Below are 143,864 nucleotides of genomic sequence, written 5' to 3' on the forward strand. Positions count from 1 at the left end.
TTGCTTCGTTTGCGTCAGGGGACCCGATCTTTGGGGTGGACCAGCTTTTGGCGCAGAGTGTTTTAGGGTTTAAAAACTATGGAGACGCTGTGTTTAGAAAAAATGCACCTCATCTGTCCCGATACTCCTGTCACATGAGGGATCACTAAGGGTTTTTGCTTAGGCAGCGGTTGTCCTCTCCTGGATCAGCTGGAGAGATCCAGGGATTTGGAATTTATTAAACTCATTATTCTGGCAGGACATTTTGGTCCACAAAGATGACATTTTACTGAACCTTGTGTTGCTTTTTCACAGCTTTTGTATTGCTAAAATGTTACTGTTCGCTTATCACTCAGGCAGGCTGATTGATCAGAATCAGATTTGACCTTTAACATTGCAACTTATGTTCAGAAAACACATGGTGCACGGTACAGCCAAATTCTGAACCAGAGAAAGCCTTTTAAGCCTTTATGGTTCAAAGTTTCTGCCTAAAACACAAACCACATTATATTTACTATTTAAGCTCAAGAGATTCATCATTTCTGTTCTCTTAAAGGTTGCTTCACTGTCAGAGTGGGCTGTTAAACGGTCACAGGAGGTGACTGTAACGTACACAGCTTGTTTATTGTTGCAAATAGCGCTGCTAACTTGCTTTGTTAATTGAGTTGATCATTTTCTAAAGTGTTGGGGTGAAAATGGACTCCTTATGTCACCTGATAGGACATTAAATTAAACATAAAACAGAAGCTTAAATAAAAAAATGAATCTGGTACCAAATTCTCTCACATGTAATTCTAATCCTGACTTAAAACTAATTTTCCCAGCAAAATCCACAAACTGTACAGATTGAATAAAGATTTGGTTGTGCTACCAAAAACATTAAAAAATACAAAACAGTAACTAACACATGTTCACATTTAGAAAAAATGTTTATTCACATGGATGTTAAGTTGCATCACGCAGCATCAGTGGTATCCACGAGCAATAATTACGGTAAACTAAATTGTTTAGTTTAATTATTGTTTAAACTAAAAAGGAACAAAAAGTGCTCAGTAAGCAATAACATGTGGCTGATATCTTAATATACAAACAAGGACACAGGAGTGAAACTAAACTATAAACAGTGGTGTTTACAGAGAAACTGAGAATCATCACTATTCTCAAAAATGGCCCATGGTGCAGTGCGGTTTCTTAACACGTATCCCCATAGTTTGGTATAGCTGAAGCATGTACACCCAAAGTGTGAAAACGACCAACACATAATACTGAGAATGTGCCTCAGCTTTGTCCATACAAAAAGTCACTGATTAGTTTTCCCCGACCAACATATCCCGACCAACAAACGGATAAAACGTCTTCCAAATGAGAAATAATTATTTTCTGTCGATCTTACACAGAAAAATGCAAACGTGAGGGAAAAGCTTAAAGAAACAAAAAACAAAAACCATCACTTAACTGTTCCTGCTCAATAACCAATAACGTCCAGGCCACACCAACAACAAAAAAAAAAAAAAATAGAAATAGCACAAGGAATTAAAGCGCAGGAACAAGTAGGATAACTGCTTTAAAGTGCTTATGACGACACAAAAACACAAAAAGGCCTCTAAAAGAAGGCAAAAACTTCAACCTCAAAATCACCACAAACAAAAATCAGTCTGAGAGGTCATTGCCTTTTGAATACTGTAAAGGTGAAGGGGTAAACTGCTGCACAAAACCTTTCTGCAGGAGGCCGCAGCTCTTAAAGTCCTCCTCTGAGAAGGGGAGGTTCTTTAAAAGTCTGTTTTCAAGCTCCTCTATATACGCATAGTTCAGCAAAGCCAGTGGGCTGGATGAAGCACAGGAATCATTATCAGGGCTGTTCTGAAATAATGTCACGCTGTCGTTCTGATCAATCCCGCAGTGCTGACTCATGGTATTCTCAATTGGCAATGTGTGGTTGTTCTCACACTCACTGTGCTGGTTATTGATTATTTTGGCACTTGTTTCTAAAGACAACGTTGTGGTAACACTGGGCTTCAAGCAGGCATTGGTGTTTGCCAGAATCTCCACTGGAGAGAAGCGGCTCGGTGCGATTTCGCTCAGTGGCGTTGACCCTTCCCTCGCTCTTTCTTCTGTGACTGTCTGGACGATGTTGAGGTTCCACACATCTCCAGCCCCTCTTCCATTTCTGCTGGGGGTGAGCTCTTTGCTCAGGTCCAGGAGAATACAGTCAGAGTCCTTTTCACTACTTTCTGTTTCTGTCTCTTCCCCAGATCCATCCTGCTCCACACACTCTGCCTCCCAGGCTTCTTCACATGACTTCCCAGATCCCCTTACAGGAGACTCAAATACCACTCCTTTAGGAACAAGAGGATGGAAGTGTTTGCGGCGAAGGCTAGTGTATGCTGATGAGCAGAGTTGCCTCTCTGGCTCTCTCGACATGTAGTGTCGGACTGACTCTGGTACCAGGATTTCATGGCGTTTTTTGTGAGGGAGTAAGGCAGAAAGACTTCCAGGTACACATTTTCCTACAATGGGTATAAGGCAGGTAGGTTTAAGTGCTGAGACAAAATCCTCCAGCTCTTGGTAGGAGGAGTGATCTGAATAGGGTACTACATGGACATAAGGGTGGAAAGAGATCAGCGGCCTGCTGGTGGGCAAGATGGCCAAAGTTGGTTGTTCTTTGTTCCACTGGTGCAAAGCAGAGGCACAAATCTCTGACTGGTCCACAGCTCTGATACGGCCGGCCCCTGGCTCAGTAGTGAAGACATCAGGCAGCTCCAGAGCTTTAAGGGTCTCCATTCTCTCAAAGCTCACCTCAATCCAGGTTTTAAATTCCATCGCCAGCTCCAATAGCAGGGACTCTTTACCTAAGGAATAAAGGCCTGCAAGACGGAATAAAGCAACAAGAAAACTTTAGACCTGCAATAACTGACCTTTTTTTAGCTACTGAGAATCAGCAGGAACAAGCTGTGAACACAAGAATGACAAATCATCACCTTCTAAGCTGAGGATGTGAATTAATAGCTTTGAAAGTGAGACAATGTGTTTATCAGAAATCTGAGGAAGAGCTTTGTGTTCAAAATATCGCACAGCTACAAAAAAACAAATTTAAAAAAATCCTTCTTTTCAATCCCAACATTGATACTGATATTGCTGTTTTTGTTAATTTTACATGTACTGTTGTCAGACACACCCTTTGGCAAAGAGTGCAATGCGACTCCTGTGTATGTAACATCAGCTTTTGTCCCCTAATGGTGGTGGTGAGGCTAAGGTTCCTATTAGTGCTGTCAGCGTTAATACGACGTTAACACCACAACCGCATTAACGCGGCAAATCCCCGTTAGAGAGTTAACATGGATCGGCCCTGGCGAGGGCTGCACGTGTGTTGATGCCGTGCAGCCCTCGCCAGGGCCGATCCATGTTAACTCTCTAACGGGGATTTGCCGCGTTAATGCGGTTGTGGTGTTAACGTTGTATTAACAAGATTAACGCTGACAGCACTAACTCCTATTAATCTTTGGCAGCATATACACCCAATAAAAAAAATACAAAAAAAGCCATTTATGCACAGTCACAATACAGTAACTGACAGGGCTGCAGCAAGCTGTTTAAACTGACCTATGATAACATTGTGGCTGGGGTGGCTGCGAATAATCTCCTTAATCTGTTGAGTGGCTCGCTGTCTTGATGGCAGGGTACGGTTAGGGTCACAGTTAGTGTTGTCCAGGTACAGCACATCTATAGTGGCGTAGGTCCGTAAGCATGGCTCACGCAGCATTGAAGGAGTGTATCTAAAGTCGCCTGAAATAAATCGGCGCGGAATGTTAATTTACGTGATACCAAAAACTTGAGAAATTAAATCCAACAGGACACAACTTGAGAAATTGCATTTTTCAATGTCTGAGAAGCTTCAGAGAAACAGACCAGTGTATAGAATGGAGCCAAAGTAGCCTTCGAATAGAAACATGACAGCCCCTGGACAGTGGTTGGCATCTATCAGTGTGACCGTGAGCCTCTCCTTGCCAATATCATCCAGTGGGAGTAGGTATGGCTCACCCACTTCTAAAGGATGGATCCACTGTTCTTTCACCTAAGCAGACATGGAAACATTCAGAGGAAAACCAAAAAACATCAAAACCTTATAAAAGACTTTGGTGCAACAGAATATCTACTACTCCAGATCACGGTCAGGTTTAGTCTGAAACACGTTTAAGGTTGATAAAAGATCAAAGTTTGGAAACTATAGAAATAACACACCACTGTTATTGTATATTTTGTATAGGGTTGACATGTTGTGCACTCAGATCAGAGATGCTTGAGTTTATAACCTGGCAGTATTGAATGTTTATGTGAGTTACTGTTGCCTCCTATGAGTGTGAAACAGCTTGGCCAGTCTCCTCTGACATCAGCAAGACATTTTTTGCCCAGAGAACTGCCGCTCATTTAATGTTTTCTATAAGTGTGCATACCATAGCTGTCCACTGCAGGGTTGAGGGTTTGACACTTCATCTGTCAAAGTGTCCTTGGTACAGAACATCTGCCATTTTACCTGCTGCTTCTGTGTCGGGCTCTACAGTAGCCAAACACATTTGTTACTGTTCTTTCTGTTCCAAAACTCCAGCTTCTTGGCTATAGAAAATCATGTAGCTAGATAATCATTAATTATACCTGTGCTGTGCGAGCCCAGGTGTAGCCAATAGCTCTAATGAGCTCTAATTCAATAATTAAAGGTTTTAGATCCCGTGCAGCACTGCTTCTACACTCAAACATGCATTTGTTTCTTTATTTTTAATGACTACACCCTCCCTTACCTGCAGCTTGAGTTTCAACAAAGTGGCGGTTGTAGGTGAGCAGTAGATGGGGCGATTGCTCCACGTGGACGTCAAACCTGTCGTGTGGTCGCTGTGCATGTGGGACAGGAAAAACAGCCGGGTACCCGGACACTTCCGCACATGCCAGAAGTCCACGGCCAGCGGCGTGTGGGGAATGACTTTCCCGTTTGCGGGCATTGTTATTGCCACCGCTTGAGGTCATCCAGCTGTGTGGTCAGTCGATAGATGTCACGGGTTTTTCGCCTGTGGCCAGCTGTTAGAGACTAATTAAAGTAATAGTTGGGAGTTTGACGGGCAGTTAAGGTTGTCACAGAGCAAACTGCGTATTAAAATGTCAGCAGAAACACAACAGCGTGTTGACATAAACAAAAAAACAAAACCCTTCACTGGCTTCTGGCTAACGGAATCGCTAAATACAAATTTAACACTCGTTACTAAAGGCTACATACTTTTTTTTTCTCGTATTGACCTCTGATTTAGGTTCAGAAAATCTTCAGCCCAACCTTGAGCACCTTAAACAGCTGGCCGGTCGTTACATTTTCACAGTTGCGGTGCTAACAGCAGCTGTTAAGCCCCGCCATTTCTGTTTTCAATTTAACGCTCAACGCCTCCTTTTCCTTCTTCTTCTTTGTTTTCTTTATTGTAGCGGTCATGCTGCTTATCTACAATACTGCCACCAAAAGGCGGCACTCGGCTGGATCCATATAAAAAAAACTAGAACCCCCCCCCAGCAATAGCAGTCACCTCAATATGCTTTATGATGTAAGGCAAACACTAAAAACTTACAATGTTAAAGAGAAAACCTCATCGAATGGTCCCCTCGGAGCAGCACTTGGCGACAGTGGAAAGGAAAAATAATGAAATTTCTTTTTATAGGAAGAAACCAAGGATGTAGCAAATCAATTTCAACAATATCCATTTTTAAAACTGTATTTGTAAATCTCTAAAAATATATATTCAATACAGGAGGCTACCAGAAATACACAACGTAAGCAAACTGTTGTAGTATCCACAAGATGGCGCCAATAGAGCGGAAACAGTCGCTTCATGGCAACTTTGCAGGGCATTTATTGTGTTTCTCATATTTTACGAGATTATAAATTGATAGAGAAGAGCGCTTGATTATTTCCGAAATATATTAAAGCTTTAAACAATTCTAGCGAAAAAAAAGAGAGAGATATACTGAAGACTTTGGTGTTTGGATGATGGATTGATTCCCCTCTGAAACCTTCGAGACTTACTTACTGTATCTAATATATGACTATATATATGTAACACTCATAAAAATCATCATCCCAATATGCATTATTTGTTATATACATTGAGAAGGGGGTACTGCTAAATGGGGTCATTGCTATGGTGATGATAGGAATTCACTGTAGCGCCCCACCCCCCGCACCTCTCCACCCTTTTCCTTTGCACGCTGTTCACTTTTCAGGATAATACCTGGGACTGCTGCGCATTCCTCTCTTATCACGCGGCATGAGTTCTCTTTCCATACAGGAGCGCATTAATCACACGCTGCTTTACAGTTAATTATATCACCCCCAAATGCACGCATGCGCCCACTCTGCAAGGATTCAGTGGAACCCCTGTTACTATTCACTTCACATCTTTGTGATGGTTCCACAGCGGGAAACTGTAACTAATAAAGATTTTGTCCCTGATGTGCAATAGATGTGTTTATTTTGGGGGTAATGCTGCTCTACGTTCACACCTCCAGCTGCAGTGTTAAAACAGTGTCTAGAGACAAGTAAAATATTGATAACAGGACAAATATTTCTCATAGATATTCTAAGTATAATTATGCAACTGTGCATAAATAAACAGTAACGCACTTCATTATTATTTAGTATATTCTTTCTCAATCAGCAACGAACATAATTAAATTCCTTAAATAACGCGTGCACAAAACCACCGTGCCTTGTTGTGATTCTTCAAATATTATAGGAATGTCAGTGCAGGGAGAAGATTAAAATTAGCAGCTGTTTACATGTATCAAGCCAAAGGTTGCTGAGGTCAGCAGGAGCTGTCTTTCCTGTCATGGTGTTCTGCAAGAAGAAGAAAAAAACAAACAAACAAAAAAAACCAAAAGTGCTGTGAGACAGTACCAGTGATGCTTCAAAAGCAGATGGCTGCACAGTCTGTGATATGCCACTGCTGTTTTTAAAAGGAATGCTTTATATCTAACACATTCTCTTGCGCTAATTTCGGTGTGCAAATGTCCCCATATCCTTTATTCCCCTCTATCAAATGCTACTACAAAATGTTACTTAAATTAATACAGATAAAAAGATGTAAACCAACTTGATGTTTTTTGGCAATGACAACGATGATTAAATGAGATTCGGTGGTCCCATAAAAGTTTTTCTCTTAATTCTCTAGTTTTTTTTCCTAAATATATAACCATCCCCACGGTAATAAAGACCAGTGTGATCTATTTTTATTACCCCCATTCATCTGAGTCAACAAATTTGTACAGTCAGACTCAGTGGCGATGGCGGCTTATGTCTCTTTCCCTTCTGGGATGATGCAGTGGTGCTGCACACACACTCTCCCTGCTGCAGAGATATTTACAGACATGTGTGATGAGCTAAAAATGTCCCTCGGGGGCTAAGAACAAGTTGCAGGCTAGAAGAAGCTGGTGAGGACACATATCCTCATTTTGGCAGCCTCTCTCACTTATTCCATCTGTCTTTCTCTGTTTATCTCTCACCTTCTCCCTCCTCCAGTCTCTGCGCTCTTTGTTTCATTTTCTCTGCTTCAGCCTCTGCCATTCCATCATCCTCAATGGGGTTTCAAGGGTCACACCTTTTATGCTCTCATTGTGTGACATAAAAACAGTGTCATGATACCACAGTACAGTAGCATGATTGCTGTCTAGTCCTCTTTACCCTGTGTGTTGAGCACTACCTTCTTATCCACACTGCTGTATAACACCTATAGAGGTGGAGAAGCTGCACCACAAAAGCACTATTGTTTCTCCCCTCATGTGAATTGATAAGTTCAGTTTATTGGACTTTCAGGAGTGAGCTGAGAGGTGTGGCATGTAGTCAGCATGGTGGAAATCACCCACGGACCAGCTAAGGGTGCAGTTTTAGGGCCGCAGAATGCACAGCCATGATTCGTAGCTTACTGTCATTGCAATGCTGCATACAGAGAGAAAAATGACTCTAATTTTCATCCCAGAGAGCTCCAAGTGTTTTAAAATTTCTTTTTATATGATGCAGGGATATGAAAAAATCCTCAGCAGTGAGGATTAATATAGGTAACATGCAAGCTGCAGGGCTGAAAACCCTCATTAATTGTCTATCAGGAGAAGCTGGGACATGGTCAATATGTCAGCCATACTAGCATTTAATCAAAACAGCATTTTTTTCCCCTGAAAAGGGAACAAACAGATACGGGGGCTAAAGAAAGAATAAGAATACGAGCCGTTTGAAAAATGCACAAGAAACATGCTGTAACGCCAATGTGCTTTTAGACACATTTTATTGTGCACAGCCCCCACATGCACCCGACTAAATACTTGAGAGCGGTTTAAGATGGTGGTGAGATGAGTCAAGCATTGTTTACTACACTGACGCTGCAGTTCCTTCTTTGTGCTGTACTGAATTTGTGTAATGTTGCATGTAATAGGCTATTTCTCCTTACTATCAGCACATCAAGTGTTCATGCACCGAGCAATAAGCAAAAGATTTAATGATAAAATGAGAGTTTAAAGATTTGGCACAATTTCTGCAGAAGCAGACAGGTTTGCTTGATAGAGAGATCCTCTTGTTGTCCCACAGGAAGACTAACACTGACAACTGACTGTCAGCTCCTCAAAAATACACTGCCAACAAACACATAATTTTTCTCCATAGGATGAAGACGAGTGTGATCATTCAGGAATCTGATTTATATACATAGCATGCAACATGTTCCGCATGACTGGCTTGCTGCTGAGATGACAGATTTTCAATTGCTTCCAAGTCAGCGCTGTTGACGCTCTACTATTATGCTCCTCATGTAAATTGGGACAAGATTTCATAGATTTCCTGTTTAGGTTAAATTGTCCTGTGGATATCAAGAAAAAAAGGATTTTCTTTTTGGAAGCTCTTTTCCTTCCTGCGTTGGAGAACTATTATTGTAGGTAATTTACTGAAATGGCTTATGCATCAAATGATGGGTGTGAAGCAAATTTGCAGTAAAAGCATAATTTACTCGCAAGGGAAAAAAACAATCGTACACAAGCACAAGAAACCGGATTAAAGTGAGCAGCTTCAGAGAAAGGCGAGGTCAGAGACCATCATTCTGAATTAATTTAATGGACATGAATGTAACTTTACTTTTACTCTTCACAGATGTCTCAGCTTTGCCAGTGGTGCCCTGCACACCAAACCATAATAAAAGACATGATAAATAATTGATCAAACAGGCCCCAAAGAAACTTCAATCACAGGGCTGCCATATACTTTAGTGAATCAATGTGCAAGACAAATGGTGCGTTTGCTCGTGATTTAGCAAAGTGCTTCCCATGTGCATAATGCACGTATGGCACAGTATAGCACAGAAAGGGCTGAATTTACTTCTCATCCAGCACTGAGCAATGTTTGCAGTAATTCTGTCCAATGGGAATAGACAGAAGTACTCTGTTGTGATTGTTGTGTTTGTGCCTGCAGAACTGGGGTGTTTTGTTGGTTATTTGCTTAGAGAAACTTCAGAGGAACTGGCACTGAGCAGCTGCAGAAAATGGGGTTAACCTTGTTTATACCTATTACTACAGTCAGGCTGGTAAAGCATGCAAACGTCAGAACAATACTTTACCCTGCTGGTAATGAGGCACACACACACACACACACACACACACACACACACACACACACACACACACACACACACACACACACACACACACACACACACACACACACACACACACACACAATCACAGTGGGCCTGAAGCTCAGTCAAGTGTGTTAAGTTGATGTGAGTATCCCTGTGACAGGAGCTTAGTATACAGTTTACTGAGAGAGGAAAAACACCAGGCTGGTAAAAATCCAGGAGCCAGTGTTTCAGTCTGTAAGGCTGTGAGTAACTACTCCTCATTACCTGTCACATTATATCCACTAATTGACGAAACAACCAGTCTAGTAGATAGCCCCATGCACTTTGCAACTACAGATTGATTTGCAGTAAATTAAATAGTTGCAGTACTCTCATGGGACAATCAGAAGACAATCAATACACTGAGTCTGCAATATCAATTTGCTGTATAAAAGCAGGGACACCATCATTTTCATTGCTTATAAAATCCATAAAAATGCATTTTACGGAAAGAATCAACTGTAAAGTCATGTGAAGCTTCATTTTTCACAAGGCCTATCAGGCTCTAGAGACTCATAGCCCCGTATCCATCCTGCCACAAAAACGATGAGCTTGACCTTTGTCTGCAATCGCTTAAATGCAGAGTCAGTAAATTTCAAATATGAGATCAGAACCACTTATTTTGATAGCAGTTTAAGTCTTTTGTCCCCCAGTGGATTAGGCAGCTGAGGGAGTTTGCACAGGAAGACAGAAAAAGAGAACAAGCAAGCAAGGCAGTTATGGATTACATGGGGTTTGGTGTGCTGTGTCTCAGCGAGGCGTTAGATTTGAAAATCGAAATTAAATTGCAAACTCAAGCTGTAAATGTTTTATCAGTTGTCACCACATTAATGCCACAGTTTATTTTGGCTTAGTGGATAAAAGGATGTTTTTTCAGCGATATGAAATGAATGAGGAAAAACTAAAACGATGGCAGATTTTTCAGCACAAAAAGAAAAAAAGACAGAATCTTTCCTTTAGTTTACCTTAGCTGGCTTTCTGGCTAACCCACTTCTGTTATGCTCTTGTTATCATTTAGAAAATTGTGGATTTGCACAGAGCAACAGAAAATGGTTGATATTACTTATGCGGCTCCAGTTGGGCTGACATAAAAGAAACTTTTGTGGCATATCTCCCGGTGGTTTTATCCCAGGATGCTTCTGTTTGTGCCTTTTTCTTCTCTCCCACATGCCTTTGTTGTGTTTTCAACAGCAACTCTTTGTTTCTGTTATCAGGCTTCAATTTTCTTCTCAATGTTTTTAGATGGCAGTTCACTTGATATTCTGACATCCCAATATGTAGCACACTATACTTCATCACGATGGTGGTAACTTTACTTGATAAGATGAAAGCTGTGCATTTTGTGCGTCAAATATATACAAAAACAGATTGACACAGTTTTATGATGCATAATCATGTGACGCGCACCTTTTTTTTGTGTGCAAGACATTGGATTATATTCAGATATTGCTTCTGGATAGAATCAGTCAGTCAATCACTTTGATTGCTTGATCATGCACAGCTTCATAAATGCAATGAAAAAATACTCATCTATGTGTACTTCTTGTGCGGTTTTAGTTTTCAATTTGTGCAGTTCTTTCTAAGTTTAGCAATGCAGCCAAACTGAAAAGCCGACCAATTATGACTCTGGGAGGTGACCGAGTCCAGAAGATTCCCTGAGAGACGGGGGACCCTGCTAGAAGGATGACCATCAATCAGTCCTTTTATAGACCAGCAACATGTAAGCTATTTGGGGCAATGCTCCTACCAAAAAACAGGCAACCCTTCTGATAATAATAACAGCATGAGGTTATCAAAGTTCTTTTCATTGCCAGAGACAGAAACACAGATCAAAACTGAGAGATGGGTAAATATAGATGATTCGTCAAGAAAAACTGCTCACACTTCATGCAATATGAGACTACAGCCCAACAGTCAACCAGCTGCCAAAAACAGGACGGGCTACAGGACACGTTCTTCAGTAACCCAGGCAGTGCCCATATTTAAACGCCAAAGAACATATGAGAAACCTAAAGTAGGATGTTAACAGCCCCTTTGCATTCACTTTTCAAAGTCATAGCATGATCTCTTAGACAATCCAGCTGTGGACTTCTATGAAGTGTTTTAAGGGTCAGAAAACGTTTGTATTTTTTTTCGAGCACTTAATAGTGAATTTTCATAATAAAATCCTTAGTATGGATTTTCAGGATAAAAAAAAAAGTCAAGCCAAATATATAATAATCCTACAAAAACTGAAGGGGAGTGAGAACATGTTTTAACATCGAATTTATTTGCCGGCGATTTTAAAACAGGCAGATGTGAGCACATGGGGGAATAAAAGCCCAGGCAAACATCCTAGAGTGCTTCCACCTTAGAGAGGTGACAAAATTACAAATGCTCTCTTATCTTCTGCCCATGAACCAACCAGATGCTAATATGTAATTCTTAAGGATGGCCTACTCAGCATCAATTATAGTCACTGCAAAGTAAGGTGAATCACTCTAAGTGCTACGGCGGTAGAGCACTGAGAGAGCTGATACAACAGTTTCAAAGATCATACAAGGAAGTCTTCGTGTGACCTCGGCATATTCAGGGCAGGGAAAATAAATTAGAGTAGACTGCAGATTCCCATGTACCCACTTAATCGTAACAGAATTCATCCTGTTAACCTCAACCTACAGAATTACATAATTTATTTTGTATACTGGTAAAAAACATGCTCTGTATGGAGTGGAAATTTTATGTTCAGTCTCCTATGACTCTGGAGAGATGTGGTAGTTCAACTCTATGGGCATTTTAAAGCTCTTCTTAGTGGTGCTGTCTCTTGGACCGCACTGCATTGAAAAGTGTTTCCAATTTTAATAAACGTTTACTGGCACTGACCAATGCCACATACCACCGCATTTAATTCTCAGCTGGTGTGCAACGCCCGTCTACTGTTCTGTCCTCCTCATCCATAAACAGGGCTGGACGAAACAATAAAAATGTCTTTAAATGCAGTTCAACACGACACCACAGATCCAAATAACTGAGGAGCTGTATTTACTACTTTCAGACAGCAAAACTTGATTATGAGCTGTAAAAGTATTACAGGTCTGTTGCATTGGATTGCAGTAGGCTGTGAATCAAATGAGCTGGTGAGACAGCTTGCCATTCACATGAACTAAAACTACCAATATGAGTCAAACATGAGATAAATTGCTGTTCCCAACATGATTAAGACAACTGCAGACATTCCCTCTGAAGTCTGAATGCCCACGGCTGCAAATCTATGCAGCAGAGTGGTTTACAATAATGAGGCTTAACAGCAAGTCTTCATTTGTCTTCATTGTCTTCAACACTTGTCTGCTTTAACAGACTTCAAAGGTTGAAAGTAATGTTAAAGCCACAGAGGCATTGCAACAATGAGCGGTTTGATAGCATGACAGCAGAGAGCATGGGTTAAAAAGAAGCTTAAATCACACACACTCACATTGCATCTTCAGAGCATTTAATCATCAAGATAAGAAACCGGTGTTTTGCAAGACTACGTCAGAGTTTAGAACTGACGAAAGGCATATATGTGAGGGTTACAACCCTATTCAATCTAGAGTTACATAAAAGACACAAACTGTAAGAATAGGATGATTATAAAGATGAAAGAAACACAGAGATAACATCACAAAAGCAGAAAATTTAAAATGTAGAAAAGAAGGAGGAACTGGAAAACAGAAAGCTGCAAGTTATAAAGTCACCAAAATCATCAAAGCAAAGAATTAAAAGACGACATACTTTTCAACATATTTTTAAACAGTCATTAAATTGTCAAATTAATTAATAAATAGCTTTTAAATGTTTTTTTCATAAACACATCACATGCAGATTTTTGATCAACATTGTAGAGCTGAAATGGTGCGTTTATTGTTCTGACACACACACACACACACACACACACACACACACACACACACACACACACACACACACACACACACACACACACACACACACACAAACTGGCAGTGGTGCCAAAAAGCTGGAATCAACAGAGCAGCACAAAGGACCAACCACTGACATCAGTGACCATCAGAGGGGCTGCCACAGATGATGCCTCTGAAGCCACCAATCTTGACACATACCTAACAGGGTCTGGTTCTCTGCAGGCACCAAAGTCAGAATGGTTCTGCACTACACTCCCATTGGTGGAAAAGAGGCATGAGAGAACAGCAACGCCTTCATAGCAGAACAATAATTCTTTGTGGGTTTGTCATCACAAGTGACTAATTTAAAGCCAAGAAATCACAGGCTCGATTATGAATATGAGTTTTGAAATCAGCGATTACAGCTGTTTATGTTTCCTGGAATCTGGTCAGATGTGGTTGTTACGAAATACTGCTCGTGTCCTTTATAAGCTCAGCTCAAGTGCTAACCTCCTGGCTGTCACTGAATGTAATTTTTAGCATCTTTCTCCAAAGACAGAATGTCAGGTTTCCATACAGAGGTGGAAAAGGCTTGGATCTGCATTCGCCCTCTCCATTTGCCTTGTCAGCTGATGTTCTAGATAAACACACTGTATCAGTTTTATGGTCCCCTGAGTTTTATCCTGTGTATAGATGGTGCTATATTAATATCTTCAGTAGTTGCTTTTGAGTTTAAGTCTTGCACAGGGCTCCAACTGTTAACAAAAGATGTTTGCTGTTCGCTTGGGACTTCAGCAAAGAGCAGCTAGACTACAGAAATAGCAGGCAGTGCACTCTGAGCTCAGAGTTAACAGAGCATTTGCTCTTGAGTTTTTAAAGCACTATTACCCCCACCAGAGAAGTTATGACAGATTGATTTGCAGCTGCGATTTCGCTCCTGTCAAATATGAACCATTTTCAGAAGTAATCACAGGAGAAGTAAGACATAAAGCTCTATTATTTGCCAGACCATTGTGCCGGTGTCAGTCTAAGAAGATGCTCATTTCAGAGTCAATGGGTTTTTTTGTATTGTAGACACTGATGCAGTGAGACAAAGTCGGGCTATCGTAAATATATTTTCAATGCTGTGGAATAAACAGCCAATCTGGAGCCACAGCCAGTGCATCTGTGTTGCTGCATCTATTTCATTGTCAGCAGACAGCACCGTTCTCATTACCATTTTATGAAGCCCAGTTGGCAGAGTGAGTTTGGCAGAGTGCTGCACGACTAAGAACTCTGTTGAAGTGAATTAATTTAAAATGGGATTCAGACACTGGCACAAGATATATTTAGTATCTTCTCAGGCTTGGGCTCTGGGGACCTGATGTCCAGAGCTTTGACAGGAAAAGACAAAATCTGTGCAGGGACCTGATAACAGCTCAGGATCAAGAAGTTGGATTACTTTCCTCTTATTTTAACACACTTATCCTGCCCATTAGATTGATTTTAGAAGAACCAAAAGCTCCTAAATTTACACTCAGTTCGTCTGGATATGTAAATTCAGTGTGATTGTGAAGCTAATTTTAAAGGCAGCAGCAGCAGAGTATTTCTTCCCCATTAAAACTAAACTACCTGAACAATTTTCCTCCCAAGCTGTAGCCTTTAATTATCCTGTTCAGTATAGCTGGGAGTCTTTATTATCTGTTGTAACCAGGATGAATTACATCACCGAAACAACTCATGCCAGTGATATTCTTTACAAATCAGCAGCAGCTTTTAGTACACTGAGAGATGTGCTCGGTCATCTGCTGGAAACGATAAGCAGACTAAACAGGGAGGGAAAAGCCAAGGGGAAAAAATTACAGCGTGAAAACTCAGCACTTTTAAAAAGCTGTTAGCCTTATCTCCATGTTATTGACTGTTGGTGCATTGTTTGAAATTTCTCTGAGTCACTTATCGTGCGGACAAACAGAATCTGACAGCTGTGTGAAAACACGAGTCATAAGCTTTTCAGGAAGAGATCATTCAGACTGAAGGAAACCTTTTCAAATGTGCCCTGATAACCTTTTTGTCAAGTGTGCAGATGTAGAGCTGAAATCCCACAGGTCTTCACCCTCTTAACCTGTTTCAGTCAAATTGATCCTCATTGTATCTCTAATGGTTAACTGAAAGGCATTAGGAACGGGAGAGCAGCACGCAGATCCAAGAGGATACGATACGAAGCTCCCCAACTGCCATATCAGCCCTCCCAACATTTGACTCATTATAGAGGACTTGTGCAATTAATGTCACAAAAAGAGCACTCATGAGGGAGGACTGTATCCATCCATCCATCTTCATCCGCTTTATCCGTGGCCGGGTCGCGGGGGCAGCAGCCTAAGCAGAGGCGTGTCAACCAGGACAGCCCTACAACATCCAGAGCCTTCAGGAACTCGGGGCGGACCTCATCAACACCACTAAGGAGTTGTTTAACTGCCTCAGTGACCTCGCCTCCGGAAATTGGCGGGTCATTCCCCTCATCCCCAAACTCTGCTTCCTCCTCGGAAGACGTGTCAGTGGGATTAAGGAGGTCCTTGAAGTATTCCTTCCACCGCCTGACAATTTTCTCAGTTGAAGTCAGCAGCGCTCCGCCAGCACTATACACAGTGCAGGTAGAGCACCGCTTTCCCCTCCTGAGACGCCTGATGGTTTGCCAGAATCTCATCGAGGCAGTCCGAAAGTCTTTTTCCATGGCCTCTCCGAGCTCCTCCCACATCCGAGTTTTTGCTTCAGCCACTGCCCGAGCCGCATTCCGCTTGGCCTGTCGATACCTGTCGGCTGCCTCTGGTAAAAAACCCCAACGTACCGATACCCAGCCCCCCGCCTCTCACCAGGGGCAACTCCAGACTGAGACAGAGTCCAGCCCCTCTCCAGGAGACTGGTTCCAGAGCCCAAGCCATGCGTAGAGGCGAGCCCGACTACATCTAGCCGGTACCTCTCAACCTCACGCACTAACTCAGGCTCCTTCCCCACCAGAGAGGTGACATTCCATGTCCCGATTGCCAGTCTTGGCAGCCGGGGGTCAGTCCGCCAGGGCCTCCGCTCCTGGCCGCCGCCTGGCACACAATGCACCCAACCCCTATGGCGCCTCCTGCGGGTGGTGGGCCTGCAGGAGGATGGGCCCATGTCCTCTTTTCGGGCTGTGCCCAGCCGGGCCCCATGGACTAAGGCCCAGACGCTCGCCCTCGGGCACCCTCCCCGGGCCTGGCTCCAGGGCGGGGCCCCGGTAACCCTATCCTGGGCAGGGTAAACTGTTCCCTCGATGTTTTCTTCATAAGGGTCTGGGAGGACTGTAGTCATACTTAATTTCCTGTAATTTTCATGATTTTTTTCATATAAGCTGCATTTGCATTGTGAGTCAGAGCTTTACTACTAATGTCTCTTCTTCTTGTCTATTATAATGTGATTTCACCCTGACACATTCACTAAGGCGTGGGCCAGAGCTTGAAGGCACACTCCAGGCCCGTTAACCTTGAATATCCCTTTTGTTTTTGATGTGTCAGATTCTCAGACTGAAGAGAGGCTGACCTGCCAGCTATTGATTGCAGGAATGAGAGATGCAATCCAATATTCGATATCCGCCTACCGTCATATCAGGCTGCCATGTTGACTATTTTGAGAGCAGCATGAGTGGGCTTTCATTATTTATGAGATCGTGTACATTCTCTCAATGCATGTCAGGTCCATAATTTGTAGGACAACTACACACTTTTTGTAGTTTTCCCTCTGTACACCAACACAGTGAATTTTAAATCAAACAATCAAGATGTGATTGACAAAAACATTGTATTAACTTATTAGGAATTACAGAGGTTTTTATACAAGGGCGTCCATTTTCAGTGGTTCAAAATTAACCAGACAAACAAACACATAACTGTAAATATAAGAATTGTTTTTAATACTAGGATGCAAATCATTTATGCTCAATGACTGCCTGAAGTCTAGAACACATAGACATCACTAAATGCTGTGTTTCTTCCCTTGATTTGCTCTGTTAGGCTTTAATATAGCCACCGTCAGTTGCTGCATTTTTCTGGCTGTCTACATTCTGTTTGACTGACTGAAGAAGAATTTCCCATTTCTTTGCCTTGAGTGACTATCAGCATTTACACTTGGCTGAATCAGAGCAGAGAGTAGAGTCCTGTACACTTCACAAATCATCCTGCTACTTCTTTCAGCAGCCACATCATCATTAAACACAAGTGACCTGCTTCTCTGCCTCCACCAAGTTTGATGTGGTATGCTTTGGATCATGAGTTGTCTCTCTCCTTCTCCATACTTTTCTCTTCTAATCATTCTAGCACAAGTTCATTTTGGTTTCATTTGTTCAAAGATTTTTTTTCACTGTGCAGGCTCTTTTAGATGTTTTCTGGCACAGTCTAATCTGCTCTTCCTGTTCAGTGATTTGCACCTTGTTGTAAACATTAATGAAAGCATCTCTTAACTACAGACCTTGACAATGATACACCAACCTCCTCAAAAAGGCTACTTGACTCGGTTATGTGTTTTGAATGTTTGTTCGTTTGTTTTTTAATCGTGGAGATAAGTCCATTGGACTTTAGTACTGTAATTTTTCAAGCTTTTTTGTGCTTTTGATGTCTCAGATAGGATTTTTCTTTTTCTGTCTTTTTCTTCAGCCTTGCAGTGACAGCTTTCTGGACCTTATATTTAAATTTACAAGGAAACCTAAATTGAACACTTTGAATCGGCTTCATATATCATTTCTGCTCCATTTGTCACAGCAAGCGTATGGGCCTTACCTGCTTGTAAAACTGCTTGTCAACCGCAGCCAACTGTCAAATTACATTTGCGCCTCTGAAAATTGGGGAATGCTGTGAAAAAATAAACTGAGCAATGAAACCAAACTGATTTTCCAATATTTATTGGCAGAAACCTTTGTAAGGCACAATCTTTGCACCATTATTGACACAGAAAAAAAAGAAAAAACCCAAAACCAATTCTGTCTTGTGCACGGACAGAATCTTTGTCTGTTCAGCTGTAGGGAGTTTTTTTCTTTCTCACAGTCATGTAGTCCTGCCCAAAAAAAGACAAAGACCACACATCATAACCTCGAAACAGCTTACAGCTAAAAATGGATTTAAAATCGAACAATTAAATCAAACAGAGACAAAATGACAAAGCTGCGCTTTTGTAAAATGAATTATGGATCTATCTATTTTTATCCTATTCACATAATCTTTAAATGACCTCTGCACATCATCCACCACATAACCTGTGCAGGTGAGAAGAGCAGCGAAATGAGGTGATGACATGCCACCAGCTCTGCCATGTCTCGCTCTCTTGGGAGAAGTGCTTCTTTTTAGGAAGTGAAGGGATTTCTAGAAATGCTAGTGCTGAAAGGTGAGACATGACACACTTCCTGAGGACTGTTGCACAGCTTGTTAAACCTGCCACCATGTCAGGGGTGAAAATGTTAGTGTTTGTCACTTAACAGCTGTTAGCAAGTGATTTCACCTGATGGGCAATTGTTGGACAGAAAATGAGTGAAAAGGCACAAACTCACATACACAAACACACAAACACACATGCACAGTACTATAGCACTCAAAATAATCTGGCAATTGAAATGGAAAACTTCCAAAGATATGGGGCGCAAATTCCCCCATCACCATTAAATTGGCATTTCTATGATGACATGCTGGGGATTAGCTGTCAGATTCCTGTTTGAATTTAACGTCATCTTTGATTGTTTTCTGATTAAAATGGTGCTTAGCCTCACATTGAGAGCACCCCAGAGTTTTACATTACAGCTTTCCCGTAATTGACAATGCCCTCATGTCAGCATGAGCTTAATGCTCATACTGTGCAGCAGCTGGTGTAATATGAAACATGGGGTTGCAGGAGTGCAAGAACACGTGTCTGTGGGTGGCGGTAGTAGGAGTGCTGAATTTAATATCAGTGCAGATGGAGAAGTGTAGCGGCCGGTGAGGTGGACGCCTTAAGAAGAGACACTTGAGAAAAACTGGACATAATAAAAAAGTATGCACTGTTTGAACAGCAGGAAAGATATCAACGGTTGAAAAAAAATGTAATTGTGTGATTAAAACGATAATGGCAAGAGAAATATCCGCCTTGGAACATCTGTTTTTTATACAAGTGTCTGTCAGTGTTGGACTGTCATAACACTGGCAGGCGTGACTTGGGATTGGTCTCGATGGGAACAAGGGGCTGAGATTGAAGCAGTGGCCAAGGCCATGAAACGCTTCAGCAAAGACAAACACTGAAGCAGAACTGGTCTCTTCAGAAACAGGGAGAGAAAAGCAGTGAGAGGAAAGACAGGATAAGAAAGATCAAATATTAATGCCAAGCCCACCTCTCTCCACTGTGATACTGTGCTTCATTTTCAAAAACAGCATCTCTCTCCCTCTCTCATGTTGCTTAAAGTTTTCCATTACAAGAACTGGCACTTTTAGTTCTCCAGGTATCTATAATTTAGCAGTTTTGCCCTGTGGAGTTGGTTAAGCTACTTTAAAAGATTTGTGTGCCCCCTCCGGTCTCGTCTCTGGTACAACAAAGACTGGACCTGCCGAGTGCTGTTTACTTTGGTTTTGGATCAAGTGTTCTCCTGACTGCTCTGTGGTGGTGTGTTTAATTACAACAATTTGACCTTTGGGTGTTGCAGTCAAGTTTTAAATTGAGGAGGATTTAATTAATCTTTTGATTCAAACAGAAAATAAATACACAACTGACCAAAATCGCTCCTTTATTGATATAAAGTATATGTTTAACTGGATGAGATTGCTCTTGTTCTACATTAAATCAAATTCACATTGTACATGATGTTGATGGTCACTTTTAGCTAACATTCAGAGGTTAAATGCTCTCAGCTTTGGAAAGCATTAACACAGTGTGTGTATATAGAAGCTGTGAGGTTGTTTGAGCTCGTTTCAGCTGAATGACTGATCATATCCACATTTTCTTTTCTGCCACGTTCCCTCCTATTTTCTATTGACAATGAACATGAATTTAAGAAAAAAGAAAAACTTTGTTTCACAGTTGTCAGCTAACATTAGCACCAGTTAGCGATCTTGGTTATTAAGGTGCAGTTCACTGTTGGCTTCTTCTGTTGCTTCTACAACATCACATGTTGCCATGAGGCTATCTTTGCAACTTACAAATAATGTTGTAATGCCACAACTTAGTAAAGGTGGAAAAAAGGTTGTTGAAGTGTTGCCAAAGAGTCTTGGCAACCAGGAAACATAAACAGGCATGAATCTGATTGAAGATTCTTTTCTCCATCTTTTGCATGTATCTCTGAATGCTGAACAAGACGAGACAATAACCACGTGTCGCACTAAGCGTCCGTGTCTCCAGTAAGACATAACTTTAAGCGTCATAATTTAGAAAGGTGAATTATAAAAATTCACCTCTTTTAATAATTTCACAAAGGAGTAACTTGGCTGTAGAAACCAAAACCTTTATTTGTACCATGCTGTAAACATGCCGTGTAATTTGTTATTTTAATACGAGCCTCTGTTGGGAAGGAACTGCAGCGAACTGCTTTTTCATGTTCAGCCCTGGTGGTTGGTTCTCTAACTGGATCAGTTATGCTTTCTGAGACAACCTACCCTAACCCTAAGCACCAATCACAACACAGCACGAGTCCTGCTGTCTCCAGCTGTTTGATCCTGTTTAAAATAAAGCAGGGTAACAACTGAAGAAAGAAGACATGGTTAAAAAATACAATAAAATATGTATTCTGTACACAATCACCCTCAAAGAGAGTAGTTGGCGGACTATCTACTATAGCTAGACACATAAGAACATTTTTGCATCCAAAAGATAATAACCATATTAGAGGTCATTTAGCAATGATGTGTAAGCAGTAACCAATCTAATATGACTTGCCAAACAGGCTTAAACCTGAGTTCATAGTCTCATTTTGTGAAAGGTTATGGACTGTAAGTAATCAGCATACACAGAAAGCGAGCTCCAGATGCCCTGCCCTTGGGTAAGGACACAGATCCTCAGTAGATCCTTTAAAGAACTGATGGAAGACCTTGACCTTGGGATGTATTATTCATGTGCATTTAGTATGAGATATCAAAGGGCATTTCAAAAACTTAATGCCGTCTTAAAAAATAAAAAACAACAGCAAATTAGGTCAGAAAACACATCACTCAATGCAGCAGAGATTTTGACGATTCCTCTGTGGCATTTCTTTAACTGGGTATCAGTGACTGATGTTAACGTTGACGCAGCTTGTGTAGACTTGACCAGATCAACGAATCTCAGCAGATACCTTAACAACACAGGGATTATCTGGATTCCAGCATCACGGCATCTGTGTATGTGAGCCGTAAGTGTATTTTTTAATCTGTGCCCTCATTTATCTGTAAACCATACAACATAAATCCGGCTGAGAAAATCTCCTTCCTCCTCACAGGACTCTCTGTTCAGTATACTATGCCACAGAGAATTTTATGAATAACAAAATATATGAAGGCAATACAGAGTAAACCACGGTGTGTGCTAGTACATGTGGCTCCCTTGAGATGGATGGGGCATTTAAAAAACAGAGATCAACTTTATGATTTCGGTTTGGCAGAAATATGACTCCAGAATACTTATGTGCCAAGAGAAACACAAAGGAATAGGGGTGACCATCTGTAACATGATCTCAAAGCAGAAATGAGCAAAAACACATTATATGAACAAGGCCAGAAAAATAAGTCCCTGCAGGGAGCTTTAAAAGGCTGTGATATCGATTAGACTCTACAGTACAAATGTTTTGTACATAGTTAATGAACTGAGGGGGATCATTAACTATAACACACACACACACACACACACACACACACACACACACACAGAGCTGATCAAATGAACGTGTTACTTGGATACACAGCATGAGCGGGGCAGCAGAAACAACTGTAACCATTGTAACAATCTGTTTGAACAATTAAATAATTTCTCACGGCGATCAGACAGGTTTCTATATCTCACACGCCAACACTGAAGGCAATCAACTCGAACTCAGGTGGAGGATAACATCAGATAGGTTCAGTGAATGAGAGCAAAGTCGAGTAATCAAGCTTTAAATATAAGACATTCATTAACTCTTAGTGGCAAAGGATGGCACAACAGTCACAAGACGTGTAAGATAATGAGGGACTCTTGGACTGTAGCACTAAAACCCTGCAGCAGGTGGATGAACTAGTACTGAAGTGTGGGATTGGCAGGTGACAGCAGTGATCAGTTTAACAAGGAAGCGAGTGGCTGCCCAGGTGAATTTAGGTGAAATGTGTGGCGTTGCATGTTGTCAGGAAATAGCTACACCTGAGTCAGCAAAGTGAGGGGATGGAGAAGCATGGCAGCAGTTAGTTCAGGTCAGTCATCTAATTGGTGACATGGTGTCATCTGGGATACAGAAGTTTCAATAGTTGTGCTTAAATTAAGAGCTTTTGTGTTCAGTTAAATAAAAAGCCACTTATGTGTTGCAGTTACTAAAGGTAAGCTTGTCCTGAATAGGATTTGAAAGCAGGAGATAAGATATATAGCCAAGTCTGCTTCATCCAGCTGATGAAGTAGCTCCATGAAGTAGTGAGTATTGCTAGTAGTTACAATGTATGGCGAAAAGTGCTTTTTAAGGTAGAAACAGCTCACCTGCCATAAGGAGGTTTGTGGAGTCTCAGAGCTGAAACCCAGAGCCAGGGCGGTGACTGCTCTTTCATCGTTAATCTCTTTTGTTTATTCTCTGGTGAGACATCATAATGGTCCTGGTGAATGCCAGCCTTTTATTATCATCTGTTTAATGTCACCTAAATGGATCTTTAACCAGTTTACCGCTGTAGGAAAAGGAGACCATGAATGGCTTCTGACCATATACATGCTGCCCAATCCAATTTCCGTTTCTGAATCAGTGGAAAACCATGCATGTGAACGTTTTTTATATGAAGTAAAGATTCCAAAAATGTTCCATTTGTTCAATTCTACTGTACATTTCTCACAAGCTGTTAAGAGAAGCAGCATGTTAAGATGAACCAGAACAGTGTAAAAATCGAACTTTAGCTGTTTATTAGTAGTTCAAATCCTGGACCACTATTTATGGACTTTTGAGCTGCTGTGATGCAAAAATTATATCATCTGTAACTGCTTTTCTATATGTTGCTGCGACTGAATGGACTGATTTTAAAAGCAGCCATAAAGCTCAGGAACTTACCAAAAAACTTACTATGCATGAAAAAAATTTCATATGTTTGACTGTTTCATTTCTATATATTGCTAATTTTTTGCACAACTTTACAGTACCTGCAGTTTTTTTCCTCTTTTTACAGTGGATTACAGTGAAATTTACCTTCAGAGTTATAACAATAACAATACTGCATAACAAAATCTACAGTACTCCAGATTGTATATGATTTCAGATCACTTATCAATGTTTGTTTGTGACTGTTCTAGATTAAAGATTAAATGGATTCAGTGTCAGAGTTTTGGGCTGAACATTTATTAACAAATGATTTTGTGTTTAACCTGAATTGAAAAATCACCTTTTTAAGGCAATGCATCACACTAACATCAGGTGTGATTAATGTGCAGCAACCTAAATACTCAGTGATTCAAATCAGTCTTTAGTGTGATGCAACGGCTCTTGCAGCTGGTATTTGATTGCCCAACGTGGTAATACATATGTGAACTAATAAATAAATGATATCTTAAATTGGCTGCAAAGGTTTTTAGTTTTTCCCAGTTGTGATCTCAGCATTTTATTTAACAAGCAGAGATTTTTTTTTTTCTTTTAAAAAAAGGTGCCTCTCAGCACTGTGGCCAGCTGATCTAACGTTTCTGGATGTTTAATGATTTCATATATCATTAAAGTTAGCACCAAGCCTGGGGTTGCAGCTGCAGTTCGTGTGTGTTGGGTTGTGTCATTCAGAATCAGTTCTTGTGCATGAATATGCTAATAGAGGAGAAGGTGCCACTGGCTGTTTCACAGTCTTGTAACACCTCAGCTTTACTAGCACTGAGTCTGTCAGCAGTTTGTGCCCTGCCAGCATTGACAGTTATTCGTTTGAGGCCACGAGTGTCCTTAATGCATTTCGGCAGATCTTTGTTGTGACTCTTAAAATTTACTCTCTCCATTTCTGTGTGATAAAACGCAGGAAACTGCAATAGCCACCAGAAAAGGCATCTGTCAAGTTAAGAAACTTCCAGGGTAATTCTTCTCAAAGTTGTATCCAAGTAAATCCTGAGATGTTAGAGGAAAAAAAACATTTTCACGCCACTTCATTCTGCAGGTTTTTAAAATCCCAAAGCCAGCAGTCCTTATATGACCCTGTTGTCCCGGTATCTTTTCCATTCACCCACAGTGTGGGTAAGCCTTTATTTGACAGTCGTAGTAAATAGATGCAGGAAGCAGTCTTAGAAGCATAAGAGCCAGCTGCACTGGGGGACTCCCTGCGAAGGGCATGCACGCATGGGTTGTGTACTCTAACCACTCAGCTATCAGGTTACCCCAGTCCAACACTCTTAAAAAGGAGGTCTCGATCCCTGAGGACCCTCACCTTATTGTCACAAGTATTAGTGTCTTCAGAATTACGTAGACTGAGCCATGCGTAAAACATTTGAGTTGTTTGCTTTTCAAAGCCTCAGGTTAAAAGGATTTAGGGAAAATGAGCAGAAAATGCTCACCGGGTGATTTTTCAAAAGCAGTCTCATCTGTTTACCTCCAGTTCTCCATTCTACTGACAGCTAAAACTTCATGCTTGGCCTCACTGCGGTAAATAAGTGCGTCATGTGTCTCTAAGTCTACGTGAGTGACTTTATATCCAAACAAATGTTCCCTTGAGTGAAAAACTCTAAAAGGCATTAGTTCCCACACTGAAATTTGTTGCCATAGGAACCAACATGGAGGGTGCTGAATGATGGAGGGTGCATATAACGTTGAATAAGAAATGCATTTTACTCCAAAATGAAGCACTTAATCAAGACTGCCACGTGCACCGCGAGGGTCAAAAAGCAATCCAAGCGAATATCAAGTGAAAACACTGAAAGAAAAAAACCTGAACCTGGAGTCACATGTGTATTTGGATGCATGGAGGTGTGACTGAAGGTTGGTATATGAATGCAGAGTGATAGGCTGTTGGGATGATGGACAGGATGGCTAGATGGATGGATCTGTGATGGATGAAAGCAGAGATGGAGGGTGGACTGGTAAACTGATGGATAAATACAATACAATCAGCATTGACTGCAGCATTAGTGTAAGTGTAAATAATAAAGGACACAATATTAGTTCCCTCAGCAATTTAAAAGTACAGCAACTTAATGAAACTTCAAATGAGCAATTTACAGTTTGAACGTGTAGGTAAGAGTGCACTGCATTGATGAATACCTTGATAATTTAATCATGATGATTCAAATGACAGATTAAAATGGTCCCTAATCATTTTTCTTCTCATGTTAATAATGCATTCGCACATTTCACTGGAATTTCATCCTCTCCTCGGTAGGGAATCTCTTTTTATTGCCTGGTGGTTTCTAGCATACAAGGAAGAATAATGCATTCCACATTGCTGTAATTATTTCCTGCAGCACCAATAGCCCTCTATTTGTGTAAACACACACACACACACACACACACACACACACACACACACACACACACACACACACACACACACACACACACACACACACACACACACACACACACACACACACACACACTTTCTTCACGTGCAATAGAGCTCTTGAAAAAGCAAGCGGCCATGGAGTGCGAGGATTCATCTTATTAATAAAATATCACCCTTCCTCTCAGACCTTGGATGGCTTGAAAGGAACTTGAAGTGACAAGAGGCAGATGACCCTTTGAAATTAATTTTCATTTTCTTTTTTAAGGACTACAAGTAGCATTGCTGTTCTGTGAAGAAGTGACAGTGTCTTTGAGTAAAACAATTTGCACAAATCTCACTCATCCTTCTGTCTGACTCAACTATTACAGATAGTGTTATTTTCATTCCCAGGGTTGTCATATTCTAATTGAGAGGCGAAGAGAATATTGGTTTTTGAAGTGCCTACAAATTCTGCTGAGGAATGATTGTTATTCATGGAGATTTTTCACAGCTTGAGGCAGTTAAGTTAAGAAAACCATGTCTTTCTCACAGTGTTTACTTCATGTTCTGGTTATTTCAAAAAGCTTCCGATGACCTGCGTGCATAACTCTCCATTACATATCAGCCTTTCCACATATCAGTCAAAGATCTGATTGAGAGGCGGTGAACAGGAAGAATGCTGCAGCGAGACATGCAAGCGTACATGCAATGTGAATGCAGCGCAGTTAAGTGATGCAAAAGTAACCTGCCAGGTCATTTTTCCTCCAGTAGGCGGAGTGGATGTCAGCCTTAAGGTTGGTCCTTTATACCAACAAATCCCCATGGGTTGTTGGTGGTGGGGTTTGTTTTATGGAGACTGGCCAACACATTTTCTGTACGCACAGCTGCGAGGCAGATGCAGTGAAGAGCCATTACACAGCGTGCATATTCCCTGCACACAAACAAATAATGCAGAATAGCACTGGATCTTTGTTTATATGAATAAGGGTAGACTAACATTATAAACTTGTCTCAGTGTATTACAACACAAGCTGCAGCTTCCACACTGACCACATAAATTGAATCAACGTCTCTAAAACTAAATGGAAACATTATTACATTTTTAAAGGTAATAATGCTGCCTTGAGAGGTGCAAGATGTGCACGCTTACATCTGTGACATCCAATAAACTGAACAGTAAGTCAAGATCTCAGTTGCTGTTGTGAAAAACTCAGTGGTTTCTAGAAGATGCGTTAAAGCCGTGGCAGAATAACACCTGCAATTCTGCTGTCAGTAGCTGATTGCTACCAGGTCAGCAGAAACCTAAACTATTCACAACCCAAATCATTAGGTTTCTCCAGATTTTTCTGCAGAGTCTCACAGACATTATGTATCTAAAAAGTAGTAGTTAAAACAGTTTCATGACAGTTTGGCATAATTAAGCCACTAAACAAAGGTTGACAGGGCTGTCACAGGAAGTCATAGTATTGCCTGACAAATAGACCAAACAGACAAACAAAGAAAAAAACAACCAGCTTGACCAAGACAACCACCTGATTTCATCACAGCTGTCAATTTAATATGCAGCCGTGCCTGCCCTTTTAAACTGATGTGCAGCAGTGAAATACAAGCACAGCTTTGTTTCTTTGCAAAAACAGAGTCAGCAGTAAGTTATACATTATGTAAGCTATGGACAATAAGACAAACACTCAGGCACGAATAGGAATAAATTGATGAAACAAGATGAAATGCTTCTGCTGTCTAATCAACAGCATCTAGTCGGAATTCAAACAGACAGCCTTTAGTATTCAAATTGTGCATAGTGAATACTGGAGTGTTTTGATGTACCCTGCTATAGAATTAGGCTTGATTATTAATTCTTTCTATTACAACACTGGATCCTGGCAGCCTCCAAAATCACTGAGCCGACATCAAAGAAGCCGAAGCCGTAGCACAACATCTTCTCCCACAGAGAGCTGAAACTACATGTTTGACCCAGTTTTCTTTAACTCATCAGGACCTGCTTTTCCAAAGTCTCTTTTCAAAGGAACATCGCAGCAAAATGGGCTGTGACTTAAAAGACCCATCTAGAAGCGATAAATGCACAAGAGGCCACACCAAGTCCTTTGATACAGGATTGACCACTCCTCTTAAACAGATTAGATTCGGAGTTTTGTCATTAACCCACACATTTTTTCCCACCTCTCCTTCCATTTCCCTTTATTTTTTTCTCTCATCTGTGTAGTTGCTCCCTAACTGACGCATCTCTCCCATTTCTCTATTTAATTATATCATTTCCCTTTCAGTGATTCTCTACCAGTTTCCCCGGTGATGCCTTTGTATGCCAAACTGAGGGAGTGTTCAGTGCTGCTGAGGTGAATGAGAACAAGAGCCTGATTTCAAAGGTAACTGCTGACTTGGGTTTTGAAAGCTATAATTATTCAGGTCTCACTTTATTCTTCTTGCTTCCTCTGAATACGAGCTGAGGAAATTCTATAGTGGGAGCCTTGTTTATGCAGTAATAAGCATACCCAGCCATTCCACATTGTATTCTGCTAATTATCACCCTTGTAGACTAATTAGAAATTTGTATTGACAGCTAATAAAATGTAAAGCATCAATATTTAATGTGGAAGCTGTGATCAAGCAGGGATGCTACTGTACACGCTGCTGTCAAAGAACTTCTCTGTTACTGTTGTCAAGCAACAAAAGGAGCACATATTGAGAAAAGGAAGCAGGGGGAGTCTTCATCATTATCAAGAACTCCTTCAGTATCTCCACACCCACAAGCAGAAAGATAAGACTCATCAGAAATGTTTTTTCTTTTTTAAGATCAGCATTAATTGCTACCAAAGTCTGTGGTGAAAACAATTTGCGCCCCACTCACTAACACTTAAGGCAACAGGATGTGGGTTCTTTACTTTTTCTTTTCTATTTTTGTCTGCAAATGGAGCCGCTTATAATTCTGTGATGTTGCGTAGGCGGCTGGAAATTCTTTTTTTATTACTGTAAAACCATCTGTGGGAGGTGCTGAAAAGCTTTCACCCAAGTCAAGCACTGATCATGGAGCTGGGCGGGGATGTTAAGTGAATATTAAAAATGTCAACATGCCACTTGAGTTACATTTCTAACCTTGAAATTTTGAGAGAGAGATTCAGTGAGGGGCACTCACTGCTGCCGCCTCTTTCATGTGGGGCGAAGAGCTGTGGGAAACACAGCAGAGAATTTGATAACCTCAGTATTTTCTGCACTGTAATCTTATTTGGGGCTGGTGTTGGATGACTGTGAGATCCTCTCCCCACAGAGCTGCATTACCGAGCCTGTAGTTTGGGTTTGGCATTTTTCTTTTTTTTTGCTTAAGTAAAACTCCTATTCACGTTTTAGTACACTTACAAACACACACACACACACACACACACACACACACACACACACACACACACACACACACACACATGGAGTGCGAGGATTTATCTTATTAATAAAATATCACCCTTCCTCTCAGACCTTGGATATAATGCTTACTATTAAATGCACCTGTCTTTTTTAACTAAGCAAAAAAGCAATGATGCTGTCAAGTCATCCTTAGGTTATTAAAAGTATGAAATATTATGTATCAGTTGTTGAGCTTTGGAGGTGCGTTTCGGCATCTTTTGTCATATTGTAACTAATATAATTGTTCAGCTAAGCCAACTGGCTACAGCGTTTGCAGACGTACAGCGTCTGCAAACGCGTGAACTCTCAAAAATATCTGTATTTACATGTAAACAATGCCATTCTCTTGTTCAGTGGATACAGTAAATACTGCCATTTTTTTCAAAGCCACAGGCTTCCAAAGATACACAAAAGGTGCCCTTTGACGTCAGTCTCTGGATGGTTGAGGAGATATTGGATTACCAGAGAAAACAAACTGTTTGAATTAATGATAAAGTCAATGATATGTGAAGGGATGTTTGTAGAGTGTACCAGTGGATGACTGACTGGTGCCCTCCTGCTCCCACAGTTCAGCCAAATCTGGTTTTGAAAAAAACAACAACAAAAAACTGTGATGAGAGGTAACTCTTGCAGTGGCTGAAGCTCCCCTTGTGTGCGGTTGTCAGTGGTTAGTTTAAAAGGCTTTTTTGGGAGTTTTTAGGTGAGGTGAGTCATGTTGAGCGCTTCTGATTTGCATAAAGAACTTAATGCAAAAGAGGAGAGGCCAACTTGACTGCTTACACAGAGAAGCACTTAAAAGGGAAGTACTTAAATTACAGATCGTGTGGCCCAATAACAGATGTACGGTGGGTTGCGGGTCCTGTAATATATAAGATAAAGTGCTGTAATTACAAGATAATTAAGCAGGAGACCATGGTTTGTGTGCCCTTTTCAAGATTCATTTTGCACTTACTGGTTTTCACTCACTGTGACTGTGACTCACTGAGCACCCAGAGTATGCCGAAAGGCCCAGGGCAAACATCTGCATGTGAGACTGTGGAAGTGACACCAGGTTTGTGTAAACTAGTCAAACAAAACGGTTCCATCTTTTTTCTTTCCATTTAAAATAATATCACACAAATTGCTGTTCTCATCCATAATGACCAGCTAATTCAAACAAACACAGTGGAGGCTGTTGGAAAACATAGTAGGATTTGGAGCTACAAATGATGATTATGGAAAATATGTAGTACCACTGTGGCTCTTACCATCTTTGTTTATGACTACATATGCATAAATACCCAAATCATACCCAAATCATTGCCCTCGCTTACACAGAACATGCTATCCATCACAGGGCATACATTATCAAGCCGCTCCTCTCTAAACACATGATCATCTTACTTACATTTGCATGCCTTGACACGCAGCAACTGTTTATTAACAACTGTAAACCAACACAATTATGAAAACATGATCCCAGAGTAGAAACAGCACCATCATATTTCAGGGGCCTTGATGGGGACTTGCCATGATGGAATGGAGGGTGAAATTCCCACTTTTATTAAGACATCTCACGCGATAATGCAGGTGTGGCTCTTGCAACAGCCTGAAGCTTAGTGGAAGTTGAGTGATAGAGCAGGACAATAACACTAAAAATCAAAATAATAAAATAAACTTTTGCAGTGGCCCGGTCGGACCTCTGAGTTCAGCCCAATCCTGCCGCCTGACCTCAAGAGACACATTTAGAGCAGACACCCCAACATTATAGCTGAGGCAAGTAGTTCTGTCAGGAGGAATGGTACACAATGGATCAATTAACACAGCGGAGGCAGCTGCAAATGATGTCATTATAAAGCAGACTCTTCAATATTTTGCCATTAAAAAGTTACAGCGCACAATCTCCGTAAAACGTATTGTTCTATTCTGCTGGTGTGAATGAAAGACAATGAAATTTGATGAAATGTGTTCTTGCCTTGTTCTTGCTGTGCTATTAATAAAATGAAAAAAAGGTCAGCATGTGACAGCAGCTTCCACATAGCAGTTTCCCGTCATGTAATATAGATATTTGCAGTAGTTAAGAAACATTAATATGGGTTTTAAGTAGAAAATTAAACATAAATGAAGGAAGCTTACATTTTGCAGGCCATCACTAGGGAAACTACACCAATGACTCTACACCCACACTCTAACATTTAAGTAGACCTTTATTGGTTTACACACCAAACTTCTTTGGATTGCAAAATGCCAGCTTATTTATAATACATTGTGTGCTGTTGAGTGATCGCTACGAGTGATGACACTGAGGCCATGTCCTTGGGAGTGATTCAGTTAGTTTGGCTGTTTGAGTGACGTGCAGCTGTATACATTGCCTTTACAGTATTTTTGAGGGTTATCTAATGTTTTTAAAATGTATGTCTTTCTGCCAAAAACTACAATTTAAATAAACAATAAATATAGAATTAACATGCATTTTTGTAGCTATTATTTTTCATCAAAACATTCCATGTTTCATCGAATGAGGGCTTCAGTTTGATATTGCACAGCAAACTGCCATGTGAGCTGCTGAGATTTTTCATTTTCACCTTGTCAGCTCATTCTTCGAGTGTGAGTGGTGGTAAATTTCCTGGACACATTCTGGGTCAGAAGCAGGTGAGCTGCGTGGAGTAGGCTGAATGGTGTGGAGCACCCAGCTGGCAGCTCTGAGAGGAGCTCTTACACCAAATTATAGTGCCCATAAAGTTGTTTTTCTTGAGTGTAAAAAGGAAATCAAAACATATTAAAGCACTTCAATTCACAGTATATGATTATCTACAGGGGCTGAGCCACAGTGAGGCTGCTGTAGACAGTGGTCAGGACTTAAAGCCAGCTTAACTCTATTTTTGTAACACATAACCAAAAATCACATGATAATGTACAATTTAATAACAGCAAAATCTATTTCCTCTACAATCAGATGTGCAATATTTATTCCCACTAAATCATTGTTTTAATGCTATAAAGTATATTATTAGGCCAGAGGGGCCATGGCGCGATATGGCAGCCTCGCTTCTGTCAGTCTGCCTCAGGGCAGCTGTGGCTACAACCGTAGCTGCCTCCACCAGTGTGTGAATGTGAGAGTGACTGAATAGTGGCATTGTAAAGCGCTTTGGGTGCCTTGAAAAGCGCTATATAAATCCAATCCATTATTATTATTATTATTATTATTATTATTATTATTAAGGAAGTAATAAATGCAGTGGAACACTTCATTCTCTGGTGCACAATAGTTTGTGGTAATAACTTTAATTATATCATATTTATATTCATTTTAAAGAACAATCAAGCTGATATGTTTGCATGGAAACTAAGAGCATCTATGGAGCAGATTTTTTCAGGGAAAAATAATGAGATACATGTGACTGTTCAGTTCTCGCATATATTGTTTTCAGTGAAAGTCTTCTGATCAGCAGTAGCCCAGGCTCCCTATCTTGTTGTCTGCACTGTAACACAACATTTTTATTACTAATTTCAAGTCTTCCACTTTGCGTCAGTCCTTTTTAAATGTGTTTTGGCCCAGAGACGATAGTGGCATTTCTGGATCATGGCTTCTTCTTTGCATGACAGAGCTGTAATCTGCATTTGTGGATGGCACAGTGGACTGTTTTCATAGACAATGATTTCTGAAAGTGTTCCCAACCATTGATTTCCATGACAGAATCAAGCCTTTTTAATGCAGTGCCGCCTGAGGGCCTGAAGATCACATGCATCCAATACTGATTTTCGGTCTTCGGTCACAATTTGCAGAATTAATTAATTTTTTTGTAGATTGGTTAACCTCTGCTCGCCTTTACTTCTGAGAAACTCTGCCTCTCTAAGATGCTCTTTTCATACTCAGTCATGTATCTGAGCTGATGCCAATGAACCCAATTAGATGCAAAATGTTCCTCCAGCTGTCTCTTTTTAGTACCACTTACTTTTCCAGCCTTTCCCAAGTTTCTGGTGATGTGTTTCTTTCACCAAATTCAATCTGAGTTAATATTTTATAATGAACTGTTAGTATTTCCGGGTTGCTAAAAGTAATTCAATAAAGGGCTAGATAGTGGGAGATGCCATAAAAAGTTGAAGCCTTTCAGCACGTCATTTCGGTGAAGATGGCGTCAGTGAACATGATCAGACAGCATTTAAGGGTCTATGTATGTCATGTTAAGTGTGGGAGAAAAAATCTGAAATGAGGGTGTCTCTTGAACTTGCTTTGCTCCTGCTTACCAGGGTTCGTCAAAGCCATAACACTATTTATTGATAAGTAGCTGAAGACAATAGTACTGTGAGGATATGACCTTGATAATGAGACTTATTTCAAAGTGTAAACATTCAGAATCTTGAATGTCAGCCATTTCCACCCAAGCGAATTAGTTCATGCCATTTGCTCTATAATGATTGATTTGCTCAACACTGCCACCACACATATGCTCATTAAAAGATGTCCCTAGTGAGTCGCAAGCCATTTGCTGCAACTGGGCCATATGGCTGCTTCCTTCCTTGCTTATTGGCTGACCTCTGTACATCATGCTGACAGTTTTCACCATGCTGCTTCTCACAGAGTGGAATTGTCTCCAGTGAAATCCTGCTGACTGTTGGTCCCCTGGTCATCTCTGTCTCTCAGTGTGGATCCCGGAGAGTAGTAACACCCCCCCCACACACACACACCCGCCCCCCTCACTTTGCCTTTTGTTTTCACCGTGAATGTCAGCTGAAACAAAGTGTTTGCAGTTCTCCATCTGTGACACCTGCATATCCAATCTACACAGTCATGTGTGGCTGTTGTGGTCAGTACTCACATTGCTACCTGGTGCTGACCTTTGAACCTTGGAAAGGTAGCACAGGATGCTTGTAATTTTATGCAGTACTTGGCTTCTCGAAGTTCTTTATGTCACTGGAAGAAACAGGGCAGGTTATTGTGCCATGGGGATCCTGTTCCTGCTTCAGATTCTGAAGGAGGATATATCCGTTTTCAGAAACCACTTACAAAGCTGTAAAGGGTTTTTTTTTTTAAAAAGGATGATCAATAGATCTAAATCAGTCACAAGGTTTCCAATTTTAAATCCCATTAGTTTTTCAGATGGGCTTGCTTCAAGCTGAGAGTGCAGGCCTTTGAAGTCTACAGCATAAAGATCTATTTAGAATGACCTGAATATTTCTTTTTATTACAGATACATTTCTATCTGATGTGTTCTTAGTATGTGGCTGGAGGAGTAAATAAGTGGCTTACTACTGTGTGCCTCCCTCCAGTAATACTACAGTTCCAATGGCCTTTGTTACATGGCAGTTTCAATCCTTCACGCCTTATCAGAACAATGGGCGAGTGACCAAGGTCTATTAGTTTTCCAAAGGGCGTGGGAGAAATGCATACATGGCGTTACAGAGAGTTCACATCACCCTTCGCTCTACTTCTTTCGGACGGTCCTGCAGAAGGCTAGCACCATTTCATTTCTCCGTGGAAAACGAAGGAGTTGCACGAACCGAGGGGAAAACGACTAATAAAACCAAGAAAGCAACTCTCAATGCCACACGAAAGGCGAGAAACCCCGCACGGCTATTTTCAGTAAGAGCATTTCTGGTTTCACTGAAAGCGCCACGAGCGAGAGAGAAAGAAAGGCAGAGGTGAACGGAAATTACGCCGCGTCGGAGCTGCAGCCGTGCGAGGCTTTCTGTAGCAGGTAGTTTCTCATTGGATGTGTGTTATGTTTTTTTAAACTGCTAGATTAAAGTGACAAAAGCTGGGTGATGAACACGAGGCGCCCTCCCGGATAAATCGCAAAGCATGGCAAGAACGCTCCTCTCCGAAGAAGCAGGTGTATTCCGCCAAGTGAAGGCGCAGGACTCAGAACAGCAGCGACGCACAGCCGCCTCTGGACCGTAATCACCTGCTCCAAAGGAAAACACCCCATTCTAAGACACTGTGGCTCTTAACCTGCGTATCATCGTCAGAATAACTAGATTTTCTCTCAACTTAAATCTGGTCTGCTAACCAGGAGGATGAGAGTGCCGTGACACAGCGGGACGCATTTGGAAAATTCTGTACTGACAGGAAGAAAAAGTCAAGGATTGTTCTGTTGGCTTTTTTTGTTTTTATTTTGCAGCTCACTCTTATTAAGGACAAAATTATCTGCAAGGATGGCCGGGGCACTCTTCTCAGTGGACTCAGTCTACATCGGAATGGAGGTGGTAATTGCTGTGGCGTCTGTAATCGGGAATGTGATGGTGGTCTGGGCGGTGAAGATTAATAAATCGTTGCGAGATACCACGTTTTGTTTTATTGTCTCCCTGGCTCTGGCGGATATTGCAGTGGGAGCACTCGTCATCCCTTTGGCCATTACTATCAACATCGGACTCCAAACTCACTTTTACAGCTGCCTGCTTGTGGCGTGCACGGTGCTGGTCCTGACGCAAAGTTCGATCCTGGCCCTCTTGGCTATTGCAATTGACCGCTATCTCAGGGTCAAAATCCCGACCAGGTAACGACCTTTTTGCAACCTAAAGGATAAAATTAAGGACGGGATTGAGTCATGCGTTATTTGTGTAATGTGGGGAAGTGATACGAATGAAAATAGCATAGATTTGTTGGAGGTACTCACCAGAAATGATAGCAGAAGTCAGCACAGTTCCAGTGCTGTTTCATTGATTTCTGTATGGGTCTCGTTTCACTATACAGGAAGCTGCCAGTCTGCCAGTTTCTTTATATGCATATATATCCGCCTCCCCATGACAGCTTAACAGAGCAAGGCCAATCTACTAACTACTTTAATTAGTCTTTCTGTCATCAGGATCTCTAATGTGCTGAAGAGGTGCACAGCGACACAGAAGTGGTCAGCTTTGCTTCTCCCGCTTTGTATGTGGTGGACACATCATGTCATGCTGGGGTAAAGTAAAAGCACAAGCAGTGGTGTTGAAAAGCTAAAAGGACAAGCCGAGAAGGAAAGAGAAATTACTTATTTGAGAATATTGCCTATGAAAGCCTCAGACCCTTGTCCCCTGTTAAATCCCATGAAGTCTTCCAGGCTTACAGTAATATTCTGTCATCAGTTTTAACTCTTGACTTTTCCATGTAAAGTTTGTCTGTCACAGCAGCATCTGGGCGTCCTTGCTCGGGTTATGCATGTAGAAAGTTTCTCAGGAATTGTCACTTGTTTCCAACACACATTGCAGAGACTATATTTAACAATATGCAAATACAGCATTGTAACATTTTCATAAATTACATAATATGCTGCATGCTCTACCACGCTCCCTGTTTTTAGATCAGAACCTGATCTTTTCCGATCTCTTTCAGGCTCAGTTTTTCGATTATTTTATTTATTTATTTTTTCTGCACTTCTGACACAGACCTCACTTAAGGTCTGGGTCCCTAATCAATACTCATCCTACACATGGCACCTGCTACATTTGGGCTAAATTGAAGAATCTTGTTTTGCCTCACGCTACCCTTTAGCAAAGGTCAGCCTGTGGTAATATGGGTGTTTTCTTTACAGCCAAAACATCCTACATTAAACATTAACCATTAGTAATCTGAAAATGACTAATCACTGACTTACCATGATGAGCTGTATCAGATAACTACTTTCATCCCTGCCTCGGGGCAAGTATCAGGTTGTGGTCCCTGAAATTCTTTACTTACAAGTCAAGACAGCAGTGATAAGATCTTTAAGCCTCTGCCTTTTTTTTTAACCTCCCTCTGACTCTGGCTACTTCTTCATAAAGCTTCTTAAATAATGAGAAAGCCTAGCCTGCAACACCTTTAATATCCAGTATGTAATAGCAGCTTTCTTTCTTTCTTTTCTTTAAAAAAAAACCCATTTCTGGTTTTAAGAAAGTCATTAAAAAGTAACAGTCTTGCAAAGGTCAAGTATCAAAGATAAGAATTTCAGAAACATATTTTAAAAGGTAATATGTGCTGCAAGGACCTTTTCACAAAGTGTCTTGGGGGTTGTGGCTGTGAAGATGTGAATCACATCTTCTGTCAGCCCAAGGACACTGACAATATGAAAAATGAAGTACAAAGAATGAAAACATGCATGCCCTGACAATGCTATGTGGGAAAGTGCTGACGTGTCGCTCTGCTGTTTACTCCTGTAGGTATAAGCGGGTGGTGACCCCTCGGCGAGCGGCACTGGCAGTCGTGATATGTTGGACGGTAGCGTTTATTGTGGGACTCACACCCATGTTAGGCTGGAACAACCTGAAGCGCTGCCAGGAGAACGGCTCCATCAGCTCCGACCTCATTACCACGTGCAAGTTTGAAAATGTCATCAGCATGGACTACATGGTCTATTTTAACTTTTTCGGCTGGGTGCTCCCACCTCTGCTGCTCATGCTGTTCATCTACGCAGAAATCTTCTACATGATCCACAAGCAGCTTAACAATAAGAAACTGAACACCAGTCACGCAGACCCCAACAGGTACTATGACAAAGAGCTGAATCTTGCTAAATCCCTTGCTCTTGTCCTCTTTCTCTTTGCTGTGAGTTGGCTCCCCCTCCACATCATCAACTGCATCACACTCTTTTGTCCTGAGCGTAACAAGCCCAAAGTCGTCCTCTACATTGCCATCCTGCTCACCCACGGCAACTCTGCGGTCAACCCAATTGTCTACGCTTTCCGCATTAAGAAGTTTCGCTCAGCCTTCCGGAAAATCTGGCAGCAGTACTTCTGCTGCAAGGACACATCGGCTCTGGAGACCCAGGCCAGTGACAGGAAAGAGATGCCAACGTTAGACCTACAGCAGGCAACACCGCCTCTTTCTCCACAGACAGAAATCCCTAAACCCCAGCCTCTGTCTGAGCAAAACCAGAAGGCCGAATCACCTCAAAAACATAAAGGACAATCATCCTTACTGGGGCAGAATGCAGCCTAAGCAAAGGATAGAGCTGATGCCTGGAGAAGTAATGATCAGTGGGCAAAGCATATGCTCTCTCCTTGTCTAATGTGTAACATGCATTGTTACACAGGGCTACAATGCTTAGCGGAAGGGAGCCAGTTAAATCACTGGATGAGCAATTGTCTTCACTCAGGAGGAGTGTATATGCTGAAAGTTTGATCAGAGAGAGGGAAAGAAAGGTTGCATATAATCGTGAAATAATGGAAGTCTTTTTCTGACAGTGACTGTTGGTTTATCTTAGTAACAAACTGAGAACACTGAGCTTTAACTGTTTTATTCAATTTGGTGGAACAGTTGGTGGAAACATTACAAGATGTGCAATATAAGTTATTGTGGTTGGTCAGTATGAGATAATCAGATATTACAACTTTCTTAAACGTTTATATATTCAATGGAGGCGGCAACTCTTACTACTCCATAACTGTGTGTAAGTTTAAAGTGACAGTGGCTAAAAATATATGAATGTAATAATGTAAATATGGGACTAAAAGCAGCACAGCTGTGAATGAGCATATCTTCTTCAGGGTCTTCACTGGGCAACAATGTGTAGTGTGTTATCATGGAAAGGTTTTTTATAACCCCTTAACTCCTTTATGCAGGAGCTCAACGCCCCCCCCCCCCCCCCCCCCCCCCCCCCCCCCCGTCATTCAGCAGTATCAATCTATAGCAGAAGGAGCGACGAAGAGGGATAAAAAAAAAGTAGCAGCAAGTCACCTGGGAAAAACCCAAGATGCACTTAAAGCTCCTCCTTGAGTGGATCTCTTCCTGCCAGCCTCTTTTATCTGGTAGTAAGAGTGGGGTTTCCCTTTTTACATTAATAACAACATTATCACATCTCAACACCAGAGTAGCAGCCATGGCCTTATTCATTATCTGAACTGGTGTGGGCTCCACTTTTAACTGACCCAGAAATGACAACCTGAAGATGGTGAGTATGTACTACGCTGTAAGATGAACTTTTTTCGCATTAGCTTAGTAATGTAAGTATGGTAAATGCCACTGACTTAAAGACTGTGTGAGAATGTAAACTAACTTTCTTTTGTCTCTGGAAAAGACTAAGAGGTGGGATAAGACACTGACATTCTCCTAAACTGGTGACAATCTCTTCTGTAAGGTTAAGGCATTTCTATCACTGTCTTAAACATCTGACAGGCAGGAGCAGACAGTGAAGCTGTTTGATTGACTGAAAAGACAGGATCAACAGAAACAGTAAAGCACTCCACCCATGTGAAATGCCTACAAAGTAGAGGCTGGGTGGGTTGTAAATACATACATTTAAGGGAAAAGTGGATGAATAAATGTTTAAAGATGTGTCTTTTTTTAGTTAATGCAATTTACAACCTGGGTTTACAGCTCTGATTAGCACTGAATAGTGAAATATACATGTTTGTGTCATGATTTTATGTTTTTTAATAAAATGTATAATTCCTAGTCCGAATGTTATTACTGAGCACAGTGTCTATGTGCTCTATGATATATGGTTATAAAGTAAAAAGCATTTTCAGCAGTAAATATGATTTTTTTTAAAACTTAAATTGAATGTGGTTGTTTTTTTGTTTTGTTTTTTTTTATAAAAAAGAGGAAACAATCATAAAGAATGCCATCATCAGTCATAGAACATCCATGCACATCAGTAAAAACATCAAAATTCAGTCATGGTAAAAAAGAAAGTACATTTATAGGGTTTTACATAACAGGACATAATAAATCATCATCTAATCCTAAGAAAATACAACCTGAGGTGAGCAACAACCCAAACATATTGCACCCGCTTCTTATTTATTTAAGAAAAATAAAGCAAAAATGCAGAAGCAGTGCCTTGAAAATGAAATATAATTAAGCACACCCTTAGCTGCTCCTTAGACTCTAAATTCCACTGGAGGCAGTAAGTGCTGCTAATAAAATGCACTTGAGGAAGTGATCATCACCATGTGTGAGTACCTCTATGAAAGCAGAAGGTTTGGCAGTGTGCAGATGTGGGGCATTCAGGTGTGACACAATGCCAAGGAGGAAAGGCAATAATCTCAGAGAAGCAATTGTTGCCGATCAATATGGGAAAGGTTTGTCATCCGTTTGCACCAACAAAGATTATTCACATGAGGAAAAGATTCAAAAGATCCCCCCCCCCCCCCCCCCCCACACACACACACACAAATAAATAAATAAATAAAATTAAAAAAGAAAGAGAAACCCCCCAAAACCAAGAGCTACACCTCAGAATCTGCAGGCATGTGAGATGTTAAAGCTCTGTAACAGTGTATAGGACACAGATGAGGTCTGTATGGAGATGTTTCTCCATAATGCACAGCACCATGTTTGGTGAAAACTGACCACAGCATATTAGCAGTGCATAACAGCATGTTTTGTAGCCAGAGGACCCGGGCACCTTGAAGTAAAAAAAACAAGGAACTTCTCTGTAAGTCAAAGTATTCTAGAGCCAAACGTGTGAGGCTGAAAGCTAAAGTTAGTCTGAAAATTGGGCCATTATACAGAATAAGCATGCAAGTAAACTAGAAGATCTCCATCAGAATGGTTGAAAAAGAAAAGAGACGTCAGACCTCAGTCTGATTGAAATGCTGCAGTCACGCCTCACAATGATGTGAGAGACTGATGAATTCAACAGAAGATGTAGCACTTGAACTTACTGCTCTAGGTGATTTAATAAGCTGGGTGTACTTAGTTTTCCATACATTGCTTATGTATTTTTGCTCAGTTTTTTAGTTGTGAAGTAATACAGAAACAAGCAGCAGTGACTTTAAACCTTTGATTCGATCTTTCTCTGTGTGCTTTGGTTTCGACTGGATGTGTAGGATGTCAAAAACATTTTGGTTGTAAACTTTGGTCAACTCTGGGTTTTTTTTACGTAAATGTAGTTCTTTTACTCAAATAAAGGGTTGTTTCACAGAGTGATTGTAATTGAGAAATATGCTGAATCCCAGGCCACTCATTTAATCAGTTACACATATCAGAGTACAGCAGTGGGTCAAACACAGTACTGTATCTGCTGAGCGATATGTGAAAATGGTACACTGGCAGGTCATTTTTGAGTCTTTTGCTTTTTGTTTCAGTTTTCCGGAAGCCAACCTTCCTGGTTAGGTTCAGTCTCACATCTTTCAAAAACACACCATTATTTCAGGGCTGGTAGTCTAAAAATAATTCCTCAGGAGTCACTGAAGACCATACCAGAGCTAAGGACAGGGAATATTGCATCAGGTGTTCAGGAACATTCAATTATATGGTGAAATTGATCTTTGGATGTGTTAATAAGTGTCTGTTTTCAGTTTTGTGTTTACATTTTATTTCTGCTACTCTCAAGTGGCCGAAAGCACCAGTAAATGCATTTTTAAAAGAACTGGACTAATAGGTCTTACACCTATGTTTCTTCCTTATATAAAGTCATGTTAACTAAGGATGCACTTGTAATATTAAAAGATCATAAACAAGTTCTTTTCTGTCTGTTCAGTCCTCTGGATCATTTGTCATCCTCTGACATGTAATTTTTTCCACAACAATCAGCACTCGAATCGGTGGATATCTCAGCTTCTTATGGGTACCTTGCTGCGGCTTATCAGCGCTGTCAGAGTTCTCATTAATTTTTCAGAATAATGCCGTGAGTGGCTTTATGATAACAGTTGACAGTTGTCACCATTCACACAGCATTTCTTCTCTCTTCTTTCTTCTCAGTCTGTGAGTTTCTTTGATATTAAAAGACTTGTGAAGTTCTGAAAAAGACCAGGCAGCGCAAATAAGGACTGTGCTGTGTCTGCAAGGGTTTATGCTTGAAAGCTGTCAACAGAGTAACTTCACTCGCTTCTTTCTGATATGACATGTGTATAATCCCTACAGTGGATGTTGTGTGCGCAATTTTATATGACATGATGTTAAACAGAAAGCTTTTATAAATCAATAAACTGTTCAATATAATGATTCATAATAGTTTGCTCTGTGGCCCTGTTCTTATCATACTGGCTCCAATGAAAAGATTAAATATTAAGTGAAAGGAGACTTCAGATAAGAATGTGTATTTCTATTAGAGCAGTGACCTTTCCCTGCAGTGACATACTGTCCTTGGGCTGATGTTAGTGTGAACCACAAGGCCTGAGAAAGAGGAGAGAGACTTGTCTTCACACGGTTCATCATTCATAAGAAAAAGTGATACTTAGAGCATAGCTATCATTGACTTTATGAAACCACAAGTGTTATAATACATTTTCACAGTTGTTGTATTGATTGGTTCATATTTCCAAAGACAGTTCTGCTCATTATAGTAATGATCTATTTAAATAATACATGAATTAATAGAGTACAGAGTACCATAATAACAAGTGTGCTTTGACTTTTCTGGCGAAACATATATACACGCACAGTACTGTGCAAAAATCTTGAGCCACCACTCAGGACTTTTTTCTACAATTCTCATTCACTCAGTCACACACACAATCATACAGTGTTTACATCTATGCCTAAGCAGTTTTTTTAATCTAACATTCACATGTAAACACACACACACACACACACACACACACACACACACACACACACACACACACACACACACACACACACACACACTGATGAATGCATCAAGAGCAACTGGGGGTTCAGCATCTTGCCCAAGAATACACGTGGACTGGAGGAGCCAGGAAGTGATCTACCAGCATTCAGATTGGTAGATGGCCAGCTCTGAGTCACCACTGGCCCTAGGAGGCAGACTTTCTTAAAAACACTCTTTTTCGCTCCCAGTATTTGTTTGGACATTGGCTGTGTATTCACTCATTTCCAGCCCAGTCTGACAATTTCAGGGAAATTTCTTTATTCTTTTTTTATTTGTTAAGTCACTTAACACTGACCTACTATGAATCGCTCAAGCATAAAAAAAATGCTGATGCTGTATGGTGATGTGTCCTAAAAAAAATTAGGTAAGTGAACAAGTGGTGGAAAAACTCTAAAGAACTATCTGCAGCAGAAGAACACTATCTGAAAGTCATATCCATAAAATCAGTGGAAACTGGTCTTAGGGAGTGATTACTCCAACTTTGATTTTGGTTCAAATGACCATCAGTATGCATGGACGAGTTCAGAGAGAGATAGAACAGTGAATGTCTAGAACTATCCAACCCAATATCACGGCAAAATGTGTAATAGACACCGAAGCATGAAAAGGGCGCACATGCAGAAGTTGCAGTAAGCAGCAGTAACAGCAAAGGGAAATATTTTATTTTAAACAAAATTAAAATAATCTTGGGAACGTGTTTAAACAGCCATCATTACACATTAGTTGCCTTGCTTAAACGTTTCTGATGATTAAGGACCCTTGAATATATTTTATAGGGTTTTTTTGCTCACTACCGACTTCTTGGCTGTAAATATATTATTTCTCCCTGTTGGTAATCGTCTGGGTTGAACCATCTGTGAAACATGGTGGAGTTTTTGTTTCTTATGGTTCCTGGTTCAATGACCCAGTGTTTTGAGTTTTTTTTGGTTAATCTTTGGGTTTATGAAGTCATTTAGGGTCTAGTTCTATATTGCTTCATCCTTTGAGCACTTCTGAGTTTTGTTCTGTTCCTTGGTTTGTGTCACCTTTTTGTGTTCAGTCTGTCCTAGACTTGTCCCTGTGTTTCCTTCCTAGCATCACTGTATGAAGTCTGTCTTGTCTCTGTGTGTTTCCCTTTCTGTCTTTGTGTCAAATCTGCATTTCTGTTCCCGTGTTCTGTTATTTTATTTTGTGTTCTGTCTTATTTTGGTAGTCTTTCATGCTGTCCCTCATTCTACTTTGCTGTGTGTTTCCCTGCTTCTTGTTCCTGTTTCCTCCAGTAAGTGTATCCCCTGGTTTTAATTTTGTCTGGATCACAGTTGACTAGTTTAGTTCAGCCAGAATAAAGGTTTGTTTCTTTTCAACTTCTGTTCGAAACCTGCCTGCCACATCACTTCACATGACACTGTCACAGTTTGGAGCAGCATTTCTGCCAATGTGGCTGTTGATCTTGTCAAAACTGATTGAATTGTGAACGCAGAAAAGTACTAAAGCCACACTGTCATACAGTAAAAGGATACTTGGACAGAAAAGACAGTGTTTCACTATCAGTCGTGGATTGGCCTCCCCAGACTTCAACATTATTGAAGCAGAGTGGGATCACCTAAAGCACAGGTGTCCTACTCCAGGCCTCGAGGGCCGGTATCCTGCAGGTTTTAGATGTGTCCTTGATCCAACACAGCTGATTTAAATGACTAAATTACCTCTTCAACATGTATTGAAGTTCTACAGAAGCCTGGTAATTAACTGATCATTTGATTCAGGTGTGTTGACCAAGGGTGCGATCTAAAACCTGCAGGACACCGGCCCTCGAGGCCATTAGCTCCCCACCCGACCTAAAGGAAGCTAACAGCCAAACGTGAGTTTGGATATCCTTAAGGAAGCCTGGAAAACTATTCCTCAAAGATACGTTACATTATATACGATTGTAAGGTCTTTGCCTTAAAAAGTGAAGCAACTGTTTGATTTGACACTATATAAATGAAATTGAATTGAACAGAAAGAGCTTGTCTAAGAGAGTTCAGGCTGTGTAGAAGAATAAAGGTGGTGATTCCAAATATTGACTTTCAAGCTGGTTAGAAGTGCACAAACTCTGGTTTTGTCTTTTATTCTGTATTTTTGTTCACGTTTGCAAAATGCTGAACCTATTTCCCATTGTCTTAGAAAAATACAAGGTGTGGCTCAAGACTTTTGCACAATACTGTATGTGGATCAATATTTCTTCTGGGTGGTCTGTTCCAGCTGTGCTTTCAGTCAATAAATTGAGCTGAACCTCTAACCAACATGGCTATTCCGCTTCTCCCTTAAACTCCAGCAAAAGAGGATGAAGTGATTGCGTATTCGCTCCTGTAAGAAACATTTTCATTAAAAATGGAGGAGAGGTTTGATCTACCTGGGATCTCATCAGGCATCATAAATAAGCAAGTGTCTTTTGCCCCCAGTGCTGCTGCACAACAAGAAACACATCACCTCACCAAAACACTTATACATGATAGCAACATCTGTCTCAGGGAGCAGCTGAAACAGACCCTGAAAATGAAATGAGGATAACACCAACAAAACAGTTCTGTAAAGTCATGCCAGCACTTTACTATGTGTTATACAGTAAAGCACAGAATGATGCTCGTGTCTATTGTTGACTTTGTTATGCATGTGCGACTTCACAGAGAAGCAATCAGTCATAAAAACAAGGCCACCAATACCGCCTCCGCTGCAAGAACATCTGTGTCAGACTCCTCTGCGTTGTGATGCAGCAGTTTGGGAACATCAATTCCTGGTTGGCACTGCAGCTAATGAGAGGCTACATTCACATCAATGAACATAAATGAGCAGATGAAAAAAAACCCACCAAAAAAACAAAATGTGTGGATGAAAATTTGCAGCAGATGGAAAATTTGCATTCAGTATCAGCCGAACATTGCCTATTAAGATGTAATGATATGCAGCATATTACTGGCAGTATGTCACAGAGCAATTACAGCACAGTGATTAAGTGAAATCCCGTTTAGCTGCAAAATAAACATAAAGGTGTTTTAACAGAAAACCAGGGCAATCTCAGAGCATTAATGAAACTACTTCTATAAATCGGTGCAAGGAAATCGATGCAGTTAAACAAGCTACTTTCCAGTAAAAATCAATTATTCACCAAAAAAGGCCTACAAAATTAGAACAGCATCAATATTTTATCTCCTTTTGTTATGTTTTTTTTTTAACGAAAGAAGAAAAAGCTAATCTCTGCACCAGGATGTTGACAACGCAGCCTTGAAGCAGGCTGTAAAATGTGGGGAGGGCATTGCCTGCTGTGTGAACCCAGACTAAAGAGAAGATGCACTAAATCATCCACTGGATTGATTTAAAATGATATTTTTATGGAGCAGGTTGAGGAAATGATGATTGTCTGCTTTGTTAGCTCTGCAGTTCCTTCTTTGGGTAAATAAGAGATCAATGGACAGTATGGCTGTTAAAGCTTAGTGGTGCATTTTCTTTCTGACACTAATTCCCTATACCAGAGTGCTGTCCTTTGTCTTCACTGACTGCCCTTATGACAGAGTGCCACCTACTGGTGAAGATGCACTTAGTACTAAGTTTATTAAAATGTGGTGGTGCCAAGAGAAGCTGCTACTGATTTGGCTGACTTCCGGCTTCCTCATTAAGCATCTCCTGCAGGTTCTGGAGGACAGATCAGTGTTTTTTTTTTTTAATCTAAAATAGTTTTGATGACAGCTCCAAAGACCTGCTTGGCGCCCTTACAGGAACTAATTATAAAAAAAGGGTGGGGGTGGGGGTGGGGGGGCACAGGGAAAAGAAAACACAGCACTGCTACACATAATGACATGCTAAACTGTGCTGCTTATATGATTTCTTAGCTATGAAAGAACATGCGTTGTGTAACTTGGCAATGTTCTTTGTACAATTCAGCAAAAAAAAAAAACTAAATCAAGATTTTGCACAATTTTAAGGCAGGATATCATCTCTCTTTTTGATCACAAACAAGATTTTTGTTTTCCTTTGGTTTCTGAGCACGAGCCAGCTGTTTGAAGTTCTTGACTATCTGACCTTGATCCTACAGTATGTTCCAGAAAATCTTCCCACATCCACAGAAGCTCACCCACACACCGTCACTAGACCTAAAATTCTGTCCCCATTGTAAAGAGACAATGTGTTTTTTATTGCTCCACTTCTCAGGCAACTTTAAACAAGTTCGTGATGGTAAAATGTTACGCTGAATGCAGCGCTGTCCACTTCAGTGACACAGGAAGAGTCATGAGCAGATGTATAACCACAACCAGGCAGGGTTCGACTTGTTTACTGCAGTGCCAGAAAATGACACATATTGTGTGCAAATTTAGGTTTTTACCCCGAAGGAAAATGCTGCATTTATCTTACTCTGTGTGAGTTCAAACCCCTGCAGCCCCACGTATGGTAACAGTAAGCGCAAACACCAGCAAACACACATCAGAGGGAGGGATAATTGCCTGCCTCGACAAGTCTAAAGTAAAATGTGCAGAGGCAGTTGAACTGCTGTCTGACTCACTTCCCACCTGCTATCAGCTGCTTTTTTCTCAGGACTTTTTTTTTTAATGAGGACAGGGAAATTCCCAACTCTTTTCCCATTTTTCTGAGATTGTGGTTTTTAAAAACCTGCTGAATAGACTTTGCCGTGCTCAGCTTTGCATTCTGGGAGTGTAACGGTTAACTGTTTTTCCTTCCCTGTTCCTTGTGGCAGATTTGAAAAAAACAACTCTTTATAAGAGTTACAAAGGCGTTACTCCATATGCAGTTAAACAATCCAAAATAATATTTAGGGCAATCAGAGCTCCCACCATAGCCCATGGTGTCACTCCTTGTGGCTGTGCTTTGGTTGGCACCTGCTCATAAAAGGCCACTGCTTATGACTGGGAGTAATTAGCTTTTAATGGTGGTGGTGGTGAAAGATGGCTGTCCTTAAAGTCAACATTACTCCGCCTGCATTAACTTGTTCTGCGGTGGCAGCAGACACTGTCTGCCCCCACAAGTGGCTCTCAGCCAAACCCCTCTGTTGCTTTTTAGTGATATTATATAATGACAGTACTTCACACAAATTGCCTGCAGCATTATTTAAAACGATATCTCCCCGGGGTCGTATGGTGGCCTAGGGGTTAAGGCGTGAATGTCTACCACAACATACCCAGTTCCCTTCCTGCTGTGGCCCTTTTCTCCTTTTCATGTTTTAATCTAAAAAAAAAACATGAAGTAAAAGTATACATCTCTCTTCGTGACTTCTTTCATGATAGTTGAACAAAGCTACATGTTCTCAAAGACTTGAGCTGATTCTGCAAGTATTTACAAAACACCAGTTTACATGTACTCATGTTGGTCTGAGATTTCTCTGTCACATCCTGTTTCATTAATCAGTGCCAGTGTGTCCCAATCCTGTAGAGTACCTGAGACGCAGAGGAAGGCTATGACTGTAGCAGTCATTATGGACTCTGTGCCAGGGAAATAACACAATAATTGGACCATGAACATGGCAAATTTGAACTGCATTGATCAGGTTTGCACTGCACCGTGTTTCAAAACTTATTTCCACATGTCTTGGCTGAGTGTAGTCATCATCTCCTGTCATCATCAGAATTCTGAAGAAAGATTCAGGATTAACTCAACCATAGATACAGTTTGGAGAAGTTAAAGGAGGAGTAGTTGAAGAAGAAGAGCTTCAGTGTTTTGTCTTGTGTGTTTTAGAGTAAACATGATAATGGATGAATTGCTACTGTTCGGATTGTCAGCATCACTATTATTGTTTTTTTAGCATATAAAATCCCTGATGTTGACGATAGTAATAAGTATATTTTAATTGTATCCACTTTTGTATCCATTTTTCCCATCTCCTAACATCCCAACATTTTATTAGATTTGTACAATAAAGCATGATATGGAAAAATATTGTGCCAATAAACAAGAAATATTCCCAAACTAATGGCCTGCATTCTGATTATCATTGACGAAGTAGAATAATTACTCCTGTCTACTGATCCAGGGAGACATGAGTCAAACTTCCAGCCTCTTGTGCTCCTACACTCGTATTCATATGACTCTATTCAACTTTATGACAACTGTGTAAAGTCTGTTCATGGAAATATTTCTGTCAAGTGTTTCATGCTGACTTATGACTCATTATAGACAAGCTGTTATATGAGTGACCCTTGAGGGATTGGAGGGCACAACATGGTTTCCGCCCCTGGCATTGACTTGTTTTCATCAGTTTTTGTTTTGGTTGTGTCATTTGTTATGTGTGCTGTGCTACAATGATCTTAGTGTGACAGTTTCACCCACAAGCACGCATAGTATCTGGACAAATTATGAAGTGCTACAGATATTCAGAGACAATACATGAGACATACGGGTAAAAACTGTTTTAGTTTCACTGCTACTGTAGTAATGAACTGAAGAACATGGAGCGATCAAAATTAAAAGAAAGAAATACAGAGCCTGTCTTGGAAAACCAAAATAAACATGCGTAAAAACAAAACCATTCCCAGAATAGCTGCAAGACTCAGCAGACTCAGCACAGGCTGCGTAAAGTACCTGGACGTGGTGACGGGGTTACATTTCCTCCACATCAAACCAAGTAATGCTCCTGATTGTTGCACAATCTCTGAATCCCACCACAATGTCAGCAAGCCAGTCGTCATAAAATACAACACAGCTGAAAAACGAAGCTAGCCAAGGAACCACATCAACTGTCGCAGACAGGAAGTGAACTGCCTGCTAGTAACATACCATAAGACATAAACAATTTGCTTTAACAAGGCAGTTTTAAAGTAAACAGGGCATGTTAACAATTAAGGGCAAAGTTGCAAAACTGCAAACATTGAATCCAGGCTGGCTGAAAAAAATGAGGGTATGAATTACACTTTGGTGAAACACTCACACAGTTCTGCTGCCACCGTTCAAAAGATTTCTTGGCTATAAAATGGTGTTTTTATAGTATCTGCATGTGTGTGTGTTTTTTAGCAACCCCAGGGAAAATACACAGAGGCCACAAATGATGACTTTTTTGGTATTACATAAGTTAGTCATTTGCACAGTAAACCTAATCCAAAAAATCCAACCCACTTTAGCTGTGAGGGTCTAGCAACTCCACTCTGATATTATCCAGTTCACTGCTGACGCAGTCGGCCACCTCATATGGTCACGTGGTGTGTGCCAACAGACTGAGCTGTGAATGAGGGCGAATTTTGGAATGATGCCATGCAAAAATGTGTATTTTTCAAGGTTTTCGGCCAGACGTCTTTTTGGGAGCACAGTGGTGAAACCAAATGAAATGTGGCATTTGTTAAAATGCATGGAGCCATGTTCATTAAACCTTTGACGCCATGTGAAATCAGAGGCAGATGTTTTGAAACGAGATCTGGGAATCCTTTCCGGAGCTACAAATAAGCAGAAATAACAGTTAGATCATGTTAAATGAAGAAAAAAGGGAGGAAAGGGCATTACATTAAAGAGAGATTTATGTCAGCTGTTGCTTTGAGGCTGAATAGAACTGCTTTATTCTGCACTGAACAAAATCAGTGAACCCAAAGATATAGCAGAATATCAGGGCATGCAGTGTGCTACAATGTAGCTGGCAAGATGAGACATTTTAGACGGGTACATTTTTCAGTTCATTTGCAATAACATGGTTTAGGTTTGTTAGTAGGAGTCAGTAAAGGCAACAAATGTCATAAAATTTGGAACACTGACATTTTTCATTCTTCTTAAATCAAAGTGAGCATAACGTCAAGAAGGCCAAAGAATTCAAGCTCCGATACAGTCCCGGTAGATCAACTGCCAGCACATATAAGCTAATGGCTAATGGTTCAACTGATACATTTCTACACATTCAACTTGCAAATGTTCCATATAATGTGCCTACAGTTGCTGGCCACCTGCAAGCCACTTTGAAACCCAGCCTCCATCTCCTTTGTGACTAACTTAATATATCTGTTTTAATACTGTACTGGAGTCCTCCCTTTTTTTCATGTATGCACTTGGAAGGTAGGGATGTGTGTCCAAAAAAAGAGCCATATCGCCAAATATAAGTGGCAGTATATTTATTTATTTACTTATTGCTATTCTGTTAAAATATGTTAAAGTATGAACTCTTTACACAGCAATGTAAAATATACACATTAAAAACAGAGTACATCCTCTTTCAGTTCTAAGGTTTTACATATCAGGACATAATATAAAAATTGGTTCTGTGCAGGTGCTAAAATTATTTAAATACTGAGATGAACAATAATGAATGGCATACTGTCTTGTGCCATATCATTAGTTATTTAACAATAACCACAACAAATGCAGAAACTGCACCATGTGACTCAATAGCTTGTAGAACCAGCTTTGCAGCAAAAGCAACTTTTCAGCTTGAAGTGATTGTTTTCAGTGATGTAATAGGATTTATCAGTCTGTTACATCATTGTGGGGGAATTTGGGCTCTTTTTTCTGTCCAGCATTGCTTCAGTTCACTGAGATTTGTGGACATCTGGTAACGCGTGGCTCTCTTAAGGTCTTGCCACACCATTCTAGTCAGGTTGAAATCTAGACATTGAGTGGGTCGTTTCAACACCTTGATTCTTTTCTTTGTCAGCCACACTGTTTTAGATTAGCTGGTGTGATTGGGACCATTGTCCTGTAGCATGACCCCGTGTGGGCCGACAGATGGTCTCATATTTGACTCTAGAATACTTTTTGTTTGTCATGAACTTAAACATTTAACATGCTAACTAAAGGTTGTAGGGTGTGAGATGTGAGTGTTGCACTGTCTGACCTTCGGTTGATTTTGGTGGGATGTATGGAAGACTTAAATGCTTTCCACGTTTCACACGATGGACATTAATGGGAAATTGTCTTAAAACTCTTCTCACATTGATAAGCAGCAGCAGTTACTTCTCAAAGATTTTTGCTGATGTCTTCCCTCTTTGGCTGCTATTTCTTAATTCCTATGAAAGCAGTACTTAGTTTCCACACAGTTTCTGCATTTTAGCCAAAACTTTTTGTTTAATACATTTTTCTCATGACGTTGTAATTAATAATTCTAATGATTCTCGTGATACTTAACCTTAGAAGTCAAAAAGTGTGCACTTTCTTTTTCATGTGACTTTAATGGAGACAGGTAAATGGCCTGGAAGTTTTACAGATATGTGAAAGATGTGGACCATTACTGCTGCTGTTCAAGGGAAAACAAAGCGAATTGCAGACATAGAATTAAAAATATGTTCTTCGTGAGAAGATAACATCATTTCTAGTGTACGTCAACAAACATTACCAAATGGCAAACAAAGGATGTATGTGTCAAAATGTATGAAGCATCACCCACACCAGGAAACCATGAATTCAGAGATGCGGAAATACATCTTCCTCAATAAACCACAGGTCCAAAATTTCAACCCTCCTCTTCAGTAATACTGTATGCACACCATTTCCTTTACCAAAAAAGGTAACCCAACAGCTTTAGGTCAGAGGATGTGCATACAGTTCTTTGCATTTCCAAGTTTAAAACTCAGTCTAGTTCTATTTACAGCCAACTGATCTTATAGTCATTCACTTTACTTAGTAAAACATTATTCTCAAGTTCTTGGACAAGACATACCCTCTCTGCTTTTTACACAAGACATTTTGACTCTGCAAAACGAGTTGTTTATTTTCCTGCATCTGTGAAGGTACTAAGTAAACATGTTTGCACAGTAGAAAGGATGTGTTCACTGACAAAAAGCCCCATATCTGTAGTCTTGACCATTCATGTGAGAACAAGTGAGTCATGGCATGCTGGCTGAGACACATCCTCTCCCACCTTGATATTCACATCTCCCAAAATATCAACATTTCATGGTTCAACATTCACACAGCAGTACACATAGTTGGCATTCTCTAAAGATTAAAGATTAAAAAACAAGTTTTCCTTAAGTCATATCTGTGTTTATGTGTTTTTCAGTGATGTCTCAAATTGTTATGAAATCAATGCGTGCATGAGAACTTTATGGGAAACATACAAAAACATTTGACGCAGTGCTTCTTGCCAAATAGGACATGTTAGTAATTGCTAATGAATTGAGTCATTCTGGGGATAAAGCAATTGAAGATGTTGCACCAGTAGTTGGCAGGCAATGATGAAGCAGTTAGTTCCCAAAAATCTGAACTGCAAAAATGTAAACTGCAAAGGAAGTAAATGTGAGTGTGTGCTGATTTCATTGTTACCATTTATGATGATACATACTAATGCTTAATGCAGCAAATACAAGAAATCATTAGGTTACTGCCTTAACAAAGCAACATTTTCTTTCCAAGTTTTCAATGCGATCCTGCGTCTGGCTTGACCTAGTTTCATGTTTCCTTTGGTTTCAAAACTTAACAAAAAGAGGAAACAAGTTGTATTTATGAAAAAAGTGGAAGCAGAAATCTTTTTATATCAATAATTTGAGCAGAAATAACAGAAGTGTCTAGCTGAGTCCCATGATGACACGATGAGTGTGTTATGCTTTAAAAATACAAAATTTAAAAAAAAAAAAAAAACAACTTCACTGTTCAAATTTAACCTTTTGTTTATTTTTTTTGTTTAATGATGTTAATCTCTTTTGTTATTTCCTGAATGGTTTTTATGGTGTTTTTGGGGTTTTTTTGGTGCTTTTTGAATGGCTGAAAACACATAAAACTTTCAAAGTACTTCATCATTTCCTAATTATTTTTGTGGGTATCTGGCATCATACATTATTTATTTATTTTAATCAAAACACAAAACAAGCATTGCTGTTTACCAAAATTGGTCTTATCAGCCATTGCCAGGTAGTCATTCAGTAACACTCATTTCCAGTCTGACAAATCTACCCAAAACTACATTAGGTCAGTCACTCATTAGCTGTTATATGTAAAGCTAAAAGTGGATATTTGGAAAGTCCCTATGTTCATTCAACTAATGCAGTTTGCCAAAATGTATGTAGGAGGGATGCGGTTTTTGTGTGGGAGGGGAATAAGGTCAGGTGACTAAGAGTTTTTTTGATGTATAAATACAAGGTTCCCTCACCCTTAACCAGCAGCACATCACAGCAAGACTACAGCAAGAGCCTCCAGTCAAAACGAAGAAGGGAGCCAAAGCTGCAGCAAAATCCAACATCAGAGGAGAATCATTTTGGCTTTTTTTTTTTAGTTTGTTTCTTTTGGTCTGAGTCCTTGCTGACTGAAAACTCTTAGTAAATATTTTTGTTATATTTTGCGCCAGCCTACAGTAGATCTCACCATGAGATGCTGTACTTTACTTGTGTGTTTACTTTTGGGCATAAGCACACAAAACGGATGGAGCCTTCCCCTGAAGTCCGTCTTTGTCACCTTTCCAGGAGACATTCCCAAAAACATGACTGATTCGGAGCTGGCAGAAGTAAGTATGAGGGCTATTTTATTCAGACAGAATAAAATTGCATAAGTGGGATATTTAACCAAGCTATGCAGAAAGACAGTGTAAATACAGATAAAGTTAATTTCTGCAGAAGGATTGTAACAGTAACACAGTAATGTTGGTTTGTCGTGTTCTCCTTCCAGAATTACCTAAAGAACTTCGGCTACATGAATACTGTGGAACGCAGTGGCTTCCAGTCTATGGTGTCCACCTCCAAGGCTCTGAAGAGGATGCAGAATCAGCTGGGGCTGGAGGAGACTGGGGTGCTGGATAAAGAAACCCTGGATGCTATGAAAAAACCTCGCTGCGGAGTTCCTGATGTGGCCAACTATCAAACCTTTGCAGGAGACCTCAAGTGGGACCACAAAGATGTTACTTATAGGTGAGCAAGAAAAAAAAAGTCACTGAGTTCACTATGTAAGGGGCGGACTGTGCAACGAAGTTCTGACTGTGTATGTTATTTTATCTCCTCCACAGGATCCTTAACTATTCCCCAGACATGGATAGCGCTATCATTGACGATGCTTTTGCCAGAGCGTTTAAGGTGTGGAGTGATGTGACCCCTCTGACTTTTACCCGTCTCTATGACGGCACGGCTGACATCATGATATCGTTTGGGAAAAAGGGTAATGTGCTTTACGATGGTCGTTTGATTTGTTTTATGCGCGCTGACGCAACATAGTTGCATAGAAAACCAAACACTAATGTGAAGTGCACATTTCTATTCAGACCACGGAGACCCCTACCCATTTGATGGTAAGGATGGCCTTCTAGCCCATGCCTACCCCCCTGGTGAGGGTATTCAGGGAGACGCCCACTTCGACGATGATGAGTTCTGGACCTTGGGGAAAGGAGCAGGTAATTAGAAACACCGGCAACAAGCATTTGTCTCCCCCTAGTGTTCACTTTAAATGTAATTAAATGTCCGGTCTCTTCTGTCTATATAGTTGTGAAGACTCACTTTGGAAATGCGAATGGCGCCACGTGCCACTTTCCCTTCAGTTTTGAGGGCAAATCTTACTCCACCTGCACCACACAGGGCCGCACAGACAATCTGCCATGGTGTTCCACCACAGCTGACTACGACAAGGACAAGAAATATGGCTTCTGCCCAAGTGAACGTAAGCTTGACACTGTATTCTCCAAGGCAAATCACATGTCACAGGTCACCCAGATAAGCGGATTTGCTTTTGTGACATGCTGACTTCTATTCTCTTTTCATCCTAACAGTTCTATACACTTTTGATGGAAATGCTGGTGGAGCTCCATGTGTTTTCCCTTTCACCTTTCTGGGGGAGGAGTATGACAGCTGTACCACAGAGGGCCGCAGTGATGGTTACCGCTGGTGTGCCACCACAGGCAACTTTGACCAGGATAAGAAATATGGATTCTGTCCCAGTCGTGGTGAGGGAACACATAAACCACAACACATAAATGCAGTGCAGTGCTGCCACAGTGCCTTGTTATTTTTGTTTAACTGCTGCTGTTATGTCTCTGTTTATCCAGATATAGCTGTAATTGGTGGAAATTCTGAGGGAGATCCCTGCCACTTCCCCTTTGTGTTCCTGGGTAAGGAGTATCACTCATGCACAAGTGAGGGACGAGGAGATGGCAAGCTGTGGTGCAGCACCACTGACAGCTATGATGATGACCAGAAATGGGGCTTCTGTCCTGACCAGGGTGAGCAACAAACACAAGGCAGAAAAAAAGTGGAGGTTAAAATGAATCATTAATCATTAATAATATTTAATATATTTGTCACAGGTTATAGTCTGTTCCTGGTGGCTGCCCACGAATTTGGACATGCTCTTGGCCTGGATCACTCCAACATTAGAGAAGCTCTCATGTACCCCATGTACAGCTATGCTGAAGACTTCTCCTTGCATAGCGATGACATTAGCGGAATTCAGTATCTCTATGGTAAGAGTTTCTTCTTAGCATGCGGCATTAAAGTGTTAATGTCCCTAACTTCGCAGCAATATCTCTCATGAAATGATATATTTTTTCAGGAAGTAGAACTGGCCCTGTGCCCACCCCACCTAGCCCCAAACCGCCTACCGCTGAGCCCACTGATCCCACCACCACCACTACTGCAGTACCTGTGGATCCAACCAAAGATGCCTGCAAGCAGGACACATTTGACACCATCACTGTGATTCAAGGAGAACTACATTTCTTCAAGGATGGGTGAGCAGCTTACTCATCCTACTTTATTGCATTCTTCTTTTCCAAACAAGTAAAAACAAGATTTCCAAGCACATGAAATGTTAAATTTTGTGTGTCAATTTTATAGACATTACTGGAAGATGTCCGGGAGCAGCAATGCAGGGCCCTTTTCTATTTCTAACAAGTGGCCTGCTCTTCCAGCTGTCATCGACTCTGCCTTTGAGGACAGTCTGACCAAGAAATTGTACTTCTTCTCAGGTAACGAACCCTCATGCAATGTTTAACAGCCTGTATTAGCCAACAGGTCTAATAATGATCATTTTATTGTTTACAGGGAGCAGATTCTGGGTTTACACAGGGCAGAATGTTCTGGGTCCCCGCAGCATTGAGAAACTAGGCCTGCCCAACAACATTCAGAAAGTGGAGGGAGCTCTGCAGAGGGGAAAAGGCAAAGTTCTGCTCTTCAGTGGGGAGAACTTCTGGAGGTAGGTTAAAACTCAGCCTTTACAGTCCTGAATTTAAGAGAAAACTGCTACTTTTTTTGCCATTTTAATGACATTTTCTCTCTTTGTTTTGGTTGATCTAAACAGGCTGGATGTGAAGGCCCAGACAATCGACAAGGGCTATCCAAAGTTTACTGATGTTGTCTTTGGTGGTATCCCCAGTGATGCTCATGATGTATTCCAGTACCAAGGTAAATAAACTACAAAATGTAAATTTTCTCTTAAGTTTAAGGGGGAAAAAAAACCCAAAACATCAGAAAAAACAGCAGTAGAGCACTTTAGGGTGTTTGCTTTAATTTATATTAACTTCATTATTTTCCTTATAGGTCACACTTACTTCTGCCGGGATCGCTTCTACTGGCGTATGAATTCCCGCAGGCAGGTGGACCGTGTTGGCTATGTCAAATATGACCTGCTCAAGTGCTCATCAGACACCCGCTACTGAATACACACATACTGAGCTGGGAGTTGTAATGTGGTGGTACCCATTTCTCCCAGCTGCTGTCTGGCAGAATGTGACAGTGTTTTTGTGTAGCACCTGCTGTGCTGATTTACATGCTTTCTGGGATGTGAATAATTGTCTTTCAGTCATACTGGTTATAAAACATGTAGCGCCGGCCTAAAAATGTGCCAAAGTCCCAGTACACTAGAGCAAATTGCAATGTTTGGCACTGCCTTCCCTCAGTCTGATTGTCTGTGAACTGATGGTTATGGTGGCCTATAACAGAAACTTAATTATTCTTAACAGCGCTCTGGCTCAGACCCCGGAGCTGCAAAATAATTACCATGTCTGACAGGCTCAGACTATTAACAGTATTAGATTATTTTGATATTTATAGCAATATCTAACATTAATATTATTTTTGTCTCAAACTTATTTGTTTTGTACGATTATTGTGTGTGTTTTTCTGAAAATGGCTTCAGAGCCAATTACTTGCACTGGAAGACAAGGTATGTCTCCTACACATAAATTATTTAAGAGGTTTAATACATTTTGTAGGGATGCACCAAATATTTTCTTTACTGATACTGATATGATCAAAATTTGAAGTTTGCCAATAGCCGATGTTTTTGTTTTGATTGTATTGGTTTATTATTTATTCACCCTTTGTGCAAAGAAAACAAAGAACTGCCATTGTTAAAAATAACAGTTCATTACTTTATCTTTGAATATTAATCTGTTTAGCCATCAAAATTGATGCGATACAAGAGATATCATGAACTAGTATCAGTGATTGCCATCTTGTTTGTGATAGGCCAGTGGAAGTCAATGAGGCTGATATCAATCGATATTAATATGTTGCTGTATCCCTAAATGTTTCTATCAAAGTCTTGCCTATCAATGCAATAAACTTTCTGTGAAAACAATTTAACCCTGTGAGCAGTATTAATCATTCACTAAAAACACACTGAAATGCTTTGAAGACAATTCAAGACAGCTAAAACATACACAGTGAAAAGTGTACACACTTGTGTTAAAATGCCAGAAAAAATAAGAGCACAATAAATCATTTCAAAACCTTTCTTACCTTTAATGTGACATATAAACCAAACAATTCAATTTTAAAAAACAAACAAATATGTTACAGGAAAAAATATTTTTTTAAAAACTAAACAATACAATGAGCTTATTGCATAAGTGTAGACACCCTTCAAGTAATGCTTGGTTGAAGTGTCTTGAGTAAACACGCCCCCCCCCCATCAAGACTCAGATTAACCCCAATTAAAGTTCAGCTGCCCTGGGAGGATTTTCTTGGCATTTACTCAGTTGTAAGAAAAGTCATGTTTTGTAAAGAGCTTACAAAGCATCAAAGGGATCTCACTGGTGAAAAGTATCAGTTACTACAAAAATAAAAATACAAAAATAAGGCCGGAGAAAATATGGGACAACACTGACATTGCAAAGAACTGAATGACCCCCTTAAAATTAATTCAAAGATGAAAACTGGTCAGGGAGAATTTCAAGAGACCAATAGTAACACCGAAGAAGCTGCAGAAGTAGAAGTATTGACAGAAGTGGTCAATACTTGATTTGGAGCATATCTGATTTATGAATATGAAATTTTCCTACAAGCAGCAAAAATTGAATGAAGTATGTTAGGTTTGTAATTATCATTTCCTCGGTTTTTGTCCAATATATTGCTGTACATCATTCCAAAACATTTTGACACACACACAACAAGAATAATTAATATCGAGGGTCAGTGTTTGTCCTTTATAGGAATATTGCTTTTTAGTGACACTGCCATCACAAATCAGTATTGGTAATTTATTCCATTTGACTGGTTGGAGAGACATTATGCTTGCATACAAGATTCCACACTAGAAGAGCTTGTTTATGAAAACTAGAACATTTCACAGGTAGCTTCTGTTTTATAATCACATTTAAGCAAAAATGTAACCTAACCCATCAAACATGGTAAAACATGTTTTAGAAATGTGTTCCAAATCACATCTTTGACACTGAGTAAGTTGGTTAACCATTTCGCTTTAAATGAATTAGTTTGCATTTTGAAACTTAAAGGTTTAGTGTGTACGCATATTACTCCGCACCCAATTACGTAATACGTCTTCCTCTTAAAAACAATAGTCCACCCAATGAGTAAAAACATAGCAATATCTCACGAATATTTGCAACAACGAAAAACGGTCAAGTGATTATTAGAAATAAAATGTTGAAGTTAATAAAAAAATATTATGACTGGTTAAAACAAAAAGCTCCGTTTTGAATAAAAACAATAAATAAGATCCGGTTGCACGGACAGGAAGCGAGGAGATACTCATGGTGCCCGACTAGAATGAAGCAACAATTATCGGTTAGTAACTTCTGTTCGAATTAGCGCCTCCACACCAAAGGACACCCTACTACTCGAAAATATACGGTAAGAAAAAAGAGCTGCGATTCTCCTGCCGAAGATGGAAATTGTTTTTATTTTCTTCAGGGAGAGAATTTGGGCGGTCTGCCGCAGCGGAGGCCCTCGAGGTCCCCAGTAGAGCTTTCAGAATGCCTGAATGGAAAAGTGGGTTAGTTGGTATAAAATGGCGACGCGGAGCAGGCAGGATGAAGGGCAGCTAGGCCCGTTTAAAAAAGGCTAACGCATGCTATTTTGCATCACGTAACACCCGATATGGCGACTTAGCAGCAGCATTTAGGTTATAACTGTACTGTGCTGCTCAAACACAAGTTCTATGATTGTAAGTGTCGGTTGTTAGCCCCACAAAAGCCCGACGTTAAGCGAACAGCAGTGCTGGTTAGCTATATGGAAGCTAGCCAGTTAGCTGTTTTGGTCGTGAGCAAGTTTATAAAAAACTTTGTTCCTGGGTCTTCAACAAATTATGATAGTGTGAAAATCACAAGAGTTTCTTTCCCTGAATCAAGATACTCATGAGATTTACTAAAAATTAAGAGTCAAAAGATACGATGTTAACAGAAGCAAAAGGCTTTGGGGTAAATGCTCAGAAACAAACTCACTTGCACGTAATCCCTTTTAGTAAACTGTGTAACAATATCAAGCACTGCAGTGGTTGCTGCAGTGGAAAGCTACTACAGTACACATGATCTGAACATAGTCTGCTATAACAAATGAAGTCATATTTAACTCTAACCAGTAAAGAAGTATAAAGTTTATGAAAACTGACAATCTATCGGAACTACACCTAAGTAAACTATTAGTGTGCACTGCTCAGTTTGGTCTTTCCAACTAAATGCAAACTATAGAGAGTTCAATCTGACCTTGGAAACAGAGAAGTGACCACAAAACCTTCAGAGGTCATTTAGAGTTGGCTCTGATTGACAGGAGTTAGGCAGTATACAAGTTATGATCCACTGCAACAGCCTTATTCAGCAAATACACTCTTACTTAAATACAGTTGATTAAGTTAGACAATTTTTTTTCAGCCCCTAATGTCCGCAGGTCTTACTGGTTTTAAAGTTATGAAATACGTTGCTGTTTAACTCCATATAACATAGCTTAGAGTGTCTAAATTTTAAAAACAAATAGTGATCTTCCTTCGTACTTAAACTATGTGCAAGTTGCATATATCTATATATACAGCACTTGTATGGATATTCAAGGTATGTTTAAGAGATGACACCTTAGATTTACAGTACAGTAGTATGGTAGTGTAGATCTATTTTGTTTGGAAAATAGAAATAGGTGGAGTGGTTTGGTTAATTTTTTTTGTTTAATTCTTGTGGATAGTTATGGATTTGGAGGAGAATGAGGTGGAGAGCAGCAGTGATGCAGGTCCCTCAGGGATGGAGGAGCCATCTGAAAGTGGCATGGGAATGGAGTCATCAGAGGCGATGTCTGCAGACAGCAGTGATGCTGCTGCTTCTCATGCACAGGCCCCAGAGTCTGACTGCCATGTTGGACAGAGCTCGGAGGGACTTGTGGTAAGTTAAAAATACAGTGTGGTTAAACAAAACAAAATAAAACAAAAAAAACAACAGCGATGAATGTAGCTTTTTAATCTGTAAGTTTCCAGATGTCATCCTTTCTTTCCCTCACTCTTAAGGTGTTCATCCCAGAAACAAGCTCTAGCACAGATGTCAGAGTTTCATCGGTCCATCTTCCAGACTCCTCTTCAGTGGCCCAGTCCACCAGTGTGTCCAGTGTCTCCACGGTGACTCAGTCGGTGCTTGTGTCTGAGTCAGCTCAAGTGCTGGTCCACTCGAGTGCTGTCTCTGAAGGGGCTATGATGGTTTCTGACTCAACTGCTTCTACCTCATCAGATCTGGGGTCTGCCATTGACAAGATCATAGAATCCACCATCGGCCCCGATATCATGAATGGTATATGTTTTTAATGACTCTTCGTTTTCCATCATGTCCTGACAAGAGAACGATGAACTTGTCTTATGTTGAAAACTTTATGGCATGAGATTTTATATCTTTTTCTTTTAGGTTGTATAGCTGTGACCAGTGCAGAAGATGGGGGTGCAGAAACAACCCAGTATCTAATACTACAAGGTCCAGATGACGGTAAGTGGGGTGTTCCTGCTAACTTATCATCTTTCTCTTATCATGAGAAAAACAAAGCCCCAGACAAAGACAATAAAAACCTGGCCTGAAGGAGCCCTTTCTCAACTGCAGGACTGCTTCTCAACAACTGTATGGGATTTATTCTCCAGCCACAACCTCCAGGAGTACACGGACACTGTACTCTCGTACATCAAGAACTGTGTTGACAATGTCACCGTCAACAAAAGGGTCAGGGTGTTTCCAAATCAAAAACCCTGGATGAATAGCGAAGTGCAATCCCTCCTAAAAAGCCGCAACACTGCCTTCAAGTCAGGGGACAGGGCTGCGTATAGGGCGGCCAGGGCAGACCTGAGTAGAGGCATCAGGAAAGCTAAGGCTGCCTATAGGAGGAGGATTGAAGATCACTTTGCTGACAACGACCCCAGAAAAATGTGGCAGGGGATCAATCACATTATCAACTACAGAAGCAATAACCAGGCAACATCTAGGACTGATGCCTCACTGGCTGAGGATCTAAACCGTTTCTTCGCCCGCTTTGAGACGACCAAGCCCTCAGCTGCCACACCACTTCCACCCGCCCCCAGCACTGGCACACTAACACTTAGGGAGCACCAAGTGAGGTGTGTTCTAAGGTCAGTGAATCCCAGGAAGGCGGCAGGTCCTGATGGAATACATGGAAAGGTTCTCAGAGCATGTGCTGACAAACTGACCGGAGTCTTCACTAAAATCTTCAACCTTTCCTTGTCATCAAACACCGTCCCGCCCTGCCTCAAAACCTCCACCATCATCCCCATCGCCAAGAAGACAGCTGTGGCCAGCCCAAATGACTACAGGCCTGTGGCACTTACGCCTGTAGTGATGAAGTGCTTTGAGAGACTGGTCTGTCAGCACATCAGGGCCGGTCTGCCTCCCACTCTGGACCCCCACCAATTTGCCTACAGGACAAATCGTTCCACCGAGGACGCTATCACCATAGCACTCCACACTGCGCTGAGTCACCTGGAGCACCGAGGAAGCTATGTGAGAATGCTCTTTCTGGACTTCAGCTCAGCATTCAATCATATCATCCCGGAGATCCTGGTCCAGAAACTGTCTCACCTGGGACTCTCCACCCCCATCTGCCTCTGGATCAAGGACTTCCTGACAAATAGACCACAGTCTGTCAGACTCGGCCCCCACCGGTCCAGCACCATCACACTCAGCACCGGGTCTCCACAAGGATGTGTTTTGAGTCCCCTCCTGTTTACGCTCTACACATCCGACTGCTCCCCTACCCATCTCTCAAACACCATCATAAAGTTCGCGGATGACACCACAGTGGTTGGACTCATCTCAAGGGGGGATGAGTCGGACTACAGAGATGAGGTCAACAGACTGACTGAGTGGTGTTCAGTTAACAACCTCCAACTGAACACCACGAAAACTAAAGAACTTATCTTGGACTTCAGGAAGGGCAGAGCAGACCCGGCCCCACTTTACATTCACGGGAGCTGTGTGGAGAGGGTACACTCCATGAGGTTTCTGGGCGTGCAGATATCTGATGACCTCTCCTGGACTGCAAATACTACAGCGGTGGTTAAAAAGGCCCAGCAGCGTCTCCACTTTCTGAGAGTGCTCAGGAGGAACAACCTGGAGGAGAGGCTGCTGGTGACATTTTACAGAGCCACCATAGAGAGCATCCTAACGTACGGCATAACAACATGGTATGCAGGGTGCTCAGCTGCAGACAGGAAAGTACTGCAGAGGGTCATCAACACAGCCCAGAAGATCACTGGCTGCTCTCTGCCCAGCCTGGAGGTCACTGCAAACTCTCGGTACCTCAGCAGAGCTGGCAATATCATCAAGGACCACTCTCACCCCAGCAACCAACTGTTTGAACTATTACCGTCAGGCCGACGGTACAGGTCACATAAAACCAGGACAAACAGATTCAGGGATAGCTTCTTTCCCAGAGCTATCACCGTAGTAAATAAGCACAAAAACAATTGAACCTATTCCATACCGTCACTGTCATTATATTATGCTGCTATTCATACTGTCATCATATTAATGCTGCTATCCTGTATATATTGTACATACTATTGTTTGAGTACTTACGATTGTTTTTTTTTGTACTTTTTATATTTTACGTTTATATTTATTATTGAAACTTGCACCAAGGGAGTGGCACTCCAATTTCGTTGTACTCTGTACAATGACAATAAAGGCTATTCTATTCTATTCTATTCTATTCTATCTTTCAATTGGCCAGAATAATTTAAAATAATAATTCTGATAAATGACTCTTATATGTTTTATATTTGTTTACAGTGCTTGTAAATGTCATGTATGTATGAATTGAATGCTTTAATTTGATCTTTATCCACTAGAAAAATAATTTTTACATTAGAAATGTGTTTATATTTTAAAGCAATATACATTTATATTGTTATACTTAAAATCTGTTTAGGCTGATGACAACAAAGTTAAACAAAGTTCAGGAATATTTTTTTTAATCATTTCCTTGTTTATTGGTGCAGGTGCTCCTATGGTAGCTCAGATGTCATCTTCTGCCCTGTCCAATCGTATAGCAATAGAAGCTCTTGCCGAAGGTCCCACATCCACCTGTCTTGACCAGAGAGACCTGCAAGGCAATGTTGAGCCTGACCAGCCCGATGATCAGCCTGGACATTCAGGTTACTTAGAAGACAGCAGCAGCCAGCCTGACCAGCCACAGCACTCCCACCCCTCCCAGTACATGGACTGCAGTGCAGATGGTCCAGACCAGACAGAGGAATCTTCATCTTCCTATGTGGAGTGTTCAGGCGAGGAACCTGACCAGACACGCTCCCGTTCAGGCTTCCCTGACTATAGTGGGAATAACAGTGACCAGGATCTGCCTGGTTATGTGGGGTGCAGTGGAGCTGACTCAAATCCTACCAGCCGAAGTCACTATGTGGTGGAGTGCAGTGCTGGGTATCCTGGGCGTGCAGTGGATGACGGGGAGCGGCCACATCATTCACGCAGTTACATTGACAGTAGTGCAGATCACCGGACTCAGACAAGTCGTCAGTATGCGGCTGAGTATGGTGGGGAATGTGTTGTAGCTGCAGACTCTGAGCAGCCAGGTTGTTCTCGTTACCAAGCGGAGGACGACGATGATGAAGATGATGATGAGAACCAGGATCCAGATCAGCCACAGCACTCTCAACAGCAGCCCCAGCACTCCTGTTATATGGAGAGCAGCAATGGCCCAGAGGCTTCTCTCTATACTGACGACAGTTCCTCTTCAGACCATCCTCTGGCAGACACGGCAGGTTCAGGTGGGCTTCCAGAGGCACTGGAAGGCAGCGAGAGCCAGCCGGGCCCATTCATCAGCAGCAGTGGGACCTATACCTCTAATGCAGAACCTGAGCTGGCCCAGCACTGCTCACCCAGCAAAGAGGAGCCCCAAGGCTCTCAGGATGAAGCTGGGCTCGGCAGGGACATGGAGACATCAACTGTAGCAGAAGGCTCTGGAGAACGACCACCAAACCTGGCTGAGTTAGAGGAAATGATGGAGGTAGTGATCGTGCAGCAGTTCAAGTGTAAAATGTGTCCATACAAGAGTGCCTCCAAAGATACTCTTATCAACCACATGAGAGACAAACACTTCAAACCTGCAGGTAAGCTAGCAGAATAATAGCCATGACATTGTTATCTCACCAAGCTTGGTAGTATATAGATAAAATGTCTTTTCTTTTTTTTTTCCTTTTTTTTTCTTTTTACAATTTTAGGGGAAATGCCAAAGAAGCGTAAACGTGGACGACCTCCTAAAAGTGAGACCTTAGCCCGTCAAAAGGCAGAGAGGGAGGAGGCAGCAAAGATGAAGGCTGCAGAGTCCCAGCAAGCAGCAGAAGAAGAGGAGGATGATGTTGTGGATGATGGTGCTATTGATGATCCTGAAAGTTAGTGAAAAAGACATAGATGTAATATGCAAATTTCTGTCTTTGAATAGATTATAACATTAATACTTTTCTTGTTAATGAGCATTTACTCAATCACATAGCTCTCACTGTCATTTCCACTTATCCCTCACACTGATTAAAAATAATCTGTCTCCAGAGGACAGCGACTACAACCCAGCTGATGAAGATTCCAAAGGAAGACCACCTGCCATTCTGAAAAAGTCAGCAACTCCCACTTCCTCCTCCTCTTCTCCTCAAGGGCGTCCCCGACGTAAAGCTGGCCGTCCAAGGAAGTACTCAGTTGTAGATGAAGGCTACAGCAGCAAAGGTGAGTTTTCAGCCTATCACTGCGAGCCTAGAGAGCCTACATGCAAAACCTTAGGCAAATATATTCTCCTTTTCCCGCTTTTGTTGCAGAAGCAGAAAGTATTGCTAAGAAGCCTAGGGTTTGTTCGGATGCTAATGAGTCTGAAGAGGCAAGCTCTTCAGGCCTAGACAATAGTGCACCCACGGTGACTGATGGAGATGCACCTGAGGCAGTAATTAGCCAGTCAGACTCTGAGAACAAAGATCCTTCATCCAACCAACGGACGGAGGTGGAGTACTTCCCAAGAAAACGTGGCAGACCATCCCGGCGCTTCCTTCGCAAGAAATATAAGAAGTATATGAATCGGAAGTAAGTCTTTTTAACATTTTATTATAAATTCCATTAAAATATTTTAGAATGCACTAATTTCTTCTTTCTCTTTGTTATCTCCCAGTCGGCACTACAAATCTCTCAAACCACTGCTGAGACCTCACAACTGCTACATCTGTGGGTCACGTTTCCTCACTCTAGAAGACCTGCGCTTCCACATCGACTCACATGAAGGCAATGATCCGGAGCTCTTCAAGTGCCTGCAGTGCAACTATCGCTGCAAGCGCTGGTCCTCGCTCAAGGTCAGTTGCAATAAAACAGATCACAACACACTCAAGTTAACCTCAGTTTATTTGCATGTTTCCACAGTTTCCTAAAACATTTTTTTTTTACAGGAGCACATGTTCAACCACGAGGGCACCAAGCCATTCAAATGTGAGGAGTGTGATTACACAAGCGTGTACAAGAAAGATGTTATTCGGCATTCGGCAGTCCACAACAAAGAGCGGTATGAGCGTCGCAACTGTGGTCAAACTCAGTTATTCCTGAAAAAGAACATGTTCATAAAGTTTTCTGTTGATGATATAACTGATTATTTCTCTTTCCTCTTGCAGGAAAAGGAAGACAGAGTCGGTAAGAATTTATATTTGAATGCCATCTACAATACTTATTGGCATATATGTGGTTTAAGAATAATTCTACAAAATAATCTGACAGAATTTCAGTTTCTGTTGTTTGCTGGTTGCTACTTACTGTAAGAGGTCAGCATTGTGATTTTTAGTCTGATTATTGCAGGTGCCGAAGGCGTCGGAGTTCCCCTGCCCTGTGTGTCACAGGGTGTATCCCATGCAAAAGAGACTTACTCAGCACTTAAAAACCCACAGCTCAGAGAAACCACACATGTGCGATAAGGTCAGAAAGAGGATTATGCAGTTCAAGAACTATTCTTTTCATATTCTTATCATTTTAAATTAAATATGGCAACTCAAACAAACAAAAAAGAGGGTAATCTCACTATCTCACAGAGGTGTGTCACCAGTACTAATGAATATTCTCTCCTGCTTTCTTCTTCCACTAGGAAGTTTGCTTACTTTCTTGTTTAAGATGCCTTTCTGTCTTTGCAGTGTGGAAAATCCTTCAAGAAGCGTTACACTTTCAAAATGCACCTCCTAACCCACATCCAGAGTCTTGAGGACAACAAGTCAGTACTCAGACTTCTATTCCTCCTCTTTTACTCTGTCATCTACCAGTCAGTCTTCTTTTAAAAACAAGGCTATCACAATAGTTAATAGTTTTTGGTCGAATAAGTAATTTAGGTGTGAGTGTGATATCATAACTAATGCCCCTCTGGTGTTAATGTGACAGGTTCAAATGTGAGTTTTGTGACTACACTTGTGACAACAAGAAGCTGCTGCTCAACCATCAGCTGTCCCACACCAACGACAGGCCTTTTAAGTGCGACTACTGTAAATACTCTACTTCCAAAGAGGAGTTTCTCGTCTCCCATCTGGCCATCAAACACACAGGTCAGTGCAGCAGAAAGACAATAACGCTAAATTTAAACAGCTTGAGTTTAAATTCACCTATTGAATTCACTTATTGATGTTGTGTGTTTTTTAAATTTCTCCAGGCGAGAAGCCTTTCTCCTGTGATATGTGTCACTTCATGACTAAGCACAGGAAGAACCTGCGCCTTCATGTGCAGTGTCGCCACGCTGAGGCATTTGAAGAGTGGTCTTTGGCTCACCCTGAAGAGCCTGTAAAGACGCGGCGCAGACCTTTCTTCACCCTGCAGCAAATAGAAGAGTTGAAACAGCAACATGAAGACACACAGAGCTTGCAGAACACTATTGTAAGTTTGATTTGTTGTTATCTTGTGTTACTTTTATGCCAATGGGGGGTGAGAAGGGAAAAAAACATGAAAATAACAAAATAATGAGATTGTATGTTGTTGTTTTTTTTTTTTTTTTTTGTAAATGTCCATATGCATGAAAATTCAGCAATTTGCAAAATTTAGAAATATTATTTACTCTTAAAGAATAACCATAGTTTTTGTTTTATTTTTTCTTTCTGTCTTTATTTCTTTTTTTTAACATGATCTTATTAGGTCACTGTGGATTCTGCAACACTGCAAGCCATGCAGGGCATGGAAAACGCCTCAGTGTCCCAGGATGCTTTGGGAAACACCACGATCATCTATGAACAAGGTCAGTAAGGATTTCTCTGAAAACATATTAAATATTTATGGTGTTATATATATATATAACCTGAATGACAAGCTCTGAACTTTTCTCCATGTGCTTCTCCTCAGCTGAATCCAGCGACCTATCTGCTCAGAATGCCCTGGACCTACTGCTGAATATGAGCAATGCACGGGAGCTGGTTGGGAACTCCTTACAGGTCAGCTCATCAAAATTTCAGAACGGTTACATGAAAGATAGCATTGTATTCTATAAAATAAACGAACAAAAAAATAATAACAGTAAAATATATCTTGATTGTTTTTCTCAGGTAGCAGTGCTGAAGTCAGATGGAAAAGCTTTGGAGAAGGGAACATGGAGCACGGTGACAGCAGCGTCCGGTCAGGCCCAAAAGATCTTGACCTTCCATGTTTCTGAGAATGGCGAGACAGTGCTACAAGAGGCCTACGAGGCTGCCACCTCTGAAACAGGCGAGCTTACCCACATCGCCATTGAAGGCTATGAGGGGGGAGGGGACTTCAGTGTGGTGGAGCAGGCAGCTGAAGAAATCCGTAGTCCTGGATATAGGTAACATAGCACACACAGTCCAATTTGTAGCTTATGTTCAAATATTTCATAAGCAAGAGATTACTTTCATATTAAGGACATTTTGGTGTCTCAGCAGTTTCTAATCTTATTAAACTGCTTTCTTTTCAGTAATGTGGAGTCTAGCCCTTCTCAAGCTTTAGAGGTTTCTGGGTCAGAGAGCTTGAAAAGTGACAAGTATTATCTTACATCAGCACTGGCTGATGGTGTATTGCAACAAGTGGAGGTAACTAGCAACTGTAGTTTATACCATAAACAGATTTACTATCTCTGTCTTCCACTCGTTGACTGTGTTGTCTGTTCTCCGTTAGCTGAGCAGCGAAGCTCCAGCTTCTCCCTCTGCAGTGGGCTCTCCCAGTCTCACTACCAAGAGGTTTTCCTGTCGAATCTGCATGGAGTCTTTCCATGGACGCTCGGACATGGAGAACCACAAGAGGGCGCACGTGGATGCCAATACTTTTAAGTGTCCTGACTGTGACTTCACCTCCACCTCCTGGCCTGAGGTCAAGGTGAGTCCTTCCAAACCCCAGATTTATCAGTGGAAAGTTGGCAAACGTTAGCTAGATTTTTCCACTGGAGGCAGTGATGACAATTAAAATTGATAAACAGCTTCATATTAATATAAATGGGGGGGAAAAAAACAATAATTGAGAGGTGTACACCCCCATATTCATTTAGTTTGACATTTATACTCTGAGCCATTTTAATGACATTTGAAAAACATCTCCTAACTTTTGCTCCTTTGAATTGTGATTAACGTTCTGTTTTGTGTTAGACCCACATGGGACAGCACTCCTACCTGCGTCCTCACAAGTGTCCAAACTGCAGCTTTGCCTCCAAGAACAAGAAAGACCTACGCAGACACATGATGACGCACACCAATGAGAAACCATTTTCTTGCAAACTTTGTGGACAAAGGTGGGAGCATCTAACACATCTGTATTCATTAGGCATTAGAGGTACAGAACAGCTATTAATGTGAGTGATTTTTGTTTTTTTTAACTCAGGTTTAACCGCAATGGCCATCTGAAGTTTCACATGGAGCGTCTTCACAATCAGGATAATCCTGCTCGCAAAAGTCGAACTACTGCGTCTCAGCAAACTATAATAGTTAACAGCGATGAGGAGGCATTAGCCACACTACAGTGTAAGAAACGCAGGATCATACAAGCCAAGACTTACAGTTTGTGCTTAAAAGTAATAATAACAGTAAACGTAAAGGTGTCAGTGGTCAGAAGTCCATAAACAGAGGCCTCAGTGTAAAACAGATAAAAAATGAACACAAAGTTAATATATTTTGATGTGTGTATGTGTGTGTACATCAGCCCTGCAGGGACATCAGGCAGTGATCACTCCCGAGCGGCTGCAGGCTCTAGGACAGGAGCACATCATTGTAGCTCAGGAACAAGCACTGTCAGACCAGGTAACAGCTCTCACACAGTACAGCCTATATGTATGTAGTGTACTCTCCAAAATGGATTGATTTTGCACGTGTAACTGCTAAACATTTGATAAATAAGAACCCTTAAATGTGCATTAATCAGGAGGAAGGTGCATACATCCAGCAGATAACCACCATAGACGGTCAGACGGTCCAGCATCTGATGACGGGAGACAACCAGGTGACTGAGGTGAGTTCCATTTTAATCATTCTACCGCTGTGCATGTAAAATGCGTATGCATTAAAATTTTAAGAAACGTGATTTTAAAGTATTTTAATGTATATTTTTTGCTTAAACTTATTGTATAACGTGTTTGTATGGCCACCCTTGCTTTTGACTCATGGGTGTCAGTTTATCTCACTTGGTTGAGGTTCAGGGTTTAATTTTGACCCAGTGCCCTTTGCCTTGTGTCTTCCTCCATTATATTTCCCCACTTACCTGTCTGAAAAGCTTTGTTGTCCTATAAAATAAAGGCACAAAAAAAAATGTTTGTACAAAAAGAAGGTCTGATTCTGGCTCCATGCATCAAGATAAATTTGGGGCCTCAGAGGTGGTTTATAGTCTTGTGTGTGATAGAACACAATAATCATGAAAGTGCCTAAGGCTTCTTTGTGGTATTGTATAATCAGTATCAATGTTAGATTTAATCTCACCTTATTTGTCCCATGTTCACTTTCAGGTCCAGTATATCATCTCACAGGATGGAGTTCAACACTTACTTCCTCAAGAGTATGTAGTAGTAGCTGATGGCAACCACATACAGGTAAGTGTTTGACTGCCTAAACGGTGCATATATATGCAGTATTTAATAGTGAGGATATCTGTCTCATTTGTAACTGGTTCTGTGACTGGCCCTCAGATGCCAGACGGACAGATAATCCAGTACGAACATGACAGAACCATTGTCCAGGAGCAACAGGTGAGACAGGTTTGAGATCTAAAACACGCTGAAAGGACCTCTGTGTAGGATGGAGTGGGAGCTGTTTGGAGAAATCCAATAAAGTATTCACAATCTTGTTCTCAGTGTGTAATCATCTGTACATCCAAATTTAGAAGCTTTTGTATTTTTAAATTGAAGTGATGGGAACCAGTATCTAACTGGTTACATTGAGCAACTTCACAACTAGTGCAACTGAATCATACACAATCATATACATGGAATTGTCTATAAAGTTAAGTCAAACTTTATAGACAAATGAAATGTCATTATGTCCAAACATAACTCAAATTTAAAAACAAATATAAAAGAGATTATTTAGTCATTTTGGTTTGTGAGCTCAAACTGTTTTGTGTGTATTGTATATGAGTGTAAACTTGTATATAGTTAAACATGTATATTATCTGATTACATGCCAAACTCTGAACATTGATTTGCAAATTGGGCGGGAACAAATAAGTGTAAACTTCATCCTACTCCTTTTCAAGCATAATAATTGTGTGGGATTCAGAGATATTCATGACAACTTGATGTCTTTATCTTGGTTTTTTTGTGTGTGTTTACAAAGTTTTTGTTCTTGTAACTCAGTTATTTTCACGTTTGAAATAAACTCTATTCTGTTCTATTTGTAGATTGCTGTAAGTCACGACGGTCAGATCCAGTACCTACCTGTCAGCTCTGATCAACAAATCGTGAATGCTGAAGATCTGGAGGCTGCTGCCCACTCTGCTGTCACAGGTTGGCTCTTATGAGAGTGCTCAGTTGATGTTCAGTTCCAAGTTTTTGGATTTTATGAATTTCTTATAATTTTGTCCCAAATATATGATAAGGTTTCTTCAGGAAAGCCAGTAAGTAATTCCTTAAATGCAGACATTTTTGAAAGTGATAAACAAACATCATCAGTAGGTTTAAAACTTGCCAAAATATAATTTATTTCTAACATTAGCTTCAGTATAAATAAAGCTGAAAAGTATGAACTCTGATCTTTGTTCCTGCAGCCGTAGCAGACGCAGCCATGACACAGACCCAGACAGTCTACACTGAGGCTACACCTGAGCAACTGGAAGAGCTGCAGCAACAGGGCATCCACTATGATGTCATTACTTTCTCCAATGAATAGAGATACAAGTGCACCAAGAGGAGGACCAATACAAACCACTATGAGCTAACAGAACAGTGACCTCAACTTATTTATGCATCTAGCTGGCAGTGAAGTGAAAAAAGGCCTTATCTCCTGCCCAGCATCACCTGCTCGGGGCGGCTGCATCAGTCAAGATCAACAGCTTCTTGTAAATTTCAATTATTGTACGCAGTGCTTCTAATTTATTCATAGGTACTGGAACGTTGGGCTCGTCTCTAATTATTCAAACCGAATTGTGTACATGTGCCCCAACAGCTCCCATTTGCAAGACAATGTTATTAAAAATGATAAAATGGCTTATTTCATGTTATTGAAACTGTCCTAATGAACATTTTAGTTTTTGAATGGAATGAAATGAAAAGGCACGCTTTATTTTTGATGTGTAATCAGATAAGTTAATTAATAAAATGCCACAATATTGTTTTTACATAATATTATGTACATACATTTCGCATGTGTCTTCTGTTGTGCAAAGGAAGACATGTTTTGATTTGATGAGTATAAAGTGTTTAATATGTTCAAAGCTGACACCAAATAAATCACTTTATACATGTATGTAATCCTTAATGTGTCTGCTCAGAATTATTTCATCTTGTCCGTATCTGCTTTAACATATCCCATCTATATAAATGCAATCGTTGGCCACTCTATTAGGTACACCTTGCTAGTACAGGGTTGGATCCCTTTGCTGATTTTATTCTTCATAGCATGGATTCAACAAGGTGCTGGAAAAATTTGAAATTTTCTCCTTGTTGACAGGATCGCATCGCATGGTTGTTGCACATCTGTGATGTAAATCTGTTCCATGACATTCCAAAGGTGCTCTATTGGACTGGGATCTGGTGACTGTAGAGGTCATCTGAGTGCAGTGAGCATGTTGTTATGTTCAAGAACCTTGGGCATGATTTGAGCTTTGTGACAAGTTATGTAGCTTCGTGCTGAGTGTATGTAATATGTTGTATAACAATGCTAACTTATCACATTGGACATATCTATATTGAAAACGCGTCCTGTAGCTTAATACTGGCCCCATCCTTGAACTGCATGAAAATCATATGTTTACACATTGATTTAAATTTCTGGATATTTGGACATTGTTCGTCCTTAGCCGCTAATCCACTCCACAATTTAACCACGCACACAGACACACAAACTTTTCCTATCAGTTAATTTTGGAGTTGCTACAAAGTTTGTAGCAACTCCAAAATTAACCGATGAAAATAGTACATAGGTTAAAGTACCACATGATGTACTGTCAGTGAAAGCTGCACTTGTTTTATTGATAAAGTTAAAGAAAAAAGTCAAAGGCATTAATCATCCATGTAACTGTGTCACTATAAAACACTTTAAAACAGGCTTTAAACATGAGCTTTTCAAGAATTTGCGTCACTTAAAGCACATTATGTCAGTTTGTTTAAGAAGCAGGGTTGCAGCCATTTCATTATGATGTCACTCTCAAAGATCACAGAGCAGATCACATAGCATTTGTAGAATCAAGAGATCTGGTACAAAGACGTGCATGTGGTGTCTTATTGCACCCCAAAATGATATGTGGCGGGATCTTTTAGTGGTTTTTGTACAGCGGATCAGTTAATTTGTGCGTGCATACCACCCCAAATGTACCTTGCATTCAAGAAAGACCTCAACTGTTACTGGAACATATGGCTCAGCTAAAATGCAGGTCCAGGTTTACAGGCCAGCTGTATTTCTGCTACGTGCACATGGAATTGACACTTCATTGCATATACATTTGCCTCCCGTTCCTTTTGTTGTTTTAGGTTAATACTTTAAAAGGCGATTTAAAAAAATTAAATAACGTGAGAGTTATGTCAGGTGGAATTGTATGTGTGTGAAAGCTGTACATTTCTCCTCAAATCAATGTTTTGATTCAGTGTGTCAACCCATGTGGTACTTTAAATTACAAAATGAAGGTTTAGAGTGCTGCAGTCTAGTAGGTATTGACTCAAGCAAGATTTAAAAAGCATTACAAGTTGATCATGACCCTAATTCAGAAAGCATTAATTTTTTCCTGCAAAAGAACACAACCTCCAGGCTTTTTCAGCATTGTCAGTTTGTGCAAAGAATCATTTTCCACTACATGTACAACAGGTGAAAAACAAATTAAAATAAACACATTAAACCTCCCAAGTGTTTTTTGTTTAATTGCTATTATTTTTCATTTCCTAAAGATTAATTGAAAGGTCCATGGAGTTTGGAGGGTGAGGACCCAGGAAACCGCAACAAGGAGGAGAGGGACAGAAAATGGCAAGTCGCAAAGGAGGCCTTGGAGACCATGATGAAAATGTCCACCTCACTCAGGCTTTTTGCTTTAGACTTTCCATTCTGGACCAATCTATGTGCAGAAATGTGCCTAAAACCCTGAAAACTGTTAAACTTACCACAGATATTCACTTAGTGTCTATAATAACAACATTTAATAGTTTCATGAATTGTGTTCATCTCATACCCAAACCACCTTTATCAAATTCTACTCTAAATTCTGCTCTAATACAATACCAGTACTCATGACCAGAGTGCACAAATGCAACATTGTTTTTTCATACTTGACAACACAATAAAACACAAGAAAAATCAGAATATGTTTGAGATTAGGATTTTTATTTGATGGTAAATCAATTTTCTTAAAATTTCATTTTGTTTTACTTTGATGCTATAATGGATGATTTTAAAATTCAGTTAAATCTAAGATTATATAGCATCGCAGCAAAACAAGAGTCTCCTCAAGGTGCTTTATAATGTAAGGTGAAAACCCTACAGTATTAGCAGGAAAATACCCAACAATCAAAAGATCCCCTTTGAGCAAGCACTAGGCGACAGTGGGGAGAAAAAACTCCCTTTTAACAGGAAGAAACCTCCAGCAGAACCAGGCTCAAGAGGGGGCGGCCATCTGCTGCGACCGGTTGGGGGTGATGGAGAGACAATATAGGGAGACAAGATGAAATATACTTCTGTTGGCCAATTACATTGTTTTTGAATAAATTATTAAATGCTTCGAGATCTTTAAAGAAGCATTGTAGTGTGTGTGTGTGTGTGTGGGGGGGGGGGGGGGGGGGGGGGGGTGCAGCTGGTCTTTTAGTCATCGCTGCTGCCCCTACAGCAGCTCCTAAACGGCTTCATTAAAGCTTTTCCCACTGCTCGAAAGAACCTTGTAATTTTAGACTTCAGTGGGGGATTGAGTACAACCTCAATAATCATGTCCAGGAGATCCAGAAAAAGTTCATCAAAAGTGTAATCATCTGGTGTAAGAGCCGAATGTACAAACTGATCTGCAGAGTCAAGCTCCTTTATAAGGGCCTTACTCATTTTCTTTAGCATCCGCCGTTTGTTATTTTTAAGAGCACTCAGATATCCTGGGATTCTGACCTTATCTAGAAGCAGATCTGTAAGACGCCTGGTGATCGCTTCGTAATTTTCTATATTCAGATAGTTTGTGTCGAAAAGACATTTCTCCAGGAGCTCATCTAACAGACAGTTACTGAAGTCTCTGACAATTTTCTCAGACTCCTCCTGTAAGTTTTCAGAGGTTGATGGCTGACTTTGAGCTTCTGTAAGCCCAGCTTCAGTGATTGGTTCAGGCTCAGGGCTGTTTTCTGGGGGTGGGCCCTGCTCTAGTACACTCACGCAGGAGACTGTTTCATTTTTGGGAGGACAATCTGGACGTGACTCTGGTTCAGACAGTCTGTCATTTTCTTTTTGCTCTGTTGGAGTCAGTGCTCTTAAAATCACATCCTGGATGTCTCCCACGGCACCAGAAATCTTGTCACTTTGAACAGTTTGATCCAAAGCAACCTCAATAATCATGTCCAGGAGATCCAGAAAAAGTTCATCAAAAGTGTAATCATCTGGTGTAAGAGCCGAATGTACAAACTGATCTGCAGAGTCAAGCTCCTTTATAAGGGCCTTACTCATTTTCTTTAGCATCTGCCGTTTGTTATTTTTAAGAGCACTCAGATATCCTGGGATTCTGACCTTATCTAGAAGCAGATCTGTAAGACGGCTGGTGATCGCTTCGTAATTTTCTATATTCAGACAGTTTGTGTCGAAAAGACATTTCTCCAGGAGCTCATCTAACAGACAGTTACTGAAGTCTCTGACAATTTTCTCAGACTCCTCCTGTAAGTTTTCAGAGGTTGATGGCTGACTTTGAGCTTCTGTAAGCCCAGCTTCAGTGATTGGTTCAGGCTCAGGGCTGTTTTCTGGGGGTGGGCCCTGCTCTAGTACACTCACGCAGGAGACTGTTTCATTTTTGGGAGGACAATCTGGACGTGACTCTGGTTCAGACAGTCTGTCATTTTCTTTTTGCTCTGTTGGAGTCAGTGCTCTTAAAATCACATCCTGGATGTCTCCCACGGCACCAGAAATCTTGTCACTTTGAACAGTTTGATCCAAAGCATCATTCTCTAACCACAGAAGAGTGTTTTGCAAAAACTTTTGCACTGAGTCTTCTACAGTCACATAGAGGACCTCGGGCGAAAAGGGTAACTCATCTGTTGGCTCTGCAGACCTAGAGATGACAGAGTCTGAAAGACATTTTCCTGATAGCATCACAGGGAGTACATATCTTTCAGTTGACTGGAGATGGTCATACACTTTATCTGTCAACTCCCTGGAAAACATCTCAATTTCCTTTATCTTTTCCAGGGGGTTCCAGATACGGTTCAAATGTTCTGGCCCGTTTAATTTATTAAACATTTGTTCAAGAACAGGTTTGATGGTGTTATAATCAACTGGGGAAGAACTCTTAAACATGCTATCCATCACTGGTGTGTTTACATAGCTACAAAAAGAACTGTAGCTGTCCATACAATCTGCTCTCTGATCATCAAGAGACTTGACCGGTTCGTGGAGACAGATGAAGAACCTTTTGTTTTTCTTCACCAGGTGTTTTATCTCTCTGATCATTTTGTAAAACTGCTTTTTGGCAAAAGCGCAGAAGTGGTCTTTGTGCAGCTTTTGGTCATTGCTTTTTCTGGATGGGATGCATGACGTGAAAAAGTTTTTCACCTTTTGGATATTTAACTGCACATTAAAAGCAGATTCGCGTGAGTCACATTTCTCACTAGATGTGACATCTTCACCATCAAAAGACTGCAGATTATCAATTATTGTGATTACAATGTCAGCTGCAGCTATTTGTGCTGGCGTGCTGGGACGCTGGAGACTTTCAGCTGTCTCAGCATCTGTGCACTTCTCTATCTCTGTGTCATCTTCGGCATTCGAATACTTCAGAGTGTCAAGTATTGCACTGACAACATCAGCCACGATCACTTCACCTGTGGTGCTGGAACGACTTTCCGCCATCTCTCCAGTTTCACTTTCTTTTATCTCTACAGGCGTCATGTCATTTTCATCCTTATTGTCCTCTGTGATTCCTGTGTCTGTGCTCCATTTGGTGAGAGCGCTGCTCACCTCCTCAACAACCATTGCCTTCTCAGAGATCTTTGATTCAGTACTCTCTGAATTAGACGGGCTAGGGGAACTAGCTGCGCCGCCCTTTGACATGCACTGGCTGCTTAGCTTAGCTGCACATTTTTCCAAACACGAGGCTGCGTGAGAGACCATGCGTCGAAGGTTTTTTGTGGTTGTCATTTTTCCACTGACATAAACGGCAGGATCTGACCGTAAATCCGGGTTGTTCAAGAGTAGAGTCACAGCTGAGTCGACCTTTTCTGAGATCTCCAATTCAATCAGTTTTGTCAGCTTCTTACTGGACTGACAGTTTTCATGGGGGATGTTAAGAGCGATGCCAATGCTGGTTGAAAGAGAGTCTCCCAGCGACGGAGCTATTTTTGCCACAGGTATGCTGATACCTGTTTGGGACAATTCGTCTGTCATTAACTCCTGAAGTGTGGGAAGTGCAGATTTCAGGATGCCGCTAGAAACTATCTGAATGATTTCGATTATCATATCAGCCAGTAATGCTTGGAGATCAGAGTCCCAGATTCCCTGTTCAATCATTCCCCATTGTACCTGGGAGAACTGATCGAAACACTTGGTTATAGCTGGTAAAATATGCTCGGGAATAATGGGGATAGAGCCTGTAGTCTGAAATTCAGCCATTGTGGACGTTTCTGTTTCAGTAAAATTATTTGAAGGACTTTGAAAATCTAAGATTCTAGAGTGCGAAGATCGCGGTCTGTACATCTCATTTACTTAACGCTAAGTAGATTGTGAGTCCTGGCGGGTTCTATATATAGGCTCAGTTGACTGTAACGTCACGGGCACGTCAAAGCGTTCGCTTACGTCACAGTCAGGCGATCAAAGCGTTCGCTACCTCACGTCACACGCATGCGCACTGTCTGTGTTTTGAACTCCCACGCACAGGCTTCCCGACTTAAACCGCTAATAAATTCTTACATACACATCGTGTTGGTGTAAAATACAGTATCTGGAAGCGAAAGGACATTTAGCCTCGTTATTTACTCTCTTAAAATGCACAACACCCATATATAAAGTAACCGCGTGCGGCATTTTAAGAGAGTAAATATTGACTCAAGCAAGATTTAAAAAGCATTACAAGTTGATCATGACCCTAATTCAGAAAGCATTAATTTTTTCCTGCAAAAGAACACAACCTCCAGGCTTTTTCAGCATTGTCAGTTTGTGCAAAGAATCATTTTCCACTACATGTACAACAGGTGAAAAACAAATTAAAATAAACACATTAAACCTCCCAAGTGTTTTTTGTTTAATTGCTATTATTTTTCATTTCCTAAAGATTAATTGAAAGGTCCATGGAGTTTGGAGGGTGAGGACCCAGGAAACCGCAACAAGGAGGAGAGGGACAGAAAATGGCAAGTCGCAAAGGAGGCCTTGGAGACCATGATGAAAATGTCCACCTCACTCAGGCTTTTTGCTTTAGACTTTCCATTCTGGACCAATCTATGTGCAGAAATGTGCCTAAAACCCTGAAAACTGTTAAACTTACCACAGATATTCACTTAGTGTCTATAATAACAACATTTAATAGTTTCATGAATTGTGTTCATCTCATACCCAAACCACCTTTATCAAATTCTACTCTAAATTCTGCTCTAATACAATACCAGTACTCATGACCAGAGTGCACAAATGCAACATTGTTTTTTCATACTTGACAACACAATAAAACACAAGAAAAATCAGAATATGTTTGAGATTAGGATTTTTATTTGATGGTAAATCAATTTTCTTAAAATTTCATTTTGTTTTACTTTGATGCTATAATGGATGATTTTAAAATTCAGTTAAATCTAAGATTATATAGCATCGCAGCAAAACAAGAGTCTCCTCAAGGTGCTTTATAATGTAAGGTGAAAACCCTACAGTATTAGCAGGAAAATACCCAACAATCAAAAGATCCCCTTTGAGCAAGCACTAGGCGACAGTGGGGAGAAAAAACTCCCTTTTAACAGGAAGAAACCTCCAGCAGAACCAGGCTCAAGAGGGGGCGGCCATCTGCTGCGACCGGTTGGGGGTGATGGAGAGACAATATAGGGAGACAAGATGAAATATACTTCTGTTGGCCAATTACATTGTTTTTGAATAAATTATTAAATGCTTCGAGATCTTTAAAGAAGCATTGTAGTGTGTGTGTGTGTGTGTGGGGGGGGGGGTGCAGCTGGTCTTTTAGTCATCGCTGCTGCCCCTACAGCAGCTCCTAAACGGCTTCATTAAAGCTTTTCCCACTGCTCGAAAGAACCTTGTAATTTTAGACTTCAGTGGGGGATTGAGTACAACCTCAATAATCATGTCCAGGAGATCCAGAAAAAGTTCATCAAAAGTGTAATCATCTGGTGTAAGAGCCGAATGTACAAACTGATCTGCAGAGTCAAGCTCCTTTATAAGGGCCTTACTCATTTTCTTTAGCATCCGCCGTTTGTTATTTTTAAGAGCACTCAGATATCCTGGGATTCTGACCTTATCTAGAAGCAGATCTGTAAGACGCCTGGTGATCGCTTCGTAATTTTCTATATTCAGATAGTTTGTGTCGAAAAGACATTTCTCCAGGAGCTCATCTAACAGACAGTTACTGAAGTCTCTGACAATTTTCTCAGACTCCTCCTGTAAGTTTTCAGAGGTTGATGGCTGACTTTGAGCTTCTGTAAGCCCAGCTTCAGTGATTGGTTCAGGCTCAGGGCTGTTTTCTGGGGGTGGGCCCTGCTCTAGTACACTCACGCAGGAGACTGTTTCATTTTTGGGAGGACAATCTGGACGTGACTCTGGTTCAGACAGTCTGTCATTTTCTTTTTGCTCTGTTGGAGTCAGTGCTCTTAAAATCACATCCTGGATGTCTCCCACGGCACCAGAAATCTTGTCACTTTGAACAGTTTGATCCAAAGCATCATTCTCTAACCACAGAAGAGTGTTTTGCAAAAACTTTTGCACTGAGTCTTCTACAGTCACATAGAGGACCTCGGGCGAAAAGGGTAACTCATCTGTTGGCTCTGCAGACCTAGAGATGACAGAGTCTGAAAGACATTTTCCTGATAGCATCACAGGGAGTACATATCTTTCAGTTGACTGGAGATGGTCATACACTTTATCTGTCAACTCCCTGGAAAACATCTCAATTTCCTTTATCTTTTCCAGGGGGTTCCAGATACGGTTCAAATGTTCTGGCCCGTTTAATTTATTAAACATTTGTTCAAGAACAGGTTTGATGGTGTTATAATCAACTGGGGAAGAACTCTTAAACATGCTATCCATCACTGGTGTGTTTACATAGCTACAAAAAGAACTGTAGCTGTCCATACAATCTGCTCTCTGATCATCAAGAGACTTGACCGGTTCGTGGAGACAGATGAAGAACCTTTTGTTTTTCTTCACCAGGTGTTTTATCTCTCTGATCATTTTGTAAAACTGCTTTTTGGCAAAAGCGCAGAAGTGGTCTTTGTGCAGCTTTTGGTCATTGCTTTTTCTGGATGGGATGCATGACGTGAAAAAGTTTTTCACCTTTTGGATATTTAACTGCACATTAAAAGCAGATTCGCGTGAGTCACATTTCTCACTAGATGTGACATCTTCACCATCAAAAGACTGCAGATTATCAATTATTGTGATTACAATGTCAGCTGCAGCTATTTGTGCTGGCGTGCTGGGACGCTGGAGACTTTCAGCTGTCTCAGCATCTGTGCACTTCTCTATCTCTGTGTCATCTTCGGCATTCGAATACTTCAGAGTGTCAAGTATTGCACTGACAACATCAGCCACGATCACTTCACCTGTGGTGCTGGAACGACTTTCCGCCATCTCTCCAGTTTCACTTTCTTTTATCTCTACAGGCGTCATGTCATTTTCATCCTTATTGTCCTCTGTGATTCCTGTGTCTGTGCTCCATTTGGTGAGAGCGCTGCTCACCTCCTCAACAACCATTGCCTTCTCAGAGATCTTTGATTCAGTACTCTCTGAATTAGACGGGCTAGGGGAACTAGCTGCGCCGCCCTTTGACATGCACTGGCTGCTTAGCTTAGCTGCACATTTTTCCAAACACGAGGCTGCGTGAGAGACCATGCGTCGAAGATTTTTTGTGGTTGTCATTTTTCCACTGACATAAACGGCAGGATCTGACCGTAAATCCGGGTTGTTCAAGAGTAGAGTCACAGCTGAGTCGACCTTTTCTGAGATCTCCAATTCAATCAGTTTTGTCAGCTTCTTACTGGACTGACAGTTTTCATGGGGGATGTTAAGAGCGATGCCAATGCTGGTTGAAAGAGAGTCTCCCAGCGACGGAGCTATTTTTGCCACAGGTATGCTGATACCTGTTTGGGACAATTCGTCTGTCATTAACTCCTGAAGTGTGGGAAGTGCAGATTTCAGGATGCCGCTAGAAACTATCTGAATGATTTCGATTATCATATCAGCCAGTAATGCTTGGAGATCAGAGTCCCAGATTCCCTGTTCAATCATTCCCCATTGTACCTGGGAGAACTGATCGAAACACTTGGTTATAGCTGGTAAAATATGCTCGGGAATAATGGGGATAGAGCCTGTAGTCTGAAATTCAGCCATTGTGGACGTTTCTGTTTCAGTAAAATTATTTGAAGGACTTTGAAAATCTAAGATTCTAGAGTGCGAAGATCGCGGTCTGTACATCTCATTTACTTAACGCTAAGTAGATTGTGAGTCCTGGCGGGTTCTATATATAGGCTCAGTTGACTGTAACGTCACGGGCACGTCAAAGCGTTCGCTTACGTCACAGTCAGGCGATCAAAGCGTTCGCTACCTCACGTCACACGCATGCGCACTGTATGTGTTTTGAACTCCCACGCACAGGCTTCCCGACTTAAACCGCTAATAAATTCTTACAGATGTCACAGGGTGGAAAGGGACAAGTTATCTAAGTTTTTCTACTATGCATGTTTTGCTGTGTTTTACCTTTTTAATATTTTAATATTGTACACTGGCTTATTTTTATGAGTTTTACTGCATGTTTTAATGGTATTTATTTGATGACTTGTCCTGGAAAGACTCCGCCCCTACCTGATAATAAACTGATCACACCTGCGAGAGATCCCAGAGAGGCCAATAAGAGGGCCTGGCAGACCAAAGGAAGGGGTTCGACCGAGAGGCTTGAGAGACGGCCAGGAGTAAGTGATGCCAGGCGGCAGCGCCTGCAAGCCGAAGGGGCTGGTGGAGCTGGGCGTTAGGAAAGGACGGACAGCGACTAGGGACGCGGAGCGAACAGGCGGACGGCAGTAGTAACGAGAGCCCAGCTTGTGCACTGCGGGAGAGCAGAGGCGGCGAGACAGCTGGTGCCGACTTGCAGTTTTAAAGAAGCGGCGGGCGGAGTTGAGAGCTCTGCCCACCCGGGGTAAGTCTTCGACTTAGCCCCTTTTATTGAATGAAAATTGCCGAAAAGAATAGTGACTGCCGCTCCCTCCCTTTCTTCAGCGTACCAGGACGCGGAATGCGGGGAGGAAGGCGAGGACTCCGCTGGGTTTCCCTTTTACATCACTTCGCTGGACTTTTTTAGTTCTTTGTGACTTTTATATCGTGGCGGATGCCACTGGACTTTTAATGTTGTGTTTTATTGCTTTTTATTGTGTTACCCCTTGGCCAAGGTTGTTTTAATTCATTTTGCATTTTTAACTATTTAAATATAATAAATTATATTTTAATTATACACTTTTTTTAATCGTGTGCTTTCCCTTGGCGGCTCCACTGCTCTGTCCGTTTGGAGGAAGGTTTCCTTCCTTTAAAAAACGACACTGTGGAAATAAAATCAGCCTTTCCGCTCCGTTACACATACACATCGTGTTGGTGTAAAATACAGTATCTGGAAGCGAAAGGACATTTAGCCTCGTTATTTACTCTCTTAAAATGCACAACACCCATATATAAAGTAACCGCGTGCGGCATTTTAAGAGAGTAAATATTGACTCAAGCAAGATTTAAAAAGCATTACAAGTTGATCATGACCCTAATTCAGAAAGCATTAATTTTTTCCTGCAAAAGAACACAACCTCCAGGCTTTTTCAGCATTGTCAGTTTGTGCAAAGAATCATTTTCCACTACATGTACAACAGGTGAAAAACAAATTAAAATAAACACATTAAACCTCCCAAGTGTTTTTTGTTTAATTGCTATTATTTTTCATTTCCTAAAGATTAATTGAAAGGTCCATGGAGTTTGGAGGGTGAGGACCCAGGAAACCGCAACAAGGAGGAGAGGGACAGAAAATGGCAAGTCGCAAAGGAGGCCTTGGAGACCATGATGAAAATGTCCACCTCACTCAGGCTTTTTGCTTTAGACTTTCCATTCTGGACCAATCTATGTGCAGAAATGTGCCTAAAACCCTGAAAACTGTTAAACTTACCACAGATATTCACTTAGTGTCTATAATAACAACATTTAATAGTTTCATGAATTGTGTTCATCTCATACCCAAACCACCTTTATCAAATTCTACTCTAAATTCTGCTCTAATACAATACCAGTACTCATGACCAGAGTGCACAAATGCAACATTGTTTTTTCATACTTGACAACACAAAACACAAGAAAAATCAGAATATGTTTGAGATTAGGATTTTTATTTGATGGTAAATCAATTTTCTTAAAATTTCATTTTGTTTTACTTTGATGCTATAATGGATGATTTTAAAATTCAGTTAAATCTAAGATTATATAGCATCGCAGCAAAACAAGAGTCTCCTCAAGGTGCTTTATAATGTAAGGTGAAAACCCTACAGTATTAGCAGGAAAATACCCAACAATCAAAAGATCCCCTTTGAGCAAGCACTAGGCGACAGTGGGGAGAAAAAACTCCCTTTTAACAGGAAGAAACCTCCAGCAGAACCAGGCTCAAGAGGGGGCGGCCATCTGCTGCGACCGGTTGGGGGTGATGGAGAGACAATATAGGGAGACAAGATGAAATATACTTCTGTTGGCCAATTACATTGTTTTTGAATAAATTATTAAATGCTTCGAGATCTTTAAAGAAGCATTGTAGTGTGTGTGTGTGTGTGTGGGGGGGGGGGTGCAGCTGGTCTTTTAGTCATCGCTGCTGCCCCTACAGCAGCTCCTAAACGGCTTCATTAAAGCTTTTCCCACTGCTCGAAAGAACCTTGTAATTTTAGACTTCAGTGGGGGATTGAGTACAACCTCAATAATCATGTCCAGGAGATCCAGAAAAAGTTCATCAAAAGTGTAATCATCTGGTGTAAGAGCCGAATGTACAAACTGATCTGCAGAGTCAAGCTCCTTTATAAGGGCCTTACTCATTTTCTTTAGCATCCGCCGTTTGTTATTTTTAAGAGCACTCAGATATCCTGGGATTCTGACCTTATCTAGAAGCAGATCTGTAAGACGCCTGGTGATCGCTTCGTAATTTTCTATATTCAGATAGTTTGTGTCGAAAAGACATTTCTCCAGGAGCTCATCTAACAGACAGTTACTGAAGTCTCTGACAATTTTCTCAGACTCCTCCTGTAAGTTTTCAGAGGTTGATGGCTGACTTTGAGCTTCTGTAAGCCCAGCTTCAGTGATTGGTTCAGGCTCAGGGCTGTTTTCTGGGGGTGGGCCCTGCTCTAGTACACTCACGCAGGAGACTGTTTCATTTTTGGGAGGACAATCTGGACGTGACTCTGGTTCAGACAGTCTGTCATTTTCTTTTTGCTCTGTTGGAGTCAGTGCTCTTAAAATCACATCCTGGATGTCTCCCACGGCACCAGAAATCTTGTCACTTTGAACAGTTTGATCCAAAGCAACCTCAATAATCATGTCCAGGAGATCCAGAAAAAGTTCATCAAAAGTGTAATCATCTGGTGTAAGAGCCGAATGTACAAACTGATCTGCAGAGTCAAGCTCCTTTATAAGGGCCTTACTCATTTTCTTTAGCATCTGCCGTTTGTTATTTTTAAGAGCACTCAGATATCCTGGGATTCTGACCTTATCTAGAAGCAGATCTGTAAGACGGCTGGTGATCGCTTCGTAATTTTCTATATTCAGACAGTTTGTGTCGAAAAGACATTTCTCCAGGAGCTCATCTAACAGACAGTTACTGAAGTCTCTGACAATTTTCTCAGACTCCTCCTGTAAGTTTTCAGAGGTTGATGGCTGACTTTGAGCTTCTGTAAGCCCAGCTTCAGTGATTGGTTCAGGCTCAGGGCTGTTTTCTGGGGGTGGGCCCTGCTCTAGTACACTCACGCAGGAGACTGTTTCATTTTTGGGAGGACAATCTGGACGTGACTCTGGTTCAGACAGTCTGTCATTTTCTTTTTGCTCTGTTGGAGTCAGTGCTCTTAAAATCACATCCTGGATGTCTCCCACGGCACCAGAAATCTTGTCACTTTGAACAGTTTGATCCAAAGCATCATTCTCTAACCACAGAAGAGTGTTTTGCAAAAACTTTTGCACTGAGTCTTCTACAGTCACATAGAGGACCTCGGGCGAAAAGGGTAACTCATCTGTTGGCTCTGCAGACCTAGAGATGACAGAGTCTGAAAGACATTTTCCTGATAGCATCACAGGGAGTACATATCTTTCAGTTGACTGGAGATGGTCATACACTTTATCTGTCAACTCCCTGGAAAACATCTCAATTTCCTTTATCTTTTCCAGGGGGTTCCAGATACGGTTCAAATGTTCTGGCCCGTTTAATTTATTAAACATTTGTTCAAGAACAGGTTTGATGGTGTTATAATCAACTGGGGAAGAACTCTTAAACATGCTATCCATCACTGGTGTGTTTACATAGCTACAAAAAGAACTGTAGCTGTCCATACAATCTGCTCTCTGATCATCAAGAGACTTGACCGGTTCGTGGAGACAGATGAAGAACCTTTTGTTTTTCTTCACCAGGTGTTTTATCTCTCTGATCATTTTGTAAAACTGCTTTTTGGCAAAAGCGCAGAAGTGGTCTTTGTGCAGCTTTTGGTCATTGCTTTTTCTGGATGGGATGCATGACGTGAAAAAGTTTTTCACCTTTTGGATATTTAACTGCACATTAAAAGCAGATTCGCGTGAGTCACATTTCTCACTAGATGTGACATCTTCACCATCAAAAGACTGCAGATTATCAATTATTGTGATTACAATGTCAGCTGCAGCTATTTGTGCTGGCGTGCTGGGACGCTGGAGACTTTCAGCTGTCTCAGCATCTGTGCACTTCTCTATCTCTGTGTCATCTTCGGCATTCGAATACTTCAGAGTGTCAAGTATTGCACTGACAACATCAGCCACGATCACTTCACCTGTGGTGCTGGAACGACTTTCCGCCATCTCTCCAGTTTCACTTTCTTTTATCTCTACAGGCGTCATGTCATTTTCATCCTTATTGTCCTCTGTGATTCCTGTGTCTGTGCTCCATTTGGTGAGAGCGCTGCTCACCTCCTCAACAACCATTGCCTTCTCAGAGATCTTTGATTCAGTACTCTCTGAATTAGACGGGCTAGGGGAACTAGCTGCGCCGCCCTTTGACATGCACTGGCTGCTTAGCTTAGCTGCACATTTTTCCAAACACGAGGCTGCGTGAGAGACCATGCGTCGAAGATTTTTTGTGGTTGTCATTTTTCCACTGACATAAACGGCAGGATCTGACCGTAAATCCGGGTTGTTCAAGAGTAGAGTCACAGCTGAGTCGACCTTTTCTGAGATCTCCAATTCAATCAGTTTTGTCAGCTTCTTACTGGACTGACAGTTTTCATGGGGGATGTTAAGAGCGATGCCAATGCTGGTTGAAAGAGAGTCTCCCAGCGACGGAGCTATTTTTGCCACAGGTATGCTGATACCTGTTTGGGACAATTCGTCTGTCATTAACTCCTGAAGTGTGGGAAGTGCAGATTTCAGGATGCCGCTAGAAACTATCTGAATGATTTCGATTATCATATCAGCCAGTAATGCTTGGAGATCAGAGTCCCAGATTCCCTGTTCAATCATTCCCCATTGTACCTGGGAGAACTGATCGAAACACTTGGTTATAGCTGGTAAAATATGCTCGGGAATAATGGGGATAGAGCCTGTAGTCTGAAATTCAGCCATTGTGGACGTTTCTGTTTCAGTAAAATTATTTGAAGGACTTTGAAAATCTAAGATTCTAGAGTGCGAAGATCGCGGTCTGTACATCTCATTTACTTAACGCTAAGTAGATTGTGAGTCCTGGCGGGTTCTATATATAGGCTCAGTTGACTGTAACGTCACGGGCACGTCAAAGCGTTCGCTTACGTCACAGTCAGGCGATCAAAGCGTTCGCTACCTCACGTCACACGCATGCGCACTGTATGTGTTTTGAACTCCCACGCACAGGCTTCCCGACTTAAACCGCTAATAAATTCTTACAGATGTCACAGGGTGGAAAGGGACAAGTTATCTAAGTTTTTCTACTATGCATGTTTTGCTGTGTTTTACCTTTTTAATATTTTAATATTGTACACTGGCTTATTTTTATGAGTTTTACTGCATGTTTTAATGGTATTTATTTGATGACTTGTCCTGGAAAGACTCCGCCCCTACCTGATAATAAACTGATCACACCTGCGAGAGATCCCAGAGAGGCCAATAAGAGGGCCTGGCAGACCAAAGGAAGGGGTTCGACCGAGAGGCTTGAGAGACGGCCAGGAGTAAGTGATGCCAGGCGGCAGCGCCTGCAAGCCGAAGGGGCTGGTGGAGCTGGGCGTTAGGAAAGGACGGACAGCACCAGCGACTAGGGACGCGGAGCGAACAGGCGGACGGCAGTAGTAACGAGAGCCCAGCTTGTGCACTGCGGGAGAGCAGAGGCGGCGAGACAGCTGGTGCCGACTTGCAGTTTTAAAGAAGCGGCGGGCGGAGTTGAGAGCTCTGCCCACCCGGGGTAAGTCTTCGACTTAGCCCCTTTTATTGAATGAAAATTGCCGAAAAGAATAGTGACTGCCGCTCCCTCCCTTTCTTCAGCGTACCAGGACGCGGAATGCGGGGAGGAAGGCGAGGACTCCGCTGGGTTTCCCTTTTACATCACTTCGCTGGACTTTTTTAGTTCTTTGTGACTTTTATATCGTGGCGGATGCCACTGGACTTTTAATGTTGTGTTTTATTGCTTTTTATTGTGTTACCCCTTGGCCAAGGTTGTTTTAATTCATTTTGCATTTTTAACTATTTAAATATAATAAATTATATTTTAATTATACACTTTTTTTAATCGTGTGCTTTCCCTTGGCGGCTCCACTGCTCTGTCCGTTTGGAGGAAGGTTTCCTTCCTTTAAAAAACGACACTGTGGAAATAAAATCAGCCTTTCCGCTCCGTTACACATACACATCGTGTTGGTGTAAAATACAGTATCTGGAAGCGAAAGGACATTTAGCCTCGTTATTTACTCTCTTAAAATGCACAACACCCATATATAAAGTAACCGCGTGCGGCATTTTAAGAGAGTAAATATTGACTCAAGCAAGATTTAAAAAGCATTACAAGTTGATCATGACCCTAATTCAGAAAGCATTAATTTTTTCCTGCAAAAGAACACAACCTCCAGGCTTTTTCAGCATTGTCAGTTTGTGCAAAGAATCATTTTCCACTACATGTACAACAGGTGAAAAACAAATTAAAATAAACACATTAAACCTCCCAAGTGTTTTTTGTTTAATTGCTATTATTTTTCATTTCCTAAAGATTAATTGAAAGGTCCATGGAGTTTGGAGGGTGAGGACCCAGGAAACCGCAACAAGGAGGAGAGGGACAGAAAATGGCAAGTCGCAAAGGAGGCCTTGGAGACCATGATGAAAATGTCCACCTCACTCAGGCTTTTTGCTTTAGACTTTCCATTCTGGACCAATCTATGTGCAGAAATGTGCCTAAAACCCTGAAAACTGTTAAACTTACCACAGATATTCACTTAGTGTCTATAATAACAACATTTAATAGTTTCATGAATTGTGTTCATCTCATACCCAAACCACCTTTATCAAATTCTACTCTAAATTCTGCTCTAATACAATACCAGTACTCATGACCAGAGTGCACAAATGCAACATTGTTTTTTCATACTTGACAACACAAAACACAAGAAAAATCAGAATATGTTTGAGATTAGGATTTTTATTTGATGGTAAATCAATTTTCTTAAAATTTCATTTTGTTTTACTTTGATGCTATAATGGATGATTTTAAAATTCAGTTAAATCTAAGATTATATAGCATCGCAGCAAAACAAGAGTCTCCTCAAGGTGCTTTATAATGTAAGGTGAAAACCCTACAGTATTAGCAGGAAAATACCCAACAATCAAAAGATCCCCTTTGAGCAAGCACTAGGCGACAGTGGGGAGAAAAAACTCCCTTTTAACAGGAAGAAACCTCCAGCAGAACCAGGCTCAAGAGGGGGCGGCCATCTGCTGCGACCGGTTGGGGGTGATGGAGAGACAATATAGGGAGACAAGATGAAATATACTTCTGTTGGCCAATTACATTGTTTTTGAATAAATTATTAAATGCTTCGAGATCTTTAAAGAAGCATTGTAGTGTGTGTGTGTGTGTGTGGGGGGGGGTGCAGCTGGTCTTTTAGTCATCGCTGCTGCCCCTACAGCAGCTCCTAAACGGCTTCATTAAAGCTTTTCCCACTGCTCGAAAGAACCTTGTAATTTTAGACTTCAGTGGGGGATTGAGTACAACCTCAATAATCATGTCCAGGAGATCCAGAAAAAGTTCATCAAAAGTGTAATCATCTGGTGTAAGAGCCGAATGTACAAACTGATCTGCAGAGTCAAGCTCCTTTATAAGGGCCTTACTCATTTTCTTTAGCATCCGCCGTTTGTTATTTTTAAGAGCACTCAGATATCCTGGGATTCTGACCTTATCTAGAAGCAGATCTGTAAGACGCCTGGTGATCGCTTCGTAATTTTCTATATTCAGATAGTTTGTGTCGAAAAGACATTTCTCCAGGAGCTCATCTAACAGACAGTTACTGAAGTCTCTGACAATTTTCTCAGACTCCTCCTGTAAGTTTTCAGAGGTTGATGGCTGACTTTGAGCTTCTGTAAGCCCAGCATCAGTGATTGGTTCAGGCTCAGGGCTGTTTTCTGGGGGTGGGCCCTGCTCTAGTACACTCACGCAGGAGACTGTTTCATTTTTGGGAGGACAATCTGGACGTGACTCTGGTTCAGACAGTCTGTCATTTTCTTTTTGCTCTGTTGGAGTCAGTGCTCTTAAAATCACATCCTGGATGTCTCCCACGGCACCAGAAATCTTGTCACTTTGAACAGTTTGATCCAAAGCAACCTCAATAATCATGTCCAGGAGATCCAGAAAAAGTTCATCAAAAGTGTAATCATCTGGTGTAAGAGCCGAATGTACAAACTGATCTGCAGAGTCAAGCTCCTTTATAAGGGCCTTACTCATTTTCTTTAGCATCTGCCGTTTGTTATTTTTAAGAGCACTCAGATATCCTGGGATTCTGACCTTATCTAGAAGCAGATCTGTAAGACGGCTGGTGATCGCTTCGTAATTTTCTATATTCAGACAGTTTGTGTCGAAAAGACATTTCTCCAGGAGCTCATCTAACAGACAGTTACTGAAGTCTCTGACAATTTTCTCAGACTCCTCCTGTAAGTTTTCAGAGGTTGATGGCTGACTTTGAGCTTCTGTAAGCCCAGCTTCAGTGATTGGTTCAGGCTCAGGGCTGTTTTCTGGGGGTGGGCCCTGCTCTAGTACACTCACGCAGGAGACTGTTTCATTTTTGGGAGGACAATCTGGACGTGACTCTGGTTCAGACAGTCTGTCATTTTCTTTTTGCTCTGTTGGAGTCAGTGCTCTTAAAATCACATCCTGGATGTCTCCCACGGCACCAGAAATCTTGTCACTTTGAACAGTTTGATCCAAAGCATCATTCTCTAACCACAGAAGAGTGTTTTGCAAAAACTTTTGCACTGAGTCTTCTACAGTCACATAGAGGACCTCGGGCGAAAAGGGTAACTCATCTGTTGGCTCTGCAGACCTAGAGATGACAGAGTCTGAAAGACATTTTCCTGATAGCATCACAGGGAGTACATATCTTTCAGTTGACTGGAGATGGTCATACACTTTATCTGTCAACTCCCTGGAAAACATCTCAATTTCCTTTATCTTTTCCAGGGGGTTCCAGATACGGTTCAAATGTTCTGGCCCGTTTAATTTATTAAACATTTGTTCAAGAACAGGTTTGATGGTGTTATAATCAACTGGGGAAGAACTCTTAAACATGCTATCCATCACTGGTGTGTTTACATAGCTACAAAAAGAACTGTAGCTGTCCATACAATCTGCTCTCTGATCATCAAGAGACTTGACCGGTTCGTGGAGACAGATGAAGAACCTTTTGTTTTTCTTCACCAGGTGTTTTATCTCTCTGATCATTTTGTAAAACTGCTTTTTGGCAAAAGCGCAGAAGTGGTCTTTGTGCAGCTTTTGGTCATTGCTTTTTCTGGATGGGATGCATGACGTGAAAAAGTTTTTCACCTTTTGGATATTTAACTGCACATTAAAAGCAGATTCGCGTGAGTCACATTTCTCACTAGATGTGACATCTTCACCATCAAAAGACTGCAGATTATCAATTATTGTGATTACAATGTCAGCTGCAGCTATTTGTGCTGGCGTGCTGGGACGCTGGAGACTTTCAGCTGTCTCAGCATCTGTGCACTTCTCTATCTCTGTGTCATCTTCGGCATTCGAATACTTCAGAGTGTCAAGTATTGCACTGACAACATCAGCCACGATCACTTCACCTGTGGTGCTGGAACGACTTTCCGCCATCTCTCCAGTTTCACTTTCTTTTATCTCTACAGGCGTCATGTCATTTTCATCCTTATTGTCCTCTGTGATTCCTGTGTCTGTGCTCCATTTGGTGAGAGCGCTGCTCACCTCCTCAACAACCATTGCCTTCTCAGAGATCTTTGATTCAGTACTCTCTGAATTAGACGGGCTAGGGGAACTAGCTGCGCCGCCCTTTGACATGCACTGGCTGCTTAGCTTAGCTGCACATTTTTCCAAACACGAGGCTGCGTGAGAGACCATGCGTCGAAGGTTTTTTGTGGTTGTCATTTTTCCACTGACATAAACGGCAGGATCTGACCGTAAATCCGGGTTGTTCAAGAGTAGAGTCACAGCTGAGTCGACCTTTTCTGAGATCTCCAATTCAATCAGTTTTGTCAGCTTCTTACTGGACTGACAGTTTTCATGGGGGATGTTAAGAGCGATGCCAATGCTGGTTGAAAGAGAGTCTCCCAGCGACGGAGCTATTTTTGCCACAGGTATGCTGATACCTGTTTGGGACAATTCGTCTGTCATTAACTCCTGAAGTGTGGGAAGTGCAGATTTCAGGATGCCGCTAGAAACTATCTGAATGATTTCGATTATCATATCAGCCAGTAATGCTTGGAGATCAGAGTCCCAGATTCCCTGTTCAATCATTCCCCATTGTACCTGGGAGAACTGATCGAAACACTTGGTTATAGCTGGTAAAATATGCTCGGGAATAATGGGGATAGAGCCTGTAGTCTGAAATTCAGCCATTGTGGACGTTTCTGTTTCAGTAAAATTATTTGAAGGACTTTGAAAATCTAAGATTCTAGAGTGCGAAGATCGCGGTCTGTACATCTCATTTACTTAACGCTAAGTAGATTGTGAGTCCTGGCGGGTTCTATATATAGGCTCAGTTGACTGTAACGTCACGGGCACGTCAAAGCGTTCGCTTACGTCACAGTCAGGCGATCAAAGCGTTCGCTACCTCACGTCACACGCATGCGCACTGTCTGTGTTTTGAACTCCCACGCACAGGCTTCCCGACTTAAACCGCTAATAAATTCTTACATACACATCGTGTTGGTGTAAAATACAGTATCTGGAAGCGAAAGGACATTTAGCCTCGTTATTTACTCTCTTAAAATGCACAACACCCATATATAAAGTAACCGCGTGCGGCATTTTAAGAGAGTAAATATTGACTCAAGCAAGATTTAAAAAGCATTACAAGTTGATCATGACCCTAATTCAGAAAGCATTAATTTTTTCCTGCAAAAGAACACAACCTCCAGGCTTTTTCAGCATTGTCAGTTTGTGCAAAGAATCATTTTCCACTACATGTACAACAGGTGAAAAACAAATTAAAATAAACACATTAAACCTCCCAAGTGTTTTTTGTTTAATTGCTATTATTTTTCATTTCCTAAAGATTAATTGAAAGGTCCATGGAGTTTGGAGGGTGAGGACCCAGGAAACCGCAACAAGGAGGAGAGGGACAGAAAATGGCAAGTCGCAAAGGAGGCCTTGGAGACCATGATGAAAATGTCCACCTCACTCAGGCTTTTTGCTTTAGACTTTCCATTCTGGACCAATCTATGTGCAGAAATGTGCCTAAAACCCTGAAAACTGTTAAACTTACCACAGATATTCACTTAGTGTCTATAATAACAACATTTAATAGTTTCATGAATTGTGTTCATCTCATACCCAAACCACCTTTATCAAATTCTACTCTAAATTCTGCTCTAATACAATACCAGTACTCATGACCAGAGTGCACAAATGCAACATTGTTTTTTCATACTTGACAACACAATAAAACACAAGAAAAATCAGAATATGTTTGAGATTAGGATTTTTATTTGATGGTAAATCAATTTTCTTAAAATTTCATTTTGTTTTACTTTGATGCTATAATGGATGATTTTAAAATTCAGTTAAATCTAAGATTATATAGCATCGCAGCAAAACAAGAGTCTCCTCAAGGTGCTTTATAATGTAAGGTGAAAACCCTACAGTATTAGCAGGAAAATACCCAACAATCAAAAGATCCCCTTTGAGCAAGCACTAGGCGACAGTGGGGAGAAAAAACTCCCTTTTAACAGGAAGAAACCTCCAGCAGAACCAGGCTCAAGAGGGGGCGGCCATCTGCTGCGACCGGTTGGGGGTGATGGAGAGACAATATAGGGAGACAAGATGAAATATACTTCTGTTGGCCAATTACATTGTTTTTGAATAAATTATTAAATGCTTCGAGATCTTTAAAGAAGCATTGTAGTGTGTGTGTGTGTGTGTGGGGGGGGGGGGGGGGGGGGGGGGGTGCAGCTGGTCTTTTAGTCATCGCTGCTGCCCCTACAGCAGCTCCTAAACGGCTTCATTAAAGCTTTTCCCACTGCTCGAAAGAACCTTGTAATTTTAGACTTCAGTGGGGGATTGAGTACAACCTCAATAATCATGTCCAGGAGATCCAGAAAAAGTTCATCAAAAGTGTAATCATCTGGTGTAAGAGCCGAATGTACAAACTGATCTGCAGAGTCAAGCTCCTTTATAAGGGCCTTACTCATTTTCTTTAGCATCCGCCGTTTGTTATTTTTAAGAGCACTCAGATATCCTGGGATTCTGACCTTATCTAGAAGCAGATCTGTAAGACGCCTGGTGATCGCTTTGTAATTTTCTATATTCAGATAGTTTGTGTCGAAAAGACATTTCTCCAGGAGCTCATCTAACAGACAGTTACTGAAGTCTCTGACAATTTTCTCAGACTCCTCCTGTAAGTTTTCAGAGGTTGATGGCTGACTTTGAGCTTCTGTAAGCCCAGCTTCAGTGATTGGTTCAGGCTCAGGGCTGTTTTCTGGGGGTGGGCCCTGCTCTAGTACACTCACGCAGGAGACTGTTTCATTTTTGGGAGGACAATCTGGACGTGACTCTGGTTCAGACAGTCTGTCATTTTCTTTTTGCTCTGTTGGAGTCAGTGCTCTTAAAATCACATCCTGGATGTCTCCCACGGCACCAGAAATCTTGTCACTTTGAACAGTTTGATCCAAAGCAACCTCAATAATCATGTCCAGGAGATCCAGAAAAAGTTCATCAAAAGTGTAATCATCTGGTGTAAGAGCCGAATGTACAAACTGATCTGCAGAGTCAAGCTCCTTTATAAGGGCCTTACTCATTTTCTTTAGCATCTGCCGTTTGTTATTTTTAAGAGCACTCAGATATCCTGGGATTCTGACCTTATCTAGAAGCAGATCTGTAAGACGGCTGGTGATCGCTTCGTAATTTTCTATATTCAGACAGTTTGTGTCGAAAAGACATTTCTCCAGGAGCTCATCTAACAGACAGTTACTGAAGTCTCTGACAATTTTCTCAGACTCCTCCTGTAAGTTTTCAGAGGTTGATGGCTGACTTTGAGCTTCTGTAAGCCCAGCTTCAGTGATTGGTTCAGGCTCAGGGCTGTTTTCTGGGGGTGGGCCCTGCTCTAGTACACTCACGCAGGAGACTGTTTCATTTTTGGGAGGACAATCTGGACGTGACTCTGGTTCAGACAGTCTGTCATTTTCTTTTTGCTCTGTTGGAGTCAGTGCTCTTAAAATCACATCCTGGATGTCTCCCACGGCACCAGAAATCTTGTCACTTTGAACAGTTTGATCCAAAGCATCATTCTCTAACCACAGAAGAGTGTTTTGCAAAAACTTTTGCACTGAGTCTTCTACAGTCACATAGAGGACCTCGGGCGAAAAGGGTAACTCATCTGTTGGCTCTGCAGACCTAGAGATGACAGAGTCTGAAAGACATTTTCCTGATAGCATCACAGGGAGTACATATCTTTCAGTTGACTGGAGATGGTCATACACTTTATCTGTCAACTCCCTGGAAAACATCTCAATTTCCTTTATCTTTTCCAGGGGGTTCCAGATACGGTTCAAATGTTCTGGCCCCTTTAATTTATTAAACATTTGTTCAAGAACAGGTTTGATGGTGTTATAATCAACTGGGGAAGAACTCTTAAACATGCTATCCATCACTGGTGTGTTTACATAGCTACAAAAAGAACTGTAGCTGTCCATACAATCTGCTCTCTGATCATCAAGAGACTTGACCGGTTCGTGGAGACAGATGAAGAACCTTTTGTTTTTCTTCACCAGGTGTTTTATCTCTCTGATCATTTTGTAAAACTGCTTTTTGGCAAAAGCGCAGAAGTGGTCTTTGTGCAGCTTTTGGTCATTGCTTTTTCTGGATGGGATGCATGACGTGAAAAAGTTTTTCACCTTTTGGATATTTAACTGCACATTAAAAGCAGATTCGCGTGAGTCACATTTCTCACTAGATGTGACATCTTCACCATCAAAAGACTGCAGATTATCAATTATTGTGATTACAATGTCAGCTGCAGCTATTTGTGCTGGCGTGCTGGGACGCTGGAGACTTTCAGCTGTCTCAGCATCTGTGCACTTCTCTATCTCTGTGTCATCTTCGGCATTCGAATACTTCAGAGTGTCAAGTATTGCACTGACAACATCAGCCACGATCACTTCACCTGTGGTGCTGGAACGACTTTCCGCCATCTCTCCAGTTTCACTTTCTTTTATCTCTACAGGCGTCATGTCATTTTCATCCTTATTGTCCTCTGTGATTCCTGTGTCTGTGCTCCATTTGGTGAGAGCGCTGCTCACCTCCTCAACAACCATTGCCTTCTCAGAGATCTTTGATTCAGTACTCTCTGAATTAGACGGGCTAGGGGAACTAGCTGCGCCGCCCTTTGACATGCACTGGCTGCTTAGCTTAGCTGCACATTTTTCCAAACACGAGGCTGCGTGAGAGACCATGCGTCGAAGATTTTTTGTGGTTGTCATTTTTCCACTGACATAAACGGCAGGATCTGACCGTAAATCCGGGTTGTTCAAGAGTAGAGTCACAGCTGAGTCGACCTTTTCTGAGATCTCCAATTCAATCAGTTTTGTCAGCTTCTTACTGGACTGACAGTTTTCATGGGGGATGTTAAGAGCGATGCCAATGCTGGTTGAAAGAGAGTCTCCCAGCGACGGAGCTATTTTTGCCACAGGTATGCTGATACCTGTTTGGGACAATTCGTCTGTCATTAACTCCTGAAGTGTGGGAAGTGCAGATTTCAGGATGCCGCTAGAAACTATCTGAATGATTTCGATTATCATATCAGCCAGTAATGCTTGGAGATCAGAGTCCCAGATTCCCTGTTCAATCATTCCCCATTGTACCTGGGAGAACTGATCGAAACACTTGGTTATAGCTGGTAAAATATGCTCGGGAATAATGGGGATAGAGCCTGTAGTCTGAAATTCAGCCATTGTGGACGTTTCTGTTTCAGTAAAATTATTTGAAGGACTTTGAAAATCTAAGATTCTAGAGTGCGAAGATCGCGGTCTGTACATCTCATTTACTTAACGCTAAGTAGATTGTGAGTCCTGGCGGGTTCTATATATAGGCTCAGTTGACTGTAACGTCACGGGCACGTCAAAGCGTTCGCTTACGTCACAGTCAGGCGATCAAAGCGTTCGCTACCTCACGTCACACGCATGCGCACTGTCTGTGTTTTGAACTCCCACGCACAGGCTTCCCGACTTAAACCGCTAATAAATTCTTACATACACATCGTGTTGGTGTAAAATACAGTATCTGGAAGCGAAAGGACATTTAGCCTCGTTATTTACTCTCTTAAAATGCACAACACCCATATATAAAGTAACCGCGTGCGGCATTTTAAGAGAGTAAATATTGACTCAAGCAAGATTTAAAAAGCATTACAAGTTGATCATGACCCTAATTCAGAAAGCATTAATTTTTTCCTGCAAAAGAACACAACCTCCAGGCTTTTTCAGCATTGTCAGTTTGTGCAAAGAATCATTTTCCACTACATGTACAACAGGTGAAAAACAAATTAAAATAAACACATTAAACCTCCCAAGTGTTTTTTGTTTAATTGCTATTATTTTTCATTTCCTAAAGATTAATTGAAAGGTCCATGGAGTTTGGAGGGTGAGGACCCAGGAAACCGCAACAAGGAGGAGAGGGACAGAAAATGGCAAGTCGCAAAGGAGGCCTTGGAGACCATGATGAAAATGTCCACCTCACTCAGGCTTTTTGCTTTAGACTTTCCATTCTGGACCAATCTATGTGCAGAAATGTGCCTAAAACCCTGAAAACTGTTAAACTTACCACAGATATTCACTTAGTGTCTATAATAACAACATTTAATAGTTTCATGAATTGTGTTCATCTCATACCCAAACCACCTTTATCAAATTCTACTCTAAATTCTGCTCTAATACAATACCAGTACTCATGACCAGAGTGCACAAATGCAACATTGTTTTTTCATACTTGACAACACAATAAAACACAAGAAAAATCAGAATATGTTTGAGATTAGGATTTTTATTTGATGGTAAATCTATTTTTTTATGTCAGGTTTTTTTTAAATTTCATTTTGTTTTACTTTGATGCTATAATGGATGATTTTAAAATTCAGTTAAATCTAAGATTATATAGCATCGCAGCAAAACAAGAGTCTCCTCAAGGTGCTTTATAATGTAAGGTGAAAACCCTACAGTATTAGCAGGAAAATACCCAACAATCAAAAGATCCCCTTTGAGCAAGCACTAGGCGACAGTGGGGAGAAAAAACTCCCTTTTAACAGGAAGAAACCTCCAGCAGAACCAGGCTCAAGAGGGGGCGGCCATCTGCTGCGACCGGTTGGGGGTGATGGAGAGACAATATAGGGAGACAAGATGAAATATACTTCTGTTGGCCAATTACATTGTTTTTGAATAAATTATTAAATGCTTCGAGATCTTTAAAGAAGCATTGTAGTGTGTGTGTGTGTGTGTGGGGGGGGGGGTGCAGCTGGTCTTTTAGTCATCGCTGCTGCCCCTACAGCAGCTCCTAAACGGCTTCATTAAAGCTTTTCCCACTGCTCGAAAGAACCTTGTAATTTTAGACTTCAGTGGGGGATTGAGTACAACCTCAATAATCATGTCCAGGAGATCCAGAAAAAGTTCATCAAAAGTGTAATCATCTGGTGTAAGAGCCGAATGTACAAACTGATCTGCAGAGTCAAGCTCCTTTATAAGGGCCTTACTCATTTTCTTTAGCATCCGCCGTTTGTTATTTTTAAGAGCACTCAGATATCCTGGGATTCTGACCTTATCTAGAAGCAGATCTGTAAGACGCCTGGTGATCGCTTCGTAATTTTCTATATTCAGATAGTTTGTGTCGAAAAGACATTTCTCCAGGAGCTCATCTAACAGACAGTTACTGAAGTCTCTGACAATTTTCTCAGACTCCTCCTGTAAGTTTTCAGAGGTTGATGGCTGACTTTGAGCTTCTGTAAGCCCAGCTTCAGTGATTGGTTCAGGCTCAGGGCTGTTTTCTGGGGGTGGGCCCTGCTCTAGTACACTCACGCAGGAGACTGTTTCATTTTTGGGAGGACAATCTGGACGTGACTCTGGTTCAGACAGTCTGTCATTTTCTTTTTGCTCTGTTGGAGTCAGTGCTCTTAAAATCACATCCTGGATGTCTCCCACGGCACCAGAAATCTTGTCACTTTGAACAGTTTGATCCAAAGCAACCTCAATAATCATGTCCAGGAGATCCAGAAAAAGTTCATCAAAAGTGTAATCATCTGGTGTAAGAGCCGAATGTACAAACTGATCTGCAGAGTCAAGCTCCTTTATAAGGGCCTTACTCATTTTCTTTAGCATCTGCCGTTTGTTATTTTTAAGAGCACTCAGATATCCTGGGATTCTGACCTTATCTAGAAGCAGATCTGTAAGACGCCTGGTGATCGCTTCGTAATTTTCTATATTCAGATAGTTTGTGTCGAAAAGACATTTCTCCAGGAGCTCATCTAACAGACAGTTACTGAAGTCTCTGACAATTTTCTCAGACTCCTCCTGTAAGTTTTCAGAGGTTGATGGCTGACTTTGAGCTTCTGTAAGCCCAGCTTCAGTGATTGGTTCAGGCTCAGGGCTGTTTTCTGGGGGTGGGCCCTGCTCTAGTACACTCACGCAGGAGACTGTTTCATTTTTGGGAGGACAATCTGGACGTGACTCTGGTTCAGACAGTCTGTCATTTTCTTTTTGCTCTGTTGGAGTCAGTGCTCTTAAAATCACATCCTGGATGTCTCCCACGGCACCAGAAATCTTGTCACTTTGAACAGTTTGATCCAAAGCATCATTCTCTAACCACAGAAGAGTGTTTTGCAAAAACTTTTGCACTGAGTCTTCTACAGTCACATAGAGGACCTCGGGCGAAAAGGGTAACTCATCTGTTGGCTCTGCAGACCTAGAGATGACAGAGTCTGAAAGACATTTTCCTGATAGCATCACAGGGAGTACATATCTTTCAGTTGACTGGAGATGGTCATACACTTTATCTGTCAACTCCCTGGAAAACATCTCAATTTCCTTTATCTTTTCCAGGGGGTTCCAGATACGGTTCAAATGTTCTGGCCCCTTTAATTTATTAAACATTTGTTCAAGAACAGGTTTGATGGTGTTATAATCAACTGGGGAAGAACTCTTAAACATGCTATCCATCACTGGTGTGTTTACATAGCTACAAAAAGAACTGTAGCTGTCCATACAATCTGCTCTCTGATCATCAAGAGACTTGACCGGTTCGTGGAGACAGATGAAGAACCTTTTGTTTTTCTTCACCAGGTGTTTTATCTCTCTGATCATTTTGTAAAACTGCTTTTTGGCAAAAGCGCAGAAGTGGTCTTTGTGCAGCTTTTGGTCATTGCTTTTTCTGGATGGGATGCATGACGTGAAAAAGTTTTTCACCTTTTGGATATTTAACTGCACATTAAAAGCAGATTCGCGTGAGTCACATTTCTCACTAGATGTGACATCTTCACCATCAAAAGACTGCAGATTATCAATTATTGTGATTACAATGTCAGCTGCAGCTATTTCTGCTGGCGTGCTGGGACGCTGGAGACTTTCAGCTGTCTCAGCATCTGTGCACTTCTCTATTTCTGTGTCATCTTCGGCATTCGAATACTTCAGAGTGTCAAGTATTGCACTGACAACATCAGCCACGATCACTTCACCTGTGGTGCTGGAACGACTTTCCGCCATCTCTCCAGTTTCACTTTCTTTTATCTCTACAGGCGTCATGTCATTTTCATCCTTATTGTCCTCTGTGATTCCTGTGTCTGTGCTCCATTTGGTGAGAGCGCTGCTCACCTCCTCAACAACCATTGCCTTCTCAGAGATCTTTGATTCAGTACTCTCTGAATTAGACGGGCTAGGGGAACTAGCTGCGCCGCCCTTTGACATGCACTGGCTGCTTAGCTTACCTGCACATTTTTCCAAACACGAGGCTGCGTGAGAGACCATGCGTCGAAGGTTTTTTGTGGTTGTCATTTTTCCACTGACATAAACGGCAGGATCTGACCGTAAATCCGGGTTGTTCAAGAGTAGAGTCACAGCTGAGTCGACCTTTTCTGAGATCTCCAATTCAATCAGTTTTGTCAGCTTCTTACTGGACTGACAGTTTTCATGGGGGATGTTAAGAGCGATGCCAATGCTGGTTGAAAGAGAGTCTCCCAGCGACGGAGCTATTTTTGCCACAGGTATGCTGATACCTGTTTGGGACAATTCGTCTGTCATTAACTCCTGAAGTGTGGGAAGTGCAGATTTCAGGATGCCGCTAGAAACTATCTGAATGATTTCGATTATCATATCAGCCAGTAATGCTTGGAGATCAGAGTCCCAGATTCCCTGTTCAATCATTCCCCATTGTACCTGGGAGAACTGATCGAAACACTTGGTTATAGCTGGTAAAATATGCTCGGGAATAATGGGGATAGAGCCTGTAGTCTGAAATTCAGCCATTGTGGACGTTTCTGTTTCAGTAAAATTATTTGAAGGACTTTGAAAATCTAAGATTCTAGAGTGCGAAGATCGCGGTCTGTACATCTCATTTACTTAACGCTAAGTAGATTGTGAGTCCTGGCGGGTTCTATATATAGGCTCAGTTGACTGTAACGTCACGGGCACGTCAAAGCGTTCGCTTACGTCACAGTCAGGCGATCAAAGCGTTCGCTACTTCACGTCACACGCATGCGCACTGTCTGTGTTTTGAACTCCCACGCACAGGCTTCCCGACTTAAACCGCTAATAAATTCTTACATACACATCGTGTTGGTGTAAAATACAGTATCTGGAAGCGAAAGGACATTTAGCCTCGTTATTTACTCTCTTAAAATGCACAACACCCATATATAAACTAACCGCATGCGTGCGTGAGGTGAAGTAGCGAACGCTTTGATCGCCTGACTGTGACGTAAGCGAACGCTTTGACGTGCCCGTGACGTTACAGTCAACTGAGCCTATATATAGAACCCGCCAGGACTCACAATCTACTTAGCGTTAAGTAAATGAGATGTACAGACCGCGATCTTCGCACTCTAGAATCTTAGATTTTCAAAGTCCTTCAAATAATTTTACTGAAACAGAAACGTCCACAATGGCTGAATTTCAGACTACAGGCTCTATCCCCATTATTCCCGAGCATATTTTACCAGCTATAACCAAGTGTTTCGATCAGTTCTCCCAGGTACAATGGGGAATGATTGAACAGGGAATCTGGGACTCTGATCTCCAAGCATTACTGGCTGATATGATAATCGAAATCATTCAGATAGTTTCTAGCGGCATCCTGAAATCTGCACTTCCCACACTTCAGGAGTTAATGACAGACGAATTGTCCCAAACAGGTATCAGCATACCTGTGGCAAAAATAGCTCCGTCGCTGGGAGACTCTCTTTCAACCAGCATTGGCATCGCTCTTAACATCCCCCATGAAAACTGTCAGTCCAGTAAGAAGCTGACAAAACTGATTGAATTGGAGATCTCAGAAAAGGTCGACTCAGCTGTGACTCTACTCTTGAACAACCCGGATTTACGGTCAGATCCTGCCGTTTATGTCAGTGGAAAAATGACAACCACAAAAAACCTTCGACGCATGGTCTCTCACGCAGCCTCGTGTTTGGAAAAATGTGCAGGTAAGCTAAGCAGCCAGTGCATGTCAAAGGGCGGCGCAGCTAGTTCCCCTAGCCCGTCTAATTCAGAGAGTACTGAATCAAAGATCTCTGAGAAGGCAATGGTTGTTGAGGAGGTGAGCAGCGCTCTCACCAAATGGAGCACAGACACAGGAATCACAGAGGACAATAAGGATGAAAATGACATGACGCCTGTAGAGATAAAAGAAAGTGAAACTGGAGAGATGGCGGAAAGTCGTTCCAGCACCACAGGTGAAGTGATCGTGGCTGATGTTGTCAGTGCAATACTTGACACTCTGAAGTATTCGAATGCCGAAGATGACACAGAAATAGAGAAGTGCACAGATGCTGAGACAGCTGAAAGTCTCCAGCGTCCCAGCACGCCAGCAGAAATAGCTGCAGCTGACATTGTAATCACAATAATTGATAATCTGCAGTCTTTTGATGGTGAAGATGTCACATCTAGTGAGAAATGTGACTCACGCGAATCTGCTTTTAATGTGCAGTTAAATATCCAAAAGGTGAAAAACTTTTTCACGTCATGCATCCCATCCAGAAAAAGCAATGACCAAAAGCTGCACAAAGACCACTTCTGCGCTTTTGCCAAAAAGCAGTTTTACAAAATGATCAGAGAGATAAAACACCTGGTGAAGAAAAACAAAAGGTTCTTCATCTGTCTCCACGAACCGGTCAAGTCTCTTGATGATCAGAGAGCAGATTGTATGGACAGCTACAGTTCTTTTTGTAGCTATGTAAACACACCAGTGATGGATAGCATGTTTAAGAGTTCTTCCCCAGTTGATTATAACACCATCAAACCTGTTCTTGAACAAATGTTTAATAAATTAAAGGGGCCAGAACATTTGAACCGTATCTGGAACCCCCTGGAAAAGATAAAGGAAATTGAGATGTTTTCCAGGGAGTTGACAGATAAAGTGTATGACCATCTCCAGTCAACTGAAAGATATGTACTCCCTGTGATGCTATCAGGAAAATGTCTTTCAGACTCTGTCATCTCTAGGTCTGCAGAGCCAACAGATGAGTTACCCTTTTCGCCCGAGGTCCTCTATGTGACTGTAGAAGACTCAGTGCAAAAGTTTTTGCAAAACACTCTTCTGTGGTTAGAGAATGATGCTTTGGATCAAACTGTTCAAAGTGACAAGATTTCTGGTGCCGTGGGAGACATCCAGGATGTGATTTTAAGAGCACTGACTCCAACAGAGCAAAAAGAAAATGACAGACTGTCTGAACCAGAGTCACGTCCAGATTGTCCTCCCAAAAATGAAACAGTCTCCTGCGTGAGTGTACTAGAGCAGGGCCCACCCCCAGAAAACAGCCCTGAGCCTGAACCAATCACTGAAGCTGGGCTTACAGAAGCTCAAAGTCAGCCATCAACCTCTGAAAACTTACAGGAGGAGTCTGAGAAAATTGTCAGAGACTTCAGTAACTGTCTGTTAGATGAGCTCCTGGAGAAATGTCTTTTCGACACAAACTATCTGAATATAGAAAATTACGAAGCGATCACCAGGCGTCTTACAGATCTGCTTCTAGATAAGGTCAGAATCCCAGGATATCTGAGTGCTCTTAAAAATAACAAACGGCAGATGCTAAAGAAAATGAGTAAGGCCCTTATAAAGGAGCTTGACTCTGCAGATCAGTTTGTACATTCGGCTCTTACACCAGATGATTACACTTTTGATGAACTTTTTCTGGATCTCCTGGACATGATTATTGAGGTTGCTTTGGATCAAACTGTTCAAAGTGACAAGATTTCTGGTGCCGTGGGAGACATCCAGGATGTGATTTTAAGAGCACTGACTCCAACAGAGCAAAAAGAAAATGACAGACTGTCTGAACCAGAGTCACGTCCAGATTGTCCTCCCAAAAATGAAACAGTCTCCTGCGTGAGTGTACTAGAGCAGGGCCCACCCCCAGAAAACAGCCCTGAGCCTGAACCAATCACTGAAGCTGGGCTTACAGAAGCTCAAAGTCAGCCATCAACCTCTGAAAACTTACAGGAGGAGTCTGAGAAAATTGTCAGAGACTTCAGTAACTGTCTGTTAGATGAGCTCCTGGAGAAATGTCTTTTCGACACAAACTATCTGAATATAGAAAATTACGAAGCGATCACCAGGCGTCTTACAGATCTGCTTCTAGATAAGGTCAGAATCCCAGGATATCTGAGTGCTCTTAAAAATAACAAACGGCGGATGCTAAAGAAAATGAGTAAGGCCCTTATAAAGGAGCTTGACTCTGCAGATCAGTTTGTACATTCGGCTCTTACACCAGATGATTACACTTTTGATGAACTTTTTCTGGATCTCCTGGACATGATTATTGAGGTTGTACTCAATCCCCCACTGAAGTCTAAAATTACAAGGTTCTTTCGAGCAGTGGGAAAAGCTTTAATGAAGCCGTTTAGGAGCTGCTGTAGGGGCAGCAGCGATGACTAAAAGACCAGCTGCACCCCCCCCCCACACACACACACACACACACTACAATGCTTCTTTAAAGATCTCGAAGCATTTAATAATTTATTCAAAAACAATGTAATTGGCCAACAGAAGTATATTTCATCTTGTCTCCCTATATTGTCTCTCCATCACCCCCAACCGGTCGCAGCAGATGGCCGCCCCCTCTTGAGCCTGGTTCTGCTGGAGGTTTCTTCCTGTTAAAAGGGAGTTTTTTCTCCCCACTGTCGCCTAGTGCTTGCTCAAAGGGGATCTTTTGATTGTTGGGTATTTTCCTGCTAATACTGTAGGGTTTTCACCTTACATTATAAAGCACCTTGAGGAGACTCTTGTTTTGCTGCGATGCTATATAATCTTAGATTTAACTGAATTTTAAAATCATCTATTATAGCATCAAAGTAAAACAAAATGAAATTTAAAAAAAACCTGACATAAAAAAATAGATTTACCATCAAATAAAAATCCTAATCTCAAACATATTCTGATTTTTCTTGTGTTTTATTGTGTTGTCAAGTATGAAAAAACAATGTTGCATTTGTGCACTCTGGTCATGAGTACTGGTATTGTATTAGAGCAGAATTTAGAGTAGAATTTGATAAAGGTGGTTTGGGTATGAGATGAACACAATTCATGAAACTATTAAATGTTGTTATTATAGACACTAAGTGAATATCTGTGGTAAGTTTAACAGTTTTCAGGGTTTTAGGCACATTTCTGCACATAGATTGGTCCAGAATGGAAAGTCTAAAGCAAAAAGCCTGAGTGAGGTGGACATTTTCATCATGGTCTCCAAGGCCTCCTTTGCGACTTGCCATTTTCTGTCCCTCTCCTCCTTGTTGCGGTTTCCTGGGTCCTCACCCTCCAAACTCCATGGACCTTTCAATTAATCTTTAGGAAATGAAAAATAATAGCAATTAAACAAAAAACACTTGGGAGGTTTAATGTGTTTATTTTAATTTGTTTTTCACCTGTTGTACATGTAGTGGAAAATGATTCTTTGCACAAACTGACAATGCTGAAAAAGCCTGGAGGTTGTGTTCTTTTGCAGGAAAAAATTAATGCTTTCTGAATTAGGGTCATGATCAACTTGTAATGCTTTTTAAATCTTGCTTGAGTCAATATTTACTCTCTTAAAATGCCGCACGCGGTTACTTTATATATGGGTGTTGTGCATTTTAAGAGAGTAAATAACGAGGCTAAATGTCCTTTCGCTTCCAGATACTGTATTTTACACCAACACGATGTGTATGTAAGAATTTATTAGCGGTTTAAGTCGGGAAGCCTGTGCGTGGGAGTTCAAAACACAGACAGTGCGCATGCGTGTGACGTGAAGTAGCGAACGCTTTGATCGCCTGACTGTGACGTAAGCGAACGCTTTGACGTGCCCGTGACGTTACAGTCAACTGAGCCTATATATAGAACCCGCCAGGACTCACAATCTACTTAGCGTTAAGTAAATGAGATGTACAGACCGCGATCTTCGCACTCTAGAATCTTAGATTTTCAAAGTCCTTCAAATAATTTTACTGAAACAGAAACGTCCACAATGGCTGAATTTCAGACTACAGGCTCTATCCCCATTATTCCCGAGCATATTTTACCAGCTATAACCAAGTGTTTCGATCAGTTCTCCCAGGTACAATGGGGAATGATTGAACAGGGAATCTGGGACTCTGATCTCCAAGCATTACTGGCTGATATGATAATCGAAATCATTCAGATAGTTTCTAGCGGCATCCTGAAATCTGCACTTCCCACACTTCAGGAGTTAATGACAGACGAATTGTCCCAAACAGGTATCAGCATACCTGTGGCAAAAATAGCTCCGTCGCTGGGAGACTCTCTTTCAACCAGCATTGGCATCGCTCTTAACATCCCCCATGAAAACTGTCAGTCCAGTAAGAAGCTGACAAAACTGATTGAATTGGAGATCTCAGAAAAGGTCGACTCAGCTGTGACTCTACTCTTGAACAACCCGGATTTACGGTCAGATCCTGCCGTTTATGTCAGTGGAAAAATGACAACCACAAAAAACCTTCGACGCATGGTCTCTCACGCAGCCTCGTGTTTGGAAAAATGTGCAGGTAAGCTAAGCAGCCAGTGCATGTCAAAGGGCGGCGCAGCTAGTTCCCCTAGCCCGTCTAATTCAGAGAGTACTGAATCAAAGATCTCTGAGAAGGCAATGGTTGTTGAGGAGGTGAGCAGCGCTCTCACCAAATGGAGCACAGACACAGGAATCACAGAGGACAATAAGGATGAAAATGACATGACGCCTGTAGAGATAAAAGAAAGTGAAACTGGAGAGATGGCGGAAAGTCGTTCCAGCACCACAGGTGAAGTGATCGTGGCTGATGTTGTCAGTGCAATACTTGACACTCTGAAGTATTCGAACGCCGAAGATGACACAGAAATAGAGAAGTGCACAGATGCTGAGACAGCTGAAAGTCTCCAGCGTCCCAGCACGCCAGCAGAAATAGCTGCAGCTGACATTGTAATCACAATAATTGATAATCTGCAGTCTTTTGATGGTGAAGATGTCACATCTAGTGAGAAATGTGACTCACGCGAATCTGCTTTTAATGTGCAGTTAAATATCCAAAAGGTGAAAAACTTTTTCACGTCATGCATCCCATCCAGAAAAAGCAATGACCAAAAGCTGCACAAAGACCACTTCTGCGCTTTTGCCAAAAAGCAGTTTTACAAAATGATCAGAGAGATAAAACACCTGGTGAAGAAAAACAAAAGGTTCTTCATCTGTCTCCACGAACCGGTCAAGTCTCTTGATGATCAGAGAGCAGATTGTATGGACAGCTACAGTTCTTTTTGTAGCTATGTAAACACACCAGTGATGGATAGCATGTTTAAGAGTTCTTCCCCAGTTGATTATAACACCATCAAACCTGTTCTTGAACAAATGTTTAATAAATTAAAGGGGCCAGAACATTTGAACCGTATCTGGAACCCCCTGGAAAAGATAAAGGAAATTGAGATGTTTTCCAGGGAGTTGACAGATAAAGTGTATGACCATCTCCAGTCAACTGAAAGATATGTACTCCCTGTGATGCTATCAGGAAAATGTCTTTCAGACTCTGTCATCTCTAGGTCTGCAGAGCCAACAGATGAGTTACCCTTTTCGCCCGAGGTCCTCTATGTGACTGTAGAAGACTCAGTGCAAAAGTTTTTGCAAAACACTCTTCTGTGGTTAGAGAATGATGCTTTGGATCAAACTGTTCAAAGTGACAAGATTTCTGGTGCCGTGGGAGACATCCAGGATGTGATTTTAAGAGCACTGACTCCAACAGAGCAAAAAGAAAATGACAGACTGTCTGAACCAGAGTCACGTCCAGATTGTCCTCCCAAAAATGAAACAGTCTCCTGCGTGAGTGTACTAGAGCAGGGCCCACCCCCAGAAAACAGCCCTGAGCCTGAACCAATCACTGAAGCTGGGCTTACAGAAGCTCAAAGTCAGCCATCAACCTCTGAAAACTTACAGGAGGAGTCTGAGAAAATTGTCAGAGACTTCAGTAACTGTCTGTTAGATGAGCTCCTGGAGAAATGTCTTTTCGACACAAACTATCTGAATATAGAAAATTACGAAGCGATCACCAGGCGTCTTACAGATCTGCTTCTAGATAAGGTCAGAATCCCAGGATATCTGAGTGCTCTTAAAAATAACAAACGGCGGATGCTAAAGAAAATGAGTAAGGCCCTTATAAAGGAGCTTGACTCTGCAGATCAGTTTGTACATTCGGCTCTTACACCAGATGATTACACTTTTGATGAACTTTTTCTGGATCTCCTGGACATGATTATTGAGGTTGTACTCAATCCCCCACTGAAGTCTAAAATTACAAGGTTCTTTCGAGCAGTGGGAAAAGCTTTAATGAAGCCGTTTAGGAGCTGCTGTAGGGGCAGCAGCGATGACTAAAAGACCAGCTGCACCCCCCCCACACACACACACACACACACACACACACACACTACAATGCTTCTTTAAAGATCTCGAAGCATTTAATAATTTATTCAAAAACAATGTAATTGGCCAACAGAAGTATATTTCATCTTGTCTCCCTATATTGTCTCTCCATCACCCCCAACCGGTCGCAGCAGATGGCCGCCCCCTCTTGAGCCTGGTTCTGCTGGAGGTTTCTTCCTGTTAAAAGGGAGTTTTTTCTCCCCACTGTCGCCTAGTGCTTGCTCAAAGGGGATCTTTTGATTGTTGGGTATTTTCCTGCTAATACTGTAGGGTTTTCACCTTACATTATAAAGCACCTTGAGGAGACTCTTGTTTTGCTGCGATGCTATATAATCTTAGATTTAACTGAATTTTAAAATCATCTATTATAGCATCAAAGTAAAACAAAATGAAATTTAAAAAAAACCTGACATAAAAAAATAGATTTACCATCAAATAAAAATCCTAATCTCAAACATATTCTGATTTTTCTTGTGTTTTATTGTGTTGTCAAGTATGAAAAAACAATGTTGCATTTGTGCACTCTGGTCATGAGTACTGGTATTGTATTAGAGCAGAATTTAGAGTAGAATTTGATAAAGGTGGTTTGGGTATGAGATGAACACAATTCATGAAACTATTAAATGTTGTTATTATAGACACTAAGTGAATATCTGTGGTAAGTTTAACAGTTTTCAGGGTTTTAGGCACATTTCTGCACATAGATTGGTCCAGAATGGAAAGTCTAAAGCAAAAAGCCTGAGTGAGGTGGACATTTTCATCATGGTCTCCAAGGCCTCCTTTGCGACTTGCCATTTTCTGTCCCTCTCCTCCTTGTTGCGGTTTCCTGGGTCCTCACCCTCCAAACTCCATGGACCTTTCAATTAATCTTTAGGAAATGAAAAATAATAGCAATTAAACAAAAAACACTTGGGAGGTTTAATGTGTTTATTTTAATTTGTTTTTCACCTGTTGTACATGTAGTGGAAAATGATTCTTTGCACAAACTGACAATGCTGAAAAAGCCTGGAGGTTGTGTTCTTTTGCAGGAAAAAATTAATGCTTTCTGAATTAGGGTCATGATCAACTTGTAATGCTTTTTAAATCTTGCTTGAGTCAATATTTACTCTCTTAAAATGCCGCACGCGGTTACTTTATATATGGGTGTTGTGCATTTTAAGAGAGTAAATAACGAGGCTAAATGTCCTTTCGCTTCCAGATACTGTATTTTACACCAACACGATGTGTATGTAAGAATTTATTAGCGGTTTAAGTCGGGAAGCCTGTGCGTGGGAGTTCAAAACACAGACAGTGCGCATGCGTGTGACGTGAAGTAGCGAACGCTTTGATCGCCTGACTGTGACGTAAGCGAACGCTTTGACGTGCCCGTGACGTTACAGTCAACTGAGCCTATATATAGAACCCGCCAGGACTCACAATCTACTTAGCGTTAAGTAAATGAGATGTACAGACCGCGATCTTCGCACTCTAGAATCTTAGATTTTCAAAGTCCTTCAAATAATTTTACTGAAACAGAAACGTCCACAATGGCTGAATTTCAGACTACAGGCTCTATCCCCATTATTCCCGAGCATATTTTACCAGCTATAACCAAGTGTTTCGATCAGTTCTCCCAGGTACAATGGGGAATGATTGAACAGGGAATCTGGGACTCTGATCTCCAAGCATTACTGGCTGATATGATAATCGAAATCATTCAGATAGTTTCTAGCGGCATCCTGAAATCTGCACTTCCCACACTTCAGGAGTTAATGACAGACGAATTGTCCCAAACAGGTATCAGCATACCTGTGGCAAAAATAGCTCCGTCGCTGGGAGACTCTCTTTCAACCAGCATTGGCATCGCTCTTAACATCCCCCATGAAAACTGTCAGTCCAGTAAGAAGCTGACAAAACTGATTGAATTGGAGATCTCAGAAAAGGTCGACTCAGCTGTGACTCTACTCTTGAACAACCCGGATTTACGGTCAGATCCTGCCGTTTATGTCAGTGGAAAAATGACAACCACAAAAAACCTTCGACGCATGGTCTCTCACGCAGCCTCGTGTTTGGAAAAATGTGCAGGTAAGCTAAGCAGCCAGTGCATGTCAAAGGGCGGCGCAGCTAGTTCCCCTAGCCCGTCTAATTCAGAGAGTACTGAATCAAAGATCTCTGAGAAGGCAATGGTTGTTGAGGAGGTGAGCAGCGCTCTCACCAAATGGAGCACAGACACAGGAATCACAGAGGACAATAAGGATGAAAATGACATGACGCCTGTAGAGATAAAAGAAAGTGAAACTGGAGAGATGGCGGAAAGTCGTTCCAGCACCACAGGTGAAGTGATCGTGGCTGATGTTGTCAGTGCAATACTTGACACTCTGAAGTATTCGAATGCCGAAGATGACACAGAAATAGAGAAGTGCACAGATGCTGAGACAGCTGAAAGTCTCCAGCGTCCCAGCACGCCAGCAGAAATAGCTGCAGCTGACATTGTAATCACAATAATTGATAATCTGCAGTCTTTTGATGGTGAAGATGTCACATCTAGTGAGAAATGTGACTCACGCGAATCTGCTTTTAATGTGCAGTTAAATATCCAAAAGGTGAAAAACTTTTTCACGTCATGCATCCCATCCAGAAAAAGCAATGACCAAAAGCTGCACAAAGACCACTTCTGCGCTTTTGCCAAAAAGCAGTTTTACAAAATGATCAGAGAGATAAAACACCTGGTGAAGAAAAACAAAAGGTTCTTCATCTGTCTCCACGAACCGGTCAAGTCTCTTGATGATCAGAGAGCAGATTGTATGGACAGCTACAGTTCTTTTTGTAGCTATGTAAACACACCAGTGATGGATAGCATGTTTAAGAGTTCTTCCCCAGTTGATTACAACACCATCAAACCTGTTCTTGAACAAATGTTTAATAAATTAAAGGGGCCAGAACATTTGAACCGTATCTGGAACCCCCTGGAAAAGATAAAGGAAATTGAGATGTTTTCCAGGGAGTTGACAGATAAAGTGTATGACCATCTCCAGTCAACTGAAAGATATGTACTCCCTGTGATGCTATCAGGAAAATGTCTTTCAGACTCTGTCATCTCTAGGTCTGCAGAGCCAACAGATGAGTTACCCTTTTCGCCCGAGGTCCTCTATGTGACTGTAGAAGACTCAGTGCAAAAGTTTTTGCAAAACACTCTTCTGTGGTTAGAGAATGATGCTTTGGATCAAACTGTTCAAAGTGACAAGATTTCTGGTGCCGTGGGAGACATCCAGGATGTGATTTTAAGAGCACTGACTCCAACAGAGCAAAAAGAAAATGACAGACTGTCTGAACCAGAGTCACGTCCAGATTGTCCTCCCAAAAATGAAACAGTCTCCTGCGTGAGTGTACTAGAGCAGGGCCCACCCCCAGAAAACAGCCCTGAGCCTGAACCAATCACTGAAGCTGGGCTTACAGAAGCTCAAAGTCAGCCATCAACCTCTGAAAACTTACAGGAGGAGTCTGAGAAAATTGTCAGAGACTTCAGTAACTGTCTGTTAGATGAGCTCCTGGAGAAATGTCTTTTCGACACAAACTATCTGAATATAGAAAATTACGAAGCGATCACCAGGCGTCTTACAGATCTGCTTCTAGATAAGGTCAGAATCCCAGGATATCTGAGTGCTCTTAAAAATAACAAACGGCAGATGCTAAAGAAAATGAGTAAGGCCCTTATAAAGGAGCTTGACTCTGCAGATCAGTTTGTACATTCGGCTCTTACACCAGATGATTACACTTTTGATGAACTTTTTCTGGATCTCCTGGACATGATTATTGAGGTTGCTTTGGATCAAACTGTTCAAAGTGACAAGATTTCTGGTGCCGTGGGAGACATCCAGGATGTGATTTTAAGAGCACTGACTCCAACAGAGCAAAAAGAAAATGACAGACTGTCTGAACCAGAGTCACGTCCAGATTGTCCTCCCAAAAATGAAACAGTCTCCTGCGTGAGTGTACTAGAGCAGGGCCCACCCCCAGAAAACAGCCCTGAGCCTGAACCAATCACTGAAGCTGGGCTTACAGAAGCTCAAAGTCAGCCATCAACCTCTGAAAACTTACAGGAGGAGTCTGAGAAAATTGTCAGAGACTTCAGTAACTGTCTGTTAGATGAGCTCCTGGAGAAATGTCTTTTCGACACAAACTATCTGAATATAGAAAATTACGAAGCGATCACCAGGCGTCTTACAGATCTGCTTCTAGATAAGGTCAGAATCCCAGGATATCTGAGTGCTCTTAAAAATAACAAACGGCGGATGCTAAAGAAAATGAGTAAGGCCCTTATAAAGGAGCTTGACTCTGCAGATCAGTTTGTACATTCGGCTCTTACACCAGATGATTACACTTTTGATGAACTTTTTCTGGATCTCCTGGACATGATTATTGAGGTTGTACTCAATCCCCCACTGAAGTCTAAAATTACAAGGTTCTTTCGAGCAGTGGGAAAAGCTTTAATGAAGCCGTTTAGGAGCTGCTGTAGGGGCAGCAGCGATGACTAAAAGACCAGCTGCACCCCCCCCCCCCACACACACACACACACTACAATGCTTCTTTAAAGATCTCGAAGCATTTAATAATTTATTCAAAAACAATGTAATTGGCCAACAGAAGTATATTTCATCTTGTCTCCCTATATTGTCTCTCCATCACCCCCAACCGGTCGCAGCAGATGGCCGCCCCCTCTTGAGCCTGGTTCTGCTGGAGGTTTCTTCCTGTTAAAAGGGAGTTTTTTCTCCCCACTGTCGCCTAGTGCTTGCTCAAAGGGGATCTTTTGATTGTTGGGTATTTTCCTGCTAATACTGTAGGGTTTTCACCTTACATTATAAAGCACCTTGAGGAGACTCTTGTTTTGCTGCGATGCTATATAATCTTAGATTTAACTGAATTTTAAAATCATCCATTATAGCATCAAAGTAAAACAAAATGAAATTTTAAGAAAATTGATTTACCATCAAATAAAAATCCTAATCTCAAACATATTCTGATTTTTCTTGTGTTTTATTGTGTTGCCAAGTATGAAAAAACAATGTTGCATTTGTGCACTCTGGTCATGAGTACTGGTATTGTATTAGAGCAGAATTTAGAGTAGAATTTGATAAAGGTGGTTTGGGTATGAGATGAACACAATTCATGAAACTATTAAATGTTGTTATTATAGACACTAAGTGAATATCTGTGGTAAGTTTAACAGTTTTCAGGGTTTTAGGCACATTTCTGCACATAGATTGGTCCAGAATGGAAAGTCTAAAGCAAAAAGCCTGAGTGAGGTGGACATTTTCATCATGGTCTCCAAGGCCTCCTTTGCGACTTGCCATTTTCTGTCCCTCTCCTCCTTGTTGCGGTTTCCTGGGTCCTCACCCTCCAAACTCCATGGACCTTTCAATTAATCTTTAGGAAATGAAAAATAATAGCAATTAAACAAAAAACACTTGGGAGGTTTAATGTGTTTATTTTAATTTGTTTTTCACCTGTTGTACATGTAGTGGAAAATGATTCTTTGCACAAACTGACAATGCTGAAAAAGCCTGGAGGTTGTGTTCTTTTGCAGGAAAAAATTAATGCTTTCTGAATTAGGGCCATGATCAACTTGTAATGCTTTTTAAATCTTGCTTGAGTCAATATTTACTCTCTTAAAATGCCGCACGCGGTTACTTTATATATGGGTGTTGTGCATTTTAAGAGAGTAAATAACGAGGCTAAATGTCCTTTCGCTTCCAGATACTGTATTTTACACCAACACGATGTGTATGTAAGAATTTATTAGCGGTTTAAGTCGGGAAGCCTGTGCGTGGGAGTTCAAAACACAGACAGTGCGCATGCGTGTGACGTGAAGTAGCGAACGCTTTGATCGCCTGACTGTGACGTAAGCGAACGCTTTGACGTGCCCGTGACGTTACAGTCAACTGAGCCTATATATAGAACCCGCCAGGACTCACAATCTACTTAGCGTTAAGTAAATGAGATGTACAGACCGCGATCTTCGCACTCTAGAATCTTAGATTTTCAAAGTCCTTCAAATAATTTTACTGAAACAGAAACGTCCACAATGGCTGAATTTCAGACTACAGGCTCTATCTCCATTATTCCCGAGCATATTTTACCAGCTATAACCAAGTGTTTCGATCAGTTCTCCCAGGTACAATGGGGAATGATTGAACAGGGAATCTGGGACTCTGATCTCCAAGCATTACTGGCTGATATGATAATCGAAATCATTCAGATAGTTTCTAGCGGCATCCTGAAATCTGCACTTCCCACACTTCAGGAGTTAATGACAGACGAATTGTCCCAAACAGGTATCAGCATACCTGTGGCAAAAATAGCTCCGTCGCTGGGAGACTCTCTTTCAACCAGCATTGGCATCGCTCTTAACATCCCCCATGAAAACTGTCAGTCCAGTAAGAAGCTGACAAAACTGATTGAATTGGAGATCTCAGAAAAGGTCGACTCAGCTGTGACTCTACTCTTGAACAACCCGGATTTACGGTCAGATCCTGCCGTTTATGTCAGTGGAAAAATGACAACCACAAAAAACCTTCGACGCATGGTCTCTCACGCAGCCTCGTGTTTGGAAAAATGTGCAGGTAAGCTAAGCAGCCAGTGCATGTCAAAGGGCGGCGCAGCTAGTTCCCCTAGCCCGTCTAATTCAGAGAGTACTGAATCAAAGATCTCTGAGAAGGCAATGGTTGTTGAGGAGGTGAGCAGCGCTCTCACCAAATGGAGCACAGACACAGGAATCACAGAGGACAATAAGGATGAAAATGACATGACGCCTGTAGAGATAAAAGAAAGTGAAACTGGAGAGATGGCGGAAAGTCGTTCCAGCACCACAGGTGAAGTGATCGTGGCTGATGTTGTCAGTGCAATACTTGACACTCTGAAGTATTCGAATGCCGAAGATGACACAGAAATAGAGAAGTGCACAGATGCTGAGACAGCTGAAAGTCTCCAGCGTCCCAGCACGCCAGCAGAAATAGCTGCAGCTGACATTGTAATCACAATAATTGATAATCTGCAGTCTTTTGATGGTGAAGATGTCACATCTAGTGAGAAATGTGACTCACGCGAATCTGCTTTTAATGTGCAGTTAAATATCCAAAAGGTGAAAAACTTTTTCACGTCATGCATCCCATCCAGAAAAAGCAATGACCAAAAGCTGCACAAAGACCACTTCTGCGCTTTTGCCAAAAAGCAGTTTTACAAAATGATCAGAGAGATAAAACACCTGGTGAAGAAAAACAAAAGGTTCTTCATCTGTCTCCACGAACCGGTCAAGTCTCTTGATGATCAGAGAGCAGATTGTATGGACAGCTACAGTTCTTTTTGTAGCTATGTAAACACACCAGTGATGGATAGCATGTTTAAGAGTTCTTCCCCAGTTGATTATAACACCATCAAACCTGTTCTTGAACAAATGTTTAATAAATTAAACGGGCCAGAACATTTGAACCGTATCTGGAACCCCCTGGAAAAGATAAAGGAAATTGAGATGTTTTCCAGGGAGTTGACAGATAAAGTGTATGACCATCTCCAGTCAACTGAAAGATATGTACTCCCTGTGATGCTATCAGGAAAATGTCTTTCAGACTCTGTCATCTCTAGGTCTGCAGAGCCAACAGATGAGTTACCCTTTTCGCCCGAGGTCCTCTATGTGACTGTAGAAGACTCAGTGCAAAAGTTTTTGCAAAACACTCTTCTGTGGTTAGAGAATGATGCTTTGGATCAAACTGTTCAAAGTGACAAGATTTCTGGTGCCGTGGGAGACATCCAGGATGTGATTTTAAGAGCACTGACTCCAACAGAGCAAAAAGAAAATGACAGACTGTCTGAACCAGAGTCACGTCCAGATTGTCCTCCCAAAAATGAAACAGTCTCCTGCGTGAGTGTACTAGAGCAGGGCCCACCCCCAGAAAACAGCCCTGAGCCTGAACCAATCACTGAAGCTGGGCTTACAGAAGCTCAAAGTCAGCCATCAACCTCTGAAAACTTACAGGAGGAGTCTGAGAAAATTGTCAGAGACTTCAGTAACTGTCTGTTAGATGAGCTCCTGGAGAAATGTCTTTTCGACACAAACTATCTGAATATAGAAAATTACGAAGCGATCACCAGGCGTCTTACAGATCTGCTTCTAGATAAGGTCAGAATCCCAGGATATCTGAGTGCTCTTAAAAATAACAAACGGCAGATGCTAAAGAAAATGAGTAAGGCCCTTATAAAGGAGCTTGACTCTGCAGATCAGTTTGTACATTCGGCTCTTACACCAGATGATTACACTTTTGATGAACTTTTTCTGGATCTCCTGGACATGATTATTGAGGTTGCTTTGGATCAAACTGTTCAAAGTGACAAGATTTCTGGTGCCGTGGGAGACATCCAGGATGTGATTTTAAGAGCACTGACTCCAACAGAGCAAAAAGAAAATGACAGACTGTCTGAACCAGAGTCACGTCCAGATTGTCCTCCCAAAAATGAAACAGTCTCCTGCGTGAGTGTACTAGAGCAGGGCCCACCCCCAGAAAACAGCCCTGAGCCTGAACCAATCACTGAAGCTGGGCTTACAGAAGCTCAAAGTCAGCCATCAACCTCTGAAAACTTACAGGAGGAGTCTGAGAAAATTGTCAGAGACTTCAGTAACTGTCTGTTAGATGAGCTCCTGGAGAAATGTCTTTTCGACACAAACTATCTGAATATAGAAAATTACGAAGCGATCACCAGGCGTCTTACAGATCTGCTTCTAGATAAGGTCAGAATCCCAGGATATCTGAGTGCTCTTAAAAATAACAAACGGCGGATGCTAAAGAAAATGAGTAAGGCCCTTATAAAGGAGCTTGACTCTGCAGATCAGTTTGTACATTCGGCTCTTACACCAGATGATTACACTTTTGATGAACTTTTTCTGGATCTCCTGGACATGATTATTGAGGTTGTACTCAATCCCCCACTGAAGTCTAAAATTACAAGGTTCTTTCGAGCAGTGGGAAAAGCTTTAATGAAGCCGTTTAGGAGCTGCTGTAGGGGCAGCAGCGATGACTAAAAGACCAGCTGCACCCCCCCCCCCCCCCCCCCCCCCCCCACACACACACACACACACACACTACAATGCTTCTTTAAAGATCTCGAAGCATTTAATAATTTATTCAAAAACAATGTAATTGGCCAACAGAAGTATATTTCATCTTGTCTCCCTATATTGTCTCTCCATCACCCCCAACCGGTCGCAGCAGATGGCCGCCCCCTCTTGAGCCTGGTTCTGCTGGAGGTTTCTTCCTGTTAAAAGGGAGTTTTTTCTCCCCACTGTCGCCTAGTGCTTGCTCAAAGGGGATCTTTTGATTGTTGGGTATTTTCCTGCTAATACTGTAGGGTTTTCACCTTACATTATAAAGCACCTTGAGGAGACTCTTGTTTTGCTGCGATGCTATATAATCTTAGATTTAACTGAATTTTAAAATCATCCATTATAGCATCAAAGTAAAACAAAATGAAATTTAAAAAAAACCTGACATAAAAAAATAGATTTACCATCAAATAAAAATCCTAATCTCAAACATATTCTGATTTTTCTTGTGTTTTATTGTGTTGTCAAGTATGAAAAAACAATGTTGCATTTGTGCACTCTGGTCATGAGTACTGGTATTGTATTAGAGCAGAATTTAGAGTAGAATTTGATAAAGGTGGTTTGGGTATGAGATGAACACAATTCATGAAACTATTAAATGTTGTTATTATAGACACTAAGTGAATATCTGTGGTAAGTTTAACAGTTTTCAGGGTTTTAGGCACATTTCTGCACATAGATTGGTCCAGAATGGAAAGTCTAAAGCAAAAAGCCTGAGTGAGGTGGACATTTTCATCATGGTCTCCAAGGCCTCCTTTGCGACTTGCCATTTTCTGTCCCTCTCCTCCTTGTTGCGGTTTCCTGGGTCCTCACCCTCCAAACTCCATGGACCTTTCAATTAATCTTTAGGAAATGAAAAATAATAGCAATTAAACAAAAAACACTTGGGAGGTTTAATGTGTTTATTTTAATTTGTTTTTCACCTGTTGTACATGTAGTGGAAAATGATTCTTTGCACAAACTGACAATGCTGAAAAAGCCTGGAGGTTGTGTTCTTTTGCAGGAAAAAATTAATGCTTTCTGAATTAGGGTCATGATCAACTTGTAATGCTTTTTAAATCTTGCTTGAGTCAATACCTACTAGACTGCAGCACTCTAAACCTTCATTTGTGTAATTTAAAGTACCACATGGGTTGACACACTGAATCAAAACATTGATTTGAGGAGAAATGTACAGCTTTCACACACATACAATTCCACCTGACATAACTCTCACGTTATTTAATTTTTTTAAATCGCCTTTTAAAGTATTAACCTAAAACAACAAAAGGAACGGGAGGCAAATGTATATGCAATGAAGTGTCAATTCCATGTGCACGTAGCAGAAATACAGCTGGCCTGTAAACCTGGACCTGCATTTTAGCTGAGCCATATGTTCCAGTAACAGTTGAGGTCTTTCTTGAATGCAAGGTACATTTGGGGTGGTATGCACGCACAAATTAACTGATCCGCTGTACAAAAACCACTAAAAGATCCCGCCACATATCATTTTGGGGTGCAATAAGACACCACATGCACGTCTTTGTACCAGATCTCTTGATTCTACAAATGCTATGTGATCTGCTCTGTGATCTTTGAGAGTGACATCATAATGAAATGGCTGCAACCCTGCTTCTTAAACAAACTGACATAATGTGCTTTAAGTGACACAAATAGTAATACTGGGAAAATGTTGGTAGCTGTGATCATATGCTTGTCCATACCTGCTGTGAAAACATCCATTCTACACTCATCATAATGTGAGTACGCAGGGGGCTTCTTTCGTTCTAAATTGTTTAGTTAGTAGGGAAGTTACGTCTGTGTCGAGGCCTTTGTCGTTCTTCAGAATGTCATTTAACCAAGTACAACCGAAGCCCCCTTTCTCTTAAACAACGTTACTCCCTCGTTATGTCATTCAAGCTTTTGAAAACACATTACAGAATTCCAGGCAGTGTTTTATGTGATCTGGGTCTGAGGTGATTCCGAGGAGAATGCAAGCACATTATGGAGCCACTAAAAATGTTAAAATTATCAGCATTTTGTGAGCATGTGACATCTTCGCAAAACAATCGTAGAGTGGATGGGTTGTTTCATAAACACACACACACACACACACACACACACACACACACACACACACACACACACACTGGACCTCATACTCATACGGGTATTCTGCAATTGATACATGATTAACGTTCACATACTCACTGATATATCACAGCAGGGCTGTTGTAGAGTGAATGACCAGCAGATGTCAGTATTTCCAAATGAGCTGTTGAATGGGGCTTTGTGTGATCTGTGTTTTGGCGAAGCAATTGGCCGGACAGATTCGACATATTCACAGGGTTTTATCACAGCATCACTAGTACTGTAGTTAGTGTAATGACACCCGATTACAGAAAAAGCAATGTGAATGAATGTGAAACACATAGTCACATCAGACTACAGCAAAACAAATGCAAAAACAAAACAAAACAAAAGATCACGTGAATGTTTCCACGATGAAAAGAAGAAAAGCTTGTTCAGTGATCACTCGGGAGATCCGGGAGTGCTTTACTACTATTGTTTAGTTCATAACAGATTTGGTAAATCAAACTTTGTTACATTTTTTCTCTCTAGGAGTTTATTCATCTCATATACCTGTTTTTAAGAAACTCTCATGTAGCTTTGGGTTTATGTCCAGGCTCAGTGGGTTTTATAAAAGATCCTTTTCTTGTATTTAAAGTGATTTCATGTTTGTATGCCAGCTTTACTCACAGGAGTGTTCCAAGATTAATTTATCAAACCAACAAATTGTGCAAAAAATTGTATAAATAGTTTTGTGTATTAGAATGAATACAAATCATACTGATACAATGCTTAAAACATTTATTAGACCAGCAGTCATTAATAACAGGAAAGCACAAATATTGTTTTTAAATCTGGCAAAAACTTGTTAAAAACTAAAAGTCAAAGCCATGGAACTGAATTCATCTTTTTATACCCATATTTTGGCCTGCACACCGGACCAGTCTGAGAATTCAGAAATTAATCAGACATAACATTCAATCATTAAAACAATTTTTTTCCAAAGCAAAATAAATAACTTCCTTAATATTTTTTCCTTTTTTTGTCAAATAGTAAATGTGAAAATTTGTACATTGTATGAGGAGCTTATGGATGCCAGTAGATGAAATAGATACTGTACACTTTTTTTTTGCTGTGAATAAAATCTTGATAGAGTTTCTACCAAATCTGAAAATGTCCACAGTGTGTCAGAGAATAGAACTGAACTGAGATGTTTTGTTTAAAGTAAAAGAAGGAAAAGCATCATCCTCTTTCCTTGTAAACGTGCAGCTCAAGACCAAATAAGGCTGCAGCATTGTCCCCTGTAGTGATAGCACTAATCTAATGCATTTGAAAAAGAATCATAATATGACAAGATTTAGCATCTCTTTTTTCTAATTCATAAAGAGGTTAATGGTTGTGTGTCTCTGTCATGGTTAATCTATACCATAAATGAACTGCTCTGAAATTCATTTGTAACTGCACCAAGACCACTGTCTCAAAAAGCCCCTTTTACATTAGTAATTAATCAGATCGACTCGCCACAGTTTGCCACAGTTTTCAGGGTTTTCCATTATGTCACAGTACCTGGTACTTGGTACTAAATGGTGCCTGCTTGGCCGGGCTTCGAAGAGATCTGAGCAGGTACTAAAATGTGATGAAGTCAGACTGCATGCCACCAACTGATATGTGTATATATATATATGTATATGTATGTGTATATACACATACATATGTATATATAGCTTGGGAGTCATTTGCAGTGACTCCCAAGCTAGGCTAGTGGCTCCAGCAGATCCTGGGAACAACATCAGAGATCTCTGTCCAGAAGAGCGCAGTCCTAGGAACAGCTAAGATCCCCTCAAGCTCCCAGGCCTCTGGTAAAGGACCCGAGCTTGAAGGATTGACCGCCCGCAGGGGCGAGCGGGGAATAATATATGTATATATATACTTCAGTTAACAGAAGTTGCATCCGATGTGGTTTCCTTCTTGGAGTTACTGTTGCTTTCTTTTCACCTTGAAGCAGTCTGGCCTTCTTCCTCTGACCTTTGATATCAGCAACACATTTTCTTCTGAAGAACCTCCGTTTACTGGATATTTTCTCTTACAGATGACTGTGTGAGAAATGCCAGTGGATCAGTGCTTTCTGAAATACTGAAACCAAAACCAACAACCACGCCACATTCAAAGTAAATGCTTGGTTTAAACTTAAGCAAGTATCCTTAAATTTTGACTGTACCATCCAAATGTCTCAGCAGAAATATGTTTTCTCAATACTCTGTTTTCCAGCTTTGGTAAATATTTGTTTTAATGTGCAATATTTTTGGCTCATGTGCAATTATTTTGGTCCCAGTCTGTTTCAATGTTTCCTACACATACACCATGTATATAGTTCCACTCACATATGTATACATATACACTGTTTTTTATTTTATTATATTTATTTAATTATTTATTTATTTATTTATTTTCCGCCTTCGTTGTATATTGGTTTCTCTTCTTCTTACTTTACCTTTGTGGTCCAGCTACCCAAGAAAATGCACAATGAGAATAAAAAGCTCTAAGTAAGTCTAATGACCTCACAAAGTCACTGGCAGGCATAGTTGTAGTTTATGACAGTATAACTTGTTAATGGAAATCACAGTATATGGTAAAATCTTTTAATAGTATTGGAGGCTGAATCACTCACACACACACACACACACACACACACACACACACACACACACACACACACACACACACACACACACGATGTAATAAACACAAATGTTGCATCAGAAGTGAACCAGTTCGGTTAATCTCCTTGTGTCTTTGTCTGTGCAGTAAAATAAAATAAAGCTACCAGCATATGTTTCATGTAGTTGGTTTTATTTTATTATTGTAACCATATAAAAAAGCAATAGTACATTTTGTGTTTTGCAAGATTTTAGTCATGCAACTTAATGAGCTGCTAAAGCGATCACATTCTTGTGTAAATGCAAAACTATGAGACAAATGTTCGCTGTTGGATATGAGGTGAAAGCATTTTCATATTTCTTTTCCAGTGATATTGACTCTCCATTGTCCATTTCCATTTGTGTCCATTTCCAATATGCAGACACATAACACAGTCCAAAAAAGAATCAGCCACAGAACTGTTGTGCCACAGACGTGTCCAGCAACAGTTCCCAAAGCCTCGTGAGGAGCACGTCTTTGACAACTTCCTCTTCTTTCCTCTTTAGGAGGAGCCTTCAATCCTGCAGCAAGAATTCAAAACTAAAACTGTCCCAAAGTGCTGAGAATTAGCGAGCATCACAATGAAGATGAAGTTTTCCATTGTTTTTATTCTTTTAATAGGTATGAAAAAAAAGGCTATTCCACTTTTTCCAGTATTTGAGAAGTTGTATTGACAGCTGTTTGTTTTCCAGATATCTGTCATCTAAAAGGCCAGGAGAGGATTAAAGAGTTCGAGCACATTTTCCTGAGACTCTCCTTTCCTTCATTTTACAACAGTTACAACAAGGCTTGCTGTAAACTGTATCCGGGAGGCTGCTACAGGCTGATGGACAGTTCAGGATATACCTGTGAACTTTTGAAAGGAAGAGTGACCAAAATAGAAAATGATGGCTGGATTGAATTTAGAATAGCAAATGTGCAATTTGTAGATGGAGGCTTTTACAGGTGTGTCGTGCTGGGAGCCCCAAATCACATCTACAGGGACTATTATGTAGAAGTGTCTGGTGAGTATTCTTATAAAACTTTTGACAGGATGCTCTAAATGCATTTCATGCAACAGTTGTTACTGTCATTGTTTATTAGCTGTATTTAAGCATGGTTTTTATTTGACTTTGTTATATCTGAAATTTGCAGAAGTTTCAGATCACTTCAGCCATTCACAGCCTCCAATCACAGGGACCACCAAAGCCCCCGGCACATCCACAGCACTCCCAGAGTCCACTAGACCTGCTTTAGCAGAGGACCACGGTGACAGCAACAGGTGGTCACTCTGCACATTGCTCGTTTTTGTTGTTGCTCACTGGTCAAATTGTTCCTGTGTCTGAAACATGAATAGTTTTTTCATTTTTGTGCTCTGCTCCTCTTCAGAGTCTCCTGGAGTTTTAGTTTGCCGCTGGCTGTCATTGTGGCAATTACAGTGATGATGTTCATCAGTTCAGTGATTGGTGTTGTTTGCTGCAGAGTCAGGAGAAAATCCAAACTGCTAGGTAAGCAGTTCCCTGAAAACTGCTGTCGCAGAGCTCAGACTGTCTGCCAAAGTTTATGATAAAATATATTCTTTTTTTTCCTCTTATAGAATGGGTAAATGATGTGAAGTTCTGTTGTTTTTCTTTGTAGACAAATATGGACAAACTCACCGTGACTCACTGAACCAAGAAGCTTCGGTACGTGCTAAACAGGGAACAAGCAGTCGCTGTGACTCACTATCATGTTAAATTGGAGACATGTTTATACTTTAAACTTCCTCTAAAATACTGTCTCTTGGCAAAATGTGTCTCTACTAGGAAACGAGCAGCGTAGTTTACACAATGGTGGACTTCAGGGCTCTGCAGAAGCCCGAAGAAGTGTATGCAAATGTGAGGATGCACAACGCACCAACAGGAGCTGCCGACGAAGAGCATGCTGGGATGGTGGAATACTCCATACTGGCAATCCAACCGTGAATTTGAGTTACAGATTTTAATGTCTGATCCACTTTAATTCTTTTGTCAGTGTTTTGTTGGAAAGTTTTTATGTATATGTCAGTTAACTGCTTAAATACTAAAAGATGTTTAATGATCAAGCAGAGACTGATCACTTCTACTTTGTTTTGATTATTTTGTATCCCAAACCTTGAATGGACTGTAAAATCTGAAATCTGATGATGTTTATAATAATGAGCTATTAATGGAGAAATGTTGACAGCATAAGAAATGAAATTAAAACAGTTAACTCTGTCTCTGCAGTAAATGTGTGCTTTGTCTGTGTTTGAGACTTCCCCATTCTCATGTTCACAGGTTGAGATAGCAGCAGAGTTGTGAAATCATGTCATCAGGTTATCATCTGTTCTATCAATGTTTGTCCTTATCAGCTTCTTCGATGTCAGTGGCAACCTGCCCTTTTTTCTTCTGAGAGCAGTTGGGTCATTTTTTTCTTAGCCTGTTGTCCTTACCATAAAAAAGTGAAAACTTTCAGATCCTTTGTAAAAGGTCGAGTGTATAAAAGAACACACTGGACTGATTCTTGTTCCTGTGACATTTCAGCACAACACAGAAACACTTTATTCTACTGATGTGCGATAATAGTAGATAGCCATGCAAGTCCAGTCGACACAGATACACACACACAGAGAAATGCTATGCGTTGCTATAATCTGTTTAATGTAAAGGCAGCTACAACATGTTCACATGCACGTTTTCCACAAACTCCTGTTTGCATAAACTCTCCCATTCCATTAAAATACATGCTTGGAGTATTTATGAGATTACTGATGTCATTACGCTGACTTGGCCAGACCAATGTTCTGGGACTGGGCATTAAAGACGGCATAGTATTCCCGGATGAAAACATCTCCCAAGATCCAGAGCTGCATGGTGCCACCCTGACCAAAGCCAGTCATACAACCAGAGGAGCTCTGTGGACAGGGGAGAAAGAAAAGATATATTTCTTCAAATCTTCATTATTGTATTGTATTATTTGGTGCTGTGGTTGGCAGGATGGTCTTACTGACCTGAGAAACATAGGCAGATGCAGGGACTGTGAAGGCGTTTCCATTGAGAGTGAAGGTGACATCGGGCATGCTCGGGATGTTCTGGCAGTTCACTATAGCCTGTCAGCAGAACAAAGTCAGAGGCCATGAGGCAGAAGAAAATCTGTTTATTGGTATTTTACAGTTTTCCAACTGAAGCAGCTATCCGAATCCCACTTAATTATTTTTATTTCAAAGTTCTGACGTCAGGGTCTTAAATGTCTGTTTACTCTGGGTTCAGAAAAAGGGGAAAATTTGTGTCACGATGGTATGACTCACATCTCCTGACTGGTCGGTTGAGGCTCCAACCCAGCTATTCAGATTGTTGATGTCAGTGGTTGGACCAACAATCTGGGAGGTGCCAGTGTCGATGATGGCCTGGCACCCGCCAGAGCAGGCTACAGTCTGCCCGTTGATGGTAACACTGTGAAGTGGAAAGTTGAATTACAGTCAAGCCAAGAAGTTTTATAACCTTGTGATTTTTTGTGTCTGATATGAAGCTGTAAGCAAAGATGTTGGCTATGAAGAAAACAGCTTTTGGATGACTTATTGGCACCTGTCCATGTTGATCTGCCAGTAGGTGGCAGAAGACAGGGGGATCCAGGTGATTGTTCCAGTGTAGTGGGTGCTGTCAGTACCACCAAAGACCACCTCGCTGCCCTGTTCACTATTGCTAAGATATTACACACACACACACACACACACACACACACACACACACACACACACACACACACACACACACACACAGAGAGAGAGAGAGAGAATCATATCATAAATTCACAAAATATACTCAAAAAGAAAAACCCAATAAAGATTTTCCAGCCAACTGAATTCCATTTCATTTCAGTACCCGCTCAGGTAGACTGAGAAAATGGGCTCTGACACCAGCCCCTGAGTGATCATGTTGTTAAAAACTGGTACAACATTGTCAGAGGCGATGCTCTGGAAGGCCAGTCCTAAGATCCCATCAGCCTGCATGTAAGTCATGAAAGAAGCCTCTGTCTCACTCAATCCAAACACCTGCTTGGCCACAGAGATGCCGCCCACCTGGACATGCAAAACAGCTGTCACTCACAGTTCAGCAAACCACAAAGAGATGCCCATCTGAAGTCTAAATAGACTAAGTTTTTTGTTCCACGGGTTTTGGTTACCTCAACAGTGTCGCTGCCCAGTAACCCAGTCATGCTGCCAGTCCCGTACTGGATGGACAGAGACTGGTCACCCCACTGGAAGGTGGATGACTGTGATGGGTTGAATTGATTGTGGTTCTCTGCAGAGGAATGCATTTTTAAGTTTTGCAATTTTATACAACTTGGATGTCTAGCATTTCAGTGATGGCAATGAGTGTTGTTCTGCTGGTAAAGTTACAACTAGAACAAGCTAGAAAGAATGTGCTACCAAAGTAAACCAATTCATTATGTGGAGAATCAGAGTTGCAAGTGCAAATACTGCAGAAATCTCAAGTCACTGTGATAATCAAACTGTGCTGCTCTGTTATTATTGCTAAATGACTTCTACTAATGCTCGAAGGATTCCAGTGTTGCTAGCGGTCAAGTTCATCTAGGCTTGTATATTGATTTCGCCTCACGAGTTAAGAGCATATTTTCTGCTGGAAAAAAGTTACATTATGGATAAAATTCATGAATGAAAAAGAGCCTAAAATGAAAAAGGGATATTTTTGAACAGTATCTAATAACAGAAGTACACATTTCTGTATGTTCCAACCATACTGGCCAGGTTGTACCATGTTGTCTGAGCTTCGGCAGTCATCATAGTGGCACTCACCACAGGCTGAACTGTTGCAATACACTGAAGGGACCCACAAGTTGGAGGAGCCAGTGTCAAAAATGACAGAGAAGGACTGAGGAGGGGTTCCAATGGAGATCGTACCATAGTAGGACAACTAGAGGGACAGATAAAGAAGGAACAAGTACACAGATGCAGATTCAGATTTAAAAAGACAATTTTGAAAAAGTAAAGCAAGGTATGTTTTCAACGACATGAACAAAATCTAAAGCTTTTTACTAATCTGGGCTTACGTCAGCGTCATTGGTCATGGACTCGGTGCCACTGCTGTAGAACTTGGCTGCTGGGTTGTATGGGTGACTCTTCCTGTACTCCTCCCACAACCCTTTCTCTTTGAGGGTTTGCCTGGCAGATTTTCCCTTAATCAGGGGCATCCTACATGTAGCAATGTGAGCAGAAAGTCATGCAATGAGCAAGGCAGGCCTGAACTTTACAGCTGGAGAAATGTCTGTGCGATATTCAGGTGAGCAGGAGGACCTTTAGATCTCCTCATAGGAACACGGAGAGTTTCACAATTTTTTATGTATTTAATGTCAAATACATAAAACAAATAAAGAAACAACCAATCAAGTCAGACTTACTTATGGAGACATTCAGCGAAAGCCACGAGGGCAGCCAAAACGACCAGCCACTTCATCATGTTGCTGTCTCTACAGGTAGACTCAGATGAGTGAACGTCCAGTTGCTGAGGCCAGCCCTTATATACAACTAATCAAGGTTGTTTTTCCGAAATGCCCTTTCCTATAAGCTGATATGAAAGATGGTGATAAGAAGCATATGATTTAGAAAACAGACTCTTATCTGGGGACAAATATCCCATTAAGCTTGTGAACACTGAAAGTGTTCAGGAAGATTGTAAAAAAAATGTTTTGTATGAACTTAAAAGTTGCAACTCTAAAAGTCAAACTTGTATTTACAGGGTATCTACTGAAAATGACAACTAACTTCCAAAGGATTGACTTTATTATTCGTCACATCATTTAAATACACTGTAAGTGCTAAACAGGTACACCAATGTGTTGGTGTGCAGTTCAGGAGATATGATGTCCAGACCTTCTACTTAATACCAGTATGCAAACTTTCCTCAAGGTTTCCAAAGATGTGAGCTTGAATTACTTGGAAAGGTTTATCTGATAACAATAAAACAAAGGTAGGACAAGCAAAGATGTAATCATGTGAAAGTGTGAGCCGTAAATTACAGAAACTTGTTTCCACCACTGTATTTATTTGCTTATTTTGCCATCCATAAGTCAAAATTTCTCATTATTATCTCAAAGTTTTGACTTAATAAACTGAAATTAGGGTTAGGTTTAAGATTTAGACAAACACTTTTTCTCAATTTTCATAAGTTCACTGAAAAACAATAGCTGTTTTTCTGTACTACGCTGCAGTAACATTTAACAAATTGGTAGCATAAAGTATTCACACCCAATAGAAGTAGCAATTATAGTACTCCAATCAAAACATACTCAATTACAGTTAGCAAAATGTAATCCTACATTAAACAAATGATGTAAGTGGCTAGTCTTTGAATTTATTCTGGTTTATTATTATTTGCTGTGCATTTATGTATAAGTGGTGTTTTATGCTGTAGCTAAGGCTGCAGCTCTTTATATACTGTAACGGTGAGCTGTATTTGATGAGCATTATAAATGTTTTCTATGTGGTAACTCGACCTAAAAAGTAAGTAGTTACTGCAGATGTCAAATAAATATAAGTACAAAGGACAATATTTTACACAGATGCAGTGGAGTATAAATATAAAGACCAAGTAGAGTAAGTAAAGGACAGCACAAGTACCTCACAGCTGCAGGGTAATACTCCCAGTTCATAACATCTCTGGTGATCTATACTACTTTTTCCCTTAATGTTTTCCTGTTATTAATTTTTTATTAGTTAAAGCTTTTGAAGTCCACGTGTCAGGTCATGATTTCACACTGGACACGGTACATTTCAATTTAAGACAGAAGAAACAAAGAACTACTAACGATTTAACATGAGGGAATTTCACCTTGACTCACGTATGCACTAATCAAATATATTATACAAGGTCAGTTTGCGTGTGAAAGTATTTGCACTAAGATTCTGTTTATGACCGTTATCACACCGTGATTAAAACCAGTTGACATTTCCATTCCATACTGAACATAATGTTTTATGCAACAATATTAACTGAGCCCTCTATAAAACACAACTTTATGTATATGTTTATTGACAGTAATACTCGAACACGTCTCATGATAAATTAATATAAAATGAGCATGAAAGAAACAGCAGATGTGCTAAAGGTTCACAAATAACTCTCGGGGTAACATTTGGCTTGTTAAATTAAAGCTGTCTCATGTTTATTGTAGATCTTGTTGGTTACACTTCCCTGTTTCTTTTTATGTGCTTGTTGTGTGCATCAGTAGAACCTATACATTTTAGTGCATAGAGTACACAAATGAAGAATAAAGTCACTGAAGAAGATTTTGATCCGCAGGCCGTTCAGATTTCCACTCTGTTTGCTGTTGTGCTTGCATCATTCTGGGTGTTCTCTCGTCCGTTAAAAGTCCATGTTTTTGAAGTCCTCAGTACACCTGTACTTGCTGTCAGCATACCTGGTGCACACCAAGTGGGGGAGACAGGGGCAGGTGTGATGTTGCCTTTTCCCTGGATAGGGTACCTGGAAGCGTGAAAAAGGGGAAAGGGAATGTAGCTTTGGGGTAATCTGACAGCTTAAATCCTTTATGAGCTGACAACTGGAACTGCAGGCCCTAAAGCTTCTCTTAATCGGTCTGAGTTTCAGAGATGGATGTGGTGTTAGTAGAAGTAATCGTCGCCTGTTCCAGATAATCAAAGAGATATATGGCTCAGATCTGCTGAGTAGAATCAATACCCCCTGCACTTATCAGCAGCTTTTCTAAGGCTTCAGCCAGCTTGACAGCAATCAGAATTTCTTAAAACAGGAAAGAAGGATAAACGTGTGTGTGTGCCTATGTGCGCGTATGTGTGTGTAACACTGGAAGATTATTATAACTGACATCACATTTATCCCCACCTTGTGGCTAAAGGGGTGGCACTCATCCCCTTCCACACCTCTTGGGACACACATCCTCAGACCCCTCAGCCATAGACTGACAGCACAGCAAAGGCCAAAACCACACTGCACATCTCTCTCACAAGCCTGCAGGAAAGATAGAAGGACAAGGTGGCAGAGGTCTAGACAAAAAGTAATAAAAGCAATTCTATTGTTGCCAGTAAATCAGTTTCATCTTCATATATGGTAATAGATATAGAGTTTATCTTTTCATATATATAACTTTTACTTATTGTAATAGAGATACCCTCCCATGTTTGGCGAGTGAAATCCATTTGATTTATTCCCTGTCCTCTCCCTAACCCATTTACAAATGAATAGCATTCAGGGGGCTGAGATAATTTCCTCTGATTTTTCCAGTTAACTTCAAGCGGGGGAGGATATGATCTGTCATTAGTCATTTGTAATGAAATTTAACAATATTATCCAGAGAAGTGATGTGTTCAGTTTTCATCCACACACAAAAATGTAAGTTAAAATAATTTAAAATAAAACTAAAAATTTATATATATATATATATATATATATATATATATATACATATAAAAGGATTTTGTGATGATGAAAATATAATGATAGAAACAGACATTTTAAATATTTTTCTTGATTTTTTAAAAAATTATTTGAATATACTAGTGCCCCATTCCACTTGGAATGGGGCACTGAACTGAAGCAACAGTTACAGTTATGATAGACACAATGTAAAATGCACTTTCAATATGACAACACACAGATTGATGAGTTGATTAAAATATTGCTTTAGTCTGATAAATCAAAAACCTTAACATTGAGTTGCTCCATTAGAAATTTCCATCTTACCCCTGTGATAACAGCTCCTCTGCACCAGCTCCCAACAGACAACAGGAGGAAGGACAGCAGCACCTCCCTGAAACCCATGACAGCAACAAGAGAACTAGACTCTCTCAGCACCCCCAGCACCACACAACAACTGTGAACTGTCTCTGTGGCACGTCAAGCTGGTTCCCCGACTCTTCAGCCACTCCTCAACGTTTACTCAACTCCTTAGAGAAGGCAGCCTCCCTTTCTCCTTCTCTTTATCCACCTGTGACCCCCCCACCCAACACTCTCCCCTCCCTCTCTTCTTTCCTCCCTCCTCATGCCAGAAAAATCCCCCTTACACCCCTTCTGCCTGTCCACTCAGAAGCTCTGTCATCTCACCTATCCAGATGATGGCTTACGAAGACTCACTTTAGGGTTCGACTACATCGTCTCTGGACCGGAGCTGTAAGAGTTTCCACCAAGCTAGCAAAAACAAAAGAACCAATTCAGGAGTTGACAAACTAAAATAAATCTGACATGTCTGTGGAAGAAAGGGCACAAGTCCTGAGCTATTTGTCAATCAGAAGTGATCAAGACAAAACAAATAAAAATCAAAGCCATCTAATGAGTTTACTGACATTACCACATTACTGACTTGTGGGTTGGTCTTCTGGTAAAACAGAAACAAGAACGCAATATTTCTTATTTATCACATTACTGTATGGCAGGGGTAGGCAACCTTTCTGATGACGAGTGCCATTTAAAATTTCCTCAGAAGTCAGTGTGCCATATGATTGCATTAGCAATAAATTTAATAACGCTCTATATGAACAGTTACGCACTATATAGAACCACTTTATAGAATTATATTTGTTCGCAGATGTTGGCAGCTATCAGTGAATAGTTATCAGCTATTTTGAAACAAAAAAAGACTTTTTATCCATGACAGCAAATGAACTGTACAACAGAAAATGCAAATGCTATTTATGGTCTCCTCACAACAATGATAAGAACAATAAACTGGGCCAATATGGCATGTCTGTTAATACAGGGAAAATGTGATCTCTGGTCTCCCACTCAGAGACACAGGTCTCCGAGTGTCCAGCATTCAGACGGCTGCCTGAGGACTCATGTGAGAGAAAATCCGCTCACACAGATATGTAGAGTCAAATACTGTCAATAAGGCCTCTGCAATGTTCTGAAGACAGTTAAACCTGTCAGGTAGTGATGTCCAGCAGGTGAAAATGCAGCTCCATGAACACGCACAGCTGTGGATTCCAGCTGCTTCGATGTTGCATTAACTGGCATTAACTCAGCCAGTTAATGTGAGACAAATCCAGCTGCTCATTAAAGATTTCTGGTTTGATCAGAAAAAAAAAATTGGTCCATACACCTGAAAGTCCCAAAAACGCCTTGTGTCTCAAGCCTACGGATGTATCCGTGTATTTCCGTGGTGCTGATGCTGTGCTGAGCGGACAGCTCCTGAAGCTTTTGAAATGTCGGAATATGGAAAGCTAACAACGACCCTCTCACCAGTAGGCTAAGTTATTTTTAGCCAATTACAAGTTGAATCTGGTAGTTGGGGTTGTTAGCTAAGATACCGTCATGAAGAAGCAGCACAACTAATGTGTCTATGAGAGCTAATTTGCGATGTGCACCGCTGACGTGGCCATTTATTTTTTAATGCACCTTCTCATATTAATTCACTGCGTGTCGTGCCCAGGGCTGGACTGGGACAAAAATCGTCCCGGGCATTTTGACTAGAGACCGGCCCACCAGGTATTAAAGCCATTAAGCCTTTAAATGAAAACAAACGCTGTTGTGACAGTGATGTACAGTCTTGTTGGTATATATATGATTTCTATATATTTTACGTCAGATAAAAACTTTGGTTGTAAGATTCAGATAATTATTTAATAACAGACATTTTAAATGAGAATAAGAAAGTATTTCTTTGTGCCCCCCTCTCCCTGTTAATGCCCTACCTGCCCCCCTGGCAAAACTTTGCTAAACCCGCCCCTGCACAGTTACCAGCTGTCAGCTAAGTAAAAAAAGGATCCTGGTGTTATTTGTCTCTCAGAAACAGTTCATAACTTCCCTTCAACTCAGTCATGTCACCTAAAAGTTAAACCTGTTTCTCCATCACAGCCCTGATGATTCAGTAAGGACATCTCCTGGTTTCATCTTCATGTTTCCCTCTCACCAGATAACCAAACCGACATCATGACCAGCAGCTTTACAGCTGTGGCTCCAGCAAACATCAGCTGATACTAGAAAGTAATATTAAATACATTCTAACAACAGCTGATCAAGCTTAAACGCGCTGCTGTTGTTTAGCGCGACATCCGGCGGTTTCCTCTTTCTGGCACAAAGTGGGCGATAAACAAACAAGAGAGAAAAGCCGATCAGCTGATCATTGATCAGTTTCATAATTGAAGTAGAAACAGGAGAGGGAGGGGCAGAGAATGAGAGGAGAAGAGGCAGCTGCAGCGTAAAGACACAGAATAACTCCAGCTTTGTGTCTTTTTCATTGTAGCTGAAGTCCGGGACAAACTGCATCCCTTCTCAGCTCAATACGAAACACGTAATAATTTCTCTGAATACGGACGATTCGTCTTTTTACTGGACAGTTGGCAACTCTACTAACTAACCTTATGAATAAAATAAAGTTCAACATCAGTAACATCATAGCACCCACCCAGCTGTATAGAAACTCCGTCATGCTAGCTAGTACGCAGTACGAGTTACTGTAACTGATTGTAAAAAGTCAGCACAATGAGAATACTCGTGCCATCAGTTAACCCTTTCGCGTGCCAACTGTGGCACGCGTGCCTAGGGTTGCCGACCCCTGCTGTATGGTGTGTGTCATGATGCTATGTGTTTTAAAGAGGTTTAAATGAATGATTAAAACCTCGCACCACTCCTCACTGAGACGTCGAAGCTACAGTGCCACTAAAGTGATACGAGAATAGGAATAATGAGTCTTAATGTCTCTGAATTATGGTAGTGAGGATCGCAGTGATACATCGACTCTGAGTCAGGTCTCTATTTCAGATCCAGCTCATTTGCAGATTTACTGCAGCTCTAATGTATGGGTCACGAATAATCGGATTTATACCAACCTCTGGTTGTACAAGATTAAAGATTTCCTGTGTGTGTGTGTGTTTGTGTGTGTGTGTGTGTGTGTGTGTGTGTGTGTGTGTGTGTGTGTGTGTGTGTGTGTGTGTATGTGTGTGTGTTTGTGTGTGTGCAGGCCTGTTCTACTATCTTTGGAGGACAAATTTTAATTTGAAATTAGGGAAAAGACTTAGATTTAGGGTTTCATTGAGAATTCAGTAAGGTTAGAGTGACTGGCTTTGCTGTGACGGCTAAGGTTACAGCAATGGGCTTATGGATTTAGTATTTTATTGGCTGTCCTCATGATAGCAGGAGTTACTGTGTGTATGTGATGTGTACGTGATACATGAGCATGCATGTATGGCATAAAAAGCAGGCTGAAAATTGTTCCTTATGCACAGACTTATACTTTTACATGCGTCTGTGAGTACGTGACTGCTTGGACAGTGATGAGCAGCTGGTTGTCAGAGAAAACGGGCAGACTGTGATTTAAGTTGCGAAAAGAGAAATATGAGCGAGAGAAGACGAGAGCCAAAGACAGAAAAAAATTAGAGGGAAGGAGGGAGGGGGAGAGCACCCCTTGGGTTACTCAGCAGGACATTACCCTACTGCTGCACAGGTGATGGATTCCTCCAATGCAGTGGCCACATAATTACATTCACCCATTTTTGCCCTGTCAGCAGGAGCACTGAAGCCAAGCCATCCTGGGACAGGCAGCAGAAATCATGTGGAGGTGTGCCCAGAGGCCTCACACTAACTTCTAAAGAAATTGCATTAACAAAATCTGCCATCAAGAGGGTACAAGAAACAAGATTTCTGTTTTAAACCCAAAGTATTATTGCTATATTTTACATGCAATAAAAGCCATTGTTACCGTCCTTGTATTTATTATGCTGAGTCATTCTGTTATGTTACATGGATGGTGAAGATTGTGTTTGAAGGGGTGATTTTGCTTCTCAGTACCGAGGAGCACCTTCGACATTGGAGTTGTTTTAGGCAACCTCAGCTTATTTGTGGGTGTCGAGTGACTGCTCCATAGGAATACATTGGGAAGTGAATAATCAATAAATATATTCAGAAGAAAAACTAAACTAATCTGATTTTATATTTATACACCTCTGAGTACCAAAATCAATTTCTAGTGGAGGTGGGTATGAAGAGAGTAACAGATCAATGATGAAATATAGAGGAGCAAGGTTTCATTACATAACCTATCTAGTGTAGACAGTTACTTCAGTGAATGAGGACCTCGGGACACGGAAAACTGTACTGAATATTATACTCATGAATCAAACACTTTTCGCAGAGTGGGGAATATGAAATCTCATCATGATGTAAATGTTACGGTCCTGTGTTTTGTCCACTGTTTGTTTTTTGTTCAGTGTTTGGGTTTTGAATTTTTCCTTTTTATATTTGAGTCTATTTGGGTTTTTGTTTGTTTGTTTATTCATGTTATGCAAAGTTGTTGTTTTGTTTTTTTTAATTTTTTTAGTTCTGGCTACTGTTTAGTTTTCATGGTGTTTTGGATGCCTTTTCAGATGGGTAACAAAACTGCTTGTTTTGGATCCATGATCTTTATTTAGCTTCAGTTCCTAGTTTGAGTTATTTCTCATGCGTTAACTTCCTTCTGTGCTTGCCTCTGTTATTCCCTTCATCTTATCTTTCTGTGTCCTCCAGTGTTCCCTTCTCCAGTGTTCCCTTCATTTTTAATATGAGCTTTCCTGTCTCTGTGTTTATTTGTAGCTTTTGGATTGTTTCCTGCTTTAGTGTGATTTATTTCTCTCTGATTTCCTGTTTTTGAATCGTATTTTCTGTCTGTTGAATTGTCTTGATTACTTTCATCTTTGTCATGTTGGTGTTTTGTTCCCTGTGCATGTGCTTTTGTTGTCTTCAGGTCTCCTTGTATTCTTTGTACTTTGTGCTTTTGGACTTATTATCAGCTTTCTATTGACTCCTCTGTGTTGTGTCCTGCATTCTGGCTTCATTGCACACAAAACTGTGACATACACTCACTGGCCACTTCATTAAATATGCAAGTTTGATGACTCTTTATTTAGGCATTGAGATAGTCGAGATGACATTTTGAAATTCAAACTGAGTATCAGAATGGAGAACAAAGGTGAGCTGTTCTGAGTTTTTCAGAAACTGCTGATCTACGGGGATTTTCCTGCACAATTAATTCTCTAGGGTGTAAATATGGAAGTTACAAAAGTGTATTAGCAAATATCGATCTATCTAGTCACAAACTCTGTGCTTTATATGAACGTAAGAACGGCCAATATATTATGAATTAGATAATATGGAAGTTAACCCCATAGAAAACAGAAAAGGCGAATGCAAGCAGGCAATAGATTTTAAACTGGGGAGTGTGAATCATCATTTTAAATGTCAGAAATACATTTGTATTTGTAATTGATTTTTTAAATCCATTTAGTGATGTCTCTTTTAAAAATTGCATTTTTTCAAAAGGGTTTTGAAAAAATAGTTTTTAAATTTGGCATTAAAAAATGTTTTTTTATTAAGTTTTTATTTGTTAGTTTAATGCCATTTTATTTTAAATATTTATTAAATTAATGGATTTATAGTTCATTTAGAAATATTTATTTATGATCAGTCCTTTTATTTTCGATTGAATTATCAAATAATTATTGACTTTATTAATGCCTGAATGTCCAATAAATGAATGAATGAGGGAATGTATTTTGATGCATCATTCATCATTAAATCGAAAACGAAACGCTTTATTTCAATGCGCATGACTCACTTGGTCCTACAATACTATTGTATATTTCCGCGCTTGGCATATTTTGGTCCTCATATGGACCCTTAGTTCATGTGACAGTCAGCTGACTCTACCCGGAAACGTTGAGGTAGCAGACAACAACAAAAATACAGCTTCATTGAGCAAACTTCGATTTAAGTTATTCCCGATTGATAAGAATGGAGTCGACCCTCGAACAGCATCTCGATGATACGTAAGTTAAAACCACTCTAGCACTGAGTATATGTTTTACGGTTTTGTGACCTTTAAAGCGACTTTCGCTCCTTCTGTGTGTTTGTTTGTGGCAGCATGAAGAATCCAGCAGTGGTTGGTGTGCTCTGCACGGATCAACAAGGACACAACCTGGGCTGTAAGTGAGGAAACCCCAAACTAGTTCACGTTAACTGGCCTTTTACTTGTCAAAGTGCACTGGTGTCACTGCTCAGATGCTCAAAGTTATGGGTTATTTAGCCATAAGTCATTACGCTTTGGATGGGAGAGAGTACCGAGTGGTGTTGTTTTCACGAAAACATTAAGTTCTTATTGATCAATACTGGTCTACAAATAAGCATTTAAAGTAATACATAAGACAATATAAAACAGATTCAAGAGCAAAAGAATAATTCAAATAAACAAAGTAAAAACACAAGTATTAATTAAAAAAAATCCACGTTAAGCTCCTTCATAATAAAAAGGTTGTGGGCATTTCTTTGGAAATGTGGGGATTTTTTTTTTTTTACCTGCAATCTGTTAATTGTTGAAGCTCAACGGCCATACTAAAATTTCTACCTAAAGCATTGATCATAATGGGTTAGTGACGTTTGTCACTGCATGAAACAGAAAGACGCACTTACATCATTATGAAGGGAAAAAATATTCAAAAAGAATAGAAGCTTCTCAACTTAAAATTGTAGTAAAACTATATTGTATACTGATCTGAGTATTAGCATTGTACATACTGTATTTGTAGTCAAATGTAATCATTAGTTTTAGAATAATAAGTTCTAAGTTGTTTTTAAACCATCCACTACTAATACATTATTCTAATACAATAATAAAATACAATAATTAAAAAACTTTAACTATGTTGATGGAGAATTAATTTTCATTCTGCATATAAGTCAAGTGAGAATGAAAGACAATTAATTATGAAAGCTGAAATTTTGGGAATTTGGTGGTCTGCAGGATTCAGGTGTGTGTTAACACACAATGCCACAATCTTCCCATGAGTGGATGTCTCATGGTAAATGTGTTAAATGTTAAACATCATGAACAAGATGGCTGCAGTGTGCTCCACCGAGTCCCGTGAAAACATTCTTTTTTTACATGACTGAGAGTCAGCAGCCTGCTCCTATGCTTGCTCTATCAAGGATTAATAAATGTTTTAGTGATCCCTTGATTAACTTTGATGTAGTTCCTGTAAAAATCATCCAAACATGGGTATAAATGTTACAGATGGTATTTTTCAAATGTACAGTGGTCCCTCGTTTATCATGGGGGTTACGTTCTAAAAATAACACGCGATAGGTTAAATCCGCGAAGTAGCCAACTTCATCTATAATAATTATAAAAAATAATCTCCAGTATTATAGAATGAAACCAAAGGCACCCGCGGTCGCCCTTGACGGTGCAAAACGTTTCGTTGACATTGTTGTGTTTGTTGGGGAGAAAACATACAAACATACAGTACAGCACTTCAGAGTCACACTGCTAGCGATTGAAGATTTATGTAAATTTGACAAGCTGAACGATTGATTGACAATGGTCTACAGCCAATCAGGACGCAGAACACAACGCGCTGTAAAAATAAATAAATAAAATAAAAACCATGCAAAATTGCACAAAAAAAATCTGCGAAACAGCAAAGCTGCAAAAGGTGAACCGCGTTATAGCGAGGGACCACTGTAAATGTAAACGTTTTACTAGATTTTCTCTGATACAAAAAATTGCTGCTCTTTAATAACAAATTGTGTGTCGTGTATCTTTCATTCAAAAACATAATTAGCATATTGATAGTGGTATAACTCAGCTGGAAGGGTTATCACTTACACCAGATTATGTGCTGCTTTATCAGCATTTGCGGATTTTATTACATTTGACCAACAGACTTTCATATCATTGAAATACAAGTAGACTCTCTACTCACAGGCTCACTTTTCACTGCGATGGAATGTCCACTGTGTGATAGTTGTGTGTATTTGAAGTATATGCTTCAAAAGAAGTTCATTAAAATATTATGAATAAAATCTTACTGGCCAAACAATTTTGCTGTCTGACTCTCTGACAGCTTTCTGTATTGATTTGACTTCTTCCTACATTTTAGTTCAGTAGATTCACAGCACTCTCATGTCTGCGTAGTAAAGTAGCAGCCACTCAACTTACATACAGACTGTCTGTCCTAACGTAACAAAATCTACAGACAAATCCAACTAATTATCCACATAATGCTGTAAAATGTTCATTTTTGTTCATCTTACAAAAACTGAAGTGCAGAAACAGCAAATTGTGTTTTCCAGGGTTTTCTTGACCAGGTGCAGAAACTTTCTGGATTGTTGCTAAGAGTAGGCCTGGAAACGCAATGAAGTTAGTGTGCTTGTCCAAAACCGTGGATTTGTTCCTTCAGGTGTAGCCTGGTTTTCCTTATCAACAAAGAAATGTGTTAAAATCAAAAAATGTTGGTTTGGCTCCTCAGCTAGAAGCTAGACAACATGAGTTTGTTAGATGCACGATGACCTTAAAGAGAAATTAATCAACACTGGTTTGAGTGTTTTTTTTTCTTCTAAAAAAAAGTCTTTTATTTCCAGGCCGCGGGTCCCTGTCTGATGAACATGGCGGTGTTGTGTCCGTTTTGGCCAAACAAGCTGCAGCTCTCACAAAAGACCCAACAGACACTCCAACCGTATGCCTGGAGTCCGAGTCGGGGTGAGCACTGACACGACTTTTGTCTTTTTGGTTTTTGTTTGACTGACTTTCATCTCTCCTTTTTTTCTCCATCTCAGTGAATTCAAGCATTGCACTGATTAATATGCAGGGAGATGAGTACTGTTACGAAATCAGTTTCACCCCAGTTCTTTTTATTCCTCGGGCATCCAGAGACGGCACCGGAACTCAGTAGTCATTTTCACAAAACCTTTATTCATCTTCATTCATCTTCAGTTAAGCATGCATCTTCTAGAAGGGAGGACGTGCAAGGCCGGTGTCCCTCTGCAGATCTTCACTCCTTTGTCTGTGAAACACAGTTTTGTAGAAGCGACTCCATCATAAAACCACCATGGTGTGCTGCAAACTCTGTGTCTGTGTGTGTATGCACGAGCATGTGAGTGCCTGTGTGCCCGCGTACCTGTGTGTCTATGTGAGTGCACGTGAGTGACTGTGCATGTAGGTGTGGGTGCGTCATAACAGTCAAAGCACTGTGTGTGTGTGTGTATTTGTGTACGTGACTTCCTGCCGGTCATAAAAGTAATCTCCTCACCTAAGCTACACCAAATTCCTCTACACAACAGAGAACACAGAGTTAACATATTACAAACACTGAGACCGCCACCCAGGTCTCACCTGGGGAATTTCCACTCAACATTAACTTCTCTTTGTCTTACTTTCACAGCTCAAGTGGGGGAAAGTCTCCTAGAAATCTACTCCTAAGTTTATGACACACTCAGGCCTTTATTACATCGAGGGCAGTGTTAGTGTCTCTACAATAATTCTACATTTCTGAACTCTAAAGTAGGCTAAACATATCTTCAGTACCTCCAAAAAACATCTGAAAACAGGCCAAAATCAAATGATTAATTTCTCTAACTGATCACAGGCTTGACAAAAAGACTTTATTTTTGCAGCTCTGCTGCCCCCTTCTGGTGTACCATTAACATCAGCTCTCAAAATACTTGTGACCATAAAGGAGAAGTTATTAAAAATAAAATTAAGACTTTAAAGTGATAGGATAGAGACAATGGATGAGCCTGTTTTTTGTTGTTATTGTTTTTTAACTGTTTCCTTTTTAAAGGTGGTTATTTATTTTGTTCTGATTATTTCTAGAGTTTGATCATTTGTAACCACTTGATAAGAACAAATTTGTGGTTTTGTGATGAAATCTAGGAAGTGGTGCTTTCTTTCTGTGCTAGTTTACCTCGTTTACTGAAATTTGTGGTAATGATGATGACAAAAAAAATTTTTTGAGTAATAATCATTGATTGATTGCTCATACTGATCATCAGATTAGCAGTGTACGACTGACAGGTTGAAAAAGATTTATCAGTCAAAGGTGAAAACATGTCATAGAGAAAAACAGAGCATTTCCTGAACTTTGTCACCTTTGACTAATCCCTGTTTGTCAGTACAGTTTTTGTTTATCAGCTCAGAGTTTCTACATTTTTTTTTATCTTTATTTGTTCTTTAGGAACATTCTGGTGAGGAGTCACGGGACCATCACAGTAGCAGTTCATAAGATTGCATCTTGAAGACAACCGACTCGCTGAGGATTTTTTTTTCTCTCTTTTTGTAAAGAAGTGTATGCACATTAAGTTTATTCACGCAATCCAAAAACTGATTTGCTGCTTCTGTATATTCAGACTCCATATTTCAATAAGAAGATGCTTGTTCTTTAAATTGAATGGTAAATGCTGATCTGAAAGTAATACTGTTACTTTGATATCGTTTCCAAAACCAGCTCCGTGCTTTGTTATATCAACGCTCTCTGTTCCTGTGTCTTTTTGATTTCAAGGCTGTCGTACACAGAATAACAACCCCCAATAAACTTTAACTTGACTTTGAGATTGCCTAATGTGTGTTAAGTATTCATTGTTTTCTCCTTTGCTCAGTCTTACATGGTTGAGCCATTTTCTTGGAAGCTGG

At 40.9% G+C, this 143,864-nt stretch overlaps 8 protein-coding genes across 8 annotated transcripts; 5 read left to right on the plus strand and 3 right to left on the minus strand.

Annotated features, from left to right (window-relative positions):
• Window positions 1-1,629: 1,629 nt before the first annotated feature.
• On the minus strand, window positions 1,630-5,094 carry dclre1b (DNA cross-link repair 1B). The gene is made up of 4 exons (XM_085345018.1): window positions 4,773-5,094; window positions 3,886-4,051; window positions 3,580-3,762; window positions 1,630-2,843 (listed from the first exon to the last, which is right to left on the minus strand). Exons 1-4 carry the CDS (start codon window positions 4,968-4,970, stop codon window positions 1,630-1,632), a joined length of 1,761 nt encoding a protein of 586 aa, XP_085201144.1. The 5' UTR covers window positions 4,971-5,094.
• Window positions 5,095-35,682: 30,588 nt separating this feature from the next.
• On the plus strand, window positions 35,683-38,419 carry adora1b (adenosine A1 receptor b). Its single transcript, XM_085344499.1, has 2 exons — window positions 35,683-36,023; window positions 37,642-38,419. The coding sequence occupies exons 1-2, from the start codon at window positions 35,683-35,685 to the stop codon at window positions 38,417-38,419; spliced, it is 1,119 nt and encodes a 372-aa protein (XP_085200625.1).
• A 15,794-nt stretch (window positions 38,420-54,213) lies between these two features.
• mmp9 (matrix metallopeptidase 9) lies at window positions 54,214-57,501 on the plus strand. The gene is made up of 13 exons (XM_085345491.1): window positions 54,214-54,369; window positions 54,531-54,769; window positions 54,865-55,013; window positions 55,117-55,245; window positions 55,335-55,508; window positions 55,618-55,791; window positions 55,894-56,067; window positions 56,152-56,307; window positions 56,397-56,574; window positions 56,681-56,811; window positions 56,888-57,038; window positions 57,144-57,247; window positions 57,383-57,501. Exons 1-13 carry the CDS (start codon window positions 54,232-54,234, stop codon window positions 57,499-57,501), a joined length of 2,016 nt encoding a protein of 671 aa, XP_085201617.1. The 5' UTR covers window positions 54,214-54,231.
• A 2,340-nt stretch (window positions 57,502-59,841) lies between these two features.
• Window positions 59,842-73,316, plus strand: LOC146610352 (zinc finger protein 335-like). The gene is made up of 28 exons (XM_085345490.1): window positions 59,842-59,938; window positions 61,259-61,452; window positions 61,575-61,851; window positions 61,963-62,040; window positions 64,560-65,684; window positions 65,796-65,966; window positions 66,124-66,294; window positions 66,384-66,642; window positions 66,728-66,905; window positions 66,999-67,111; window positions 67,218-67,236; window positions 67,399-67,515; window positions 67,728-67,804; window positions 67,969-68,129; window positions 68,234-68,454; window positions 68,710-68,809; window positions 68,914-69,002; window positions 69,114-69,370; window positions 69,500-69,614; window positions 69,700-69,897; window positions 70,164-70,306; window positions 70,396-70,535; window positions 70,714-70,811; window positions 70,933-71,019; window positions 71,510-71,593; window positions 71,690-71,749; window positions 72,400-72,505; window positions 72,766-73,316. Exons 2-28 carry the CDS (start codon window positions 61,261-61,263, stop codon window positions 72,885-72,887), a joined length of 4,758 nt encoding a protein of 1,585 aa, XP_085201616.1. The 5' UTR covers window positions 59,842-59,938; window positions 61,259-61,260; the 3' UTR covers window positions 72,888-73,316.
• A 51,725-nt stretch (window positions 73,317-125,041) lies between these two features.
• LOC146610353 (uncharacterized) lies at window positions 125,042-126,403 on the plus strand. Its single transcript, XM_085345492.1, has 6 exons — window positions 125,042-125,081; window positions 125,153-125,464; window positions 125,595-125,721; window positions 125,829-125,947; window positions 126,078-126,124; window positions 126,245-126,403. The coding sequence occupies exons 1-6, from the start codon at window positions 125,042-125,044 to the stop codon at window positions 126,401-126,403; spliced, it is 804 nt and encodes a 267-aa protein (XP_085201618.1).
• Window positions 126,404-127,215: 812 nt separating this feature from the next.
• LOC146610354 (pepsin A-like) lies at window positions 127,216-129,916 on the minus strand. The gene is made up of 9 exons (XM_085345422.1): window positions 129,858-129,916; window positions 129,510-129,651; window positions 129,256-129,373; window positions 128,622-128,740; window positions 128,321-128,517; window positions 128,024-128,140; window positions 127,747-127,891; window positions 127,450-127,548; window positions 127,216-127,353 (listed from the first exon to the last, which is right to left on the minus strand). The coding sequence occupies exons 1-9, from the start codon at window positions 129,914-129,916 to the stop codon at window positions 127,216-127,218; spliced, it is 1,134 nt and encodes a 377-aa protein (XP_085201548.1).
• A 1,905-nt stretch (window positions 129,917-131,821) lies between these two features.
• prok1 (prokineticin 1) lies at window positions 131,822-133,252 on the minus strand. The gene is made up of 3 exons (XM_085345163.1): window positions 133,175-133,252; window positions 132,317-132,442; window positions 131,822-131,941 (listed from the first exon to the last, which is right to left on the minus strand). Exons 1-3 carry the CDS (start codon window positions 133,250-133,252, stop codon window positions 131,822-131,824), a joined length of 324 nt encoding a protein of 107 aa, XP_085201289.1.
• A 5,862-nt stretch (window positions 133,253-139,114) lies between these two features.
• On the plus strand, window positions 139,115-143,763 carry lamtor5 (late endosomal/lysosomal adaptor, MAPK and MTOR activator 5). Its single transcript, XM_085344782.1, has 4 exons — window positions 139,115-139,227; window positions 139,322-139,383; window positions 141,818-141,935; window positions 143,410-143,763. The coding sequence occupies exons 1-4, from the start codon at window positions 139,193-139,195 to the stop codon at window positions 143,468-143,470; spliced, it is 276 nt and encodes a 91-aa protein (XP_085200908.1). The 5' UTR covers window positions 139,115-139,192; the 3' UTR covers window positions 143,471-143,763.
• Window positions 143,764-143,864: the final 101 nt, after the last annotated feature.

This window comes from Diplotaxodon limnothrissa, linkage group LG20 (genome assembly GCF_057381915.1).
Source record: "Diplotaxodon limnothrissa isolate DT_005_m linkage group LG20, D_limnothrissa_male_GT1.1, whole genome shotgun sequence".
Classification (NCBI taxonomy): Eukaryota; Metazoa; Chordata; class Actinopteri; order Cichliformes; family Cichlidae; genus Diplotaxodon; species Diplotaxodon limnothrissa.

Bases quoted from the DNA above. Each gene is read 5' to 3' on its own strand.
- LOC146610353 (XM_085345492.1), top strand. From the start codon at position 125,042: ATGAAGATGAAGTTTTCCATTGTTTTTATTCTTTTAATAG. The intron at 125,465-125,594 runs GTGAGTATTCTT...TGAAATTTGCAG, and splicing joins CTATTATGTAGAAGTGTCTG to AAGTTTCAGATCACTTCAGC. The intron at 126,125-126,244 runs GTACGTGCTAAA...TGTCTCTACTAG, and splicing joins CACTGAACCAAGAAGCTTCG to GAAACGAGCAGCGTAGTTTA.
- lamtor5 (XM_085344782.1), top strand. From the start codon at position 139,193: ATGGAGTCGACCCTCGAACAGCATCTCGATGATAC. The intron at 139,228-139,321 runs GTAAGTTAAAAC...TGTTTGTGGCAG, and splicing joins GAACAGCATCTCGATGATAC to CATGAAGAATCCAGCAGTGG. The intron at 139,384-141,817 runs GTAAGTGAGGAA...TTTTATTTCCAG, and splicing joins ACAAGGACACAACCTGGGCT to GCCGCGGGTCCCTGTCTGAT.
- dclre1b (XM_085345018.1), bottom strand. From the start codon at position 4,970: ATGCCCGCAAACGGGAAAGTCATTCCCCACACGCCGCTGGCCGTGGAC. The intron at 4,052-4,772 runs GTAAGGGAGGGT...ATGTCTGCTTAG, and splicing joins TGTTGAAACTCAAGCTGCAG to GTGAAAGAACAGTGGATCCA. The intron at 2,844-3,579 runs GTCAGTTTAAAC...TCCGTCTTGCAG, and splicing joins CAGCCACAATGTTATCATAG to GCCTTTATTCCTTAGGTAAA.
- LOC146610352 (XM_085345490.1), top strand. From the start codon at position 61,261: ATGGATTTGGAGGAGAATGAGGTGGAGAGCAGCAGTGATGCAGGTCCC. The intron at 66,906-66,998 runs GTCAGTTGCAAT...TTTTTTTTACAG, and splicing joins AGCGCTGGTCCTCGCTCAAG to GAGCACATGTTCAACCACGA. The intron at 69,371-69,499 runs GTAACATAGCAC...CTTTCTTTTCAG, and splicing joins ATCCGTAGTCCTGGATATAG to TAATGTGGAGTCTAGCCCTT.
- prok1 (XM_085345163.1), bottom strand. From the start codon at position 133,252: ATGGGTTTCAGGGAGGTGCTGCTGTCCTTCCTCCTGTTGTCTGTTGGG. The intron at 132,443-133,174 runs GTAAGATGGAAA...TCTTTCCTGCAG, and splicing joins GAGGAGCTGTTATCACAGGG to GCTTGTGAGAGAGATGTGCA. The intron at 131,942-132,316 runs GTGGGGATAAAT...TCACGCTTCCAG, and splicing joins GCCACCCCTTTAGCCACAAG to GTACCCTATCCAGGGAAAAG.
- adora1b (XM_085344499.1), top strand. From the start codon at position 35,683: ATGGCCGGGGCACTCTTCTCAGTGGACTCAGTCTACATCGGAATGGAG. The intron at 36,024-37,641 runs GTAACGACCTTT...TTACTCCTGTAG, and splicing joins AGGGTCAAAATCCCGACCAG to GTATAAGCGGGTGGTGACCC.
- LOC146610354 (XM_085345422.1), bottom strand. From the start codon at position 129,916: ATGATGAAGTGGCTGGTCGTTTTGGCTGCCCTCGTGGCTTTCGCTGAA. The intron at 127,892-128,023 runs GTGCCAATAAGT...TCCACTTCACAG, and splicing joins TGGCAGATCAACATGGACAG to TGTTACCATCAACGGGCAGA. The intron at 127,549-127,746 runs GTGAGTCATACC...TTCTGCTGACAG, and splicing joins CAACCGACCAGTCAGGAGAT to GCTATAGTGAACTGCCAGAA.
- mmp9 (XM_085345491.1), top strand. From the start codon at position 54,232: ATGAGATGCTGTACTTTACTTGTGTGTTTACTTTTGGGCATAAGCACA. The intron at 56,575-56,680 runs GTGAGCAGCTTA...TCAATTTTATAG, and splicing joins CTACATTTCTTCAAGGATGG to ACATTACTGGAAGATGTCCG. The intron at 57,039-57,143 runs GTAGGTTAAAAC...TGATCTAAACAG, and splicing joins AGTGGGGAGAACTTCTGGAG to GCTGGATGTGAAGGCCCAGA.